This window comes from Lathyrus oleraceus, chromosome 1, assembly GCF_024323335.1.
Source record: "Lathyrus oleraceus cultivar Zhongwan6 chromosome 1, CAAS_Psat_ZW6_1.0, whole genome shotgun sequence".
Lineage (NCBI taxonomy): Eukaryota > Viridiplantae > Streptophyta > Magnoliopsida > Fabales > Fabaceae > Lathyrus > Lathyrus oleraceus.
Window position 1 is genome coordinate 250,655,851 of NC_066579.1, and position 144,179 is coordinate 250,800,029.

Sequence of the window (144,179 nt, forward strand, 5' to 3'; positions counted from 1 at the left end):
TTTTAAACTTAGACATTGTTTTAATGATTAGAAACTTTGGCCTTATGCCATTGAATTTTTAAACTTCTTTTCTTAAATCAAATTTGTAAATAAACTTAACCATATTGACTTAAATTTCAAAAGACAAAAATAACTAACAACCTCATTCAAAACTTTGGCATTTTGTGCCCTCTTCTTAAATTTTTGTTAAAATCAATTCACCAACTTTCTTTGAAATTTTTATCATGAACTACAGGGTTTTGATCCCTCATTTTTATGTTGGTACGTAGGCATAAGACCGAAGGTCTTGTAAAACACAAAAATATAATCAATGAATTATTTTCTCATCCTCACACTCTATATTTTATCAAACATCATTTATACCCAAAAAACACATGCACAAAAAAAAGGGCTCCCTAGGAGTACGTATGACACTTTGGGTGCTAACACCTTCCCTCTATGTAACCAACCCCCTTACGTGTAATCTCTGACATTTTATTAGTTTTGATTTGAAAACTTCTTATCTTTGGGTTTTGTTCATACTTTTCCCTTTTCCTTTGAAAACAATAAAAACACGGTGACGACTCTGGTTTTATTGACGTCAAGTTTATCCATAGCTTGATGGTCATAAATTTACCGCTACCGTTTTACTAAGGGAATGTTTGCCTATATTTTTTTAATATATTTATTTATTAAGAAAATTTTATTATTTTGAAGAAAATTATTTAATTTATACTAGAGGACACATAAAATGTTTTTTGATTATCGTACTCGCTAGAGTGTTAAGACTCCATGCCTACATACCTCCACATTAGGTGAGGGATCAAAGCATCATAGTTCTTCTAGAAAATGATTGTGTGTTTTATATTTTTTTAGATTATGAAAGTTCTCAATGCATCGGGGATGGGGAAATAATTAATTTTGAAAATGCCTCAATGCACAATGGCAGAGGACTTAAACTTTGAATGTGTGACATTGATTTTAGGTTAATTGATTAGTTTACAAAAAAGTTATTATTTATTGATTTGGAAAATAGATTGCAGTGCTATATAATTGTTACTTTGAATAATAATCTTGATAAAATGTAATACCAAATAAAAGGTTATCAATTATATTAGTTTTTGTATTTTAAATTTTTTAATTGTGAACCCTAATTATCCTAACTAAAAAGTTAGTCCCTAATTATCCTAATAATTCTTACATTATCCTACAAAATATTAATTATTTCTTTGTGTTTTGGGATTTTATTATATTAACACAAAAGAGAATATTTTTATTTTTATAATATTTGATTATTAAATTATTTTAATTATGCTTATTAACTAATCTTTAATTATTGGCTTAATTCATCTTTTGGTCTCTTAACTTAATTTATTGTTTTGCTTTAGTCCCTTAGTTAAAAATGTTACATTATAGTCCTTTAAAATGGTTCTCTTAGACAAATTGATCCATTCCGTTAAATTTTGAGAGGAAAAAAGTTAAATTATGCATATGTGGCAATCTACTTGGTTGTATGTTATCTTACCTGAATTATTTTTTTGTTTATCTTTAATTTATTATTATTTGATATTAAACATGTGAAACACTGTAACCCTAATTTCATTTCATTGGATTCTTTCAGCTTTCACCATAACACTGTCCATTTTTTCTATTACAGCAGGAACATAATATATTCTCCCTGACAAAACAACTTGCAATTTTTTTTTACAATATTATAAGAGATGTGAAATGCTCCTCCGGGTTCTGGACCATCCTAATTTGCACATTTTTCACCACGGTCACTTTTAGATTACGTTGTTGTCTTGTTCTCCTTGTTATTTTATGTTTTCTAGCCACCTCTGGAATGGACCGAGCTGCGTTGACAACAACATATTACATGTCTTAGATCAAACAATTTGGAGTTTGAAGCCGATGAATTGTGTCGGAAATAATCAACACTTATTGGTTAGTACTGTTACAGATTCAGTTCTATATAACACCAAATGTTATTATCATTACTATTTTCATGTTAATGTTGACTTTTGATTTGTAAGCATAGAAAAGCATCAGGTTGTAACGTGTCTTTTGGTGTAATAATGGGGATTATTTATGCTCTTCACGTTGTTTGAGTAAATCACATTGGTTACTATTTTCAGTTTTTTATGTTTTTTTTCAGATCTAAAAAATGGGTTTTGTTCTTATTCTATTTTTTGTGGGTAAAGTTTCAGTTTTTAGGGATTGGAGTAGTTTTAAAGTCTTTTAATTTTGGTAGATAGAGATTTTTAATTGTTGGATTTGATGTTTGTTCTTAAGGTGTGGAGTTAAACAGAGTAGAGGAAAATAAAATATACGTTGATCACTTATTCTTCCATGATTCAGATGGCTCCATGATTGAAATGTGTAATTATAATAATATTCATGTTGTGTGTTTATCAGAAAACAAAGTGTGGTCTTGTTCGAGCTTCAACTGCAATATTCTAAATCGGCAACAACATCAGCATATTCAACAAATGATCCCAATGTAATATTTGATTAGTTAACAAGTGTTGGTTATCTCAATCACCTTAGTTACTATAATATAGTAACTTTGTAATGTAAATTATAGTAGTGATGAACACTTTCTCATAATGTAGAATTAGTGTATTTTTTCTTCTAGTTTTGTGTTGGATTGATTTATTTTCCCTAGTATAATTGATTTTGAGCTTACATATACACTAATGTATTTGAATTGAAAGGTAATCCTATTTGTTCTTTTAAAAAAATGGTTTAGTAGAATTGATTTTTAATATATATGTTGACTCATATTTCGACCAATTATGCCTTATTTTTATCCTTTTGCTGAGTCATTACCTAGTTGGCACGCCACGTTGGCAAATATTAACGTTTTTTCAGCTAAACTAACGGAAGAGACCAATAATGCTAACGAAACTAATATTAAGAGACCAAAATGTAACTTTTATTTATTAAGAGACTAAAGCGGAACTTAAAATTAACTTAAGAGACTTGGGAATTAATTAAGCGTTAATTATTCTAACTAATCCTAATTGAAAATAGAAAACCTAATATAAAATTGGGGGTGCATTCTAATTGGAAAGATATTATTCTTTATGTTTATAATTTTTGGTTGTGACTAGCTTTATAACCGATTATTATTAGGATTAATTTTAAAAAGAAAAGTGGAATGTTTTGTTAAAACTTCAACTCATATTATTTGTTTGTTAAAAAAATTATTAACTTATAATATCAGTTTAAAAAATTGATTTTATGATTTTTGTTATATTAATAATTATTAAATTTAATTATTAAAACTTTGTTTTTTTAAAAAGCAAATTTAATTAAAAATATTTATATACAATAAAAAACCTCCTAATTGAAACTAATTACTTCAAAAACTTAATTTGAAATTTAATTATGTATAAACACCCAAATGATGAATTGTATATAAAAACTGAAATAAAATACATATATACAAAACTTTAGTTTATTGTTTATGTATAAAATTTTGAAATAACACACAAAAACAAATCTTAAAGCAATGTCAGATCAGACAAACCCAAACAAACATACACAAATTATACATATAAAATTAGATCACATATTCGAGATTTGAGTTTACCAACCTAAAGTGTCGTGACCCCATTAAGTTGTTGCTTCCCCCTTCTTTTCTTTGCATTCTTCGCTTTTTTCTTTCCCCCCTTCGATCTTTCTTGATCAGTTGATGATGAAGGCTTTTAGGATTTTAGTGTTGTTATTCTTTGATGTGAAAAACAACAATTTTTAGGGAGTGAATTTGTAAATTGTAGATGTGAAAGGAGGATAAAAACTTGTGTTATTTATAGATAAAAATTAGGTTAAAAAATTGAATGAAATTTGTATCTTTTTGAAATGATTTCATTTGACCTTATTTTATCTATTTCTTAAAGGCTAAGCCAATGAATCTGGATGAATTCGTGACTTTGGGGGAATGTAACAATAATTAATTAATTTTTATTTATTTTAATAAATAATAATAATAATGAACAATAGTGAAAAATAATATAATAAAGTTAATAACAAAAAGAGGTTTTTTTTACAAAAATAACCCAGTTTTTCAAGGAAATTCCCAAAATACCCATGGTTTCAAAAAAATTCCCAAAATACCCCAATTTTAGGAGGAGTCTCCAATTGAATTGGTGACTCCTCTTAAAACTTGAATGGAGGCGCCAATTGGATTGGCTAGGGCAGGTGCCCTAGCCAATCCAATTGGCACCCCTGTGTAGGTTTTAAGAGGAGTCGCCAATTCAATTGGAGACTCCTCCTAAAAGCCTCAAATGACAAAACCTTCAACATAAAAGTTATAGATCTTTTCAAGACAAATAATTTGGACTTCAATTTTGCATCATTTGGATTTTTGATGAGAAAGTTATGGGCACTTGAAGTTGGACTTTTTCACATTTCAATGGCTTTGGTCCAAAGTGACCTATAATGTTTTGTATTATCACATGTGTTTATTTTAGATTTATGAAATTTTGTCCAATATAACAATTTAATTAGACATCTTAAAATTTCCAATGCACTTGGTTCCACCTCAAAATCATAAAAAATGAGTGAGTTAGGTCCTTGGGAAGTTGACCTAAAATTAAGGTTTCAGTCAAAATGACCTATAATGTTTTGAAATAAATGATGACCTTCCAAAATACCCCACTTTTAGGAGGAGTCTCGAATTGAATTGGTGACTCCTCTTAAAACTTGAATGGAGGCGCCAATTGGATTGGCTAGGGCAGATGCCCTAGCCAATCCAATTGGTGCCTATGTGTAGGTTTTAAGAGGAGTCGCCAATTCAATTGGAGACTCCTACTAAAATGCATTTTTTGTCTTATAAATAGATGCGTTGTGTGACCAATTGTTTCACATCTCATATAATTATTTGGCTATCATATTTGGTGTTCGTCGCCGATACGGAAAGGTGATTTATGCGAGAGACAAACCTCAAATGCTGATGTTGTTTTGGAACATCACCACGTTCGATCAACTGAAGAGGGAGCTGGTTCGATGGTTAGATGGGAAAATACCAGAAGGGGAAAAATCAGAAGTATTGAGAGACTTGACAGTATCTTTGGTTGGGTGTGAATGAAGACTGATAAGGATGCTAGGGAAATGATGTTCGGTCGAGACGACATCAATTTGATTGTTGTAATCAGTTAGAAATATTTATGTTTTCAGATGTTTTGTACTGATGTTTGTTGTGAAACTCGTTGTAACAAGAACTTAATGATATATAATGATTGAATGTTACATAAATACAATTTTACAAAAAGCTTAAGACCTAGATGATGCTCCTCGATTGGGATAGTTGTTCTTGTTGTGTCCTGGTTGACGACAGATACTACATAATCTTATCATTTTATCTGTGGAATCCATCTCTGTTCTGATATGTGTGCTGTTTGGCCTTCCTTTCTTCTTTCTACTCATCTCGTCATTGTGCCAAACAATATCTCCTTCATATGGAGGCCAATAATCCTCCATTGGTAGTACTGAGAAGCTTTGAGTATATACATTCATGATGGTGTTGGCCTTGTACACATCAGATAAATGGTTGTAAGCATCTTGACGAGTATAAGCGCATGCTGCAATGACATGGGAGCAAGGCATGCGGAAGGCCTGGAATTTTCCACAATCGCACCAACTTCTGTTTAGTCTAACAACATAGGCTAAATTTAGTCTCCCCTCATTGTTGCCCATTGTTTCCTAGACGCTGAAATTTTGTCTATGACGGTCAAAGACTGTTACAGCGTGTGTGGTAGCTTTGATGCTCTCCTCTTTCATGACCTTCATGCAACACTCACTGAATACTTGCCCGGACATTAACACTGCACTCCATCTTTCACCTCTGGTTGCGAACATAGAAGCCAACCTATAATAGGTTGATCTTACCAAGGCGGTTATCGGCAGATTTCGAATTCCTTTGAAAACCCCTTTCATGCATTCCACAATGTTTGTTGTCATGTGGCCCCATCGACAACCACCGTCAAATGCCCTTGTCCACTGCTCTACTGGTATGTTATTTATCCATCTCCCTGCGTCTTCATTAGACAGTCTAATTTCATCACGATAATGTTGAAATGATGGTTGAGTTAAAGCATACCCAACATTCACCACCTTCTTGCGAAGATTCTTATCTTTTATAGCACGCATGAAGTTTTGTGCAATGTGTCTGATACAGTAGACATGTGTAGAAGGAGGATCATGTCATCCGTTGTCATGGTTGTTGTAGGCACTCTCAATGGCAGCATGTCTATCAGAAATCAAACAGAGATTGGCTTGTGGAGCCACATACGTTCTGAGATGTCGAAGAAAGAAACCCCATCCACCAGCCGTTTCACCTTCAACAAGAGCAAAGGCAATGGGAAAGACATTGTTGTTGTCGTCTTGTGCAACCGCCATGAGCAAAGTACCCTTGTATTTTCTGTATAACCAAGTGCCATCAATTCGAATAGTAGGTTTGCAGAATGCGAAACCTTTGATGCACGGGTCAAATGCCCAAAAGAGACGGTGAAATATTCTATTACCTATAGCACAGGTTCCGTCTGGCATCATTGTTGGCACTGTCTCCATAATTGCCACAGTTCCTGGGACATATGTTTTTAGTGCCCATAAAAACCGTGGCAATTCCTTGAATGAATCCTCCCAGTTGCCGAAAACCTATTCAACAGCCTTTGTCCTCGCAATCCAGGCTTTCTTGTAAGTGGAGTATAATTATATGTTGTTCTGATATGGGATATAATTATACTCACCTTCACTGATGGGTCTTTATTTACCAATGGCAGAATGTCTTGACATATCAAAGTTGCGCTTAGTTTACGGTGATCTTGTTCAACGTTAGTTGCAATGCAACTGTGCGGTGGGTCTATTGAAGTGATCTCCCAAGAGTCGTTTTTCTTCTTGTAAGATGCAGCCAAATGAAACTTACAAAGCATGTTACGACATTCGATAACATACCTTCTAGAATCAGTGCGTTTCACTGTAAAGTCAGCAGAGTTGTTCATGTGGAATTTTTTGATTGCCAGAACACATTCTTCTTTGGTACGAAACATGTCTCCCACCTTTAATTCGCCTTCTGATCTCGGATACGGATTATAGAAAACATTGTTGGATGTTTCATCATCATGAAGATCCATATTTGTCATATGTTGAGGCAGATTGTAGACATGACTAGGAGGTATTGGTGGTGGTTGATCATCATCTTCATCGTCGTTGTTCAGCATGTGATCAACCTGTATCTCGGTCTCCTCTTCTTCTTCATCAACAATGTCGACTTCTACTTCTGCTTCTGGGTTGAGTTCATCTGACCATTGTGCATCATCTTCACCAGCTTCATCCTGATCGGTTAGTCGAGACTATTGAGATGGTACACATTGTTGAAGAGTAATGTACAACTCGATACAGTTGCAGCCTGAATATTCATGACTAACAAACATGTATTCAACATCTTCATCATCTCGTACCTTAAGGGGGAAATACTTGCATTGACCATTCTCAAAAAATATTGGATTTTGATATGTGATCTTTGACACAATACCCGATTCTATAAAGGATTGTATTCTTTTTTTCAAATGCAAGAAGGTTGCATTTCTCTTGATCGTGATTCTAATGGTATCAGTGTTTCGAAAACAAAAACCATGTAGCTCAGACTCGAATGTTTCACCGTTGCAGTGAACGTTGACACTGTATAATGATGAAGATGACATTGTGCAGATGAAAACTATTTTCTTACTGCAGATGAATGTGAGTGAAGTGTCTTGGATGTTGATAGTAAGACACTTAAATAGATGGTATCAGTGTCTCACATGCTAGCTAGTTCGGAGTGACGTGTCGGACATGCAAGATAGTCTGAGATGACGTGTCGGACATGCAAGCTAGACTGAGATGATGTGTCAACCATGCAAGCTATCAAGAAGTGATTGTTCAGCATGCAGGAGACAAGACAGCCACGTGTCGGACAAGTAAGATAGTCAGAGATGAAGTGTCAACCATGCAAGCCATCAAGAAGAGACTTGTTCAGCATGCAGGAGACAAGACAGCCACGTGTCAGACATGCAGACACACACTCCAAATGGATTGGCGCCTCCACTTATTCCTTGTACATGGTCGCCAATTCAAGTGGAGACACCATGCATTCAGACCTCGAAACCAAGCATTCAGACCTAGCCTTGCATGCATGTCCCTATGGAGGCGCCAATTTGAATGACGACCCCTCTTAAAGCTTGTACATGGTCGCCAATTCATTTGGAGACACCATGCAAGCACAACTTTTCATGCTCCCATCCATTTGCCTATAAATACATCCACTCCATCAACACTTCTTCCACACCATCACTCTCACTACTTCCTCTACAATACTTCTTTCACAATTTCATCTTCAACAACATCTTCTAGTTTCATCTACACCAACCCCCAACAAAATGTCTTTACTCACAATGGGCGAAGCATATAGAGGAACGGTTGCAAACATCGCAACATATGTAAGTTTTTTTGGTTGTTAACTTTTTATCTTTCATCTTCACCAACCCCATTATATTTTGACATACCAACTTAGTCAAGTGTTTTATTCTTTCTTTTATAGGATGTATCAAGGTTTCGAACTCGGGTCCACGAATATGTCCATATGGACCCGATGATTCAACCTTATGTTGAACTCGCCGGTTTTGGTTATATTAGCAAGATTATGTCTTGGTCTATAGATAAAAAATTCATTCTAGCCTTATGCGAAAGATGGAGACCAGAGACACACACATTTTTGTTCCCAACCGGTGAGTGTACTGTGACATTAGAAGACGTCTACATGCTTTTAGGACTACCAATTGAAGGCAAGGCTGTTAATGGTAAGACCAACTATGCAAGTTCAATTTGCATGGAGCTCTTAGACACTGATTTGTTAGATGATAATGCTAGAGGTCAAGGTATACTACTCTCACGCCTAAAGTCATATTATAATAGTTTATACTTAGATGAGCATTCTACCGAAGATGCTCGAATAATAAAAACTAGGTGTTACATTATGTTGTTAATAGGATCCTTTTTATTTCCCGAAGGTAGTGGTTCTAGCATGCATATTATGTACTTACCTCTACTTAGACATGTAGATAGAATATGAAGTTACAATTGGAGATCTGCTTGTCTAGCCTATCTCTATAGCTCATTGTGCAAAAACTCCCACAAAGACACATCTACATTTTCTGGATGTGTTGTTTTGCTACAAGCATGGGGTTGGTCAAGACTACCGTCTCTAGCACCGGTCAATAACAACCCTTTCACTTTTCCATATGCACAAAAGTAAGTTGTTTAAATTGCTATATCTTTACTTACTTCCTTAAAGTTTATTACCTCAAACTAACTTTTTTTAACTTTTTGGTGTAGATGGTCGGCACGTGGTATGAGTTACAACAGACGTCCGAGACACTGTATTACTCAGTATCGCAACCTATTGGATCACCTTCGACCGACAGACGTAAGCAAAATAACTTAATTATTTCGTTATATTTTGTTAACTTTTTCTACATTCATTATAATCCTATCTTCTTCAACATTTCAGTTCATTTGGTGTCCATACCTTAATTTGGATCATGACCATGAGGTCAACACTGAAGACGCAGCCGTATGGACAACATGCACACCGATAATACGGTTCACAACTGTGGAGATGCACAACATCGATCGTGTGAAGCTGCAGTTTGGTATGGTCCAGAATATCCCAGATCCCCCAGCTAGCCTAGGAGAATGGCATCTGCGTAAAGTGAACGACTAATGGAACTTCAATCCATGGAAAAACTTTGCAAAATCGGAGTGTCGCAAATGGAAGCACCGTCATGACCATGTCTTAACTGACGCAGTCATGCCAAATGAGGTAAAACCAAGTCGTACTTATATGGCTTGGTACATATCGGTTGGTTTTCAATTCGTCGTCGAAGATATGTACCTATACGACCCACGCCAGGCAAGTTACACACAAGAAGGATCAACATCTAACCCCTAACAACATTCTCAGCCCGGTTACTCACAACCCCCTATCCGTCAAACTTTCCGTTCCACAAACACATAAACATACAACCAAAACATGCCATTCACCCAACCCCAATACCAAGAGCATACCCCATACCACCACCAACAAATTGACCATCAACCTGAGACCCAACATCGCTTCGCACCCACACCATCACCCTACCAAAGTCGCCTTAGCCAAAACACCAACCGCCCCTCCTCCTACCGTAGCCAAGAAGCCCAAACATCACAAAACCAAAACATCCCACAACCCTATCTCTGCCAAACACCCCAACAACCTTTCCAACCTTTTCTTGACGCATCTTTCACACCCATGTCTCCCTTCAATTGTCCCGGTTGCCCATCCATGAGTCAACCACATCCCAACTTCTCTGGCATGGGTCATGAGCTCAGCTACGGCGGTACACCATCATTGCATACTGAAGACTATGTTGACTTGTCTGAATACCTCAACGGACCTTCTCCTGTAGTTGGTAGTGACGCTCCTGGCCCTCAGATGATCAAACACCGGTGCAGAATCGTCAACATGGGTTAGGGCCAAGGGTTAGGGTAGCTAGAGGATGTGAGACCGGAGGTCGGTTAGGTGATCCCGGTCATCACCATTAGGTTTCTTTGTGTAAACTCCAAACTTTATTAATATCAAGTCGTATTATATCAAATTTATCTTTCACTTATACCATAAAACACAAAAAAATGCATTTTAGGAGGAATCTCCAATTGAATTATAGGTCACATATGATAATACTAAAACACTATAGGTCACTTTGGACCAAAGCCATTGAAATGTGAAAAAGTCCAACTTCAAGTGCCCATAACTTTCTCATCAAAAATCCAAATGATGAAAATTTTAAGTCCAAATTCATTGTATTAAGGACTATATGAACAACTTTCATGTTCATAAAAAATTGATTTGAAGCTTGGAAGGTCATCATCCATTCCAAGACATTATAGGTCATTTTGACTGAAACCCTAATTTTATGTCAACTTCCCAAGAACATAACTCATTCATTTTTCATGATTTTGAGGTGGGATCAAATGAATTGGAAAGCTTAAGATATCTACTTAAAATGTTATGTTGGACAAAATTTCAAAATCCTAAAATAAATACATGTGATAATGCAAAACACTATAGGTCACTTTGGACCAAAGCCATTGAAATGTGAAAAGGTCCAACTTCAAGTGCCCATAACTTTCTCATAAAAAATTCAAATGATGCAAAATTTAAGTCCAAATTCATTGTCTTGAAAAGATCTATAACTTTTATGTTTAAGGTTTTGTCATTTGAGGATTTTAGGAGGAGTCTCCAATTGAATTGTCGACTCCTCTTAAAACCTACACATAGGCGCCAATTGGATTGGCTAGGGCACATGCCCTAGTCAATCCAATTGGCGCCTCCATTCAAGTTTTAAGAGGAGTCTCCAATTCAATTGGCGACTCCTCCTAAAAGTGGGGTATTTTAGGATTTTTTTTTGAAACTTGGGGTATTTTGGGATTTATATTGAAAAAGTGGGTTATTTGGGTAAAAAAACCACAAAAAGACTTTGATTTTTATTTTATTTTATATTGATTTTCTTGATTTCTATACTAAAATAAATGAAAAATTAATATTATAATAATTATTAAAAATTAATTTTAAAAAATACGAAAATAAAAAAATAAAAAATAAGAAGGTGTAATTTTAAATTATAAAATAATGTAAAACAAGGTAAAAACATACAAAAAAAAGAGAAAACTCTAAAAGTGAGGAAAAAGAGATTTGAACTCAAGACCTACCCCCCTTAAAACTTCTTACACATGCTCTACTACCAATTGTGCTATTTCATTTATTTAAAATAAAGTGACACTAAAAAGTATATGAAGAGTGGGCAAAAGTTGGGGTATGAGAACTTCTAAGGGGAATGATTCAGTTTGGATTATAGTGGATAAATTGACTAAATCGACTAATTTCATTCCGATTAAGATTAGTTATTCACTGCAGAAGTTGGCTGAAATGTATATTGAGAGAGTCGTTAGCCTGCATGAAATTCCTTCGAGTATTGTTTATGATAGAGATCCAAGACTCACATTGAGGTTTTGGGGAAGTTATAAACTTTTTCATAAACGAACTATGTTTTATCCATTCGAACGCAATATAAACAAACACTTAAATCTCCCATGTGAGAGCATACAAACAAAATTTTACCGCTAGAATGTGATCAAACATGATCCATTCTACTACAACATAAACAACTACTTAAGCCTCCTATACGCAAGCATACAAATAATGTTTAACCGCTAGAATGCGACCTAAACATCGTTCATTAAAATCAACCAACACATATGTGGTTTTCTACAAAGAACTACGTAGCTTTGAATTCCTCATCGTACCAGAGGATAGGTGATATGCACTAACCTTTTAGACTTATGCATTTCCTTCAAAATTCCTGAAACAACTTTGTTAACTTTTGAAATATTAATTCTTTTGTGACTCAGAGGAAGTAATCTGCCTTATAATTGAAAGAATGACAAAATTTGATACATGCATATAAAATAAACGAGATTGATATGAAATAAAGGAGAAATAAGAAATGGAATTAAGTAGAAGGGGCGCCACACTCTTTCTAATCCAAGAGAGAATGATAAGCCTATGGATGAGGATCACCACAAGAAAAGGATTTCTTGATAAGATCAATTTTGGTCCAATCCAGAACCTAAGAGCAAATACTCTCACTTACACAATGTGTAAACTTGCCAAAATTCATTGATGCAAAAAGAAGATACATGCCTCCTTTATATAGGAATGGCTTAAGATGATGAAATAAGTAAAAATTAACTCCTAAGAAAACAAAAGGTTTCAGCCACTAATTATCATGATAGTGGGTTGAGTTATTACAAAGAAAGTGCAAAATAAAGAAGAGATAGTGGGGTTCTTGAAAGGGCAGAATAATGGCAATTCTTTATTTACCACTTCTCTTGCAATTTTCGTCCATTATAGTGTGGTTATTGGTATTTCCTTTATTTTTATTTATTTATGCATTATTGGGCCTTTTATCACATGCTTGGATGATAAGAATAAACTTGGGCTCTTTTTCTTCAATCTGGCCCATGCATTCTATTGACTTGATCATGAAGTGAACTAAAGCATCATTGACTCTTCTTGCACGTGCCCTTGTCATAGGACCTCCTAAGCTTTGCATTGTATCATTTATGTCTTGGATTACGTCCTCATCATTCCCTCCTTCTTGAAAAGAATTCGACCTCGAATTTAGACCATCATCACCTACATCAAAAGGAGATAAATCAGCCACATTAAAAGTAGTACTTACCCCATACTCATCTGGAAGTTCTATTTTGTAGGCATTGCCATTGATCCTTGAAAGTACTTGAAATGGTCCATCTCCCCTAGGTTGAAGTTTGGACTTCCTTTGTGATGGGAATCTCTCTTTTCTCATATGTATCCAAACCCAATCCCCGGTTTCAAAAATAACTTTCTTTCGCCCTTTGTTTTCACTTTTTGCATAACTTTTATTTTTCTTTTCAATTTGCAATTTTACTTGTTCATGCAATTTTCTCACAAATTCAGCCTTAGCTTTCCCATCTTTATGCTTCAAAATAGATGTGTTAGGCAATGGTAACAAATCAAGAGGTGTTAAAGGATTAAAACCATACACAATCTCGAAAGGTGAATGTTGTGTAGTGCTATGGACAGCCCTATTGTAAGCAAACTCTACATGAGGTAACCATTTCTCCCATATTTTTAAATTCTTTTTAAGAACAACCCTAAGAAGAGTAGAAAGAGTTCTATTTACTACTTCAGTTTGTCCATCTGTTTGGGGATGACAAGTAGTGGAAAATAATAACTTTGTACCCACCTTTCCCCCACAAAGTCCTCCAAAAATGGCTTAAGAACTTGGAGTCACGATCAGAGACAATACTCCTTGGTAATCCATGTAGGCGCACCACTTCCTTAAAGAACAAATCAGCAACATGACACGCATCATCCACCTTTTTACATGGAATAAAATGTGCCATTTTTGAAAACCTGTCCACAACTACAAAAATAGAATCTTTGCCATTCTTTGTTCTAGGCAACCCCAAAACAAAGTCCATGGAAATGTCAATCTAAGGAAATTCAGGTACAGGCAAAGGAGTATACAAACCATGAGGCATAACTTTTGATTTAGCCTTTTTACACACAATGCATCTTTCACAAAGCTTTTGGACATCAATTTTCATGTGAGGCCAATAAAAATGTTCTTTTAAGAATTCTAGAGTTTTAGAAACCCCAAAATGACCCATTAGTCCTCCCTCATGCGTCTCTTTTACAAGTAATTCTCTAATGGAACCTTTAGGCACACATAGTTTTTTTTCTTTAAATAAATAGCCATTGTGCCTAAAATACCCATTGAAGGCAGTATGCTCACAAGCTAAAAATTTTGAAGAAAATTCAAGGTCACTTTTATACAAATCTTTAATATGCTCAAGACCAAAAACTTTTGTTTCAAGAGTAGAAAGCAAGACATGTCTTCTTGAGAGTGCATCTGCCACAACATTAGATTTACCTTTCTTATGCTTGATTACATAAGGAAATTGTTCAAGAAACTCAACCCACTTGGCATGCCTCTTATTCAACTTACCTTGTCCCTTCAAATGTTTCAAGGATTCTTGATCACTATGAATGACAAACTCTTTGGGCAGCAAGTAATGTTGCCAAGTTTATAGAGCTCTCACCAAGGAATACAATTCCTTATCATATGTAGAATAATTAAGGGCAGCCCCTTTTAGCTTTTCACTAAAATAAGCAAGTGGATGACCTTCCTGCAACAAAACAGCTCCAATTCCCACATTAGATGCATCACATTCAATTTCAAAAGATTTAGAAAAATTAGACAATGCAAGAATTGGTGATTGGGTGAGCTTTTCCTTTAGGGCAGCAAAGGCTTGCTCTTGTTTTTCACCCCATTTAAAACCAACATCCTTTTTAACAATTTTATTGAGGGGTGTTGCCAAGGTACTAAAGTCCTTCACAAACCTCCTATAAAAACTAGCCAAACCATGAAAGCTTCTTACCTCACTTACATTTTTGGGAGGAGGCCACTCTCGAATGGCTTTCACCTTTTCCTCATCAACATGGACTCCTTTAGAGCTTACAATGTAACCTAAGAAAATCACATGGTCGGTGCAAAACACACATTTTTCTAGGTTGGCATACAAATTTTCATATCTTAGCACTTGCAAAACAGCCCTTAAATGAATGCAATGATCATCTAAGTTCTTGCTATAAATCAAAATATCATCAAAATACACAACAACAAACTTACCCAAGAACTCCCTTAACACATGGTTCATTAGTCTCATGAAAGTACTAGGTGCATTAGTTAATCCAAAAGGCATAACCATCCACTCATACAAACCAAATTTTGTTTTAAAAGCAGTTTTCCATTCATCCCCTTCCCTTATTCTAATTTGGTGATATCCATTTTTCAAATCAATTTTAGAAAATAAGCATGCACCAAACAATTCATCAAGCAAATCATCTAGTCTAGGAATAGGATGCCTATATTTAATGGTAATATTGTTAATGGCCCTACAATCAGTGCACATCCTCAAACTACCATCCTTTTTAGGGACTAGAATAATAGGGACAGCACAAGGACTTAAACTTTCTCTTACCCATCCTTTACTTATCAATTCAACAACTTGCCTTTGTATCTCTTGAGTTTGTTGTGGATTGCTTCTATATGCTGGCCTATTAGGCAAAGATGCTCCTGGATTGAGATCAATATGATGTTCAATTCCTCTTATAGGTGGTAAACCACTTGGCACCTCTTCCGGAAACAATTCTTTAAATTCCTGCAAAATAGACTCAACACAATTTGGCAAAAAAAAATTCATTATAAATAGTGGTTAGCAAAGGCACCTCCTTGCAAAAGAGCAAGTACAAAGGCTGGTGTGACACAATTGCTTTTTTCACATCTCTTTTTTTTGCAATTAAACTTTGTTTCTTTTCTCTTTTATCATTCTTTTTCTTTTCATTCTTTTCTTTTTCTTTTTCTTTTTCTTTTTCTTTTTCTTTTTCTTTTTCTTTTTCTTTTTCTTTTTCTTTTTCTTTTTTTTCTTGATCATATTTTTCTCTCATTTTTCTTTGATCTTCTCTCACCTCACTAGGATTTAACGGTACAAGATTGATCTTTTGATCATGATACATAAAAGAGTACTTATTGGAGTACCCATCATGATTGGCTTTTCTATCAAATTGCCAAGGCCTACCTAATAACAAATGACTAGCTTCCATTGGTACTACATCACACAACACTACATCCTCATATTTTCCAATTTTAAAACAAATCTCAACTTGTTTATTAACAAGCATTTCTACACTTTCATTAAGCCATTGGAGTTTGTAAGGCTTAGGGTGAGGTTTTGTTTCCAATTTTAGTTTAGAAACCAGACGCGTGCTTGCAACATTTGTACAACTTCCTCCATCAATTATTAAAGAATAAACCTTTCCTTGCACAAAGCATCTTGTATGAAAAAGGTTTTCTCTTTGACTTGTATCCTCCTCCTTTATTTGGCTTCCCAACATTCTTCTCACCATGAGTAAATCTCCACTGGGTATTTCTTCTTCAAACTCCTCATCATAATCACCATCCTCCTCTTCAACAATTTCTTCATTTTCTTCCATAAGCATAGTTCTCTTTGTTGGAAATTGAGATGCAATATGTCCTTGGCCTTGACACTTGAAACACTTAACACTTTTGTTAGTTGAAACACTTGAAGAAGAAGATGTAATAGTTTTACCTTTGTTTTCAACCGTGGCTTCCTTAGATGATGAAGCACCCTCCTTCTTTGTTTTGTCCTTCCAACTTTGAGAATTGAAAGTGGTGGAATTTCTCCTTGCTTGGCTCTTTCTTTTGAGTTGTTGTTCTACTTTGATAGCTTGGTGTACCAATTCATCCATTTCAACATAGTGATGAAGTTCCACTATGTCACTAATATCATGATTTAGACCATGGAGAAATCTAGCCAGAGTTGCTTCATCGTCCTCCTCTACATTAGCTCTAATTTTGAGAACTTCCATCTCCTTGAAATATTCTTCAACACTTTTAGAACCTTGAGTGAGTCTTTGCAATTTGTTGTGCAATTCCCTATGATAATAGGAAGGGACAAACCTTCTCCTCATGATTCTTTTCATCTCTTCCCAAGTATCAATTGGTCGTTCTGCATACCTCCTTCTATCTTTGGTCAATTGATCCCACCAAACTAAGGCATACTCCTTGAACTCAATAGAAGAAACCTCCACTTTTTCAAGATTAGAATAATTGTGACAATTAAAAATTTGTTCAAGTTTAGTCTCCCATTCTAGATATGCCTTCGGGTCACTCTTCCCAATAAAAGTTGGAACTTTAATTTTTATGCCCCTCAAATTATCTCCCCCTTGTCTCCTTCTACGTCTTCTTTCCTCCTCATCACCACTACCATCATTAGAATTTTGGGGCCTCCTTTCCAACTCATCAATTCTTTGTTGAAGTCGTTCACCTTGTTCTCTTAACAATATTTCAAAATTGTCACTCATGGCTGCGATCTGAACAGTTAAAGCTGCTGTTCTAGGTGAAGGTGGACTAGACATAATTGTGAAATATTTGTGAAATTAGGAACAAGTGTTTAAAAATGGACCTCACCACTCTACTCACGTGTTTACACTCAATCACTCGTGTTTCACTCAATTTTTTTTTTGGCTTTTTTTTTTAATAATAAAAACACTCTGCCTTTTACCACTCAATTTGCTCTTTTAGTTTTTTAGAGAAACCAAAATGAATCAACACAAAGAAATCAATTTCAGATGATAATCAACACACAAAAAACTTAAAAAAAACAGCAAACAAAAAAAAGACTCTAAAACAAAGGAAACTAGGAGAATTTTAAGAGTGTGGCAAGAAAAAAATATAGATTTTTTTTTAATCACAATCTTTAACAATCATATCCTTTTTTTTTTAACTTTTTTTTCTTATACCCCTTTTTTTCGAATTTTTTTTTATAATGATAAATGGATAATAATGAAGAACAAGAATATAGACAATTTACCATATTTCGGCCCTTTTTTCTGGAATATGCTCTGATTACCACTTGATATGCACTAACCTTTGAGACTTATGCATTTCCTTCAAAATTCCTGAAACAACTTTGTTAACTTTTGGAATATTAATTCTTTTGTGACTCAGAGGAAGTAATCTGCCTTATAATTGAAAGAATGACAGAATTTGATACATGCATATAAAATAAACGAGATTGATATGAAATAAAGGAGAAATAAGAAATGGAATTAAGTAGAAGGGGCGCCACACTCTTTCTAATCCAAGAGAGAATGATAAGCCTATGGATGAGGATCACCACAAGAAAAGGATTTCTTGATAAGATCAATTTTGGTCCAATCCAGAACCTAAGAGCAAATACTCTCACTTACACAATGTGTAAACTTGCCAAAATTCATTGATGCAAAAAGAAGATACATGCCTCCTTTATATAGGAATGGCTTAAGATGATGAAATAAGTAAAAATTAACTCCTAAGAAAACAAAAGGATTCAGCCACTAATTATCATGATAGTGGGTTGAGTTATTACAAAGAAAGTGCAAAATAAAGAAGAGATAGTGGGGTTCTTGAAAGGGCAGAATAATGGCAATTCTTTATTTACCACTTCTCTTGCAATTTTCGTCCATTATAGTGTGGTCATTGGTATTTCCTTTATTTTTATTTATTTATGCATTATTGGGCCTTTTATCACATGCTTGGATGATAAGAATAAACTTGGGCTCTTTTTCTTCAATCTGGCCCATGCATTCTATTGACTTGATCATGAAGTGAACTAAAACATCATTGACTCTTCTTGCACGTGCCCTTGTCATAGGACCTCCTAAGCTTTGCATTGTATCATTTATGTCTTGTATTACGTCCTCATCAATAGGTATGAGCGAGATTCAACGTATCGTCAAGCACTATAATAAAAAATCCAAAAAATCCTTAGTCTTGTCCAGAACTATGTAGCTTTGAATTCATCATCGCACCTGAGGATACGTAGGAGCAAGACTCGCAATCTTGTCAAGCACCCTAATAAAAAAACTTTTTTAGTCCTTTTTCTTTTGAGATATTTTTCTAAATAACTATAAGAAAACAAATAAACGAAATCTAACACTCTTATTCGCAAAACTAACTAAATGGTTTCCGTTGAGTACAACAAATGTGAGGGGTGTTAATACCTTCCCCTTGCATAACCGACTCCCGAATCCGAATTTGGTTGCGGCGATCATTTTATTTTTTATTTTTGGGGTTTTATAAATATTTTCCATTTCCTTTTGGAATAAGTAAACATCTACGGTGACTCTATTATTATTTTGAGCGTTCGTTACGCTCATGTATTTTTCGAGTCGAGACAACAATCAATAAAAATTTGCAAGAAAGACAACCTTTTAGAGTTACCATTAATAGGAAGACCAATATAAGAAAATAGAACACATTCGATCTTACATAAGGGGACATTATAAGCTTATTTCAACCAAAACGTATAAATTTTCACCCCCATTAATAAACTTTTATGGTAACTCACCCTCAAACCCAACATTAATTTAAATAATGAAAAAAATAGACTTGATAGCTCTAATGTTGTCCCAACTTTTCTCACCCATAATCAAAGTATTGTTATAAAATTGAAGGCAAGACACCTCACAACTATGGTTCCTGCCTGCCTAGTATCTATAAAGTAGCTTAACACTATCCGAAGCAGAGAAAAAAAAGAATGCAAACATTTATCAATGATTAAAAAGAGAAAAGGAGACAAAAGGTTCCCCTAAAGTAAGTCACTCTCTAAGAAAAACGCATTAGTTGGGCACCGATTAACCAACACATAAGCAAAAGTTGAACACATATAAGCCATGATCCACTTCCTCCACCAACTAGGAAAATTCATACAAGCTAAAAGAGAGTCATGGTAGTCGTATTGCACATAGTAAAAAACATTTCCAAATTATCTTTAAACACGAGTAACTTTTACTCGTTCCCTTTAGGGAATCTCATTAGCAATGCGAATAACATCCAAAATTTTCCTCCTTTAACAAATGTCGGTCGACTCTCCAAAGTCACATTTCCAATCACTTTTTTTAGTCTATTATCCAGAATCTTAACTAGCACCTTATAAATACAATCCACCAACCTTTGAGGAGCATGAACTTTTGGAATCAAAGTAATAAAAGTGTAGTTTAAACCTTTGACTAACTTGTCATGAAAATGAAACTCACACACAAGTATCATAAGGCCCTCCTTAAGATCCACCTAAACTCCTTGATAAAACCTAAATTAACACCATTGGTCCCCAAAATTTTAAAAGTATCATAATCCCAAACTACATGACAAACTTCACACTCCTTAAAAGGAGCCTACATCGAAATCATCTAGGGTATTAAAGTTAAAGTTTGGTATATCTGCACGAGCAAACTTGAAATGATTGAAAAAAAAGGTTTAAAGCAACTTCCTGTCACCAACAAATCCACCCACTTGCATATCGTTAACATCAAGGAACACAATTATATTCATTCTTCTCCTATTATTTATCATCCATAATTTTTTTAATTAACATCTCCTTCCTTGAGCCATAAATATCTCGCATTCAGTTACAAAATGCTGAATTTAACTTTCTAAAGAGGAAAAAAATATTCAAATGCAAAGTCTCTACTCCACGTCAAAATCTTCCACAAAAAAAAGAATTTTTACCCTTCAAATCTAAATCTTGCAGTCGATCTTTAGAAACTTGAATTTGTTAGTTGATGTTTTGTGGATCTATGTGCTTGCAGGTATAATAAATAAGTGATCCAAAATGGTGAATCTTATGGATAGTAAAGACGAAAGTCAACTAGTTGTTGCTTATATTTGATGATGATAACACTTGAAGTCAAGCAACCAATGAAGATAGATCAAGCGATCAAAGATGCATAGAATGACTGATCAAGCTATCCACCCAAATCAAGATTGACATCTATTTTAAGTCCATACTATAGTTCAAATACTTTCAAGTGAAGACTTAGATTTCAAGGATCATCAGTGGCTTAACCTTTCAAACTCTCAAATAACGGTAATCAACATAGAGATATATTAAGCCTAATCAAATAAGACTAAAGTTTCTTGTGTGATTCTAAAGTAAAAGATGATGATGCAAATATTATAAGCTTCAAAGTTGTGAAAGAAAGTAAATGTGAAAGCTCACATATCTGTGTCCGTCTGAATGATCAGTGTCTTGTAAAGGCACAAAGGTATTTCTAGAATTTTTATGGATAAATCTAATAGACACTAAAAAATGTTGAAGAGTCTTTCAATTTTAAATTAAATCACCAAAAAAAGTTTTTGAGGACTATCTAGTTAATTGGGAGAGTGTCTAATTGATTGGGGGACTTTTTCTAAGTGTCTAATCGATTATATATTTTATCTAATAGATTGAATGATGATTGGTTGAGTCTATAATTGATTGGGATAATCTCTTAATGATTGGTAACAACTTTATATTAAAACCTTCCATTTATGGCCTTAACAATCAATTATTAGGTTGCCTAATCAATTAGCCTAATCGATTAGGACATTGTATAGATCCCTGGATTGTTTCCAAATTTATACCATGCCTTGGCCTATAAACAGAGAGTTTCTATATCACTTTTAAATATCCAAAAAACGTGAAAAACCTCACTTATCGTTTCTTTCACCACCTCTCTAAATCTCTCATATTTTCTCACATATTTAGTCATAGTGTTTGAGAGTGTTCTTGAGTCAAAGTGAAAATATTTGTTTTGGGTAAGGGTAAAGTTATAAATTTACCAAGAGTGTATTTTCTCTTGTGTAAATAATCATTCCATAGGAATTTGATATTTTGGTTCCGAGCTAAACTAGTTAAAATCTCTTATTTGTATTGGTTGATTGTCTTAGGAAGTATCCATTTGGTTCATGAGCTTGACCATTGGAAAAAGCTCTATTTTTATCGTGAAGATTAGCCATTAAAAATATCCATAATGGCTCTTGTTCTTATCCGAATTAAAAGCTTTATTGATTCTAGATAAGCCTGATTAAAATCTCACTTAGCTTCTAAGTTCAACCTGGTGTAAGTCAGTAGGTTTGAGATCATCCTGATAAACATCTTGATTCGATTCATGGTCATCCTGTGCAAAACCCAGTAAATAAGAGTGGAATCACTAGTGTTAATGCGATACAAAATTGTCGGTGGGGAAAATTTTCAAAATCCCACCAAAGGAAAGAAAAGAGGTATGAAACAATCAGAATCCTCTTAACAAGAAGCTCATATAAGTCTAGAAGAGTAAGATTATGATATCCTCGAAGCACTCTCGATTGAAAACCTTCTCAAGGACATCATTAAGAATCTTCTTAGCAGCGCCTAATTCTTTCATGTTAAACTCCTTTTCCAATATGATTTTCAGTTGATTTACACCATGTAACTGATTAGTAGCAACTAACATATCATCAACATACAATCATAAAAAAAATAAAAGAGTCATCATAAAGGCTTTTAAAATAAATACAACAATCATACTTACACATTATGTAGCCAATCTTAAGCATGTATGAATCAAAGCGTTTGTACCATTTCCTTGGAGACTACTTTAAGCTATAAAAAGACTTCTTCAGTTTATAAACTAGTCTGTCATGTCCACTGACACTCAACCCCTTTGCTCCATGCAAATTTGCTCATCTAGATTATCGTGAAGAAATATTATCTTTACATCCATCTGCTCTAAATTCTTGTTTCGAATGGCTAACAAGGCTAATACTACCCTGATAGAAGTATGTATGACGGCCGGAAAAAAATCTTATCATAATCGATCCCATTATGTTGTGAGTACCCCTTTTCTACAAGACGAGACTTGAACTTTTCCCTTTTTTTCTTTTTATTACTGCTAGTTTTCTCTTAAACATTCACTTATAACTGATGACCCTTTTCTCTTAGGAAGCTGAACAAGCTCCCATGTTTGATTTTTCTTTAAGAACTCTATCTCATCCACCATTGCACCCATCCACTTATCTTTCTAATGGCTAGTTATAGCCTCTAAAAAAGTAGAAGGGTCTTGTATACGTGCGTTTTCGACGCCATGAGATTTGGTGTAAGAAGTGATGTTTTCGACAAATGATGACATGGGTTGAAACGATTTGATTAGTATGGTTCGACACTTCGACAAGAGGGAGGTTTCGTCATTTCGACAAAGAGGTTTACACCTAGGAAAAGCACTTTCGACAAGACACGAAAGGCAGTGCAGTGCGTTGGTAATTCGACAAAATCCTGAAGGAAGACGTCACTTCGACTTAAAAGTAAATTTGAATTTAAAAGGTTGTGACGTTTGGCAGAAGACGCGTGGAAGCATCTGGCGAAAGGAGGAGAGCCATGTGTCATAGTTTTAGGATTTAGTCGTTAATGACAGTTATGTTATTTGTGTATATATAGGGTAGTTATTATCTAACAAAGTGTGTGAAGAATTACTATATACAAAATTCCTGAAAACACTCAAAGTACCCGTGTGAGAGAAAAGAGTCATATTTGGAAAATGTATGTGTAAACAAACACCAATTCTTTCAAAATTTATTTTATAAAGTTCAAAGTTCTTTACTAAATCCTTTTATGTTTTCCAGTCATTTATCTTTCTGCATTTTCTACTTTTCGACACTTTACATTTCATCAGTTAATTTCTGCCATTTACTTTATCTTGTTAAATTTACATCTACGTAGCATTGTAATCAACACATTTCGACGTAAAACGCTTAGAGAAACAGGAATGAAATATTCAAAAGCGATTTTAGACATCTTCAAGACCATCTAGATTTGCACATGTCCTAGGATTTGTGTGGTTGATCCTGCAAGTAACCCAATTCTACACGTTTTGGTAAACCAGAGGTTGTTCGCCAAATTTCACAGCGAACAAATTGGCACGCCCAGTGGGACAGTGCAGAAATCTAGAAATTTAGATAATCACTAATCAAAATTTGTTCTTCATTGTATGAGACTGAGAAGCGGTAAATTAGCCGTATCCGAAGTAGAAATACCTAAAAGAACAAGAGTAAGGAAAATGGCGAACCAGCCAAATAATCCTAACGAATCCATCCCAGTATCTAACCCTGTCCCTTCGACAGAAGGCAATATAGGATCGGTCCCTGTGTCAGAGGCTGTACCTTCGTCAGCAGGATCGATACCAGCGGTTTCGATGTCGCAAAACGCGCCTAGTTCGTCCTTCAGGGCACAACAAATGCCCATTGGGACACCCCCCCTGTGGGAAACACTTCTAGGCCTTTCGTAACGAATTTCACCTTGCCTCCGCCTGGTAGGGAACAGCCCTTCGGAATGCCAACTTCGGTGATGGCAAGTTTACATAATTCCCCGTTAATATATTCAGATTCGATGGCCAACGTGTCTTCACCCTTACAAGGGTCAGGATATGGTGGAAACATGGGTAGATTGAATCAACAACCACTTTACGTGCCGCCAATAACGAATAATTCGGCGCAAGTGATTAGACAGCAGATGGACGAGAGTAATCACGATATGGTCCAAATGTTGACGCAACAAATGGGAGCGGTGTTTAATCCACTAATACAGAACACCACTCAAACAAACCAAGTATTGGCAGCGCAAATGACGCGCATTGCTGATTTCTTTGGAGTCCCTCAAACTCGACACAGAGAGCAAGTGGTTCATAACCCAGCGGTAGCGGTCCAGGAAGAGCCTACGATAAACCAGATGCCGTTAGACAATCCTCAAACGAACGTCAGAAACCAAGAGGATGTAGTCGAACAGCCTCGTGTCGAAATCCCCATTCCACAAGAGCCTAGAAGGATAGTAATCCAGAGAGGCCAGGACGCGGATGCTGTATTGCAACAACGGATACGGTATAATAATCCGCCTGTCGAAAACAACTTGGCAGCCATGGTCGAAACGATAATGGCACAAAACGGGATGAACATGGGTTTACAAAGGCCTAGTTACGCATCCCCACTATCAGAGTACATTCTGCAAGAAGAACTGCCACCAAGGTGGAAAGTCCCTAAGTTCACAAAGTTTTCAGGGGACACTAGTGAGTCCACTATAGAACATGTGGCACGTTATCTGATCGAGGCAGGGGAGATAGCCCGTAACGAAAATTTGAAAATAAAATATTTCCCTAGTTCTTTAACAAAGAACGCGTTTACTTGGTTTACATCTTTGCCTGCAAACTCAGTATACACGTGGACCCAATTAGAAAGGCTGTTCCATGAACAATTCTACATGGGACAAACGAAAATAAGCTTGAAAGAATTAGCCAGTGTCAAGAGAAAACACTCCGAACCAATAGATGATTACTTAAATAGGTTCAGATTGCTAAAGGCTAGATGTTTCACCCCAGTGCCAGAACATGAGTTGGTCGAAATGGCCGCAGGGGGACTAGATTATTCCATAAGGAAGAAACTAGATACCCAGTATCTGAGGGATATGGCACAATTAGCGGATAGAGTGAGACAGGTCGAAAGATTAAGGGACGAAAAATTCAGGGCAAATAAGAATAAAAAAGAGAGGGTAGCCTACGTAGGGGTTCGCCAAGATGACGAGTTCGACGAAAACGAACCAAATAATTTCGACGAACAAGAGATCGACCTAGCAGAACTAAAACAAGGCCCGCCTTATTCGTGTAAAGTACTAACGCCGTCGAACGGAAACCCAGTCGAAGCCAACGATAAGTTCCCCAAAAGGACTTATACGTTCGACATTACTAAATGTGACGAAATCTTCGATCTGTTGGTTAAAGATGGTCAATTAATAAAACCACCAGGCGCTAAAGAACCGCCTGTGGAACAACAGAAAAAGAGAGGTTTTTGTAAGTACCATAATTTTCTGGGCCATAAGACGTCTCGTTGTTTCCTTTTCAGGGATCTTGTGCAGAATGCTATCCGTGACGGAAGGCTCAAGTTCGGTGATAAACCAAAACAACAAATGAAGATCGACTCGAATCCTATGCAAGCAGTCGAAGCCCACTACGCTGAACCATCCGTCATAAATATGGTGGAGGCCAAAGTTGCTCCTGATGGCAATTCGGAAATGGTGGAAGCCCCTGGAAGCTTCGACGCAAATGTCAACATGGTCGAGATTACTGATGATCTCGCAAGCCAGAAAAGAATAGAAACTACTGAAGGTTTCGACAAGAAGGACGGTGACAATGCTGTCGAGAATGTGGAGTTTCGACAAGAGGAGAATTGGGACCGCTTGGGACAGCCAAGTGGAAAATATGATTATCTTGTGAAGTACAACGCGCCGGCAAGTTCTCAGATCGACATCAACACAATCCAACCAAGTGGTTGGGGGGAGGCTTCTTCAGAAGACAATGAGGAAATAGTCGACGCAATTGAGCATTCCCCTAATATGAAGGAAAAGGTTACTGAAGACCTTACAATCGAAAACAAGGCTGCTGAAGGCCTTGGTTCTGACGAAACGAAGGATGGTGATATCGCCAACTGTGTCAACACTATGGGGCCTTTCAGTAAAGAAGTCACAAAAATCAAAGCGGAAGCCGCTGACGGTCCTTCGAAGCCCGTGATCAGTGGGATTCTGCGTAGGACAATGGAAGACCCCAGAAGGAATTGGAACAAATGCTGTTGCAAACATGGTCCCAGGACCATATCTTGGTGCTGCTGCCCAGAGAAAGAGTTCGACCAGACACCAAAAGACGTCGAAGGCGAAGAAGAGAGGCTCATCAGGAAGATGAACGAATTGAGCATCGCCGACGAACGAAACGTTGGGGTAAATATGGTAGAAATATCTCAGAAGGACCAGGTCGAAGAGGGCGAAAATCGCCGTCAGAAAGAATACCAAAGGTTGGCGTACCCTAGAGAGGAGGAAAACTTAATGGAATTCATCAAGAGATGCCAAAGGATGAAAACCGAAGTAATGTTGTGCCCACGCTGCAGCGCAGTCTTCGACAGGAAGGCAGCAACCAACCTGGAAGCGGTGGATAAGACCAAAAGGAAAGAAAGTTGGGGAACAGTGAGATACGACCCAAGGAGAAGTAATCACCACCAATGGAGGCACGGAGAGAGACGCCAGAACACCTATAAACCATCTGACAAAGCCACAGACGACAAATGGGTTCAACCCATTAGGGACGCCCAGGGGCAGAAGAAATGGGGAAAGTTCGAGGTTCAGAGAGGTGCGTCGATGGAGGGCAAGAAGGAAATGGAAAAACACAAGCCACGACCATACCCATCAGAGAATTACAAAGGCAAAAATCCCATGTCCAGGTCACAATGGAGGAGCTTCCAAAGGCAAAAGAGGGCAGAAACGGAGATGGCGAAAAGGAACATGAATGGTCCAAACGAAGCAGAATCTAGCAACAATCGTCAGACAAGGAGCAGGAAAGAGACTCCCCTCCAGATCAATCCTAGCAGAGTTGTCGAATCAGTGGCGTCGAAAGAGAAGATGCAGGAAGATGATGAAGTAACCGACAGTTTTAACTCTGACTCAGAGGCATCCTTCAACGTGATTTGCAACGTTGTCTCTGTTCTCCCTAGAGACTACGATAGAGTCATGGAAATTGAGGATGAAGGAGACGAAATGGAGGAAGAAACAATGGCACACAAGCCCGTCTGCTACTATGTAATGAACAACGGATGCGTCGAAGAGCAGAACGCTTTTTTCGAAAGACCAGACGACTCCATGAAAGCGCATTTGAAACCTCTGTTTATAAAAGGAAAGGTGGAAAATGTCGGCGTGAATAAGATACTGGTGGACGGGGGAGCGGCAGTGAATTTGATGCCCCACTACATGCTGAAGAAGATTGGAAAAGACGATTCGGACGCGAAGCCCCACAACATGGTGCTGTCGAATTACGAAGGGAAGATAGGAACAACTATGGGAGTCATCCAAGTGAACTTAACTGTAGGAACCATAACAAGACCTACGATGTTCATAGTCATCGCTTCGAAAGCCAACTACAACCTGCTGCTTGGTAGGGAATGGATTCACGGCGTAGGAGCGGTACCCTCTTCAATGCACCAACGGATAGCCATATGGAGGCCAGATGGAATCGTCGAAAACATCGAGGCTGACCAAAGCTACTTCATGACCGAAGTAAACACTGTCAACAGCCAGAGCTTCGACAAAAACCTGGCTCATATACCTCCCTGCAGCCCGGCAGAATTCGACTTGAAGACGACAGACAATGCCTATTGCTCCATGTACCTGCATCCAACGCATGGATTCCAGTGGGATAAAGAAGTGATTGGCGAGACTTATATATGGGGAACTACTCATATAGCGCCGACGGGATGGGGTAGTGAATTTGACGATGACGAGTGAACAATCAGCGATCGAAAAGATTACGGCTTACATAGCCGAAAACAAACTAAAAGAGGCCCTTGAGGCTGAAGTAAAAAATATGGCTGTCGTAGCCAACCAAGAGAACTCCAACAAACAGTGTCCTCAAGAAGACGTTGCGGAAGATCATATCACCAACCAAATGAGCGGATGGCAACACCAAAAGCTTGACGCCATTTACGACGACGAACCTCTGGGGTTCGAAAAAGATCCAGTGTCAACAAACGAGAAGATGGTGGCGCAGGATCCTTTAGAAGAAATAAACTTAGGAGTGGGGGCAGAACAGAGACCAACGTACATAAGTGCAAAAATGGACCCCCAGTTCAAGGTCGAAATAGTCCAGTTGCTGAAAGAATTCAAAGATTGCTTCGCATGGGATTATGACGAAATGCCCGGTCTCGACAGAAATCTGGTCGAAATGCAGCTGCCAATAATGGAAGGGAAGAAGCCAGTAAAGCAGACTCCGAGACGCTTCGCACCAGAAATCCTGTCGAAGATAAAAGAAGAGGTCGAAAGACTTCTAAGATGCAAGTTCATCCGCACAACCAGGTATGTCGAATGGATTGCAAATATTGTTCCAGTAATTAAGAAAAATGGCAAACTTAGGGTATGTATTGATTTTCGAGACTTAAACTCGGCTACCCCAAAGGATGAATATCCTATGCCAGTGGCAGAAATGCTCATAGATTCCGCAGCCGGCCATGAGTACTTAAGTATGTTAGACGGATACTCTGGCTATAACCAAATTTTTATCGCAGAAGAAGACGTTCCTAAAACGGCTTTCCGTTGTCCTGGAGCCATAGGAACGTACGAATGGGTAGTAATGCCTTTTGGGTTAAAGAACGCTGGAGCGACTTACCAACGTGCCATGAATTCCATCTTTCATGATTTCATCGAAACTTTTATGCAAGTGTATATTGACGACATTGTGATTAAGTCTGTTTCAGGAAAAAATCATATAGATCATCTTCGACAATCCTTTGAAAGGATGAGGAAGTTTGGTTTGAAAATGAACCCACTCAAATGTGCTTTTGGTGTGCAGGCGGGTGATTTCTTAGGCTTTGTGGTCCATAAGAAGGGGATCGAAATAAACGAAAATAAAGCCAAGGCCATAATGGAAGCGAAAGCACCATCAACCAAAAAGGGGTTGCAGTCTCTGCTAGGGAAAATCAACTTTCTCAGAAGATTCATCTCCAACCTCAGTGGGAAGACACAAGCTTTCTCTCCTCTACTTCGACTGAAGAAAGAAGACTTCGCATGGGGGCAAGAACAGCAAGCGGCTTTCGACAAAATCAAGGAGTACCTGGCTAATCCCCCAATCCTGATGTCTCCTTGCAGAAAAAGAAGTATGAGATTGTACATTTCGGCATCAGACAAAACATTAGGAAGTATGTTGTGTCAAGAAGATGAGAATGGCGTCGAAAGGGCCATTTATTATCTCAGTAGAGTCCTGAACGATGCCGAAACTAGATATAGCATTATAGAAAAGTTATGCCTGTGTGTATATTTCTCTTGTATTAAACTAAAGCATTATATAAAACCTGTCGATGTATATATTTCTTCCCATTTCGACGTAATAAAGTATATGTTATCTAAATCTATTTTACATAGTCGAATTGGAAAGTGGGCTTTAGCTTTGACAGAATACTCCTTGAAATATCTGCCTTTAAAAGCAGTGAAAGGACATGTGGTCGCTGATTTCATAGCAGACCACTCTATAAACGAAGACGTAGAATACGTCGAACTGGAACCTTGGAAACTGTACTTCGACGGTTCCAGTCATAAAAACGGAACGGGCGTTGGGATGTTGATTATTTCTCCTGAAAAAATTCCAACAAAATTCAAGTACAAAGTTGAAAGTCTGTGTTCAAACAATGAAGCAGAATACGAAGCTTTGATCGCCGGACTTGAAATCTTGTTGAAATTGGGGGCAACAAGAGTCGAAATAATGGGTGACTCCGAACTGGTAATAAAACAGTTGACGAAAGAGTATAAGTGCGTGAAAGAAAATTTGATCATGTACTTCGTAATAGCCAATAGACTTCTCAAGGCGTTCGACAATGTCGTCTTCAGACACATCCCCAGGTTGGAGAATCAAGAAGCGAATGATCTTGCTCAACTAGCGTCCGGATACAAGGTGTCGAAGGAAAAGTTAGAAGAAGCCATCGAAGTCAGAAGAAGAGTCGTATCCACCAGGTTATCCCCATCGGATCTAGAGTCAATAAGTTTAGGATACGGTGACGAAGAAAACTTCGAGATATTCAACATAGATGATTCAGGAATAACAGACTGGAGAAAGCCTGTCAAAGATTATCTACAAGACCCAAATCAGAAAGCAGAAAGAAAGGTAAAATACAGAGCTTTGAGTTACGTACTTTTGGGAAATGAATTGTTCAAAAAGACTGCAGAAGGAGTTTTGTTGAAATGCCTGAGTGAGGATGAAGCCTACATAGCCTTGTCAAATGTACACGGTGGAGCGTGTGGCGCGCACCAAGCAGGTCACAAAATGAAGTGGCTTTTATTTCGACAAGGGATGTATTGGCCAACAATGCTGAAAGATTGTGTCGAATTCGCAAAAGGTTGTCAGGAATGTCAAGTACATGCAGGCATACCTCATGTCCCTGCAAGTGAGTTGCACTCAATTATAAAACCTTGGCCATTCAGAGGATGGGCGTTGGACTTGATCGGGGAGATTCGACCAGCTTCCTCAAAAGGGCAAAGGTACATTTTGGTTGGGATAGATTATTTCACAAAATGGACCGAAGCCATACCATTGGTGAATGTGGATCAAGAAGCAGTCATAGACTTTATCCAAAAATACATAATTTACAGATTTGGGATACCTGAGACAATAACAACAGATCAAGGATCTGTGTTCACTGGTAAAAACATGCAGAAGTTTGCACAAGAAACAGGTTTTAAGCTCCTTACTTCGACACCTTACTACGCTCAAGCAAATGGGCAGGTTGAAGCAGCCAACAAGGTAGTGATAAACTTGATTAAGAAGCATGTGGGGAAAAAGCCTAGAAATTGGCATAAAACTTTGGATCAAGCCTTGTGGGCTTGTCGAACGTCCCCCAAAGAGGCAACGAATTCGACCCCATTCAAGTTGACTTACGGACATGATGCAGTTTTGCCAGTCGAAATATATCTGCAGTCAGTTAGAGTGCAAAGGAATCATGAAATCCCATCAGAAACATATTGGAGCATGATGATGGACGAACTAGTTGATTTAGACGAAGAAAGGCTGCGCGCGCTAGACCTAATAAGAAGACAAAAGAGGAGAGTCGAAAGATTTTACAACAAGAAAGTGAGATCCAAGACCTTCTTAATAGGTGATCTTGTGTGGAAAGTAATCCTTCCTATGGATCGAAAAGATAAATTAATGGGAAAGTGGTCTCCTAAATGGGAAGGACCTTTCCAGGTTTTGAGAACATTCTCAAACGGCGCATATGAAATAGAAGAAATAGAGAAGGATAAGAGAATCCTAAGAATAAATGGCAAGTATTTGAAAAAATATAAGCCTATATTGCAGGAAATAAAAATAATAACAGAATAAGTGCAAAACATAATTGTGATAAGATGGGCCAAATAAAAATGGCATTCAAAAGTTATTACAAAGAAAGCCTCACAGGGCTGAGAGTTGCTAAAATAAATTCGACTAAAAATTAAAATTGGCAAAAGTATCCTTCAAAGTGGCAAACTTCTGCCTCTGGAATTGGAGTCGATGATCACAAAGACTTTTGTGAGTAGAGAGAGTCTCAATCTCTTGACTAAGTTGATGGGCTTTCTCTGCATGTCGAATACCCACCCTCAATTCTTCGTCAATCTCGCTTTGTTTGGTTTGCTGAATGGATGCCTTACGTTTCTCCTCTTGAGAGATTTTTTCTTGAAGGGCTGCTATCTGTGTTTTCCATTTTTGAATATTGTCATTACAAGCAGCGACTTCTTCGACATACGTTTCAGAAAGCTTTTGCAATTTTGAAACTTTGTCAGTCGAAGTCGAAACCGCATCCCATTCAGCAGTTTGAGTTTCAGACTTGGAGGAGATTTGAGCGGTAAGATCCCTTCGACGATGGAGATCCGCAGTGGCCAAGTCAATGAGAGTCATCAACTCCATCACAAAACTTCCAATCTCAGCAGAGGTTTCCAAAACATTCACTTGCTTCAAAAGTTTCTTAAGACTAATTTGAGCAAGGGAATCCTCTTCCAAGACTTTAAACAAATCGACATCAAGGATTTTCATTTTGATCTTGGTCAGGAGGCTGCCAAGTGATGGTGCTTCAGAAGTTGCCCCAGAAGTGGTCGAACTACTCTGAGAAGAATCCTGGAAATTGAAACGGGTGCTAAGCATGGCTTTCAGATACTCCAAAGGTCTTTGCACTTTGAGATTTTCAAGCTCCTCGCGAGAGAAACTGGTCGAACCAGTCGATTTGCTACTCCCTTGGACCCGATCAGGAGCAGGTGGAGCGTTTCGCGTCGAAGTATGCTCGACCTCTGTTCGTTTCGACTGATTGTCCCCATCTCTGGCAGCTTCATCTCCAGGAGTATCTTCGACCACAACCTCCATTTCAATATCATCACCCTGAGGTGCAGCATGTAATCCTGGATGAGGAGGAGACTCGTCTTCAGAGGCTTCACCCACCGTGGTGTCGAACTCTCCTACGGTTTGCATATCATGGTCACTTGTGGAGACATCTGCCTCTGGGGCTATTTCCTCCAGAATTTTCTCAGGCGTTTTTTCGACAACCACTTGTTCCTGAAAATAAATTCTAAGATTTAGAAGGAAAGGTGTATGAAAGGTAAAACGTATGCTGTCGAAATAAAAATTACCTCAGGAATTTCAGTATTAAAACTGGATTTCCCACTCCCCATATCTTTCGACGGAGGCTTGGCAGGAGAAGCACTGGCAGGATCCTTCCTGATTGGGTTAGCAATGGACCTTTGGGAAGAGACCTTCATGAGTTTCTTTTTCTTCTGAGGGGGAGGGATTAACTCTGGAGATTCATCACCAGACTCTTCATTAGGGACTTTATCCTCTTCTTTCCCCTCTTCATTCTTTTTCTTTTGGATTGTTGGGGGTTTTCGACTTACCTAGTCATACAGGCCAAAGCCAGTTAGTTCCAAATAATGGAGGAGAAAAAAAAAATAAGAAGAGAAAAAGTTTTGCACCTTTGTCGAAGGCTTTTTAGCAGTACTGGGCGATGCTTCGACAACAGCTTTCTTAGCAGGGATCTTCACGGCTAAGGAAAGAAATAAAATTCAGAAACAAATATAAGAGATACATGATAAGACAGTTAGAATAACAGAAAGAAAAATCATATTTTTTTCTGTGAACACCTTCAAGAATGGTATCTTCCACGCGAACGTGTTCTATTCCAATATGAAGGTGTCCTGGATATTCGCCCAGATGATACTTAGTCGGAACCACATGCTCAGCAGGTTTTTGATACTTTTGACGAAGAATTTTCATAAAATCCCCACAAAGGAACCAGTCTGGAAGTGGAAAACCAAACGCCACCCCAAAGTCAGCAGTTGGCAAGGGAGGAAACTTTGGTGGATGACAATTGAAAGCAAGGTCATAGCGCGCCTCTGGTGAAAGATTGGAAGGCAATGACAGTTTTTTAAACTTCTCTGTCAATTTGCGTTTTAATTCAGCCGCTGCTTCACATATGGTTCGACTAAGATCATCAGGTCTATATGCAGTTTCAAAATACTTTTGAAATTTCTGTATTTCCTTAATATGTCGTTGAATACCTTTTTTGGTCCGATCCTGCACAAAAGCGAAAGCATTTGTCAAATGCGTGGCAAAAGCAGCTACGTCGAAAAATTTGTTGGAATAATAATCCTTCCACCATTCATCAAACTCAGGAGTGCATAAGAATGATGGTCGAAAAATAACTGGTCGAATGTCGAGAGAAGCATCAGCTAGTTTCTTCGACAGTTCTTTGCCTTCGTCTTCAGTGTGAAGGGAGTTATAAAAAATGATGGACCCCTTTTTGGGGAATATAGGTTGAGGTTTGATTTGGATTAGACCAAACTGTCTAGAAACAAGGTTGGGTTGATAAACTATCAAAGCAACCTGATTTTTTGTGGTGTTACGATAAGAAAAAAGGAGCCTAGGGGTCAAGAATGATTCCCAAACATTCAGAAATGTATTTTCATCCTTTTGCATCTCCAAGGGCAGTTGTTGGGTAAACCACTTAGGTCCAATCTTTCTATCAGCAAAAGGTGCCATGGTCGAAGTAAATTGATGACTTTTAGCAAACATCATAACATAGCCTTTAAAAGCTTGTCGAAGGCTGATTCCTTCGTCAGTTGGCGTTAGTAGCACTAATCTTGGCCATTCGACAGTCCTATCGCTTACTTCTTCTTCATCTATTTCTGGTGCTACAGGCAGATTGGCTTCAAAGGTGGCATTGAGCCATAGTTGCAAGAGCCAAAAAGGTCCTGACAAGTTGATTTTCCCTTGGGTTTTGGTGTTCTTTAAGAAATGTACGCTCTCGCTCAAAGATTCATAGAGATTCGCCAGAATCATTTCGATCAAACATAGTTTCGTGCCTGCATGAAGCTGATTGGCTATGGTGATAAATCTCTTGGCAACTTGAAGAGAGCGAGAACAGAACACATATTTGGACAGCCATAATGTCAAAAAGGCTATATGTTCGACATCTAAAACTTCAGTGGTACTCTTATCATGGTAATAGGACATGAATAAGGAGTAGGGTGCAAGGCTAGTCTCGAAGGCAATGGTATCTTCACTTAAGACAGTAGGGTCGAAATCTATACCATTGGGGTGAAGACCAACAATGGCTGCTGCGTCAAAAAGAGTAGGCGTAACCATCCCACAAGGAAGGTGGAAGGTGTTGTAAGTACTATCCCAAAAGTAGAGAGAAGCCAAAAGCATATTTGGACAGATATTGGGTCCTTCTCTTGACAACTGGATAAGGTCGAAAATGCCTACTTCTTTCCAAAAAGACCCTTTAACTTTTTCGATTTTATCTAACTAAGATATGTAGTCACAAGGATCTTTCGACCATGGGCAGGTTCTAAATATCCTGGGAAAATTCAAATAGGCTAAGTCCAACTCTCCAACATCTGTCGAACTTGATGAATCTTTCTGTTCTACAACTTTCTCTTTAGGCTGAGGTTTTCTTCCAGCGCCTATGGGTTTTGTGTGAAAGTAAGATGGAAAAAACTCTCTTAAACGCTCTGGTTTAATCTCTGGGTTTGGAAGGGGACCTAACATAGCGTGATAATTTCCAGAAATAAGAACAGGGATTAGTACCTGAGATTTATAAATGCAGTCTTTTTCCTTTTCGTTTGGAGGTTCCGGAACATACTGTTGATTTCCAATGGTCATTGGCCCTTTTAAATCATGCGCAGGAGGAAAAGATGAGTCTTGTTTCTTCTTGGAGTGTTTACTGCTTGAGGGTTTTTGAGGCGCCATTGCTGAAACAACTGAAGAAGATTTCTCAGAAAATGTGAAAAGCTTGAGAAATGGGTATGAAATAAGGAAATCTGAAACGTGAAAGGGTTTAAAGAAAAGGTTTATGGGTATTTATAGGAAGAAGATGTTGAAAAGTTTTAGATGGTAATGGTGTTAGTGGGACACGTGGCCATCTCTGATGGGAATAATGAAGAGTTGGAAGTTGAAAAGAAACCATGACGTGAGGGAATGATGGAAGTGAACTCTGAACGTGGGCTAGACGTGACATTTTGGAGAAAGTGTAATGATGAATCTGCATTGGAAATTGAGATTATCAGAATTACATTTAATGAGGTTTAAGTGACATGGCATCAAAACACTGATTGACAACAAATGACTGTTTCTCCTAGAACAAACAGTCGAAACGTCTTTGCTGGGGGGCAATTTGTATACGTGCGTTTTCGACGCCATGAGATTTGGTGTAAGAAGTGATGTTTTCGACAAATGATGACATGGGTTGAAACGATTTGATTAGTATGGTTCGACACTTCGACAAGAGGGAGGTTTCGTCATTTCAACAAAGAGGTTTACACCTAGGAAAAGCACTTTCGACAAGACACGAAAGGCAGTGCAGTGCGTTGGTAATTCGACAAAATCCTGAAGGAAGACGTCACTTCGACTTAAAAGTAAATTTGAATTTAAAAGGTTGTGACGTTTGGCAGAAGACGCGTGGAAGCATCTGGCGAAAGGAGGAGAGCCATGTGTCATAGTTTTAGGATTTAGTCGTTAATGACAGTTATGTTATTTGTGTATATATAGGGTAGTTATTATCTAACAAAGTGTGTGAAGAATTACTATATACAAAATTCCTGAAAACACTCAAAGTACCCGTGTGAGAGAAAAGAGTCATATTTGGAAAATGTATGTGTAAACAAACACCAATTCTTTCAAAATTTATTTTATAAAGTTCAAAGTTCTTTACTAAATCCTTTTATGTTTTCCAGTCATTTATCTTTCTGCATTTTCTACTTTTCGACACTTTACATTTCATCAGTTAATTTCTGCCATTTACTTTATCTTGTTAAATTTACATCTACGTAGCATTGTAATCAACACATTTCGACGTAAAACGCTTAGAGAAACAGGAATGAAATATTCAAAAGCGATTTTAGACATCTTCAAGACCATCTAGATTTGCACATGTCCTAGGATTTGTGTGGTTGATCCTGCAAGTAACCCAATTCTACACGTTTTGGTAAACCAGAGGTTGTTCGCCAAATTTCACAGCGAACAGGTCTCTATAACTAGTAAGAAATGGATAGGCTGCCAAGTCTTCATACATATATCTTTCCGGCGACTTGGTTGAATGGGGCTCTCTGTCACATACAATAATATAATCATGTACTCCACTTGAAACTTCAGGTTTATGGTCAATTTCAGTATCAGAGCCAGGTTTCTCTTGTTGATCAAGCACTACCTGCAAATTGTTCACGAGTGGCAGATCAACATCGACCTGAATCACTCATTTTCTATAAGTTTCTTCTTCATATGCTGATAAATCTATTTCGACCAACTGCTTTAACATTAACTTCTCCTGAAAAACAACATCTCAGTTGATTACCACCTTCCTTATAATCAGATCCCATAACTTGAACCCATTCACACCTTTTATGTAAGTGACAAAGATACACTTCTTCGACTTTGGATCAAGTTTGGATCGATATTGATTGGATGTATACACATAAGTTGGACACCTATAAATCCTTAAACTATCATGATCAATAGGATTACTTGTTCATACCTCCTCTACAACCTTTCCCTCCAATCAAGCTCGTAATGACTTTTTAATAAGATAACACGTCATGTTAACTGCCTATGCCTATAAAGCTTTTGATTGTCCAACATTTTACAATATACATCTTTCCATTTCAGTTAAAAACCTATTCATTCTCTCTGCCATACCACTTTATTATGGTGTCTTGTGAACTGATAAATGTCTTCGAATACCGTGTTCTTCACATAACCTATTGAATTTCAAATCATTGTACCCTTTCCCATTATATGACCTCAAATACTTAATTTATTTCTTCTTGTTTGATTATCTACCTCTGCTTTCCACAACTTAAATTTGGTAAAGACTTTAAATTTCTATTTCAAAAAATACACCCAAACCTTGTAGGAAAAATCATTTGTGAAAGTCACAAAATACCTGGAACCACCCATGGAAACCTCTTTGGTAGGTCCCCACATGTCAGAATCCACACAGTCTAAAATTCCTTTTGTTTTGTTCTTTCGTCTCGAACCAAACACAACATTGTATCCCAAGTATACAATACTTGCACAATTCCAACTTGCAACTACGAACACCATTCAATAGATTTCTCGTATGAAGTTTCATCATCCCACACTCACTGAGCTTGTTGGTTCTTTTTGGATTGACTACATTATGCAAAACAATATGGAGTTTGCTTAAGTTGGTTATGGCGCAGAAGGGAGACATGTTGAACAAGATGTTTCAACACGTGGGCTGCAACATATGGTCTATTGGAAACAAACAAATGGAAATTGCAGTTGGTTCAGATTTCCTCTATCCAAGATTCTCCCCACAATAGAAGATCTGTAAGTCAAGGAGAAGAGTTGATTTTGATGTTTTAGTGCAACATGTGGAACACTATGTTCCATCATGTGCTATACAACATCCGGCCTTACATCAGGCCATGTTGGATCTTGCTTGATGCGTATTTTCTGATTGGTTTTTAATAAGATTTGATGAAGTTATTTCATCAATGTTTAGTTGATTCATTTGACAACTGGAGATATTCAAATTAGATTTAAATGTGATTTAAATTTGAATTTGAAATATAACAAATCACATCTTTTGGAGAGATTTGAGGATAAAACCATATCCAACTGATTTCAACTATTTTCTGGACGAATTAAATGCAGATCCATAAGGAGAAAAAGACCAGAAGACATTGCTATATAAGGAGACTTAATTCTCATAATTTGTTGAGGGTTTTGTATGCTAGATTAAATTATAAGTGTCTAGGTTTTGTGATTCTTATATTCCGCACTAATTTCCTAATAGGATTAGTGTGGAATCTTTGTGTACACTCAATAACTTGGCATAATTGGTTTGTCTTAGTTGAGTTGTAATATTCCAATCACATGTTGTGTGATTGATAAGAAAGTGAGTAGGTTCTCATATTTAGGGGGATCCTTAAATAGAAATTTAATATGATTAGGAAGAGGCTTTGAATAACACAGGGTTTGTTGGTTCTTGTAAGAATAAGTGTACTAATTGAAAGTAATGCATTTTCTTTCTTAGGTAGAGTGCCCCCTAGACGTAGGTGTGGTTTCACTGAACTGGGTTACCACTCTCATGTATTTTATTGCCTTCTATTATGTTTATTTATTACTGTCATATTATGCTTTTCTGGTTTAAGAAATTGGGACAATTGTTCCAACATCATGTCTAACATCTGTCCCATAAGGAACAAAATTTCAATTAGCATCAGAGTAGACACCATGTCCAACATCTGTCCCTTTTGGAACAAAATTTCAATTGGTATCAGAGTTGGTACCATGTTCTGTTTGGGTGAGCTCCAAGGAAGATATTTTATGTTCAGATGGACAACACCAGAGATGGAGGTTCAGTTAACAGACCACCCGTGTTGGATTGCACAAATTATGACTATTAGAAAGCAAAGGTGGATGCTTTTATCAAATCCATTGACAATAAATCTTGGAAGGTTGTGATTAAAGGTCGGAAACATCATGGGATCACTTCTGAAGATGGTACTACAAGTTTGAAGCCTAAAGCTGAATAGAATGATGTAGAAGGTAATGAAGCTCTTGGAATCTCCAAGGCTTTAAATGATATTTTTAATGGCAGGGACAAGAACATGTTTAGATTGATCAACACATGTAATGAAGCCAAAGATGCTTGGGAGATCCTCAAGACTGCTCATAAAGGCACATTCAAAGTTAGGATTGTCGCAACCTAAATGCGAAACGAAACAACCGGCGAAAAAAGAAATGACAGAAGAGTCGCCACCGTGCGTTATTTATCCCAGAGGAGGGAAAAGAAACGCTCGAAGTAAACCTGGAAAAAGGAAAGGAAAAGACAAGGTCTCGCAACCAAATCTCGGGTTCGGGAGTCGATTATGCGAAGGGAAGGTATTAGCACCCCTACGCATCCGTAGTACTCTACGGGATCCACTCTTGTTGTTCTTGTCTAAAGGGTGTGAGTTTATCTAATGTACTATTTACTAAAAGAAGGGTCAAAAGAAAATGACTCTCACGGATGTCGCATCCACTGCATACGTATCTTATCTGAATATGAGAATCAGAGTCTTCGTAGCTCGGCTACCTATGGGTTAAAGAGGAGTGTGCTCGCTAAGACATCACGTCTTATGCCTACGTATCTCATATGGAATGAGAATCAGAGCAAGCCGTAGTTCGGCTACCTACGGGTTTGTTTTGTGTTTTTTAGGTGAACGACGTTACTACGCAATCTGCCAGATGCTCGACCTTTGGAGACTTACTCGCCTGTAGTAGAAGGAGTTAACGTGTTCTTAGGAGAAGAAAAAATAATGAGTTTGTTTGTGTTTTAGGAATGCTCATGAAAAAAGGAAGTCCTAGACGAAGGAACCGTACTACCTTAATTGACATGCAAACGAGAGACTATATAAAGCCTAGCAACCCTATGGGGAGACGATCACACCATACAAAACAAACATGCATAAAGTAAACAGCCAACAAGGAGGCTCAAACATACATGGGTAAGGCTTTAGTCAAGAAGGGTCATATCAACCTCGACAAACAAGCCATGGAAGGGTAATCAAATGGGCTCTTAACCACTGACATTGACCATCAGGGTGAGCAGATCAAAAGGGTAATGAGGATAAGACCTCATAGCTCTTAACCCTGGACAGGGTGAGCTCATGACGAAAAGTGGGGATTCAGGAAGGTGGAACCCTCTCCACTGACCGACCGGACAAAAGATCTTGGGCTTTTGTTCTGAAGCATCGACACGTAGTGCGAGCATAAAGAACGACACACTGAATAACGGGGGATTGACTACTAATCCCTTTTATCCGTCAATTGCCTCTTCGTGGAGGTCTTTAGCACGGGTGCCTCTTCTCGGAGGTCTTTGGGCACAAAAGTAAACAAACAAAAGAAAACATTTCCTCCTATTGAGGTCTTCCAGCTAAGAAAGCGGTAAAATGCGGGAAGGATAAAGGGATCAAGAGATCTGCCACGCGGATAAAAATCTGAAGTAATAACAACTAAAGAAGCAAGAAACCCGGTGATCTCTCAAGCTAGCACCATCAAAGAAAGCAGGTCAGCAAAGTAATCAGAATAAATCTCCAAATGGTATCCCACAAATAAAGTGGAATACCGAGCAAGCTATCTCTTCAAGAGTCATGTGAGCCCTCACAAAAACTCAACAAACAAGTTAGAATAACAAGACGAGGTGCAATCAAGAGTTGCACCAAACAGAAGAATCATAGCAACAACATGAACCATGCTACAAAAAACTCACAAAAAGCAACCAAGGGTAGGAGGCCTAAACCTCTTGTCAAACAAATGCATCAAAAGGGTATCAAAACTCAAAGTCAGGGGGCAAGGATCCACACATCAAGACATGACATACATACTAAAACAGGTGCCCGGATGCAATAGAAAACATGTCATAACAAAGCATGAAACAGATTGGAGAGCAAACAGAGAAAAGCAGCTACTGTCGCGATCGCTACTGCTTCGCTTAGCGAAGGCTTAGCGAAGCTTCGCTGCAGGCTCACCTAGCAATGGGCTAGCAAATGCCTGCGGGTTCTGGATTTTCAATTGATAACATTACGATTTTAGAAACCCCAAACCCTATGATATCCATCTCATCAACGAAGTGATTAAACATTCAAGGCATTGTTCTACACATTCATACACATCTAAACCCACATGCAAAACCTAACTATACCCACTCTCCCGGATTCAATCATAATACCTCATGCTTCAGAAATTTCAGATTGAAAGCGTAAAGTAATGGGAATAAGGCAAACCTGATTGGAGAGATCGAAAGAAATTGAATTGTACGGTTGGGTTTGCAGAACAATCTTAGGGTTTATATGAGATGGAATGGGTTCTTTGCAGATGAGTTTCCTTCAATCTCTGGAGGCTGCTTTGAATTAGTTCTCACTCTTTTTCTCCAGGGTTTCTTCCACTAAATTTTTTTAGAATTTATAACCTGATTTTCGTGGCTTTATGGGCTCAAATGAGAGAGGTCCAAGTCCAAGATTTTTCTGTTATATTTTTAAAACGCGTGAGCTTCGCCTAGCGAAGAATTTGCTCGCCTAGCGAGCATGACAGTTCAGATTCGCTAAGCGAACCACGCTGCTCGCCTACCGAGCATGATAGCTCAGGAACAGGCCTTTGCTCTTTCAAGATTAGCGTTTTGAATGATGAATAGACCCCATTTGAACATGTTGGAAGTAACTCAAGTCATTCCCTTGTGTTGACTGATCAACCAGATAGAACCCACAAAAGTGATTTGAGTGATGTCCAAGCTTCTTGGAAGACAAACTCTTGGAGCTAATTCTGATTGACATGATAAAATGCAATATGGAATGTTAAATGACCTAAAAGTGAATGCATGAATGAGGGGGGGGGGAATTTGAGGTGCTACAGCTGCCCCTATTCAATCAACTGGAGACCTGAAAAGAAGATAGCAGCGGCTTTCGCACTTTCGAGGTATCAAGGGATTGAATACAATAGAAGCCTGAAAATTTGCACTGAAGTGAAGTGAAGTAACCATGCCTGTCAGAATCGGAAAAGAGGTGGTCTTGAAAGAAGAATCCGTCTGGTACGGTGAGAGTCGGTCTGAATACCTAAGAAGAATGTTAACCTGGATACCAAAATAAATGGTAACACATAAATAACCATGGCCTGAATGCCGCTCATAAGTCTGAATACTGGAAATGACTTCGATCTGAGCATCGGAAGATATGAGATTATTAATATTGGTCTGAACACCGAGAGACTGACCTGAATGCCATAAGTTGTGTCGACCTGAACGTCGGAAACTTCTTCGATCTGAACATTGAAAAATTGGCATGAATGCCACTTCGGTCTGAATATCGGAAACCTGGCCTGAATGCCACAAGTTGCATCGACCTGAACGTCGGAAACTTCTTCGATCTGAACATCAGAAAATTGGCCTGAATGCCACTTCGGTCTGAATACCGGAAACCTGGCCTGAATGCCACAAGTTGCGTCGACCTAAACGTTGGAAACTTCTTCGATCTGAACATCGGAAAATTGGCCTGAATGCCACTTCGGTCTGAATACCGGAAAACTGGCCTGAATGCCACAAGTTGCATCGACCTGAACGTCGGAAACTTCTTCGATCTGAACATCGGAAAATTGGCCTGAATGTCACTTCGGTCTGAATATCGGAAAATTGGCCTGAATGCCACTTCGGTCTGAATACCGGAAAACTGGCCTGAACGCCACAAGTTGCATCGACCTGAACGTCGGAAACTTCTTCGATCTGAACATCGGAAAATTGGCCTGAATGCCACTTCGGTCTGAATACCGGAAACCTTCATGCCTGTCAGCATCGGCAGAAATAAGAAAAATGATAATTGAGGCGGCACGTGGGCCAAAGACCTATGCTGGGGATAATAAGTCATGAACAACCTTCAGTCTGAGTACTGGAAACAACTTCTGGCTTATCACTTGGGATACCGAGAATGCCTTATGCTTTACATGCGTATGTTTGAATTTTTCAATGGCGTAATGCCCCATGAAAATGGAAATGCTACGCAATTTGGGAGGATGCAATGCAATATGATTCTACATGCAGGGATGCGAAATGCTAGGTTCGAGAGAATGCTAAGCCGAGGCAAGGAATTCTGCTGGAGGAATGATCACAATCTTCTGGACCCCGACAATGCTGTTAGAGATACACAACACAATGAACTCTGTGGGGAAATGACCCGCCACACGGTGTTCTGGCAAATAACAAAATACTGAGGCTCTGACTAGGGAGAGAATGGCACTGAAAACTTGCTGTTGAAGAAAGCGACAGTGGTTCTGGCAACCAAAATATGCGAGAGAGACGACTCAGCAGGGGAAGCAAACACCTATACGGTACCGAGATTCTGCTTCAAGGAAAGAGACCATGGACCTAGCGTCGAGATCATCGATCTGACACCGAACTCTGAGGAGCAGCCGCTTCTGCTGGGAAGATACAGTCTAGCACTGTCAACTCCGCTGGGGATATACAGTCTGGCACTGTCAACTCTACTGGGGAGTGTATAGTCTGAAACAAATGCTTGGGGAGGTACAACAGTGAGAGCCTGCTGGGGATAGAAGATTCCAACGCTCGGACCAGCTCTGCAGGGATAAGATTCCAACTGTTGAGGGAAAACATCCGCGATCATTTGATGGGGACCTTAAGGAAATGCCCCGAGTGTACCTGTTCTGAATATAAGATCCAAAGCACTTAAAATTTACAACAATTTTAAATGTTTATTAAGCATGTACCTGTAAAGCTCTTATGTTTCATGATGCAATGTTTATCAAAAATTTGGACGTCATTTTTGCAAACAAAACAGTAAAAAGAAAATAAAAACGGGGATATACTGAATAACATGATTTTATTGATTGAATGACCTCTGAATAGGCATTTACATCAGGAAGCAATCCCTGGAAAGAGGTAATTGCACAAAAGATAAAAACAGAAATTAATCTAATGGCAATGTGAAATGGATTTCTATCGGGTTCCAATTCTGCTATGACTCGCTCGTCTTCAAGATCCTCCAGATGACCAGCTTTCTGAAAAGAGTGATTGGAATGTTTCCTACCTTTCGAAAGTTTCCAGTTGTCGACATGGGATGAGATTCAGAACTACTCAAAACGCAGTCATTCGCTTAAGCCCTAACTTTTGCCTGGATCGCCCTTTCGGGTTTTCAATCCACCGGGATACCCATTTTTGCCTAAGTTGCCCTTTCAGGTTTTCAACTTACCGGGTGTACAATCTTTTCATTTTTTATCCCTAATTTTTGCCCGAACCTTTTCATTTTATTGGTTCATCGGGATGCCCATTTTTTGCCTGGACTATTCTTTTTATTGTCCAGCGGGTCTATTTTATGCAAAGTATTTTTTAACTGCGTCTGAGTTCACAGGGGAAGTGAAGTCTTCACCATCCATAGTTGTAAGCATTAAGGCCCCACCATCAAAAATCTTGGTGACAATATACGGTCCGCCATAATTAGGAGTCCACTTGCCCCTGTGATCTGTCTGAGGAGGAAGGATCCTTTTCAACACCAAATCTCCGACTTGGAAACACCGAGGACGTACTTTCTGATCAAAGGCTCTTTTCATCCGACCCTGATACAACTGCCCATGACAAATGGCTGCCATTCGCTTCTCTTCGATAAGACTCAACTCATTGAACCTTGTCCGAATCCATTCAACTTCATCTAACTTGACATCCAACAGGACTCTTAGAGAAGGAATCTCCACTTCAACAGGTAGGACTGCTTCCATACCATACACACGGGAGTAAGGGGTTGCCCCGATCGATGTACGTACTGAAGTACGGTACCCATGCAAGGCGAAGGGTAGCATCTCATGCCAATCTCTGTACGTAACGACCATCTTCTGCACAATCTTCTTTATATTCTTATTTGCTGCCTCAATAGCGCCGTTCATCTTAGGGCGATAAGGGGAAGAATTGTGATGCTGAATGTTGAAGTTCTGGCACAACTCCTTCATCATTTTGTTATTGAGATTAGAACCATTATCAGTAATGATTCTCTCGGGAATCCCATAACGACAAATGATTTCTTTCTTAATGAATCGGGCAACCACTTGTCTGGTAACATTGGCATAGGACGCTGCTTCGACCCACTTGGTGAAATAGTCGATGGCAACAAGGATGAAGCGATGCCCATTGGAGGCGGTCGGCTCAATCTTTCTAATCATATCAATCCCCCACATAGCAAAAGGCCATGGCGAAGACATCATATTCAAAGGATTTGGCGGCACATGTACCTTATCAGCATAAATCTGGCATTTATGGCACTTCCGAGCACATTTAAAACAATCAGATTCCATGGTCATCCAGTAATAACCCGCCCCCAACAATTTCTTAGCCATTGCATGTCCGCTGACATGAGTACCGAAGGAGCCTTCATGAACTTCCTGCATTAACATGTCTGCTTCGTGTCTATCCACGCATCTGAGCAAAACCATGTCGAAGTTCCTCTTATACAGAACATCGTCTTTGTTCAAGAAGAAACTGCCTGTCAATCTTCTCAAAGTCTTTCTATCATTGTTGGATGCCCCTGCAGGGTACTCTTGATTCTTCAGAAAGCACTTAATGTCGTGGTACCAGGGCTTGTCATCAACTACCAGTTCAGCAGCAAACACATACGCGGCCCTATCAAGGCGCATAACATCGATCCTGGGAGCATAGTTCCACCGAGTCACTTTGATCATGGAGGATAGAGTGGAAAGAGCATCTACCATCTGATTCTCATCACGAGGTATATGATACAACTTTACTGTTGTGAAGAAAGTCAACAGTCTTCTCGTGTAGTCTCTATAAGGGACCAGAGTAGGCTGAAGGGTGTTCCAATCACCATTTACTTGATTGATCACTAGAGCTGAATCTCCGAAGATGTCCAGAGTCTTGATTCTCAAATCAATGGCTTGCTCGATACCCAAGATACAGGCTTCATATTCAGCCTCATTATTGGTGCACTCGAAAGTCAGACGAGCGGTGAAAGGCATGTGGGCACCTTTCGCAGTGGTAATGACAACACCAATTCCACTTCCTTTGGCATTGACAGCCCCATCAAACAACAAAGTCCACTTTTCGTCTGGATCAGGTCCCTCCTCAACAACTGGCTCTTCACAGTCTTTCATCTTAAGGAACATGATGTCTTCATCTGGAAAATCAAACTTCATCGGCTCATAATCTTCAACCGGCTGTTGAGCAAGATAGTCTGACAGAATACTCCCCTTGATGGCTTTCTGGGATGTATACTGGATATCATACTCTGTCAGTACCATTTGCCAACGAGCAACCCTTCCGGTGAGGGCTGGCTTCTCGAATATATACTTGATTGGATCCATCTTGGAGATCAGTAAGGTTGTGTGAGTCAGCATGTATTGTCTCAATCGCTTAGCAGCCCATGCAAGTGCACAACATGTCTTTTCAAGCATTGAGTATCTCGACTCGCAATCTGTCAATTTTTTACTCAGGTAGTAGATGGCATGCTCTTTCCTGCCTGTCTCGTCGTGTTGACCGAGAACACACCCCATAGAATTATCGAGTACTATCAAATACATAATCAACGGTCTCCCTGGGACTGGAGGCATACGGATAAGAGGATTCTGCAAATACTCTTTTATTTTTTCGAAGGCCCTTTGGCAATCATCATTCCACCTGATAGCCTGATCTTTTCTCAATAATTTGAAAATTGGCTCACACGTGGCTGTTAGGTGAGAGATGAATCTTGCAATGTAGTTCAACCTCCCTAAGAAACCACGGACTTGTTTCTCTGTTCTTGGGTCAGGCATTTCTTGTATCGCTTTCATTTTGTCAGGATCCACCTCAATCCCTTTTCCGCTAACAATGAAACCCAACAGTTTTCCAGATCTCACCCCGAAAGTACACTTGTTCGGATTAAGCCTCAGCTTGAATCTCCTCAAACGCTCAAACAGTTTCTGCAAATTCACCAAATGTTCTTCTTCCGTCTGAGATTTTGCAATCATATCATCAACATAAACCTCGATTTCATGATGAATCATATCATGGAAAAGAGTTACCATAGCTCGTTGATATGTTGCCCCAGCATTTTTCAGACCAAACGGCATCACCTTGTAGCAAAAGGTGCCCCATGGGGTTATGAAAGTTGTTTTCTCCATGTCTTCTGGTGCCATCTTAATTTGATTATAGCTAGAAAATCCATCCATGAAGGAGAATATCGAGAACTGAGCTGTGTTATCCACCAAAACGTTAATGTGAGGTAATGGGAAATCATCCTTAGGGCTGGCTCTGTTCAGATCCCGGTAGTCGACACACATCCGTACCTTTCCATCCTTCTTAGGTACTGGAACGATGTTTGCAACCCATGGCGGATAATTGGTGACTGCTAGAAACCCTGCATCCAACTGTTTTTGCACTTCTTCCTTTATCTTGACAGCCATCTCTGGTCTTGTTCTTTTGAGCTTCTGCTTGACCGGAGGACAACCTTCTTTGAGAGGTAAGCGGTGTACCACGATGTCTGTGTCAAGCCCTGGCATGTCCTGATAAGACCAGGCGAAGATGTCAACATACTCTTGCAGCAATTCAATCAACCCCTTCTTCACATTATCTTCCAAAGCAACCCCTATCTTGATTTCTCTCTTGACGTCCTTGGTGCCAAGATTAATCACTTCAGTAGACTCTTGATGCGGTTGAATGACCCTTTCCTCTTGCTTTAATAGCCTGGCAAGTTCTTCAGGGAGTTCACAGTCTTCATCACCCTCTTCTTCAGTCTGAAAGATCGGATTTTCAAAGTCGAAGCGAGCCATAGCAGAACCGTTATCAATAGGATCCGGTGATGTGCATCTGCATGAGTGATGGTATGTGCTTATGAGTGTGAACAAGGAATGAAAGCTAAACAAAACATTGCCAAAATGTATTTTTTTATTTTTTTAAAAACTGCAAAAATAGAAAGACAGTGAACAAAATATTTGAATGCAAAAAGACGTCCTTTATTTATGATAAAAATGCAGGTATTCACATAGATGAGCCCTACAATGAGTCATTACGCCCTGGGCGGAACGTAAGACTTGGATATGCATGAATAAACAAAGAAAAATTACTCCTCCATAAAAGTGACTTGGACAATCTCCCCAGAAGACCAATTATTGGTGACTTCACCCGGGACCCTCGGACGCACCTAGTTATCGACGTCGCAATCAGTATCCTCGTCTTCATCATTGACTGCAAAGACCTGGCCATATCGGGTAACGCCAGCGCTGGAGAAAGTAATCGGCCCCTGACGAGTCTGAAGTGTTGAAGTTGTAGAAGTCAGAGCTGGCTGATACCCAATCCCGAACTTGTCTTCTTTCATTGGTAACTCCAACAGATGTCCCTAACCGGGGGCAACGCCCGAATCTACCAAGGCCTGTGCCTGCTTGAAGGACCCGATAGAGGCACCCGTTTTAACTTCTTCCACCGGAGCTGCGTCCTTGATCTGAACTGCCTCAAAGGCCTGACATAGGGTCTCATGAAATTCACCTTCTACCTCTACATACTTGAATGTAGACAGGTTACTGACCAGAATGTCCTCCTCACCACAGACGGTGATAATCCTTCCATTGACTGGGAATTTAATCTTCTGATGTAAAGTTGAAGAGACTGCCCCAGCATTGTGGATCCAAGGACGACCCAGCAGGAAACTATAGGAATGACTGATATCCATCACATAGAAGACGGTGTTGAAGGTTTGTGATCCAATCTGAATTGGCAATTCTACCTCTCCGAACACCGACCTCTTAGAACCGTCAAAGGCTCTCACAACGAGATCGGAAGGCTTCAGGACCAAACCCTCTACTTCTAACCTTGACAGGGCTCTCTTGGGTAGCACATTGAGAGAGGAACCTGTATCCACCAGAACATGAGATAACACGGTGTCTTTGCATTCCATCGAGATGTGCAAAGCCTTGTTATGGTTGCGTCCAGCTGGTGTTAAGTCAGAACCAGTAAAACCTAACCCATTGCTTGCATGAACATTTGCAACGATTCCTTCCAGTTGGTTCACTGAGATCTCCTGAGGCACATATGCAGCATTTAGGACTTTCAGCAGTGCCTCCCTGTGCGCCTCCGAACACAGCAGGAGTGAAAGGATAGATATCTTAGACGGCGTCTGAATCAACTGATCGACTACCTTGTAGTCACTTTTCTTTATAATTCTTAAAAGCTCGTCCACATCCTTCACAAAGGTGGGCTCGGAACCAGCCTGGGGTGCAGAGGCACCCTCATTCACGACTTGCTTGCCTTTGGCTTTTGCCGCAACATCAGCACTATCAGTTTCGGTAACGGGTGGTGAGAACAGTCTACCACTCCTGGTGAATCGCCCGATTCCACCAACATTGTCCACTGCGGGACCTTCAACTTCAAGATCATACTTCTGACCCTCTTCTACCTTCAGTGGCCGTTCTACCCCATGATCGTGCGTGTACACACTCCCCCTGTAATCCCAAGGAATGGCCCTTTCGCTGGTGAAAGGTAAAGGACCAGTGGTTGTGATAGTCATAGTGGACGGTCGCGCTGGTGGCACTGGTTGCGCTTCTGGCACATTGATCTGATTAGTTGGGTAGAAAATGGTGATAGTATCAACATCATAGTCATACTCTGAAATCTCATTCATTGAAACATAAACATCTGAAACATCGGAATCAAGTTCAATTACATCAGAATCAACCACATTGTTTGGGATATCAGCAACAACATTGGAAAAATTAAATACATCACCATTGATTACAGAATCAGTAGGAACAACATCTGCGAATTCATCAGTAGTATCTTCAAACACCTCTTCCTCAACCCCTTCCACAGACTCTTGGACAGACAAATCTTCAACCTGAAGGGTACCTTCGTCGAGCAAGGCCTGGATACCCTGCTGCAGCTTCAAACAACCTCCACTCTGAGTAGCACAATCCACACAACCCTTCCCACAACCGGGGAAAACATCGGCCTTCAACAAGTAGCCCTTGATATCCAACAACGGAGTCTTCAGCTTCAACACATCTTTGACGGATCTGGCTCCCCCTTCCATCATATTAACATTCGCACCACCGTGCTGTGGCATGGGATTATTGACGACGTTAGGAGCCGGTGCAAGGTCGATGGCCTTTGAATCAATAAGGTCCTGAACTACGTGCTTAAAAGCTTTGCAGTTCTCAATAGTGTGGCCAGGTGCCCCAGAGTGGAAACTACACCTAGCGTTGGCGTCGTAACCCATTGGAAGCCTACTAACATGAGGAGCTAGAGTGCGTAACTGCACAAGTTGTAGTTGTTGAAGACTAGAAAGCAACTGAGCGTACGACATTGGAAGAGTGTCGAAACGCCGGTCCATCATCCTTTGCCTCTGTTGATAGGCGGGTCTGTTACCCTGTTGCTGTGGTTGGTATTGATTTTGTTGGCGTTGTGGTTGTTGTTGTTGTAGTGGTGCTGCAGCCGGAATGGTCACAGCCGCAACATACGGTTGTTGATGATAGTTCTGAAAGTTATCCCTCCGGTTACCCCTGTTCTAATAAGAAGATATGGCATTTGCATCCCCTTCTCTCCTCTTCTGTCCTTGAATGAACGACTTCTTCACCCCTGATGAAGATCCACCTCCATTCTGGATCTTGCATGTCTTCAAATAGTTCTCCACCCTCTCGCCGGTAGAGACTACATCAGCAAAGTTGGAGGCATTGCAACCCACCAGGCGCTCCAAGTAAGGTCCGGGCAGAGTGTTCATGAACATGTTAGCCATTTCCTTCTCCAATATAGGAGGTTGAACACGGGAAGCTGTCTCCCTCCAGCGTTGAGCATATTCCCTGAAGCACTCATTGCTTTTAAGAGACAGATTCTGAAGTTGAGTTCTATCCGGAGCCATATCTGCATTATACTGATACTGCTTCACGAAAGCCTCAGCCAAATCCCTCCAGCAGCGGATGTGGGCTTTGTCCAGCCTCATATACCATTCCAGGGATGCCCTAGCTAGGCTATCTTGGAAAAAGTACATAAGCAACTTTTCATCGTCAGAGTATGCAACCAGTTTACGGAAATAGGCTTGCACATGGGTCTTTGGGCAAGAGTTGCCACTGTATTTGTCAAATATCGGGACCTTGAATTTTGGAGGAACTCTCACGCCTAGGACCAGCCCCAAGTCAGCAACATCCACACCATGAGCATTATGCCCTTCCACAGCTTTCGACCTCTCCTCTAATCTTCTAAACATGGGGTCCATGCCATGGCCCATGCCAAAGTCTTCCTGCATCTGGGTGAACTGATCGTCCTGATCATCATGGACGGGCTGTTGACCGGAGTTGACATGTGGGATCGGGGTAGGCCCCGGTCCACTGGATCCATTAACCTCTCCAGCTGGAGGATCAGTCAACGTCTCTGGTTGAGTAGTGGCGGGATTCCTTTGCATCATCTGCCTGAGCTCTTGCTGTCCCTGAGCCACCCCTTGAACCACATCCATGAATTGAGTCATGCGGATCCTCATCTCGGCGAGCTCTGCTTGTAGGCTTTCCATTACTCTCTGTTGGTTTCTTCGGGTACCGTACCGATGAATGCCTGATTCAGCTATCCTGCTCATGGAACACCAAACAATATAAGAACACCGCAGCGGTACCTGTTATGCAAAATATGCAAATGAATATGTAAATGTAATGACATGTTTATCAATTCCAACGGGTATTCCACCCCCTTGATTCCAGTCTCACATCAGACAGAAAGCGCAAGAAGACCGAGTTGTGGATAAACTTCTGAGATCAAGATGCAATAAGGAAAACCATCATATAAATGAGTTCAAGAAGGGAAAAGGCCTTAGCCAACAGTTCATCAAAAAGGATCTCCATAAAAAGCCTGTGGATCATCACTACAATATAATAAGTAACGAGAGGAACAAAAATCAGGAATCAACCTCCTGTATACAACCCATAAGGGCTGCTCCTCACTTCAGCCAGTAGCGCCACTGTGTCAGGATGATCTGGAGATTCTGTCAAACGTCGGATAAGCAGATTCCTCTTGTGAATAACTACATCCAACTCGTTGATGTGCTCTCTATAGTAATTCCCATCATCCTCTCCGAATACCTCTTCAAGTCTGGATTTCTTCAAACCTGCCTGCACTCTGAGTTCCTCAATCTGTCCTTGAGCTTTGTTGAGTTGATCTGTGATATATCCATTGGTTGAACGGGCGCACAGAAGCTCATTGTTCTTCTCCTTCAGCAAAATCTTCAACTTCTCCATCTGACCAGTCAATTCGGCCACCATCTCCTCCTCCTTTACCTTCCTAGAAGCTGAAAATGTATCCCATTGCTCTTGCCAACCAGCTAGCTTACCAAGAGCATCTGTTAACTGCTGTTTGACTCGCCTCAACTCAGAACTGGATGATCCCAAGGCCTTGTCTGTCTCCCTGAAGAAGTCCACCTTCACAACAAATTTCCTCTCTGCTTCCTCCATGGCATTCTTCAATTTGTCATACTCCTCTCGGCTCACCATTGTTGACTGCTCAGGAGTAGGTGGATACAAAGGTTCTTCAATAGGAAATGGCAGACCAAACTCTTCGACTCTTCCTTGTCGCATTACGCGAAAAACAACCGGCAGGCTAAAACAAAACAAACAGAGCCGCCACCGTGCGTTATTTATCCCAAAAGAGGGAAAGGAAACGCTCGAAGTAAACCTAGAAAGGAAATGGTCTTACGACCGGAGATATGGGATCGGGAGTCGGTTATGCAAAGGGAAGGTATTAGCACCCCTACGCATCCGTCGTACTCGACGGGATCCACGCTCAAAAGAATAGAAGAAAGGTTGCTAAACACTGCTCAAAAGAATGCACACACACACTAGAATAAAACACAGATGGAAAGAGAGGGGAACGGGCTCGCTAGGATATCGCATCCTATGCCTACGTATCTCATCTGGAATGAGAATCAGAGCTACCGTAGTTCGGCTCACGCACGCCGAAACAAAACACACGCACAGACGCTGAGACATCAAAACAAACACACAAAAAAGGCAAACATGGAAACCGAATGCCAATTGCTGGACTTACATCAGACTCCGAACCAACAAACACACACAGGATCCAACTGCCAATCACTGGACTTACGTCGGACTCCACACAACCAAACGCCAATAGGATACGGACTGCCAATTGCTGGTCTTACATCCATCTCCTAACACACAAGAAGGTTAACCAACAAACAAGTTACTAAGGAGTCTGGCACTCGAGCCTAATAACTGTCAAGCAAACACACACAAAAAAGGAAAAGGGTTCCCGGAGAGATCTCGTACGACCTCCTGCCTACGTACCTCATCTGGTATGAGGATCAGGGCAACGTAGTTCCCCTACGTAGGGAAAGAACTTCTAACCTAACCAGAGACTGGGAAATGACATACTAGAAGGGAGACTAACTCGAGCCTAATAGTTATCATGCAAATTCACCATGGTCCTAGGTCAAGGTTTCTATCTAACTTGCACAGGGAGCAAGCTAAACCTAAACAGCACAAGCAAAGCAAACATACACACAAATAGCACACACTATATACAAACAAAGTGGGCTCACACAAGGTTAGGTTGTGAAACACAAGCCAACTGGAATCGGGTATTGTTAGCTCTTAACCCTAACATTGAGAGTTAGGGTGAAGCAAATGAAATGGGAAGTGAGGGGTGTGCCTCACAGCTCTTATCCCTGGCCTGGGAGAGCTTCAGACAAATGAAGGGGTGGGAGTTCAGAAAGCAGGAACTCTTCTATCCACATGTGACTGACTCAACAAAGATCTTGGGTTAATATCCATAATGCATCAACATGTAATATGAGCAAAGGGATGACACACTGAATAGCAGGAGATGGATTGCACATCTCTTTTATCTGCCAATTGCCTTATCAAAGGACTTTTCCTGCTTGGCACAAAAATAAACAAACACAAGCATTGCCTCTTAAGGAGGACTTCAGACAGGTGCCTGCCCAAGTAACAGGATAGGTCTTCCAGACTACATGAAGTCAGGGAGTTATACCTCAAATGGTTAAGAAACCAAGCAAAGCAAAAGCAAGTTCACAATGAAATTAAGCAACTAATGTACCTGAAAACAATCCAACTCAATCAGTACACAAGTCAAAAGAACTAAACAGGCAACCAATAGTCAACAGTCAACAGTCAAACAAACAAGCAATGCAACAAGGTGCAAGGCACAAGCTCAACTCAAATGAGCTAAAATCATCCTACAAAACAAGTCAAGGTTAGTCAACATCAACCAAATAATCCAACTTAAGCAATGTGAATCAATCTCCTCATGGTCATATGTTCCTTATCCTGAAAACAAAGCTCAAACATACGCACAAACCACTAGGACAAGGCCTAGGATCAAATATGGAGAAATAATTCAAAACAGAACATGAAAATTGACATGAATCAACCTCAATCGAGTAAGAACACAATCCAAAAGGTCTCATGTCAATAGCATCAACCAAATTCATTTCACAAATCAATCATGGCAATGTATGCAAGTTCAAAGCTCATTGAAGCAACAGAATGAACAAATCCACATTAATTCCAAAATGGCTCAATAAATCTCAACAAAAATCATGGCTAAACAGAACATACAACCTGATCAACACACCAAAAATCAAGGCATTTGGACAAGTCTAAGCATGGTAATCAAATTCCATAAGTCAAGGTAAGCACAAACAAGCTCAACTAGGGCACAATTTGCTACATCAACTTAGCACAAGCCTAAATCAGAAATGACAAATGGTAAAGACCTCAAACCAAAGCCACAAAAAACTTCAGCATGTCTAGAAACAATTTGCAAAATTTCACATCCATAGGATAAACAACCATCATTTCACAAATCATTGAAGTTCAAGACTATTCAAATGTGCACAAATGACCATCCAGCAAGAAAAATATCAAAAAAATCAGAAATGAATCCAAAAATTCCAAGAAAATTCATGATCAATCACAGCATCCATAAGAAGCATCATGCAAAAAATCACATCAATTGGAAATCACTTGGTATGGCAAAGAAATTCATCAAGTTGAGCAAGCAAAGGTGCGACACACATTGTCACACCTACATTAACATGAGCATATCTCAGCAACCATAAATGATAAAATTGCAAACCCAACACCAAAATGTCCAGCAAGAGGTCTAGTTTAAACATGCAAAGTTTCAAAGGCATTAGATCAAAACTCATCATTTCACAAAGCATATGGCAAGAAGGTCAAGAAAACACACATATTAACATTCCCTAGGCCCAACAAATTTCCAACCGAGCACAATTTCTGGAAAAAAACCAAAAAATACTAGACACAACAAGGAGAATGATGCAAAAATCCACACATGATTTGGATTAATATTTATTGAGTTATGAATTTTTTAAGTGAAAGAAAAAATTAAAAAGCATGTGAGAAGCATAGCATGAATGGATGAATAAAAGGAAATAATACGAAAATGCAATTTGGAAAAGATCATGAGCCAGGAATCGAAGTGAGTGTGATTTCAAATTTGGAGCGCTAACAGTGAAACGCGCCGTTTCACTTAAGCGCATGTGGCAATGCTGAGCGCTATCGTCCAATCATTGTGCCACGCCAAGGCCACGTGGTCCACTACATGTTCACTAACATACAAACGCATGCAAACAAGCGCTGGAAAGATCAAAGGCAATCTGGAAACGAAAACCCTAGCACATTCATACGTGTTCTTCATGTTCTTCCCAGGTCAAGAACAAAAGTGCCAGAAATTCAAAATAATCATACCAATGCGTTCATCTCTCATCACTCAACATGAATCCACGCTTGGTTTAACATAATTCCACACATATCCAAAGAATCGAGCAAAAGAAGTTTCACATGTCAAACTTAAAATCACCATAACTAACACAATACTGCATGAAAATTAATGATCTAAAGCTCAGCATGCTTAGTGTTCAAAGATCTACCATAAGCACATAACAATTTCGTGAATAGAGGAGATCGATTTCTAACCTTCAAGAAGATGCAGAAGTGAAACAGGTGATTTCAGGCCTTGAGAAGTTCAAACAGATCTTCCTAAGCTCTTTTATGGATGAATGGTTGAATGTTTGATGCTTACTCGAGCTTGATCTTGCTAGAATTGCCAACTGCCATGGATGAATGCAAAGTTTAGCTGCTTCCAATCTGCACGAAAACCTCTAGATCTTGCTTCAACAATGCTCTTCAATGCTTCTAGGTGAAGAATCAATCAAGAACAAGGCAATGTGTTTGCAGAATTTTGATAAAAATTGAGAGAGAAAGTTTGAAGAAATTTTTTCAGATCTGGAAATTGTGATGTGTTAAATGTCATTTTCTGTTAGGATTAGCTATATATATGAGGTGCTAATCATGTTTGTTAATCATGCTTAACCAATGCAAGTGTAATTAGTGAAAACAAGGTGTTTATGCCAATTTGCCAATTTCACCCTTGTGCATGCAAACCAATGGAACAGTGCACGAATTCTGTTTTAATTCACTTGAAAATGCTATTTTGAAGCTAATGCAAGTGTTGCCATGTGAAAACAATGAGCCAAATTCAAATTATAACTTTCCCTCCAAAATTCAAATGAAAAAACCAAATATTTTTGTGATGGGAATGCATGGCATATGATGCATGTTTTGGATAGTGCATGTCAAGACATGAATGTTGCAAAAAGAACCACTTCATTTGGCCTTATGGTTAAAAAGTTATGCATGTTTGAAGTTCAAATTCACTTGGCCATGATTGATCCATATCTTTTCAACCACACATGAGAAGTTCATGATCTTGGACTTTTTGGAAATGGGAGAGAAAGATCTTCAACTTTCATGCTGGACAAAATTTCATTTGAAGCTTGCTTGATGATGTAATCTTGAGGAGAAAACCTTTCCATTTTTGGCAATTTCAAATTACAGGTCACTTACTATTTTTGGAAATTTTTCATCTGACCTCAAATCCTTCAATGTTGATGTTTGAAATGTCAAATGAGACTTGTATGGACATGAATGAGGCCTCTCTAACCATCTCCCACCTTCAAATCCATGGTTGAACTGACATTTGACTTTTGTTGACTTTCTAGGATTTCAGATGAATTGATCACTGACTGATGAGCTTTGAGCCTTCAATGCTTGACAAAATCACTTCAAAATGATCCTTGAATCATATGAACTCATTGAACCAACCCTAGGGCTTTTCTTCCATAGAAAATGCACTTGCTTGCTTGCACAACTGGATCTCCTGACCAGTCTTGACTGATGACTTGGTAGACTATGCAATGAACAACGCAAATGTTAATGACCTAAAATGAAAATGTATGCACAAAATGGGAGGTGCAAATTTGAGGTGCTACAGCTGCCCCTATTCAATCAACTGGGAACCCGAACGGATGAGAGCAACGACTGTCAGACCTTCAGGGTAAACAGGGATTGAATACCGAAGAACCGTAGAAATTTGCACTCTGCGGGGATCCAAGAAAAGAAAGTTCACCAACTGCAACTTCAACTGGATCTGATATTTATTACTGGGGATTTTGATTTTTTTTCAAAGGTACAGTCACATCCAGACATCGAAAGATGATGAATGGGAATAGAAATCACAACCAGACGTCAACGGACGACTAGGAAAAACTCGACGTTTACCGAAACCAACGGAGAGGTGTCCAGACATCAACGGATGAATGGGAAGAAAGAGATACAACCATACGTCAACGGACAAATGGGAAAAACTCAACGTTTATCGAAACCAACGGAGAGGTGTCCAGACATCAACGGATGAATGGGAAGAAATAGATACAACCATACGTCAACGGACGAATGGGAAAAACTCAACGTTTATCGAAACCAACGGAGAGGTGTCCAGACATCAACGGATGAATGGGAAGAAAGAGATACAACCATACGTCAACGGACGAATGGGAAAAACTCAACGTTTATCGAAACCAACGGAGAGGTAACCAGACATCAACGGATGAATGGAAAAGAAATACATCTAGATGTCAACGGACAACTAGGAAAAACTCGACGTTTACCAAAACCAACGGAGAGGTGACTAGACATCAACGGATGCATGGGAAATACTCGACCAGACGTCAACGGACGAAAGGGAGAAGCTCGACGTTTATCGACACCAATGGAGAAGGAGAAGCTCGACGTTTATCGACACCAACAGAGAAGGAGACCAGACATCAACGGATGAATGGGAAGACTCGACCAGACGTCAACGGACGAAAGGGAGAAGCTCGACGTTTATCGACACCAACGGAGAAGGAGACCCTACTGGGGAAAATCTAATCACAAACAAACGTCAACGGACGATTGGGAAAAACTCAACGTTTATCGAAACCAACGGAGAGGTGAACAGAAATCAACGGATGACCTGTGGGGAAAATATAACTAGATGTCAACGGACAACTAGGAAAAACTCGACGTTTATCGAAACCAACGGAGAGGTAGCTCACTGGGGAAGGGTACAACTATACGTCAACGGACGAATAGGAAAAACTCAACGTTTATCGACACCAACGGAGAGGTGACCAGACATCAACGGATGACCTGGGGAAAGGATAAATGTTACGCACATCGAAAGATGATGTTTACCGACATCAATAAAAGGGACGACCAGACATTTACCGATGACTGGAATGGGACTCGATGTTTACCGACACCGAAACAATGGTGTTTACTGACACCAAAAAAGAACACACGCGGGTGCAAAACATGACACTTACCGGTATCTCAAGAACGACATTTTCAATATGCCAAGGCAAGGCTAAACACTTGCTGGGGATCTCACTGGGGAGAATCAAGCTTTCCGTTGACGAACGGGTGAGGAAATAAACCTCTCTGGGGATATCAATCCTGAATGCTGTCAGGAGCAACTGTAGCAAGCGTGCTGTACAGGTGTTAAACAATGATCCGCCTCTGCCGGGGATACGGTCTGAGTGGGTTTCAACACATGAATGCATATGTCTGAATTTTTCCATGGCGTAATGCTCCATATTGAATGGAAATGCTACGCGATTTGAGGATGCAATGATTACTACATGCCAAATGCAAAACGATGAACTCCGGCTGGGGAGCCAACTGATCATATACTCCAACTCTGTGGGGAGACCCTGCTTGGGGAATGCTCTGCGGGGAGAGCACCGACTTCTCACTCAGGCTGGAGAAAAATAAAACTGTTGCTGGGGACAGGATCCCAATCCACTCGGGGACTTCACTTGGGGAACAAACAATGCGACTTTGCTGAGGAACTACACAAGGCGACTTCACTGGGGAGAGCTGCCAATCCATAGGTAGGATAAATTCTGCTGGAGATAATTTTTACTGACTGATCCACTCGGGAAACCTGCTGGGGAAAACCATCAACACAAACCTCTGCTCGGGAGATCTGCTAGGGAAAAACTTCACAATCCTGACGGGGACAGGCATTCACCACTCTGCTGAGGAAGAGCAATAACTCTGGTGGGGAGAGTATACCAGACTACGCTGGAGATAACATCCACAACCCTGCTGGGAACAAACGCTCACGACCACGCTGGGGATAACAATACTTCAAACCAGACTGCTGGGGAATAGAGCGACTCCATTGATACCTCCGCTGGAGATACAACATCCTTCCGACTCAGTGGGGATAATCCAACTTCAAACTCAGCTGGGAACTCAACTGGGGAAATATCTACTGGGGAATTGTCCTCACCGATGACCACCTGCAAAACAGCTCAACAAACATGCCCCAGGGGTTGCATGGACGAGATACGCTCAAGTGTCCTCAACATTCAAAATGATTTTCAAATGTTGTATCTTTCTGCACGTTATTGTTTAACCTTCATGTTTTTATATGCAATGTTTATCAAAAATTCGGACATTTTTGCAAACAAAACAGTAAAAATAAAAACAAGAGAGCTATTTATCTGAATAACGACTTTTATTGATTGAAAAATGGGCCTGAAAAGGCGAATACATCGGGAAGCAATTCCTAGAAAGAGGTAATTGCGCACAAAAGGAAAAATCTATCCTAATGGCAATGTGAACACGACATCCACTATTTCCCAATTCTGTTATAACTCACAGATCATCAGTTTTCCTCCCGAGTTCCTTGCTTTCTGAGAAGAATGACTGGACCGATCACATCTTTCGAGATGGCAGACGACGAAGCGCGATGAAGCACAGATAACTCAGACTGTAGTCTTCGCTTTAATCCCTCTTTTGCCTGGATCTCCCTTTCGGGTTTTCAATCCACCGGGATACCCATTTTTGCCTAAGCCGCCCTTGCGGGTTTTCGCCTTACCGGGTGTACAAATTCTTTTCATTTTATCCTTAATTTTTGCCCGAACCTTTTCTTTCTGTTTTTTTGGTTCGCCGGGATGCCCTTTTTTGCCTGGACTCTTTTATCCTTTTTGTCCAGCGGGTCAATTTATGCGAAGTATTTTTTGACTACATCTGAGTTAACAGGGGACGGAAAATCTTCACCATCCATAGTTGTAAGCATCAAGGCTCCACCGGAGAAAACCTTCTTCACAATATATGGACCTTCGTAATTAGGAGTCCACTTGCCCCTGTTATCTGTACCGGGAGGAAGGATCCTCTTCAAAACTAGATCACCAGTCTGATAGCTTCGAGGACGCACTTTCTGATCAAAGGCTCTCTTCATCCTTCTCTGATACAACTGCCCGTGGCACACAGCTGCTAGCCGTCTCTCTTCGATAAGGCTTAACTCATTAAACCTTGTTCGAATCCACTCAGCTTCGTCAAGCTTGACATCTAGCAAGACTCTCAGAGAAGGGATCTCCACTTCAACAGGTAGGACAGCTTCCATACCATACACGAGGGAGTATGGGGTTGCCCCGGTCGACGTACGTACTGAGGTACGGTACCCGTGCAAAGCGAAAGGCAGCATCTCATGCCAATCCTTGTACGTCACGACCATCTTCTGCACAATCTTCTTGATATTCTTATTTGCCGCCTCTACAACACCATTCATCTTCGGTCTGTAAGGAGAAGAATTGTGATGTTCAATTTTGAAATCTTTGCAAAGCTCTTTCATCATCTTGTTGTTGAGATTCGAACCATTGTCAGTGATGATTCTCTCAGGAACCCCATAACGACAGATGATTTCTTTCTTGATAAACCGGGCAACCACTTGTTTGGTAACATTAGCATAGGAAGCTGCTTCCACCCACTTGGTGAAGTAATCAATCGCAACCAAGATGAAGCGATGTCCATTCGAAGCAGTAGGCTCAATCTTCCCAATCATATCAATGCCCCACATGGCAAACGGCCAAGGTGAATTCATGACATTCAGAGGGCTTGGTGGTACATGCACCTTATCAGCATAGATCTGGCATTTATGGCATTTCCGAGCATATTTGAAACAATCGGATTCCATAGTCATCCAGTAATAACCGGCTCTCAAAAATTTTTTAGACATTGCATGACCACTAGCATGGGTACCAAACGAACCCTCATGCACTTCTTGCATCAACATGCCTGCTTCGTGTCTATCCACGCATCTGAGCAGAACCATGTCAAAGTTTCTTTTGTACAACACATCATCCTGATTCAAATAAAAGCTTCCAGCTAGCCTTCTCAGGGTTTTCTTGTCATTCTTCGACGCACCTTCAGGATACTCCTGGCTCTTGAGGAAGTTCTTGATATCGTAGTACCACGGCTTCTCATCAACAACAGACTCGGCTGCAAACACATACGCATGCCTCTCGAGTGGATTCACCGCAACATGTGGCACATGATTCCACCAATGAACTTTGATCATAGAAGACAAAGTAGCCAAGGCATCAGCCATCTGATTCTCATCCCGGGGGACGTGATACAACTTCACCTTCTTGAAGAACGTCAGTATTCTTCTGGTGTAATCTCTATAAGGAATCAAATGCGGCTGGTTGGTATTCCAATCTCCATTGACCTGGTTGATTACTAGAGCGGAATCTCCATAAATGTCAAGAGTTTTGATTCTCAAATCAATGGCTTCTTCTATACCCATGATACAAGCCTCATACTCAGCCTCGTTGTTGGTGACGTCAAAAGTCAATCTAGCAGAAAAAGGTATATGAGCACCCTTTGGATTGATAAGCACTGCACCAACACCGTTACCATTCACATTCACAGCCCCATCAAACATCAGTGTCCACTTGTCATCAGGATCCGGTCCTTCCTCGACAAGAGGCTCTTCACAATCTTTCATCTTCAGGTACATGATGTCTTCATCAGGGAATTCAAACATCATCGGCTGATAATCATCGATTGGTTGCTCGGCGAGATAGTCTGACAGAATACTACCTTTGATGGCATTCTGTGACGTGTACTGGATATCATATTCTGTTAAAATCATCTGCCAACGGGCAACACGTCCGGTGAGAGCCGGCTTCTCAAAGATGTACTTCACTGGATCCATCTTAGAAATCAACAAGGTAGTATGGTTCAGCATATACTGCCTCAGTCGGCGAGCAGCCCAGGCCAAAGCACAACAAGTTTTCTCGAGTTGTGAATATTTGATTTCACAGTTGGTAAACTTTTTGCTAAGGTAGTATATGGCATGCTCTTTTCGACCAGACTCGTCATGCTGTCCCAATACACACCCCATCGAATTCTCAGTCACTGACAGGTACATTATCAGAGGTCTCCCTGGAACTGGAGGTATAAGGATTGGAGGTTTCTGCAAATACTCCTTTATCTTGTCAAAAGCTTTCTGACAATCATCATTCCACCTGATTGCTTGATTCTTTCTAAGCAATTTGAATATCGGTTCACACGTGGCAGTTAGGTGAGATACAAACCTTGCAATGTAGTTCAATCTCCCTAAAAACCCACGAACCTGCTTTTCTGTTTTTTGGTTCAGGCATTTCTTGAATAGCTTTGACTTTTGCTGGATCAACCTCAATCCCTTTCTCACTGACAATGAAGCCTAACAGCTTCCCAGATCTAACTCCAAACGTACACTTGTTCGGATTCAGCCTCAGTTTGAACTTTCTCAACCTGTCAAACAACTTCTGCAAGTTCACCAGGTGCTCCTCTTCTGTCTGCGACTTCACAATCATATCATCCACGTACACTTCAATCTCTTTGTGCATCATGTCATGAAAGAGAGTCGTCATAGCCCTCTGATAGCTAGCACCGACATTCTTCAGCCCAAATGGCATCACCTTATAGCAAAACGTGCCCCACGGTGTAATGAATGTCGTCTTTTCCATGTCTTCTGGCGCCATCTTAATCTAATTATAGCCAGAAAAACCATCCATGAAAGAGAAAACCGAGGATTGAGCCGTATTATCAACCAATACATCAATGTGAGGTAATGGGAAATCATCTTTCGGACTCGCTCTATTCAAATCCCGGTAACCGACACACATTCTGACTTTGCCATCCTTCTTCGGCACTGGAACGATGTTGGCCACCCATGGGGGGTAAGTTGTCACTGATAAGAAACCAGCATCGAACTGCTTCTGAACCTCTTCCTTGATCTTAACAGCCATATCAGGACTCGTTCTCCGAAGCTTCTGCTTGACCGAAGGACAATCTTCTCTGAGAGGTAGTCTATGCACCACAATATCAGTATCCAACCCAGGCATATCTTGATACGACCAGGCGAATATCTCCACATACTCTCTCAGCATTTCAATCAGCCTCCTCTTGATAGAGTCCTCTAAAGCAGCCCCAATCTTGATATCTCTTTTGGCGTCCTCAGTACCAGGATTAACAATCTCCAACTCCTCTTGATGAGGTTGAATGACCCTTTCCTCCTGCTTCAACAATCTGACCAGTTCTTTAGGGAGTTCACAGTCTTCCTCACTCTCCTCTTCAGCTTGGTAGATGGGATTATTGAAATCATACTGAGCCATAACAGAACTGTTCATAGTGGATTCCGTGAGATCACTTCTGCATGTTTAATGCTTTATTTTAGAAAAAGAGTTCAAGAAAGTCACAAAAAAAAACAAAAACATTGCCATTTTTATTTTTGAAAAATAAAAAAACAAAAATAGAAAGACAGGGATCACAAAATTGTTTGCAAAACGTCCTTTATTAATGATAATCATTGAAAACATGCTGAGGCCCTACAATGAACCACTACGTTTGAAGAGTAACTTGGACCACATCTTTTGCCGTCCAATTGTTGATTTTCTCCCCTGGTGCACACGGGCGAACCCAGTTGTCGAGATCACAATCACTGTCACCATCTTCACTACTAGCCGCAAAGACGTCACCGTGATTCATCAGCCCAGTGCTGGTAAAGGTACTCGGACCCGTCTGCACACCCTGCTCCGCCTGCAAGGGTTGATAGCCAATTCCAAACTTGTCCTCCTTGACAGGCAAATCCACCATCTTGCCCCAGCCTTCAGCTCTGGCAGAGTCAACAACCTCCTTGGCCTGCTTATAAGATGCAATTGAGGCACCCAGCTTTTTCTGATCAGCGAAAGCCACCCTCTCGAGAGCAACAGTCTCGAACGCCTGACACAAGGTCTCATGGATCTCGCCATCCACCTCTACATATTTGAAAGAGGATAGGTGACTCACCAGAATATCTTCTTCACCGCACACGGTCACAATCTGACCGTTCCAGACATATTTCAACTTTTGGTGGAGAGTTGACGAAACTGCCCCAGCTGCGTGAATCCAAGGATGCCCTAACAAACAATTGTAAGCGGGCTGGATGTCCATTACATAGAAGATGATGTCAAAAACCTCCGGACCTATCTTCACAGGCAAGGTGACTTCACCAAAAACAGAACGTTTGGATCCGTCGAATGCACGAACAATCAGGTCACTCGGAGTAAGCACAACCCCTTCAACAACTATCTTCTTCAAAATCTGCTTGGGCAACACGTTCGACGACGAGCCAGTGTCTACCAGTACGTGAGACAAAACAGCACCCTTGCACTCCATGGTGATATGCAAGGCCTTGTTATGATTACGACCCTCAGGCGTCAAGTCTAGGTCAGTGAACCCTAAACCATGCCTGGTGCTCACGTTGGCAATCACACCCTCCAGTTGGTTGACAGATATCTCTTAAGGCACGTAAGCCAGATTCAGCATCTTCAACAGGGCGTTACGATGTGCCTCAGAGCACAGAAGCAATGAGAGTATTGAAATTTTGGACGGAGTCTGATTCAGTTGATCTACAATTTTGTAGTCACTTTTCTTAATTATTTTCATGAACTCCTCCACATCTTTCTCGAACGAACCCTCAGGCACCTCCTTCTGAGCCGGTTCTTCGTCAACCACAGCCTGTTTGCCCTTAGCTTTGGCAAGTGCCTCGGCATTATTGTCTCTTAACGGTTGTGGAGCAAACAAACGTCCACTTCTGGTAAAACCTCCTGGCCCACCGACATTGTCCACAACTGGACTAACAACCACATGAGTTCTACTGGGCACACCAATCGTCACAGGCGCTTGATTCACTGGCCTGACCTGACTCTCAGCCCTTCGATTGCTGTGGTAAGCATTATCATATCTCCATGGTACAGCCCTACTGTCAACAGCCCTTCTGACCGGAGCAACAATAGTAGTTGGAGTACTGACGGTTACAGGAGCAGAGATGGTAACAGGGGTACCACTTGTTGTAGGTGCACTAACAACCCTCTGGCGACGTCCTTCAGACGGTTTGAAGTAGATAGTGACGGTTGACACCGACCCACGATCTCTAACAGCCCGACTGAATTGCAAACAACCCTCATCCATCAAACCCTGGATACCAGCCTTCAACTGATTACAACCGTTCTCAGATTCGGCACAATCAACACAGCCCTGATCACAGCCCGGGTAAACACCTCCATTCAATAAACGGCCCTTTACCACAAACAAAGAAGTCTGAACATCATCCACACTGACAACCAAATCTTCAGCTTCTACCCCTTCAATACTGTTCACTCTGTGTGCACCATGCGGAGGCATAGGATTATTTACAACATTCGGCACAGGAGCAAAATTGATAGTTTTAGCGTCAATTAGGTCCTGGACTTTATGATGAAAAGCCCTGCAGTTTTCAATGTGGTGTCCCGGCGCACCAGAGTGAAAGTCACAACGCACGTTGGCATCATACCCAGGTGGTACTTTTGTCAACGGAGCCATAGTTCTCAACTCAACAAACCCTAGTCTGAGCAACTCAGGTAGCAACTCAGCATAGGTCATCGGTAATGGGTCAAAACGTTGATCAGGCATCCTCTGCCTCGGTTGATACGGACGTTGTTGTTGTTGTTGTTGTGGCGGTTGTTGTTGAACTCTCTGTTGTTGCGGTTGTGGACGAGGTTGAGGTGCTGGAATGGTCACAGCAGCAACCTGGCGATATTGATTTCTGTTCACAATCCTCCTTCCATGTTGCACAACACTGGCTTCACCCTCTCTCCGGCGAGGTGCCCCAGCAAATGGTTTCTTGGACGACGAGGAACCCACATCCTGAATTTTACCAGCTTTAATCAGGCTTTCTGTCCTCTCTCCGCAGATCACCACATCTGAAAAACTACCGAATGGGCAGCTTCCCATCCGGTCCATGAAAACACCTTGTAGAGTAGCAATGAACATGTCAGTTAACTCCCTCTCCAGCATATGGGGTTGTACTCTAGCAGCCAATTCACGCCACCTCTGGGCGTACTCCTTGAAGCTCTCGCCAGATTTCTGACAAAGACTCTGCAGCTGAGTCCGGCTCGGCGCCATGTCCATATTATGTTTATACTGCCTCAAGAAGGCCTCTCCCAGATCTCTCCAACAACGGATATAATCTCTCTTAAGCTCCATGTACCAATCCAAGGAAGCCCCAGATAAGCTATCCTGGAAAAAATACATCCACATTTTCTCGTCGTCAGTGTAAGCAGAGATTTTCCGATAATAAGCCTGCACATGGGTGCGAGGGCAAGAAGTACCGTTATACTTGTCAAAAGAGGGTGCCTTGAATTTGTAGGGAATCCTCAACCCCTCTACCAGGCCCATGTTGGTCACATCGAACCCAAGGGAATTCTGACATTCCATGGCTCTTATTTTCTCAGCAAGGGCATCAACTTTATGATCCCTCTCCTCGACTCTTCCTACAACTTCATCATCTTCACTCAGCAGTGTGAACATGTCCTCTTGTCTATCAACAATCGGAGCAGGATGACGAATCGGAGCCCGGATAGCTCTGGCATTGACAGTCTCTGCAGCAAGAGGCTGTCCGTTGATTCTGATCCCCCTTAACTCATCACCCACAGCATAGCCGTTGGCGGGAGCAGCAGCATTAACATTCTCATGAACTAGGACGCCCACCGGCGACGCTCGGTTGGACTGCGGAATCACGGTCTCTTGTCTTTGGGCTAAGGCACGCAGCTCCTCTTGCCCTTGGACAACACCCTGCATCATAGTCATAAACTGGGCCATGTTCGCCCTCATCTCAGCTAGTTCTGCCTGAACCTGGTCCATACTTCTCTGATGATTCAGTCTGGTTGAGTAGCGATGCGGTCTTCGATCAGCTATCCTGCCTGACACAGGAACCAGAGTGAGAAGCCGCGAGCAAGAACACCTGTTATGCACAATGATATGAGTATGATGCTAATGCATATGATGCACATGATATGCTCATTTCTCAGGCATTCAAAGAGCCTAATTCATCTTCGAAAGATGGCAACCTGCAACAAGAACAACACAGAAACACAGGAACAACCATACACAAGAGTGATGAGTTCAAAGTGAAACCAACAACCTCATCTATATATAAGAGCAACAGGATCATACAACAAAGATTCAAAGATCCAAGTAACCAGAGTACAACAATGAATCCCACCCAACAAGCCTGGGGGTGATTCTGAACATAAACATCAGGAATACAAGCTAAGACAAACGGCTTCCAGGAATGAGAGTCTTCAAGTAGTGACACTGGTCTATCAACAGGTCACACTCTGAACATTCTGGCAAGGGAGTGAGCTTCTCCTTCAATTGTCTTCTGAGCTCCATAACTTCTCCTCCAAGTTGGTTCTCTGATGCATGTCTCAAGTCTACTTCCTTCTTCAACTGGATATCTTTGTCTCTGAGTTGTTTCTCCAAGTCTCTGATCTTCTTCTGATAACTGGCCTCAGCTCTCTGCAATCTCAAGCATTCTCGGTGCTTTGCATTCAACAAGTTCTCCATCTCTTCATAAGATCTCTTCTTGCTCCTTACTCCACCAACATCCACACTCTGGATGTCTCTAAGTTGATGAGTCAGGTTCAACCTATCCGCTTTGGCTCTGTACAACTCCATCTGGGCATCTTGCTCTTTCTCCTTCAACCTGCGATTCTCCATCAGGGCTTGCTTGTACTGCTCAGTAGGTACACTCTCAGCAAGGATCAAAGGTGGTTGCACTTGCAAAGGATTCATCCTATCATAGGGCAACAACAAAGTTTCCACTCTCTTCTTGACCCACTCAGTGTAGTCAGGCATAGCAATGGCAAACTTCTTCCCTAAGACAACTCCATCTTTGACACCAATAGACTTCCAAGCTCTTCCTATCTGCTCCAATCCAATAGGGTCATTCCGCTTCTCAAAATACACACTCTCAGCTATCTCAGCATCAAGTGGTCTTCCATTCATCACGAACCCCAACTGGCGAAGAGAAAGAACTGGGTTGTAATTGATGCAACCCTTAGTCCCTACAAGTGGCACATTCCGAAACGCTCCACAGCTCATGATGACATTACGCATATCCATCCGGTAAGAATGCCATCTGATATCATATGAAGTAAGAGACATAACCCTCTGAGTCCACTTATGGGTGATCTGAGCATCCACAAAAGGTCCACTGACTGGCAGGAGAGACAAGAACCATCTGAGCAACAGTGGGAGACAACATCTGATAGCTCCACCCTTACCATGCCTACTGTGAATAACATAGTAAGTGTCAGCTAACAGAGTAGGAACCGGGGTTTTCTCCAAGGAAGATAATGACTGCAGCAAAGTCCACAAAGTTGGGCATACTCGGGAACAAGACAATTCCATAGATCATGATGGCCAACTGAGCATGAAAAGCTCCCCAATTCCCCTTCTCTGCTTCTTCTCTAGCAATCTTCAACAGAAACTTCAAAGGCAAACCCACAACATCCCCACTGGACTTCCAATTATCACTGACTTCTTTGATACCCAAATGGAGAGCTCTGGCTACAACTCTGAAATCAACCTTCTTAGGCACATTCAAGAAAGGAACCTGATACTGGATAGGAACATTCAACAGAATGAAGTACTCCTCAAGAGTAGGCGCCAACTGATAATCCTGAAAGGTGAAGCAACGAAGCTCTGGGTCGTAGAACTGTAGAAGAGTCTGCAACGGCACTGGATCAACTACCATCTTCAACAGTGTCAGAATATCCCCATACTGATCAACAAACACCTTCTGATTTCCACTGGTCACAAGGTTGCTCAACTCTATCAGCGACGTCAAAGGCTCACGGTGAAAGCGGTAGGAACAAGTCTTCCGCTTCAACTCTAGGACTGTTGCCATCTCTATCAGTGAATCGAACTCCTGAGTGAACCTGAGAAATGATATGCATGCAGAGATTAGTTTTTCTTTTTTTATTTTTATTTTTTTATTGCGTATTTTTTTGAAAATAAACATGCTATGATGCAAATGATGCAGACAAGGCTGGCAGGTTGTGCATCTCAGAACACAAGATCAAAGCTTCGACTTGAACTCGGAACCACAATTCATCTGAAACCCAAAGTCATCTGAGGAACTGTCATTTGAAGAACCAAGAGTCACCAACAGGACCACAAGTCACCAACAAGCCACCAATTATACATGTAATAATGATCATTCCCTCCCACTCACGGGTGTCATCTAGGCTAGGGTAAGGTCGAGAGAAACGCAGCATAAATAACCCTTTCATAGAATATCATCATATACACACCCGAAGTATGTAACGATAATACCCCATCAGAGTCTGAACTGCTCGTGATATCAATGTTCCGCTAAGTGGCGCAATACCACCCGCTTCCCATGAATCACTCTATTCCTAAGTTTCCTAGATTGCACTCATAGCCTGGGTATTGGGCCTTTTACCTCAAGTAACTCCCACCCCAACAGAGAGACAACACAGCACAGCCAGATGAACAGATGAATATGAATGAATGCAAACATAAATGCAAACATAAATGCAAACAATAAGTAAATGAATGCAATAAATGAAACAGCAAAAAGCAACCAAACCCTATCCTAGAGAGCGCTAGGAGAGACTCGCTTAGGGAAGATGGACCAGCAAGAGGTCAACTTCTCCTTTCCCCAGCAGAGTCTCCAGCTGTCGCATTACACGAAAAACAACCGGCGGGCTAAAACAAAACAAACAGAGACGCCACCGTGCGTTATTTATCCCAAAAGAGGGAAAAGAAACGCTCGAAGTAAACCTGGAAAGGAAATGGTCTTACGACCGGAGATATGGGATCGGGAGTCGGTTATGCGAAGGGAAGGTATTAGCACCCCTACGCATCCTTCGTACTCGACGGGATCCACGCTCAAAAGAATAGAAGAAAGGTTGCTAAACACTGCTCAAAAGAATGCACACACACACTAGAATAAAACACAGATGGAAAGAGAGAGGAACGGGCTCACTAGGATATCGCATCCTATGCCTACGTATCTCATCTGGAATGAGAACCAGAGCTACCGTAGTTCGGCTCACGCACGCCGAAACAAAACACACGCACAGACGCTGAGACATCAAAACAAACACACAAAAAAGGCAAACATGGAAACCGAATGCCAATTGCTGGACTTACATCAGACTCCGAACCAACAAACACACATAGGAACCAACTGCCAATCGCTGGACTTACGTCGGACTCCACACACCCAAACGCCAATAGGATACGGACTGCCAATTGCTGGTCTTACATCCATCTCCTAACACACAAGAAGGTTAACCAACAAACAAGTTACTAAGGAGTCTGGCACTCGAGCCTAATAACTGTCAAGCAAACACACAAAAAAAAGGAAAAGGGTGCCCGGAGAGATCTCGTATGACCTCCTGCCTACGTACCTCATCTGGTATGAGGATCAGGGCAACGTAGTTCCCCTACGCAGGGAAAGAACTTCTAACCTAACCAGAGACTGGGAAATGACATACTAGAAGGGAGACTAACTCGAGCCTAATAGTTATCATGCAAATTCACCATGGTCCTAGGTCAAGGTTTCTATCTAACTTGCACAGGGAGCAAGCTAAACCTAAACAGCACAAGCAAAGCAAACATACACACAAATAGCACACACTATATACAAACAAAGTGGGCTCACACAAGGTTAGGCTGTGAAACACAAGCCAACTGGAATCGGGTATTGTTAGCTCTTAACCCTAACATTGAGAGCTAAGGTGAAGCAGATGAAATGGGAAGTGAGAGGTGTGCCTCACAACTCTTATCCCTGGCCTGGGAGAGCTTCAGACAAATGAAGGGGTGGGAGTTCAGAAAGCAGGAACTCTTCTATCCACATGTGACTGACTCAACAAAGATCTTGGGTTAATATCCACAATGCATCAACATGTAATGTGAGCAAAGGGATGTAACACTGAATAGCAGGAGATGGATTGCACATCTCTTTTATCTGCCAATTGCCTTATCAAAGGACTTTTCCTGCTTGGCACAAAAATAAACAAACACAAGCATTGCCTCTTAAGGAGGACTTCAGACAGGTGCCTGCCCAAGTAACAGGACAGGTCTTCCAGACTACATGAAGTCAGTGAGTTATACCTCAAATGGTTAAGCAACCAAGCAAAGCAAAAGCAAGTTCACAATGAAGTTAAGCAACTAATGTACCTGAAAACAATCCAACTCAATCAGTACACAAGTCAAATGAACTAAACAGGCAACCAATAGTCAACAGTCAACAGTCAAACAGACAAGCAATGCACAAGGTGCAAGGCACAAGCTCAACTCAAATGAGCTAAAATCATCCTACAAAACAAGTCAAGGTTAGTCAACATCAACCAAATAATCCAACTTAAGCAATGTGAATCAATCTCCTCATGGTCATATGTTCCTTATCCTGAAAACAAAACTCAAACATAAGCACAAACCACTAGGACAAGGCCTAGGGTCAAAGATGGAGAAATAATTCAAAACAGAACATGAAAATTTACATGAATCAACCTCAATCAAGTAAGAACACAATCCAAAAGGTCTCATGTCAATAGCATCAACCAAATTCATTTCACAAATCAATCATGGCAATGTATGCAAGTTCAAAGCTCATTGAAGCAACAGAATGAACAAATCCACATTAATTCCAAAATGGCTCAATAAATCTCAAGAAAAATCATGGCTAAACAGAACACACAACATGATCAACACACCAAAAATCAAGGCATTTGGACAAGTCTAAGCATGGTAATCAAATTCCATAAGTCAAGGTAAGCACAAACAAGCTCAACTAGGGCACAATTTGCTACATCAACTTAGCACAATCCTAAATCAGAAATGACAAATGGTAAAGACCTCAAACAAAAGCCACAATAAACTTCAACATGTCTAGAAACAATGTGCAAAATTTCACATCCATAGGATAAACAACCATCATTTCACAAATCATTGAAGTTCAAGACTATTCAAAAGTGCACAAATGACCATCCAGAAAGAAAAATATCAAACAAATCAGAAATGAATCCAAAAATTCCAAGAAAATTCATGATCAATCAAAACATCCATAGGAAGCATCATACAAAAAATCACATCAATTGGAAATCACTTGGCATGGCAAAGAAATTCATCAAGTTGAGAAAGCAAAGGTGCGACACACATTGTCACACCTACATTAACATGAGCATATCTCAGCAACCATAAATGATAAAATTGCAAACCCAACACCAAAATGTCTAGCAAGAGGTCTAGTTTAAGCATGCAAAGTTTCAAAGGCATTAGATCAAAACTCATCATTTCACAAAGCATATGGCAAGCAAGGTCAAGAAAACACACATATTAACATTCCCTAGGCCCAACAAATTTCCAACCGAGCACAATTTCTGGAAAAATAACCAAACAATACTAGACACAACAAGGAGAATGATGCAAAAATCCACACATGATTTGCATTAATATTTATTGAGTTATGAATTTTTTAAGTTAAAGAAAAAATTAAAAAGCATGTGAGAAGCATAGCATGAATGGATGAATAAAAGGAAATAATACGAAAATGCAATTTGGAAAAGATCATGAGCCAGGAATCGAAGTGAGTGTGATTTCAAATTTGGAGCGCTAACAGTAAAACGCGCCGTTTCACTTAAGCGCATGTGGCAATGCTGAGCGCTATCGTCCAATCATTGTGCCACGCCAAGGCCACGTGGTCTACTACATGTCCACTAACATACAAACACATGCAAACAAGCGCTGGAAAGATCAAAGGCAATCTGGAAACGAAAACCCTAACACATTCATACGTGTTCTTCATGTTCTTCCCATGTCAAGAACAAAAGTGCCAGAAATTCAAAATAATCATACCAATGTGTTCATCTCTCATCACTCAACATGAATCCAGGCTTGGTTTAACATAATTCCACACATATCCAAAGAATCGAGCAAAAGAAGTTTCACATGTCAAACTTAAAATCACCATAACTAACACAATACTGCATGAAAATTAATGATCTAAAGCTCAGCATGCTTAGTGTTCAAAGATCTACCATAAGCACATAACAATTTCGTGAATAGAGGAGATCGATTTCTAACCTTCAAGAAGATGCAGAAGTGAAACAGGTGATTTCAGGCCTTGAGAAGTTCAAACAGATCTTCCTAAGCTCTTGTATGGATGAATGGTTGAATGTTTGATGCTTACTCGAGCTTGATCTTGCCAGAATTGCCAACTGCCATGGATGAATGCAAAGTTCAGCTGCTTCCAATTTGCACGAAAACCTCTAGATCTTGCTTCAACAATGCTCTTCAATGCTTCTAGGTGAAGAATCAATCAAGAACAAGGCAATGTGTTTGCAGAATTTTGATAAAAATCGAGAGAGAAAGTTTGAAGAATTTTTTTCAGATCTGGAAATTGTGATGTGTTAAATGCCATTTTCTGTTAGGATTAGCTATATATATGAGGTGCTAATCATGTTTGTTAATCATGCTTAACCAATGTAAGTGTAATTAGTGAAAACAAGGTGTTTATGCCAATTTGCCAATTTCACCCTTGTGCATGCAAACCAATGGAACAGTGCACGAATTCTGTTTTAATTCACTCGAAAATGCTATTTTGAAGCTAATGCAAGTGTTGCCATGTGAAAACAATGAGCCAAATTCAAATTATAACTTTCCCTCCAAAATTCAAATGAAAAAACCAAATATTTTTGTGATGGGAATGCATGGCATATGATGCATGTTTTGGATAGTGCATGTCAAGACATGAATGTTGCAAAAAGAACCACTTCATTTGGCCTTATGGTTAAAAAGTTATGCATGTTTGAAGTTCAAATTCACTTGGCCATGATTGATCCATATCTTTTCAACCACACATGAGAAATTCATGATCTTAGACTTTTTGGAAATGGGAGAGAAAGATCTTCAACTTTCATGTTGGACAAAATTTCATTTGAAGCTTGCTTGATGATGTAATCTTGAGGAGAAAACCTTTCCATTTTTGGCAATTTCAAATTACAGGTCACTTACTATTTTTGGAAATTTTTCATCTGACCTCAAATCCTTCAACGTTGATGTTTGAAATGTCAAATGAGACTTGTATGGACATGAATGAGGCCTCTCTAACCATCTCCCACCTTCAAATCCATGGTTGAACTGACAGTTGACTTTTGTTGACTTTCTAGGGTTTCAGATGAATTGATCACTGACTGATGAGCTTTGAGCCTTCAATGCTTGACCAAATCACTTAAAAATGATCCTTGAATCATATGAACTAATTGAACCAACCCTAGGGCTTTGCTTCCATAGAAAATGCACTTGCTTGCTTGCACAACTGGATCTCCTGACCAGTCTTGACTGATGACTTGGTAGACTATGCAATGAACAATGCAAATGTTAATGACCTAAAATGAAAATGTATGCACAAAATGGGAGGTGCAAATTTGAGGTGCTACATTCCTTGAATCCACTCTTCATACTGAGGGTAAGTTCTACAATCTCCTTTTCCAAGCACAGTTCTTCCTCTCTTGATCACCTTGAGCCAAGCCTCAGCTGCCTTACGGGATATAGTCAAATTAGATGAAGAATGGAAAAACAAAGATTCTTCCACATCTTTTTCCAAAGGCAGAGTTCTTAAAGCATATCCAAACTGTCTGACTGCCAGAGAAGGATTATAGTTGATGCCTCCTCTTCTTCCCACCAACGGTGCATTTGGGAAGTTCCCACAACTATGAATAATATCCGCTCGAAGCAAGCTGCAGTCTGACCACCAAGAAATATCTTTAGCTCTTATCCCCATCAGTCTCTTTGACCAACTCAACGAGTTCTTGATATCAACGAACGCTCCTGACTTGGGTAGGTGGGAACTGAACCACTTATAAAATAAAGGCGTGCAACAATTCACCAATCCTCCCCTTCTATTCTCATTCCTGTGATGCACTGAATGAAAGAAATCTCCCAACAAGGTCGGCACCGGATTTCCCAACACGAAGAGGCGTATAGCGTCTACGTCCACAAATTTTGCCACATTAGGGAACAGGACAATCCCATACACACAAAGAGCCAACACAGAATTGAAACCCCTCTGTTCACCTTCTTCAAGCTTCTTCTTTGCTTCTCCCAGTAAGAAACTCAGATGAAAACCATTAACTCCTCCCTTCTGACACATATTATCCCTCAAGAATGATTTCCCCAAATATGTGGCTGAAACAACCATGTTGAGATCGGGCAGAAACTCGGAACTGTAGAATAGCAACTGCGGCTTGATAGGAACTTTGAGAAAACATGCAACCTCCTCCAAAGTAGGGACCAAAATATAATCTGGGAACGTGAAACACCTCAATGGAGGGTCATAGAACTGCAACAATGTAAAGAGAGCATCATGTTGATCTTTGGAGAGAACCGTAACGAAACTTAGAATCAAACCATAATCCTTCCGGAATCCTTCTAGAGAATCATGATCCATTAACTTCATCAACTATTGAATGGGATCCAAACAAACCACAGGAAACTTGTAGGCGACGTGTCTCTTTTTGTCAATGTCCATCTTAAGAGAACCAGAAAACCCTGTCCGGAATCAAGAGGAAGATGTAAACCCCTAGTAATAGATAAACATGTGTTAAATGATATGAATGCAAAATGATGTGATGCAATGCAGTGACATGGAAATCAGGATTGCTGTATCTGCTTGAACATCTGTCAGGTTGCACTGTCTGAAGAGAAACCCACTGAAGAATATAATACAAGATCAAGTCTGCTCCAGAAAACCGGGTTGGTTGGAGGTTAAGGTTTCCTGAATTTAGCCCGCCTCTCACTGGTAGGTTCTAAGAACAGAAGTTTGTTAGCTTCAGCCCTTCAGTCGAGAATAATACGTTTACCACTGAAGGTTTGGCATTATTACGGGATAAAAGACCCCCACTGACTCCCCTCAACAGGATATCTTAAAGCAAGTTCCCAGTCTTGGGGTCCTCGAATTGATCAACGAGAATGCGCCCACCAGAGCTAACATAAACGCGTCTAGGAGGAGAGGCCTCGACTGAGTTCTCGGGAAATGGTCACCAGAGTCGACGATTTCTAGAGGAACATCGGTCGTTATGGAACACCCATAGGACAAAATATATCCAAAAGAAACCTCGTCTGGGTGTGGGTCTTCATGAACGACTTAACGTAGCAACATGCCACGCAAGCCTCATGACTATCCACTCTAAAACATGTGTGTACGCTCAAGCCTGGGTAGTGGGCTTATCTCTCATAGAATATCCCAACCCAACAAACAAACAACCCAACAACAGAGCCAACAGATATAAGCAATGATATGTACACAAAAATGCAATAAGGTAAAGCAGGTAAATGAATAACTGTACAAAAGAAATAAACACCCAACCAACAAGAAACCTACAAAAGCTAGGAGGGACTCGCTTAGGGAAACCAGAGATTTTGGGTTCGTCCCCAGCAGAGTCGCCAGCTGTCGCAACCTAAATGCGAAACGAAACAACCGGCGAAAAAAGAAATGACAGAAGAGTCGCCACCGTGCGTTATTTATCCCAGAGGAGGGAAAGGAAACGCTCGAAGTAAACCTGGAAAAAGGAAAGGAAAAGACAAGGTCTCGCAACCAAATCTCGGGTTCGGGAGTCGATTATGCGAAGGGAAGGTATTAGCACCCCTACGCATCCGTAGTACTCTACGGGATCCACTCTTGTTGTTCTTGTCTAAAGGGTGTGAGTTTATCTAATGTACTATTTACTAAAATAAGGGTCAAAAGAAAATGACTCGCACGGATGTCGCATCCACTGCATACGTATCTCATCTGAATATGAGAATCAGAGTCTTCGTAGCTCGGCTACCTATGGGTTAAAGAGGAGTGTGCTCGCTAAGACATCGCGTCTTATGCCTACGTATCTCATCTGGAATGAGAATCAGAGCAAGCCGTTGTTCGGCTACCTACGGGTTTGTTTTGTGTTTTTTAGGTGAACGACGTTACTACGCAATCTGCCGGATGCTCGACCTTTGGAGACTTACTCGCCTGTAGTAGAAGGAGTTAACGTGTTCTTAGGAGAATAAAAAACAATGAGTTTGTTTGTGTTTTAGGAATGCTCATGCAAAAAGGAAGTCCTAGATGAAGGAACCGTACTACCTTAAATGACATGCAAATGAGAGACTACACGAAGCCTAGCAACCCTATGGGGAGACAATCACACCATACAAAACAAACATGCATAATGTAAACAGCCAACAAGGAGGCTCAAAGATACATGGGTAAGGCTTTAGTCAAGAGGGGTCATATCAACCTCGACAAACAAGCCATGGAAGGGTAATCAAATGGGCTCTTAACCACTGATATTGACCGTCAGGGTGAGCAGATCAAAAGGGTAATGAGGATAAGACCTCATATCTCTTAACCCTGGACAGGGTGAGCTCATGACAAAAAGTGGGGATTCAGGAAGGTGGAACCCTCTCCACTGACCGACTGGACAAAAGATCTTGGGCTTTTGTTCTGAAGCATCGACACGTAGTGCGAGCATAAAGAACGACACACTGAATACCAGGGGATTGACTACTAATCCCTTTTATCCGTAAATTGCCTCTTCGTGGAGGTCTTTAGCATGGGTGCCTCTTCTCGGAGGTCTTTGGGCACAAAAGTAAACAAACAAAAGAAAACATTGCCTCCTATTGAGGTCTTCCAGCTAAGAAAGCGGTAAAATGCGGGAAGGATAAAGGGATCAAGAGATCTACCACGCGGATAAAAATCCGAAGTAATAACAACTAAAGAAGCAAGAAACCCGGTGATCTCTCAAGCTAGCACCATCAAAGAAAGCAGGTCAGCAAAGTAATCAGAATAAATCTCCAAATGGTATCCCACAAATAAATTGGAATACCAAGCGAGCTATCTCTTCAAGAGTCATGTGAGCCCTCACAAAAACTCAACAAACAAGTTAGAATAACAAGACGAGGTGCAATCAAGAGTTGTACCAAACAGAAGAATCATAGCAACATGAACCATGCTACAAAAAGCTCACAAAAAGCAACCAAGGGTAGGAGGCCTAAACCTCTTGTCAAACAAATGCATCAAAAGGGTATCAAAACTCAAAGTCAGGGGGCAAGGATCCACACATCAAGACATGACATACATACTAAAACAGGTGCCCAGATGCAATAGAAAACATGTCATAACAAAGCATGAAACAGATTGGAGAGAAAACAGAGAAAAGCAGCTACTGTCGCGATCGCTACCGCTTCGCTTAGCGAAGGCTTAGCGAAGCTTCGCTGCAGGCTCGCCTAGCGATGGGCTAGTGAATGCCTGCGGGTTCTGGATTTTCCATTGATAACAGTATGATTTCAGAAACCCCAAACCCTATGATATCCATCTCAACAACAAAGTGATTAAACATTCAAGGCATTGTTCTACACATTCATACACATCTAAACCCACATGCAAAACCTAACTATACCCACTCTCCCGGATTCAATCATAATACCTCATGCTTCAGAAATTTCAGATTGAAAGCGTAAAGTAATAGGAATAAGGCAAACCTGATTGGAGAGATCGAATGAAATTGAATTGCACGGTTGGGTTTGCAGAACAATCTTAGGGTTTATATGAGATGGAATGGGTTCTTTGCAGATGAGTTTCCTTCAATCTCTGGAGGCTGCTCTGAATTAGTTCTCACTCTTTTTCTCCAGGGTTTCTTCCACTGAATTTTTTAAGAATTTATAACCTGATTTTCGTGGCTTTGTGGGCTCAAATGAGAGAGGTCCAAGTCCAAGATTTTTCTGTTATATTTTTAAAACGCGTGAGCTTCGCCTAGCAAAGAATTTGCTCGCCTAGCAAGCATGACAGTTTAGATTCGCTAAGAGAACCACACTGCTCGCCTAGCGAGCATGACAGCTCAGGAACAGGCCTTTGCTCTTTCAAGATTAGCGTTTTGAATGATGAATAGACCCCATTTGAACATGTTTGAAGTAACTCAAGTCATTCCCTTGTGTTGACTGATCAACCAGATAGAACCCACAAAAGTGATTTGAGTGATGTCCAAGCTTCTTGGAAGACGAACTCTTGGAGCTAATTCTGATTGACATGATGAAATTCAATATGGAATGTTAAATGACCTAAAAATGAATGCATGAATGAGGGGGGGGGGGGGGGGGGGGGTAAATTTGAGGTGCTACAAGGATGTCAAGGCTACTACTCCTCACTGTAGCACCTCAAATTTGCCCTCCTCATTCATGCATTCATTTTTAGGTCATTTAACATTTCATATTGTATTTTAGCATGTCAATCAGAATTAGCTCCAAGAGTTTGTCTTCCAAGAAGCTTGGATATCATCCAAGTCACTTTGCGGGTTCTATCTGAATGATCAGTCAACACAAGGGAAATTGTGCATCAACTAGGGTTTTTCTCAACACTCAAGGAAGTTTGTATTCATCTGGGTATCAAGGGTGCATCACCATCCTCATGATCTTTCTTTCCTCAAATTTTCATTTCTTATCAGCAAAGTTCGTCTGAATTAGGGTTTGACCTCTGGTCAATTTTGGTCTACTGAAGTAGTCAAAGTAGGGTTCCTCAAGGATTGAGATGCATTCTTGGTTTGAAGGTCTTATGGATGTTGTGTAGAGCTCTTGGGAGCTAGGGTTTCATTTTCAGAGGTTTTCTTCAAAGGATCAAGCTTAATGGGCTCAGTACAGTTCAAAATTCAACTGTGAAGTCAAAAGTCAACTATTGGTCAACTGAGGGTCAAATGGCTAGGGAATGACTTGAGATACTTCCAACATGTTCAAATGGGGTCTATTCATCATTCAAAACATTAATCTTGAAGGAACAAAGGTCCAGTGCACAGGTTACCAAATTTGGAAAGATGTTCCTGAGTTGTCATGCTCGCTAGGCGAGCAGAATGGTTCGCCTAGCGAGCCCCAAAATAAGCCACCAGAATCACCTGCGCCCAGAAGAAACTTCCTGAGCTGTCATGCTCGCTAGGCGAGCAATCCTTCGCTAGGCGAAGCCCACGCTTCCTCCTTCACTCCAGCGAGCCTTGATGATGTTGCTACTGGAATTCCTCGCTACCTGCTCGCTGGATGCTCGCCTAGTGAGTAATTGCTAGCTATGCTTTTATCCAAGTCTGGGAGTGTTCGCTGGAACCTCGCTAAGTGCTCGCCTAGCGAGCCCTTCGCTACCTCACTCGCCTAGCGAGCTTGCTGATGTACCAAGCAAATTATAAAAAACAAGGGCGGTTTTGAGCTTTTTCTCAGACATGACAGTTGTAGATCTTTGTCTCACCTTTCCAAAAGTCCTATTTCAAGGCCATATGATGAATGGTTGAAGAGTTATGGTTCTTGAATGATGAAGTGTGCATGAAGGCTTCAAAAAGGCATAACATGAGGTTGACAAGTCCAATTGGTGTGGCTCTTTTTTAGCTATGGTTTTGTTTTGAGAAATACTTTAAAATGGCATGCAAAATGACCTATAATTTTGCATGATTCATCAATGGTGCAAGTCATTTTTCAAGCTTTCTTGCATGAAAAGTCAAAAGGACACAAGTTGACATCATGGAATATTCTCACATGCCAATCATTGGGAATTTATTCAACATTGTTTTTTGGGCCAAATCCACCCTGGAATTTGAGCCCATGCATTCCCACATGTGTGGAAAAGTCATGCATGCACAAAAATTACACCTTTGCAAAATTTCCATTAAACATCATCTTGTGTTATTTCTTTCATATAATCATGATTAATCAAGTCTGAAGAGAAGATTAAGGCATTAAACAAGGTTGTCCATGTGCAAATAAGGGGGGTATTTTCCAAAAATAACCAAAATGATGATGGACTTGAAACTCTTTCATTTGAGCCCACCAAGCCACAAAAATCAGAGGATCAACTCTAAAAATATCATTAAGCAAAACCCTAATTCGGGTAACCTCCATACACTCTGAAAATATGACTTTCCAAAAATCATATCATACTTTATTCTCATCAAATCCCTCCATACATCCATGGAAAATGAAAACCAATAGCATATTCTTGATCTACACACTCTAAGGATCACAAACCACCCTTCATTTGAGCCATTCCAAGCAGTTTCTAAACGGAGCTTTAATGGAGGTTGCTTCTTGAATCTCAAGATCTGGACCGTTTCAAGCACAATCAAAGGTAGCAAACATTCATAGAAGTTCAAGGGAGGTATTCTGGAGTTTATCTCATCACCATACTGAAGTTTCGGAAGGCGCCATTTCCGGTAACTCAAATTTCGACTCTCTTATTTCGCTCATTTCTTATGCCTAAATGAAACTAAATGCTATGGTGATGATGTAGATGTGTTTACTTTTTAAAATGATGCAATATTGAGTGAGAAATCTTGATTTAAAGTTTTGATGTTCGAACTTTTTGTTTATGATTTAAGAGATTGGTGAGGATTCATGAAAAACTAATATGATTTTTGAGTTCCTAGCATATGGTTTAAGGGGGGGGGGGGTAGCCCCATTTTCATGAAGTTCTGGGCCGCGCGTGGAGGAGGCCGCCGCCGGCGGTGGCCGGAATCCTACCGGCGTTACTGTTCATGGCCGGAGTGTCTTGAGGAAGAAGACGATCCCACGGCCGTTAGATCTTGTTGACTTTTCTTTTGATCCAAAGGCCCATATTTTTTCTGATTTTCGTTTTTTATTTATTTTATTTAGTCACTTAAGTGACTTGTGTGACCAATTGACATTGTTGCATATGTGTCACATTCCATGTACATAGTTTTCCCCATTTTATTTTATTTTTTAAAAATAGCAAAAATACTTAAAAAACACTGAAATGTTTTGTGAGTGATCCCTGATGAGTCCTTGATATTTTGGTACCATTGCCCAATTATTTCATGACACGTGGAATTTAATATGAATTTCTGATTCATTTATGTGCATTTTCGACCATTTGCATTCAAACCTTCATGAAATCCCATATTTTAACCATTCTGACCCAAGCCTTTGCACACACCATCCTCATACATGATACTAAGATATGGTAACTGGTTTGGTTATTTTCTATGTCATTTTGCTAGGGTTTGACACATGAATTTAAATGTTGCGTTTTTGGACATGTTTTTGCATTCTCAATTTCTCAATTTTTGTTTTCATATCAAACGAATCTAGATGCTTCTGATTTTTTGCATGACGTTTATATATGTTCAGTGGAACCTTGTGTTAAATTCCCATGAATTTAGGATGCGTTTTCAATTTGATTTGGATTTTTGAGGTTGATGTTGGCATTTTAGTCCCTATTTTGATGCTTGCTTAGCATGAGGCACTTGTGCCACTTTCTTTGAATGTTGAAACCAATCCTTTTGCACATGTTTTAGTATGTATGTCATGTCTTGATGTGTGGAGCCTTGCCCCATGACTTTGAGTTTTGATACCCTTTTGATGCATTTGTTTGACAAGAGGTTTAGGCCTCCTATCCTTGGTTGTTTTTGTGAACTTTTGCGAACTTTAATAGCATGATTCATGTGGTTACACTTTGATTCTGGTTTGGTGCCTTTGCACATGTGTTCTCCCCTGTTCTATGATGCTTCTATCAAGTCTTTGTGCATTTATTCATAATGAGCTCCTTTTTGCATTCATTTGAGCATGAAAGACGCATTAGGGCTTCATGATACACTTTGTTTGATTTTGATCCAAAAGTGATTCTATGCTTATGATATGAACTTGGAGGTTTGAATATTGATTACATAGCTCATTTGACATGCTTATGATATGCATACCTTGCTTCCATGTTCATTTCATCTTGACACATAATTGCATGAACTTGTCTACATGCTTTTGTTGCATTTTGAGGTGCTTTGGACATGATTGACTTTCACTTTGCTAAGTTGGGTTTAAATGACTTTTGATTGATGTTTTAGGAGTCATTTGGTTCTGTTTGTGTGCTTAATTGTCTAATCCTTGACCCTTGCCTCATGCCTTTACCTTTTATGACTCATTGTTGAAGTTGAAGCACTTTGAACTTGTATGTTGACTTGTTTGACTTTGATGCATCTTTGGATGTTTAGTGCTTTTACTTTGATCTTGTTGAGTTGAGTTCTTGAGACATTTATTGAATTGATGTCACTTCTGACTTGGTGCTATTGTATCCTCCTTTCATCATTCATGCTTTGTTGTGACATGCTTTCTATTGCATCCGTGCACTGTTTACCTGACACCGTTGTTGCTATGGTTCTTTTGTTTAGTGCAACTCTTGATTGCACCCCATCTTGTTATTCTAACTTGTTTGTTGAGTTTTTGTGAGGGCTCACATGACTCTTGAAGAGATAGCTTGTTTGGTATTCCACTTTATTTGTGGGATACCATTTGGAGATTTATTCTGATTGCTTTGCTGACTTGCTTTCTTTGATGGTGCTAGCTTGAGAGATCTCTGGGTTTCTTGTTTTTTTGGTTATTGTTACTTCGGATCTTTATCCGTGTGGTAGATCTCTTGATCCCTTTTACATCTTTCCAGCATTTTACCGTTTTCTTAGTTGGAAGACCTCGATAGGAGGCAATGTTTTTGTGTGTTTACTTTTGTGCCCAAAGACCTCCAAGAGGAGGCACCAGTGCTAAAGACCTCAATGAAAAGGCAATTGACGGATAAAAGGGATTAGTAGTCAATCCCCTGTTATTCAGTGTGTCCTTCTTTATGCTCGCACTACGTGTCGATGCTTCAGAACAAAAGCCCAAGATCCTTTGTCCGGTCAGTCAGTGGAGAGGGTTCCATCTTTCTGAACCCCCACGCTTTGTCATGAGCTCACCCTGTCCAGGGTTAAGAGCTATGAGGTCTTATCCTCATTACCCTTTTGATCTGCTCACCCTAACGTTCAATGTCAGTGGTTAAGAGCCCATTTGATTATCTTTCCATGGCTTGTTTGTCGAGGTTGATATGACCCCTCTTGACTAAAGCCCTACCCATGTATGTTTGAGCCCCCCCTTGTTGGTGTGTTTACTTTATGTTATATGTTTTTGTATGGTGTGATCGTCTCCCCATAGGACTACTAGGCTTCGTATAGTCTCTCGTTTGCATGTCAATTAAGGTAGCACGGTTCCTTCGTCTAGGACTTCCTTTTTGCATGAGCATTCCTAAAACACAAACAAACTCTTTGATTTTCTTTTCTTAAGAACACGTTAACTCCTTCTACTACAGGTGAGTAAGTCTCCAAAGGTCGAGCATCCGGTAGATTGCGTAGTAACGTCGTTCATCTAAAAAACACAAAACAAACAAAAATAGGTTAGCCGAGCTACGGTGCTCTGATTCTCAATCCTTCTTGAGATACGTATGCAGCAGGGTAGGGCCTGTGCGAGCAATAACTCTTTCCTTTCCCTACTTTGATTTTCTCTCTTCCGCATCGTATATAGGACTTTTTATACACACACTTTAGACATAAATAGCAAGCGTGGATCCTGTGGAGTACCACAGACGTGAAGGGGTGCGATAACCTTCCCTTCACGTAACCGGCCCCCTTACTCGGTTTTCTTTGGTTCGAGACTTTGTTTTATCCGTTCCCTATTGGTTATTCAGTACTACCTTTCCCTCCTCTTGGGATAAAATTACATAGCTGGAGACTCTACTCTTTTTCCTCGCCACTCCTTTTTCGCGTTTGTACTTGGATTCAGGAAATTCGGGGAGCGACAGCTGGTGACTCTGCTGGGGACTTATTTTCCCTAGTGGACCTTTCCTAGCGTTTGTTTGTTTATTGTCTGTTGTGTGTTATTTATTTATTGCTTTGCATACTTATCTGCTTGCATTGCATCCTATGTGCGCTTTACTGTTTCATGCATACTGTGCTGGCTGTGTATCTGTTTCGCTGTTGGGTGGGAGTCATAAGAGGTAAAAAGCCCAATACACAGGCTATAAGTGAACTTTAGGACACCTAGGAATAAAGTGATTCATGGGAAGCGGGTGGTATGGCGCCACTTAGCGGAACATGGTATCACGAGCAGTTCAGATTCTGATGGGGTATTATCGTTGCATACACCTGGTGTGCATATGATGATATTCTTGAAAGGATTGTTTATCCTGCGTTTCTCTTGACCTTACCCTGGCCTAGATTACACCCGTGAGTGGGGCGGGAATGAATCATTTACAGGTACTGATGGTGACTTGTTCTGATGGTGACTGTGTCCTGTTGGTGATTTTTGTTTGGTTCTGAAGTATGGGTTCTAAGTTGATGACTGTGTTCTATGGTTCCCGGTTCCGAATTCATGCTGAAGTTCTGATCCTGTGCCTTGTGATACACAGCCAACCAACCATTGTTTCATCATTTTGCATCATAGCATGTTTATTTTCAAAAAAATAATGCATAAAAAAAGAGAAAAAGTTAACCCGCATATGCATATCATTTTTTAGGTTTATTCAGGAGTATGTTCACACCGAGAGATGGTTGCCATTCCAGAGTTGAAGAGGAAGACTTGCACCTACAACTTTTACCGTGAGTCGTTGACATCTTTGGAAGAATTGGGTAATCTCGTGACCGACCGTAATCAGAAAGTTTTTGATGATCAGTATGGGGATATCTTGGCATTGTTGAAGATGGTGGTTGATCCGGTACCTCTGCAGACTCTCTTACAATTCTATGATCCGGAGCTTCGTTGCTTTAATTTTCAGGACTACCAGCTAGCTCCCACTCTTGAAGAGTATTCCATCCTTATGAATGTCCGAATCAAAAATCAAGTACCTTTCCTGGATGTGCCAAAGGAGGTGGATTTCAAAGTTGTCGCTAAGGCTCTTTACTTGAGCATCAAGGAAGTGAGCGATAATTGGAAACCAAGCGGTGATGTTGCGGGCTTATCCTTGAAGTTCTTAGTAAGGATGGCTAAGGAAGAAGCAAAGAAAGGAAATTGGGTAGCTTTCAATGCTCAGTTGGCTGTCATGATTTATGGAGTTATTCTGTTCCCTAGTATGCCTAGTTTCGTGGACCTAGCAGCAATCACTATTTTCATTGGAGGAAACCCGGTGCCTACCTTGTTAGCTGATACCTATTATGCGATACACAACAGGCATGGTAAGTGTGGAGCTATCAGGTGTTGTCTCTCGTTGCTACTCAAGTGGTTCTTGTCTTTTCTACCAACCAATGGACCGTTTGTGGATACTCAAAATACTCACAAATGGACTCAGAGGATCATGTCGCTCACATCTTATGATATCAAGTGCCAAGCTTATAGGACTAATGTGCGCAACATCATTATGAGTTGTGGAGAGTTTCGCAATGTTCCACTCATAGGAACTAGGGGTTGCATCAACTACAACCCGGTTTTTTCTCTCCGTCAGTTGGGTTTTGTCATGAATGAAAGGCCACAAGATGTCGAGATAGCTGAAAATGTGTACTTTGAGAAGCGGAGCGATCCAGCAAGATTGGAGTGTAAGACCCCAATTTTGCCCCTAAGATCCCTCATGGCATCATAACATTGCATTGCATAGCCTCAAGGATCATTGAGCATCTTGGCTCCCTTTCGCTTTGGGTAGGGGTCTCCTGTGAGTAGTTTGAGATCACCAAGTATGCTTGAATTGTATATCATTTGTTTTCTTGCTTTATTCACTAACCAAAAGCACAAAAATATTGTCACTAACATCTTTTGTTGTAGCTTAAGCAATCACCAGGTCAAGAGCTTCAAGAAGATCCTTTGTGCAAGAGATGAGGTATTTTTCTTGAGATGAGGATCACATGATTATATATAAGGAGCTTACATGAGCTAGGGTTTCATTTTGAAGCAATTTCATCAAGTGATAAAGGCTCAAGTTCATCAAGACATTTCAAGGTCATCTGAGGACCAAAAAGTCAACTGTGCAGTCAACTGAGGGCTATGAGGTGGGGAAATGAGTTGAGACACCTCAATCATGTTCAAATGAGGTCTATTCTTCATTCTAAACTTCCATCTTGAAGATTCAAAGGTCATGGCAAAAGTTACTAAAAATGGAAAATGACCTATAATTCAAAGTTTCCAAATTTGGCAAGTTTTTGGTCCACATTCAACTTGACTTGTCAATGTCAAAGAATTTTCAAATGTATTTTTGGTGAACATGAAAGTTTTAGATCTTTGTCTCCCATTTTCAAAAAGTCCTAATTCATGTCCATATGATGAATGGTTGAGAAGTTATGATCATTTGATCACAAGGTGTGCATGGAAATTCAAAATGGCATAACTTTTGATACAATGCTCCAATTTGGTTCATTCTTTTTGCAAAATGCTCCTCATGTTCAAGGCATCTCAAATTTACATCATTTGGCTCAATTGTGCAAAGGAATCATGGCTTGTATTCTTACTATTTCACACATGTGCATTTTGAAGAAAATATTCATTATTCATTTTTGGCTTAAGGTGCAAGCAAATTAATCACCAAATCATGACCATTGGATGATTTTAAGTGGATTGGAAGCCTAGCATGGGACTGTACACGTGGATTATGGCTTTGTGAGCTTCATTTGCATTTTTTCATATTGCTTCATAACTCCTTAATCTTGATTAACCATTGGCTTAAGTGATCAGCAACATCATTAGCATGGGATATAAAAGCTCAAACCCTAATCATAACTGATAACAAAAGCATTTTCAGATCTGAAATTTGAAACTCCCTCCAATTTTCTCTCACTTCGAATTTCATTTTTCTCCACACAAACACCAAAAATTCTTGCAGATTCTTGATCATCATGATTCATTGAGCAAGAATCAACCACTGTTTTGAGCAATTCGGCTAGGTTTCGAGCAGTTCATGTGTAATCTCATGTTGATGGAATTTGAAAATTGAAGAAGATTTAAGTGGTTTCAACTGATTCTCTTTGCACAAAGCTTCAAGGCAAGGTCAAAGGAGTAGATCTGGAGCATTAGAGCTTGAGAGATCGTGAATTCAAGAATCTCCAATTTCAGGTGAGTTGAAATTCATCCTCTCCTTTTTCTATTTTATGTTCATAAATATGTAGATCCTGTTGTGTAGAGCTCGTACATGTGGTTAGAATTGATTTTGGTTAAGTATTGAGCATGTATGGTTGACTGTAAGTTTTGATCATGAATATGTTTCTCTTCGATCTGGAAAACCTGTTTAGAATTAGATGAAATTGATTGCATATTTGGAATGTACATGGAAAACTGGTTCGAATGATGTATGCATCTTGAATTTCTGGAAATTTTTGGTTGTCGCCGCCGTGCTTGTTGTCGGGGAAGACGACCGGAAACTGTAGCTCCGGCGTCTGTAATTCCTAGGATTCGTGTGACGTGTTTGCCATGTGTGCGCCATGTATGCGCTTGCGTGTGTGTTCGATTGGATATGAATTGTTTGACTGGCCACGCGAGTGTTGAATTGCTGACCGTGCATGCTGACTATTAAATGAAACGCGGCATTTTGGTAGTTTGAACCTGGACCACTGATTGCCATGCGCGCCATATCTGATGGCTCATGTTTTTTCTGGATTATTTTGAATATTTTTTTCCCTCCATTTTCTTTTTTATGTTCAATTATTTTGCTTGCTTTGAAAAATTCATAAAAAATAGAAAAATGATCCAAATTAATCCCAATTTTTTTTCATAGTTTTGTTTTAATGTCTAGTTTTTTATGGTATTAATTTTGTGAATTGTTGATGGCTGGAGTTTTTATGTGTGATATTTGAATCTATGCTATGCCAAATTGATCATGTGCATTCTATGCTTTGTGAAATCCTCATTGTTGAGCCATTTGATCCCATTTTTTGTATGTATGATGTTCATACATGATGTGAATTTTTGATCACTGGTTTGGAATTTTTCTCATATGCTATCATCATTTTTGACACATAGAGAAAATGTGAGAATTTGTGTCACATTTTTGGCATTGAATTGTTGCATTTTTGTTCATATATCATTTGAACCTTTCTGGATTTGATCTTTTGCATTTTGATTGTTCATGACATGATAAACTTGCATAAAAAATATCAAAGCCATTGCATGCATTTCTGATTTGATGTGAATTTTCTAAGTTGGAAGTTCATTTTGTGCACATTTTTTTGTCCTTGCATGACATAGATCATTTGAGACACTTGCTTATTGATCTGATGCTGGTCCTTTTGAGGATATTTTGTGACATGTTTGAATGTGCATTGTATAAAAGATTGGGTTCTGTTTTGATCATTTGACTTAGTTTTGGATCTAGTCTTTGCACTAGTGTTTTGTACATAAAGTAACCTTGTTTTGTGTTTCAGGTTTGGACATTTAGCATTGATGGTTGATTTGTTCTCACTTTGTGAGATGAAAATGATTTGAGTTCTAACTTGTGTTTGTTTTGTAGGATTTTAAGTGATGTGGTTGAGCTCATGAGTTCATTTGAATGCTTAGGCATTGTTCATTGGATTGTGTAATTGTTGGAAGGATTCACTGTTTGTCTGTTGGTTTTATAACTGAAATATTAACTGTTTAGTCTTTGTACAGGTACCTTAGTTGCTTTCTTGCTTTTGCTTTTGCTTAAGCTTTGGATTGTGGTTGACACACCACTTAGGTAGTTATCTTCTTACTTCATGTAGTCTGGAAGTCCTGTCACCTTTTTGGCAGGCATTTTGCTGGCAAGTCCTCCTTCAGAGGCTCTGTTTGTGTTTGTTTACAATTGTGCCAAAGACCTCCAAGTGAGGCATGTGATATTTGATAACACCTCCAAGAGTTGAGGCAATTGACGGATAAAAGGGATTAGTAGCCAATCCCCCGTTATTCAGTGTGTCGTTCTTTATGCTCGCACTACATGCTGATGCTTCTGAACATGTACCCAAGATCTTTGTCCAGTGTCTGTCAAGTGGAATAGGATCTCACTTTCTGGATCCCCCCGCTTTCTTTGTCATGAGCTCATCCAGGCCAGGGTTAAGAGCATGAGGTCTCATCCTCATTTACCATTTTGATCAGTTTCACCCTAACGTTCAATGTTAATGGTTAAGAGCTACATATTACCCATTACAGTTTGGCTTGTTTGTCGAGGTTGACATGACCCCTCTTGACTAAAGCCCACTCATTGTTTGAGCCTCTTGTATGTATATAGTTTGTGATGTTTGTTTGCTTGTGAACTTTTGATGTGTGTGCTCTTGAACTAGGAGTTTCCATTTGAGCTTAATTTGAGGATCATTACCATGTTCATCTAAGTGAGATACAAGATACACTGAGGATCTCTTATGAGACTTGTGTGATTGCTTATGCTTTGTGCTTGCTTATTCCAAAGGATGGGATATACTTGGATCATCTATATGATCTCAAGAGAGGAACTCCTAGTGTGGTTTCATTTCATAACCCTCACTTTTTGTTCTCCTTAGGACTTATCCCTTTTTCTTCATCTCTCCACCCTAACCCAAGCCAAAACCTTTTTGTGCAAACATTTGACTCTTGTTTTCAACATTAGAAACCTAAGCCTTATGCTTTTGATTTTCAAACTTTCTTTTCATAACACTCATTTTGAATTGAATCTTTAAGTCAACTTTGACCATTTTTTTATATACTTCTAATTGGTAAATATAACCCATTCAAATGTCTTTTTGTGGTTTCAATGATCACTTCTTAATCAAATTTTTCCATAACCTTTAGCTATTAGGTTTGAGTTATCTTTGTGGTAGATGTAATACTCACCTTTGTCCTTAGTGATGGACAATGAGCCTTCCATGCTTATTATAGGGTTAACCCCTCACTAGCATGTTGAAGCTATCCTCACATGGTGGACTTGTGGTTTTTCAGGTTGAGTTTTCTCCCTTTGATAACAAAAGACCTTAAGGCTTTTGGACCAATCAATCCACTCATTTGTTTTTTTGAGATTTTTACCCCGAACTACGAGGTTTTGATCCTAATCTTTTATAAGAGGGTACGTAGGCAATGGGTTCATCCATCCAAACACAAAATGTAAATAAACTTGTATATTCTTTTCTCATCTCTTCAATCATGTTTGCACAAATAAAATTTTCACAAAACAAACAAGCTTCACAAGTGTGAAAAGGGCTCCCTAGGAGTACCTAGGATGCTTTGGGTGCCTAACACCTTCCCATTGCATAACTAACCCCCTTACCCAGATCTCTGTTTCTTTTACTAGTTTTTGTTAAAACTTTTAGGTTTTTGTTCGCTTTCTAACCATTCCTTTGGATAAATAGAAGTGCGGTGGTGACTCGACTTTGTATGATTTACCTTGGATTTAGTCAATATCTCCAATGGTAACGAATACACCGCTACAGAAAAGTGGCGACTCTGCTGGGGATTCATCCTAGTGGGTTTTGCCAACTTTTCACCTTTGTTGTATTATATTGTTTTGTGACATATTTTTGTGCAATTTTGGATTACTGTATTGTTTGTAATGATTGATTTGCTTGATATTAATTGCTTGTATGCTTGGTGATCTTTGTGAGATGAGTTCTATACCCGAACTCGAGTGCACCTAGGATAGGAGAATGGCGTAGTCTTGTCGACTTGTATGGAGTTATTCCTTAGCAAGTTGACTTGCGAGTCCATTCACTTGGTGGAGGTCATTTTGGGATTAATAATGTCACACAAGTAAGTTGTGGTTAGACATTACTCTTTCCAATATAGACCTTAGAAACCAAGGACCTTAGTTTACCAAACCCATCTTGGCCTATTTTTAGGATGTAGTGCGAAGGTCGTTCAAATGTAAGATTTGATACGATTGTTTCGCGATACTACACTCATAAGAGTCTCTCTTGAGAATATTTTTGGAATACGAGTAGTCGTTTCTCCGATAATATTCGAAAGATGGGATGATGACTATGGGAACCTCCTGTAGAACATGTTTGGCAGGTTTAAACCCTAGTACACTCCCTTTGGGTGGTTCTTAACCGAGACTCCATGCTCGTGACTTGCAACAAACCCTTGATTCATGGTTGATCCGTTCATGTATCCTTAATATCAATGGAACTTGGGTGTTGATAAGGTGTAAACCATAATCCACCAAAATGGATGATTGATATTAAGGATAATATGATCCATCCCATGACCTTTGTTTGGTGTGCTTTACGTGATCCTTGAGTGTGATTGTTGCATTCATGCATTCATGCACCCATTTGCATCCATATCATCAATAATAAAAGAAACTTTCAAGGAACTTAAGGGGGTTTATTTGCAAAATTTTCAGACATGGAAAGACAAAGATGGAATACAAAGAAGTACAGCTTCAGGCAACCAGATTTGAAAGTGTTAAGGAATCTGACATCCTATGTATTAGATCCCTTGGGTTTCAAAGCTCGTTTTGGGAAGCTTCTTCCTCTTCTGACTACTCAGGTGGATGAAGGGTTGATGAGTGTATTGGTGCAGTTTTATGATCCCTTGTACCGTTGCTTCACGTTTCCGGACTTCCAGCTTTTGCCTACCCTTGAGGAGTATTCCTATCTTGTGGGTATACCTATTCTGGATCAGTTGCTGTTCAGTGGCTTGGAGAGTATTCCTACTTCTCAAGAGATAGCTGACATGTTGCACATAGATGAATCCCTGATTGGTGCTAATATGACTACCAAAGGTGGAATTCAAGGTCTCCCTTCTGAGTTCCTCATTGCTCAAGCTACTGTTTATGGGAAGGCCATGAGTGAGGATGCCTTTGAAGCCATATTTGTACTTCTCATCTATGGGTTAGTATTGTTCCCCAACATCGACAAGTTTGTGGATGTGAACGCTGTTAGGATCTTCTCCGCTCTTAATCCCGTTCCGACTCTGTTGGGTGATACCTATTTCTCTTTGCATATGAGGAATGCAAAGGGTGGTGGTGCTATTGTGTGTTGTTTCCCTCTGTTGTATAAGTGGTTTATTTCTCACTTACCTCAGACGGTCGCTTTCAAGGAGAACAAGGGATGTCTACGGTGGTCCACGAGACTTATGTCTCTCACCAATGATGATATCTCTTGGTATAACCGTGTATATGATGGTGTGCAGATTATCGACTCTTGTGGTGAATTCTCCAATGTGCCTCTTCTTGGTACATGTGGTGGGATTAACTACAACCCTGTTTTAGCACGTCGTCAGCTTGGGTTCCCCCTAAAGGATAAACCTAATAACATTCTATTAGAGGGTGTGTTCTTTCAGGAGGGTAAAGATCCCCAAGGCTTGAAGGGCAGAATGGTTCGCGCTTGGCGCAAGGTTCATAAGAAAGGAAGGAAGGAGTTGGGTCCTAAGAATTGCATTGCTTTGGAGCCTTACACTGCTTGGGTAAGGAAGAGAGCATATGAGTATCTCATGCCTTACAAATATCCGAGACCTACACCTTTGGTTGTGGCTGGGCCTTCAACCCTCCCTAACCAAGGAGTAGAGGAGTTGAGAGACGAAGATCTATCACGTGCCTGGATCCGTGAAAGGGAAGAGTTGCTTCAGTAGATTAAGGAGAAGGATGCTCTGATAGAGTTCCTCGAGCATCAGGTTATTGATGATCCTAATGATGCGTGGACTTCTCTACTTCCCCAGTCCTCCAAGTTTTGGAAGAGGAGGTATGATCGACTCGCCAAAGAAAAGGCAGATATGGAGGCAACTTACAAGAGAGAGGTGAAGAGGCTTCGTGCATCCTATCTTCCTGTGTCCCGAGCATTAGATGATTGTTTCTAGGGATCCATAGGATGATTATTTTCCTTTTCTCTTGTATATGATTGACAAATGTTGTACTTCTTTTCCCTGATGTTATTTGATGAGATATTTCCATATGTGATAAGCAGTTAATATTTCCAAAATTTGCAAATAAAACCCTAAAGTTCCTTTGAATAAAAACAAATCATATGCACAAGCATTACATGCATCATATGCATAAGCAGGTTTGGTTCCCGGCTTCTGGTCCTGTGGTCTAACTCTGTGCTCTTCATTTATTTTGAAGATAAACTGACTCACCGATACTACACTAGAGCCATCTCTTCCAGATTGATGGATCATATAGAGCAAGAGAACCGTGAACTCAAAGAAGACGTCGCCAAACTGAGTGCTTTGATGGAATCATTCCTGGATGCCCAGAGCCAGTCTTCTCCAACACCTTCAACTCCTCCCCAGAGGACAGTCATCTCTGAGATTGTTTCCTCAACTGTGCCTGCAGCCAGTGCATATTTTGTTCTGACAACTATGCCAACCGGGTTTCCGTGGGGGATGCCTCCCAATTTCATGCCTGAGGGCCCTGATCCAACCTTTGCTTCTATGCCGGCATCTAGCCCGGTCCTTGCTGTTCCTCCTCCTGTCGTGCATACCATGCCTAGGGTAGACGACACCATCTATCATTCTGAGCCATCTGAGGGCCCAGATGTCCATGAGAAGATGGGTGCTATGAATGACCAATTTCTTGAGCTTCGCAAGGAATTGTAAACTCTTAGAGGAAAGGATCTCTTTGGCAAGTCTACAGTCGAATTATGTTTGGTTCCCAATGTGAAGATTCCGGTGAAATTCAAGGTCCCTGACTTTGAAAAGTACAAGGGGAACACCTGTCCTCTCAGCCACCTGGTCATGTATGCCAGGAAGATGTCAACTCAGACTGATAATGACCAGTTGCTCATCCATTACTTTCAGGACAGTTTGTCCGGTGCAGCTCTGCGTTGGTATATGGGGATGGACAGTGCGAACATCCGATCCTGCAATGACCTTGGCGAGGCCTTCGTCAAGCAGTATAAATACAATATGGATATGGCTCCCGATAGGGATCAATTGAGGGCCATGTCCGAGAAGGACAAGGAAACATTCAAAGAGTACGCCCAGAGGTGGCGAGAGTTGGCAGCACAGATCGTGCCTCCGCTAGAAGAGAAGGAAATGACCAAGATCTTTTTGAAGATCTTGAGTTCATTCTATTATAAGCGGATGATCGCTAGCGCTCCTTCTGACTTCACCGAGATGGTGAATATGGGGATGCATTTAGAAGAAGGGGTTAGAGAAGGACGTCTGACCAGAGAGGAAGGATCTTCTGCCAAACGTTATGGGGCGTTTGCAAAGAAGAAAGATGGAGAGGCACATGCTGTTGTTGCTGTAGAAGATGGGAAAGAGATGCCTTTGCCATCCTCCTTTGTTGTGAATATTGCTGACGTAAGTGGTTTGACCCGCAGCGGTCGTGTGTTTTCTGCGCCACCGAAGCCCCATGCTAAGGATGATTTTGTTGAACGCCCGATTGGGAATGCTGTGAGCACCTCGAATCCGGCACCTGTTGTTAAGCCCTCCTCTATACTAAAAGCTCATACTTCTGTTGGCCCTAGTGGCAATGTGAAAGAAGACTGTGATGAGATGCTGAAGCTCATCAAGAAGAGTGAGTACAATGTTGTAGACCAGCTTCTACAAACACCATCCAAGATATTCGTGTTATCTTTACTCCTGAATTCAGAACCGCATAGAGAGGCTCTGCAGAAATTTTTGGATGTGGCATATGTAGATCATGATGTCACTATAGAACAGTTCGATAGCATTGTTGCGAACATTACTGCTTGTAACTATTTGAGTTTCTGTGACTCTGATCTCCCTGAGGAGGGAAGAGACCACAACTTGGCTTTACACATATCCATGAATTATAGAAGCGATGCCATATCCAATGTGTTGGTGGACACTAGGTCATCCTTGAATGTATTGCCAAAATCCACTCTCTCAAGACTGTCTTATCAAGGGCCTCCCATGAGGCAGAGTGGAGTTGTTGTGAAAGCTTTTGATGGGTCTCGAAAGACTGTGATTGGGGAAGTTGATCTCCCTATCAAGATTGGACCAAGTGATTTCCAAATTACCTTCCAGGTTATGGACATTCACCCATCGTACAACTGTCTCCTAGGCAGACCATGGATTCACGAGGCTGGTGCCGTGACATCCACCCTACACCAGAAGCTGAAATTTATGAAAAATAAGAAACTGGTAGTGGTATGGGGAGAAAAGGCTCTCCTGGTTAGCCACTTGTCTTCCTTCTCATACATAGATGTTGAGGATGAAGTTGGAACCCCTTTCCAAGCTTTATCTATAGCTGAGCCTGTTGAGAAGAGAACTCCTTCATTTACTTCCTATAGAGATGCGAAGTTGGCCATTGAGTGTGGTGCAATTGCTGGTCTAGGAAAAATGATTGAGCTGGAAGACAATAATTCTCGGGCTGGCATTGGCTTTTCTTCTGGGGTTTTCAATGAGAAAGGACTGTTCAAGAGTGGAGGTTTTATCCACACTGGTCAGGAGGAAGAAGCTGCTGCTGTCTTGGAAGAGGATGCAGAGGATTCTGACAATTTTGTCATCCCTGGCGGGATCTGCAACAATTGGGTCGCTGTGGATATTCCTACAGTTGTCCACAAGTCAACGTAATGATCACTTTGTTTAAAAACCCTTCTCCCATGCCAAAAGGAGAAGTGATGACATTGTTGGCAACATAAATACAATGATATTTTCATTCAATAAATTCATGTTAAATGTTTGTTTTTCCAATTATTTTCCCTTTTTGCCTTTTGCATGAAAGTGGTGATCACATAAAACCCTAAAAAAAATAGAATAAAATCAATCTTTTCATCTGCATAATGATTTGCCTTGTTTGATTTCTAAAAGCTTTTCATATTCAAAATCATTATGCAGGTTGATTTCTAAACCCATTGAACATAATGATCCAACGACATCTCCCAATTTTGAGTTCCCTGTATTTGAGGCAGAGGAAGATGATGTTGAAGAGATTCCTGATGAGATTACCCGTCTACTTGAGCATGAAAAGAAGATCATTCAGCCGCATCTTAAGAATTTGGAAACAGTCAACTTGGGGTCTGAGGATTGTATGCGAGAAGTAAAGATTGGGGCACTCCTGGAAGAATCTGTCAAGAAGGATTTGATTGAATTGCTACGAGAATATGTCGATATCTTTGCTTGGTCGTATGAAGACATGCCGGGTCTAGATACTGATATTGTGCAACATTTCCTACCCTTGAAGCCCGCGTGCGTGTCTGTGAAGCAGAAGCTCAGAAGAACTCATCCTGATATGGCAGTGAAGATCAAAGAAGAAGTTCAGAAGCAAATTGATGCGGGGTTTCTGGTGACTTCTACATATCCTCAATGGGTGGCCAATATTGTGCCCGTGCCTAAGAAAGACGGAAAAGTCCAGATGTGTGTGGACTATAGAGATTTGAATAAAGCTAGTCCGAAAGATGATTTCCCTCTACCACATATTGATATGTTAGTAGACAATACAACTAAATTCAATGTCTTCTCATTTATGGACGGATTTTCCGGATATAATCAAATTAAGATGGCACCCGAGGATATGGAGAAGACAACATTCATCACACCTTGGAGAACATTCTGTTATCGAGTGATGCCCTTCGGTTTGAAGAACGCTGGAGCCACGTATCAACGAGCTATGACCACCTTGTTCCATGATATGATGCACAAGGAGATTGAGGTATATGTTGATGATATGATTGCTAAGTCAAGAACGGAAGTTGAAGATGTAGAGCACTTGGTGAAGCTTTTTCAACGTTTGAGGAAGTACAAGCTTCGTCTGAATCCCAACAAGTGTACATTTGGAGTCCGTTCTGGCAAGTTATTGGGCTTTATTGTCAGCGAAAGAGGTATTGAGGTTGATCCTGCAAAGGTCAAAGCAATACAAGAGATGCCTGCGCCCAAAACTGAAAAGCAAGTCCGAGGTTTTCTTGGCCGCTTGAATTATATTTCCAGATTCATATCCCACATGACTGCGACATGTACGCCGATATTCAAGCTCCTCCGGAAAGATCAGTCCCATGATTGGACCGCGGATTGCCAAAAAGCTTTCGATAGTATCAAAGAGTATCTGTCTGAACCTCCAATCTTGTCTCCGCCTGTAGAAGGAAGACCTTTGATCATGTATTTGACAGTTCTTGAAGACTCGATGGGTTCTGTCCTTGGTCAGCAAGATGAATCCGGGAAGAAATAATATGCTATTTACTACCTGAGTAAGAAGTTCACTGATTGTGAGTCTCGATACTCAATGCTTGAGAAGACATGTTGTGCTTTGGCTTGGGCCGCTAAGCGTTTACGCCAGTACATGTTAAATCATACAACTTGGTTAATATCTAGAATGGATCCAATCAAGTACATATTTGAGAAGCCTGCTTTAACCGGGAGGATTGACCGTTAGCAGATGTTGTTATCTGAGTATGATATTGAGTATCGAGCTCAGAAGGCTATTAAAGGTAGTATCTTGGCTGACCACTTGGCACATCTGCCTATCGAGGATTATCAGTCATTTCAGTATGATTTCCTAGATGAGGAGATTCTGTATTTGAAGATGAAAGATTGCGATGAACCTACACTCGATGAAGGGCCAGAGCCTGGTTCCCGATGGAGTATGGTATTTGATGGTGCTGTAAATCAGTATGGAAATGGTATTGGGGCAGTGATCATTACTCCTCAGGGCACACATATTCCTTTTACAGCAAGGCTAACTTTCAAATGCACGAATAATATGGCTGAGTATGAGGCATGTATTATGGGATTGGAAGAATGCATTGATCTAAGGATCAAGCATCTTGATGTTTATGGTGATTCGGCCCTTGTTGTCAATCAGATTAAGGGTGAATGGGAGACGAATCAGCCTGGTCTTATTCCCTATAGAGATTATGCGAGGAGGATTTCAACATTCTTTACTGAGATTGACTTCCACCATATTCCTCGAGATGATAATCGGATGGCAGATGCTCTTGCTACGCTTGCTTCGATGATTGTTGTTAAATATTGGAATGAAGTTCCCAATATCACCGTGATGCGCTTGGATAGACCAACTCATGTGTTTGCAGTTGAAGAAGAGAAAGATGATAAGCCATGGTATTATGACATCAAGTGTTTCCTCCAGAACCAGGTTTATCCGCCTGGGGCATCTGTGAAAGATAGGAAGACTTTGAGGAGATTGTCAGGCAGTTTCTACCTCAATGGCGAAGTGGTTTATAAGAGAAATTTTGACATGGTTCTGCTCAGATGCGTGGATAGACACGAAGCAGACCTGTTGATGACTGAGGTCCATGAGGGTTCATTTGGTACTCATTCCAATGGACATGCCATGGCTAGAAAGATGTTGAGAGCAGGCTACTATTGGCTGACAATGGAGTCTGACTGCTGCAAGTATGTAAAGAAATGCCATAAGTGTCAAGTTTATGCGGATAAGATTCATGTTCCTCCGACACTTCTGAATGTGATTTCATCACCATGGCCTTTCTCCATGTGGGGAATTGACATGATTGGCATGATTGAGCCGAAAGCGTCCAATGGACACAGATTCATTCTCGTAGCAATTGATTACTTCACTAAGTGGGTTGAAGCTGCATCATATGCAAATGTGACCAGGCAGGTGGTCGTGAAGTTTATCAAGAATCAACTCATATGCCGTTATGGTGTGCCAAATAAGATCATTACTGATAATGGATCTAACCTGAATAACAAGATGATGAAAGAGCTGTGTAGTGAGTTCAAGATTGCACACCATAATTCTTCTCCTTATAGACCCAAGATGAATGGGGTTGTTGAAGCTGCTAATAAGAATATCAAGAAGATTATCCAGAAGATGGTTGTTACGTACAAAGATTGGCATGAGAGGCTGCCATTTGCTTTGCATGGATATCGTACACCTGTCCGCACTTCAACAGGGGCAACCCCTTTCTCTCTTGTTTATGGCATGGAGGCCGTACTCCCAGTAGAGGTGGAGATCCTATCAATGAGAGTCTTGATGGAGGCCAAGTTGACTGATGATGAATGGATTCAGAGTCGTTATGACCAGCTGAATTTGATAGAAGAAAAGAGATTGAGTGCCATGTGTCATGGTCAGTTGTATCTGTAAGACCCCAATTTTTGCCCTAAGATCCCTCATGGCATCATATCATATCATATCATGGCCTCAAGGATCATTGCATACCCTAGCTTTCCTCCTAGTGGGTGGGTGTTTTGTGAGTGTGGTTCTTGATCACCAAGCATGTATTGCATTTGTATATCATTGCTTTTCATTTGTTTACTAACCAAAAGTACAAAGATATTGTCATCTAACCTTGTTTCTTGCAGCTGAAGCAATCATCAGTCAATCAGTCAAAATCAGGCCTTGAGCAATAGATGGTGACCATTCTTGAAGAATTTGGGCACCATGATCATCCATGAGAGTTCATATAACTTGTGATATCATTTGGAATCAAGATCTCAATTGAAAGAGGCTTGAAATTCATCAGAACATGGCCCAGTCATCCAAAACCCTAGAAAAGTCAACTGTGGTCAACTGTGGTCAACTGTGCATTTAATCAGGAATTGGAAGGTGTGAGATGGTTGGAAAGGTCTCATTCATGTCCATATAAGCCTCATTTGGCATTTCAAAGATCAAGGTTGAAGGATTTAAAGTCAGACAAAAAGTTTCCCAAAATGGAAATGACCTGTAATTCTCACCTGCCCAAAATGGAAAGTTATGCTCCTCAAAATTACTTCATCATAAAAGCTTCAAATCAAAATTTGTCCAACATGAAAGTTGAAGATCTTGTTCTTGCCATTCCAAAAAGTCCAAGAACACTCAATTCCCATGTGTGGTTGACAAGATATGGTCAAATCATTTTTAGAAAATGCCCGAATTCAAAGTGGCATAACTTTCACATGGAATGGCCAAATTGGATGGTTCTTCTTTGAGCAAACCACATTTAACATGTACTTTCATAATCCATCATCACATTTTTCCAAAAACCTTCACATAAAAAGGTCATTTTTTAAGTGAACCAATTAAAATGCAAGGGCAAAATGGTCCAAAACTCAAAGTACAAAGAATTTTGGCATGGGACCAATTCCAATAGCTTCTAAATGAAATTTGTGACTTGTTCAAATTGAAAAATCACTGTTACATTGCATGGAACTCTCCAAGGGCAAAAATGCCAAATTGCTTACAAGTGCACATTTTGCTAATTATCAAAAATTGCTAATCATGATTAGAGTTGGGATTAAGAGCACATATATAAGGCTAATTATAACAGAAACTCAAGGGGAATAATCACAATTTTCAGATCAAAGCCAAAAAAACTCTCCAATTCTCTCACTTTTTCTCCATTTTCACATAAGCATTTTTTCATCATTTCATCAAAATTCTCCATTGTTCTTGCAAGTTTTTGTTTGAATCTTCATGTGTAGGTACCGTTGAAGTTCTGTTCGAAGGAATTGAAGCAAGAAACCGCACCATTTCCAACTGTTGCAAAAGCTCATTCTCACATGGCAGCTGGTAAATCTTCATGATCCAAGCACTTGCGAGCTGATAATTCTTCATCATTCACCTCATACATCATCAATCGTGATCTGTTTTCAAGAATCGAGGCCAAAAACACACTGAATCTCCAACTGCCACTCCAAGAAGGTGAAATCTCGAAACCTTTAATTCTTGAAATCAATGCATGGCTTAGATAGATCGTTGAACATAGATCATTCTGCAATTTGAATCGCGCGATTCCGTTAAGTATAGAGCTAGATATGTTGATCTGAATATTTGTGTGTGGAACTTCTTTCGATTAGATCTTTTTGTACGTTAATCGTTAGACATTTTCGTGGCCATATTCATGATCTACACTGAGAGACGGTGAGAACGGTATATTGCTTGCGTATTTTCGTTGAGATTAGTTCGTAACCGTAGCTGGAAGGTGATGAACACGAACACGACGAAGAACACTCCAAATTCTGGAAATCCCGCGTGTAGATCCGTTTCCAGCCGTGACTTTTTCAAAAACTTGTTTCCCTCCCATACTAGCCAATGAAATGCGAACACGGCATTAATGAGCTACAGTACCGTTTTTGGCTTGGCTGGGAATGATTACCGTTACTGCCACTCACTTAATTAATTCAATTAATTCATATAAATCATTAAATAATTATTCAATAAATATTAACAAATCTTATAAAAATCATATAAAATCCAATTTTAATCCAAATTAGATGGGAGTTTTTTTGTTAGATCCCAAATTTTCTCTAGAATTTTTTAGGCATAGTAGTGCAAGTTGTGCCTGGTAGAATTTTGGATTTGTATATTGATTCTTATCATGTGTGACATATGTGTATGTTTTACCATTTTAATCACCAAATAATCATGCTAACTCCAAATTTCATGAAATTTCATATGATGATTCTTGACACATTCCTGGAGATTTTGGTATATAATTTGTAATTTTTGGATCTCTGGTTTGATAGATATGATTTATTCTTTTTGAGTGTGACAATATGTGTCACACTATGCTATGCTGAGTTCATGAATTATTTTTCCATGCTTCCCCTAGGCCTATGGCCCTGATTTTTTGCATGAGATACAATGTATATGTTAGGTTTCACCCTGAATTTTTGTGGATTTAATTGATCCATTTTCTAATTGATTTGGACTTTTAATTGCTGTTTAGCATTTTTGGATTGTTTCTTGAGTAGCAAACTTACATGTCTTGTAAAATACTCATCCCTTATCCTATGAATGTGAAAATTGGTGGAGTGTTTCTTAACATGTTTAGATTCAATTTGGCTTTGGTCCCATTCATTTCTAATTTGATCTCACTATTTTACAATTGATTGAAGTTGGCACTCGTTTTGTGATCTAGTCTAGGTTGATTTTTGCATGCCTTGACATGTTGATTTAATTGACATAGTTCCACTAGTCCAAATTGCATGAAAATTGACATGTAGCTCATTGAATATGCCCTGTTTAGGATAGAATTTTTGTGGAATTTATTGAGCTGTTTTGATATTTGTTTGATTGTGATCTTGCTGTTTACTCATATGTGATCCATACTTGCTTACTTTGTCTTAGATTGTGCATAAAATGAAATTAGTGCATAGTTTGGATGTGAGACCAATTGGGATCTCTTCTTATTTGAATTATCTTGGTTTTGATCATGTTTCACTTGCTGTTTTAACATTTTTCCATCCTTTGGACCCTAGGCTTGTCCTAGTGGTCTTGTTACTCATGTTTGAGATTGACTTTGACTTTTCAGGTTAAGAAGCAAAGTACTTAAAAGGAATTAATGCAAGTTGAATTGTTTCATTTGACTATCGTGAACTAACTTGTTTGTGTTGTAGGATGCTTGGTTCACTTGAGCTTTGTGCTATGCACATTATTGTTTGATTGTACAGTGCTTGTTGATTATTATGTTGTTGTTTTGAGTTAATGATTGGGATGCTGATTATATTTGATTGATTTCAGGTACCCTTTAGTTGCTCAGTTCTCTTAAGAACTTGCATTGCTTTGCTTGTATAGCATTTGCATTGAGGTAGACTCTCTTGTCTCCATGTAGTCTGGAAGACCTGGCTTGTTATTTAGCCAGGCAACTGTCTGAAGTCCTCCTTAAGAGGCAATGTTTGTGATTGTTTATGTTTGTCCCAAGCAGGAAAAGTCCTTTAAATAAGGCAATTGGTGGATATAAGAGATATGTAGCCTATCTCCCACTATTCTGTGAGTCTTCTCCTTGCTCTCATTTCATGGTTGTAGCATTGAGATCCAAACCCAAGATCTATCGAGTCTAAAATGTGGAGAGAGTTCCATCTTTCTGAACTCCCACACCTTCTGATATTCAATACTCTCTCTGACCAGAGATAAGAGTGATGAGGCACACCCCTCATATCCTTTCATCTGCTTCACCTTAGCCCCTCAATGGCAAGGTTAAGAGCAACTTTAACCCTATTCCAGTTGGCTTTAATGCCTCACCTTTTGCTTGAGCCTCATTGAATGGTTATAGTGTGTGCTACTTGAATTTATGTGATTGATTACTTGATTCATTTATACATGATTACTTGATTTGCCACTATGCATTTACTATCATTGATTGCCATTGTGCATTTATCATCCTTATTTGCCATTAGTGCATGATCATTTCATTTGTCTTTGTGACACATTGTTGTTTGCCCATGGAGGATACAATCGTAAGACCATGTAGATTGGCGTTTGTTCCCATGATATGGAAGGGATAGAGTGTAAGACCTCATTGGTCACTCATATCTTCTTTTGCTCATTACTTGATACACATTGATGTTGTATGTGAGGATTCATTGTAAGTCCCTGTGATGTGGAATTTGTATTCCTAGGATCATACTGTGGAAGTTAGAGTAAGCCCAGATAGATTGGCATTTGACATCCATTGTTTTGCAATTTTGTTTGTTTATGTGAGGATGCAATTGTAAGTCCCTGTGATGTGGCATTTGTATTCCTATGATCATGTGTAGGAGATTGGTATAAGCCCATTTAGTGGCATCCGGTATCCGCTTCTTTCTTTTGTTCATTTGCTTGAGGAGATTAGTGTAAGACCATCGAGTGGCATCTGACATCCATATTTGTTTTAGGAGATTGGTGTAAATCCATATATTGGTATCCGGTATCCGCTTTTGTTGTGAGATTGGTGTAAGACCATTGAGTGGCATCCGGTATCACCTTATTTGTTTATTCCATATTGCTCATTGCCTATTCCTAAGGACACACTTGAATCATCTTCTATATGATTTCAAGAGGTGAACCCTTCTAAGAAGTTTTACATTACATTTACCATTCATCCCATTGTGTCCTACCTTTTCACATATGCTTTAAAAAACTTGAAATAAGTGTTGTGCAAACATTCTCACTTCTTTCCAAATTAGAAACTTGGACCTTAAGTCCATGATTTTCCAAACTTCATCTTTGTAAATACTTCATTTTGAATTGACTTTAATCATACTTTGACCACATTTTGTAAATAATCCAAATCAATTAACTTCACCCACTCAATTTTTTTGTGGCTTTGTCCATGCTTGCTAAGTTTTCATGCATTAGCCGTAGGTTTGATTTATCCTAGTTGGTTGATGTTAACCTCACCTATTTGTCCTTAGTTGATTGAATTGTAAGTCTTCCTCGCTTATTATAGGGTTAACCCCTCACTAGCGAGTGGAAGCTTTTCTCACATGGTGGACTTGTTTCAGAAGGTTGAGTTTTCTCCCGTGGATAACGTAAAACCTTAGTGCTTGTGTTTTAAAATTGAACTCACTAATTTTTGGAAATCTTTTAGCCGAACTACGGCGTTTTGATCCTTACCTTTGATGGAAGGTACGTAGGCAACGGGTTCATCCGTTCAAACATAAAAATAATTAACTTGTATATTCTTTTCTCATCATCCCATTCATGTTTGCACAATATGTCAAAACAGATAAACATTTTTATACAACAAGTGTGAAAAGGGCTCCCTAGGAGTACCTAGGACGTGATGGGTGCCTAACACCTTCCCATTGTGTAATTTACCCCTTACCCCGATCTCTGATCTTTTTCATTAGTTTTCTACGTGTAAAACTTCTTAGGTTTTTGTTCGCTTTTTAACCAGTCCTTAGGATAAATAAAAGTGCGGTGGCAACTCGATTCATTGTATAGCGACGAATATAGCGACGAATACACCGCTACAGTATCAGCAAAGAATGAAGAAAGCTTTTGATAAGAAGGTCAAGCCTCGTGTGTTCCGAGAAGGTGACCTCGTGCTCAAGAAAGTCTTGTCTTTCGCACCCGATTCCAGGGGCAAGTGGACTCCAAACTATGAGGGTCCATATGTTGTTAAGAGAGCCTTTTCAGGCGGTGCTATGATACTTACAACTATGGATGGGGAGGATTTCACTCGTCCTGTGAATTCAGATGCAGTCAAGAAATACTTCGCCTAAAATAAAAACAGAATAGCTCGCTAAGTTGAAAACCCGAAAGGGCGGCTTAGGAAAAAAATGAGCGTCTCGGTGGATTGAAAACCCGAAAGGGCGATCCAGGCAAAAGTTAGAGACATAAAAAATGAATATATGCATCCCGCTAGATTGAGTACTTCATCCTGGGGCAATCTAGGCAAAAATTAGGGATTTGGCAAGTAACTGCATCCTGACAAGACTGTGTTCTACAACTGTCATCCATCAGAGATTCTTGTTCATTCATCGTCAACCAAAGCTTCGAATACATCGAATTCAGAATTGGTGGAGAAATGGTCATTATGTTCAATGTAGCCCTTTTCCAATATATATCACCAATTTCAAATTTGTAAAGATCTATGGAGTCTTGCCATTTGGAGGCTACCATTCCATCAAATGAATTTGAGATTTTATCCAATTATTTACACTCTTATTTGTTTCTATTCAACAAATGTTTTGCATGTTTTAATTGAGAAAATATCATTGTTTTGAAAAATGAATTTTTCACAAATTGTTTTCAAACAAAGTGAACATTCACAATGATGAAAAGATACTTAGGAGATCCTCAGTGCTCTCCCAAGGGTGGTATGATTTCCAACAGGGTAAGACATTTGTTCATATCCCTGGCATGACTGTATCCTCTTCCTCTGGAACCTTTTATGGTTTCTCCCGAGCAGAGTGCTTGTTGAGGTTATTCACCTCCCCTCCCTTCAGCAGAGCAGTGGTCTTCCCTCCTCAGCATATGTGTTCCTCTTTGGAAAGTTTGGTACTTGGTGTTGGATCACCAGATTCCCCTTATCTCCCTCAGATGAATCCCCAGCGGAGTTGTTGGTGTGATGGATTTTATCTGTGATGATATTATCCCCTGCAGAGATATTGTTGTTTCCTGGTATCTCTGATCCCCAGTAGAGTTGTGGGTATGGTGGATTTTATCTGTGTTGGTTCATCCCCGAGTGGTATGCTTGTTAAGATGTTCACCACTCTCCCCTTCAGCGGAAGAGCGATTCTTTCTCCTCAGCAGGTGTGATTTCCTTGGTGAGTTCGGTACTTGGTGTTGGATCACCAGATTCCTTCATTTCCTCAGATAGATCCCCAGTAGAGTTGTTGGATTTTATCTGTGGTGATGTTATCCCCTGCAGAGATTGTTGTTTCCTGGTATCTCTAATCCCCAGTAGAGTTGCTTGTGTGGCAGATTCTACCTGTGCACTGAACTCCTTTTCCCAGCCGAGACTGATGATCCATCCCTGCAGAGATGTTGTTGTCTCTGATCCCTGGCAGATTGTATATTCTCCGGCGATCCTGGCTTTCTCTCTTGAGATGTAGTACCGGGTGGTTGATTCCTGGACCTGCGTGTGTTAGATATGTCTGTTTGTCAGCATTCATCATACATAAATCACGCATATACATGCATAATTATAACATTAAGATATTCATGTTGCATTCTTTGCCATATATCGTTGTTTGTTGTCTCCTGCTATTTGGTGATATATATTTCCCCAAGCAGATGTGTGTGTCTGATCTCTCAATATAGAGTCAGCCCCTTAAGCAGAAAGTGTTTATCTTTCCTGCCATTTCCGCACTGAGTTATATCCTCGTGGACGACGGTTGTTTCCGCTTCCTCCCAACACATATATTGGGATGGGTTCCCCTATTGAGTTATATCCTCATTAGGATGAGTCTCGATTCAGTTTGCCTTTTTGGTTTGATCCTAAATTGGCCTCTTGTGACTGTCTCTGGTGTTTCCCTGTGGTATTTGAATAATTGCTCAGTAATTAATAATTATTCACCTTATCCTCATCGGAGTTTGTGGTTTTCTACCCTTATACCGGTAGTTGTAAACCCTATTTTCCTCCCTTTGCAGAGTTAACCATTGTTGTTCATCCTAGTTGATAACGGTTACTCTTCTATGGTCTTCTACCCAGTATCCGGTAGATGTAATCCCCTCCTTGGTGGTTATCTTCATCCAGTATTCGATGTTGATATTCCCTCTTTTTCCTGGGTAATTGCCTTGCGCTCGCAATTTATCCCCAGCGAGTCATCTTTCTTCTACCCTGTTGTTGGTGACGATTGTTTCTCCCTTGATTGGTCATCATTATATACCTAGTTTTGGTATCCCAATGCCTTTCTTTTCGGTTGATTTATCCTTTATTAACCCAGTAACCGGTTGTGGATAATCTTCCATGCGAGTATATTATCTATGTTCCGACGGTAATAGATAGTATATCTCATGCACTCTTCGGTCGAAGCCTTTTGTTCTTCCCCAGTTGAGTAAGATTCATTTCCCCTTTGCGGAGTTAACCATTTGTTGTTCATCCTAGTTGATGACGGTTACTCTTCCGTGGTTTTCTACCCAGTATCCGATAGATGTAATCCCCTCTTTGACAGTTGTCATTATCCAATATTCGGTATTGATATTCCCTCCTTCTTTTGGATAATTGCTCTGATTAAGCAATTTTATCCCCAACGGGTCCTCTTTCATTTACCGTTTGCCGGTGATGTTTGTTGCTCCCCTTGATTGGTCATCATTATATACCTAGTATTGGTATCCCGATGCCTCTCTCTGTCGGTCAATTTATCTTTTATTAACCCAGTAACCGGTTGTGGATAATCTTCCATGCGAGTATATTATCTACGTTCCGACGGTAATAGATAATATATCTCATGCACTCCTTGGTCGAAGCCTTTTGTTCTTCCCCAGTCGAGTAAGATTCGTATCCCTGTTTTGGAATCGAATGTCCATCCCATAATTGAGTTTGCGTTTTGCCCTTTTTTTGGATGATGAGTGTTTTGGGAATATTCCCCAATTCACGATTTGGTTGGTCACCTATTATATGCCCAGTAACCGGTATCCCTGGTGTTCCTTCCTTCTGCTCCCTATTATGACCTTGGTCCCCTGTGGAGTCAGATTTTCCTGAGTTGAGATATACCTTTTTAGGTCTTCCTCAGATGATTTGGTTGATTGATATCTCTCACCCTTATACCGGTCTTAGATATTCATTCTTCCCGAGCTTGTTATTCTCTCACCCTTATACCGGTGATCAGATCACATTGTCTCATTGAGCTTGTTACCCAGTAACCGATAACACCTCATCCCGTTGCTTCCCCAGTAGAGTCTTTTTAAGACATCCTCAGCGAAGTCCCTTAGTGGATTGTTTTTGTCCGGATTTTTATCCGAAGTATCCATTGCCGATAGTTTTGCTGTGTTGGCATATTCCCCAATACATGCATTTTCCCCAGCAGGGATATTTTGTTCAAATCTTTCCCCAACCTGAGTCCGGATTTTTATCCGAAGTATCCATTGCGGATAGTTCTGTTGTGTTGGCATATTCCCCAATACATGCATCTTTGAGTCAGCTCGATGTCTTTCCAATGGATTTATTCCCTTTGGAAACTCTTTTCCCCAACTTTGAGTCGTGACCTGCTTGCGCAATTTTATCTCCTTTTCTATCCCCATAAGAGTCCCCGGTAGTGTCTCTTCCCCATAGAGTGGATAACTCATAGGGATTATCAAATTTCTCCGGATGATCTTTTCTTCTTTGTGGACACATATCCCCACAGAGTTTGTTTGTTTTCCATACATACATTTGCATTATGAGGTCTCTTAGGGACCAAAATTTGTCTCTTTGTTATTATTTAAGCCCATTCTACCTCGTCGAGACGGAGATTTTAACCTTCACTTCTCCGGCTAGAATGACCTTAAATAGGGGCATCTGTAAGACCCCAATTTTTCCCCTAAGATCCCTCATGGCATCATAACATTGCATTGCATAGCCTCAAGGATCATTGAGCATCTTGGCCCCCTTTCCCTTTGGTTAGGGGTCTCCTGTGAGTAGTTTGAGATCACCAAGTATGCTTGAATTGTATATCATTTCTTTTCTTGCTTTATTCACTAACCAAAAGCACAAAAATATTGTCACTAACATCTTTTGTTGTAGCTTAAGCAATCACCAGGTCAAGAGCTTCAAGAAGATCCTTTGTGCAAGAGATGAGGTATTTTTCTTGGGATGAGGATCACATGATTATATATAAGGAGCTTACATGAGCTAGGGTTTCATTTTGAAGCAATTTCATCAAGTGATAAAGGCTCAAGTTCATCAAGACATTTCAAGGTAATCTGAGGACCAAAAAGTCAACTGTGTAGTCAACTGAGGGCTATGAGGCGGGGAAATGAGTTGAGACACCTCAATCATGTTCAAATGAGGTCTATTCTTCATTCTAAACTTCCATCTTGAAGATTCAAAGGTCATGGCAAAAGTTACTAAAAATGGAAAATGACCTATAATTCAAAGTTTCCAAATTTGGCAAGTTTTTGGTCCACATTCAACTTGACTTGTCAATGTCAAAGAAGTTTTAAATGTATTTTTGGTGAACATGAAAGTTGTAGATCTTTGTCTCCCCTTTCCAAAAAGTCCTAATTCATGTCCATATGATGAATGGTTGAGAAGTTATGATCATTTGATCACAAGGTGTGCATGGAAATTCAAAATGGCATAACTTTTGATACAATGCTCCAATTTGGTTCATTCTTTTTGCAAAATGCTCCTCATGTTCAAGGCATCTCAAATTTACATCATTTGGCTCAATTTTGCAAAGGAATCATGGCTTGTATTCTCACTATTTCACACATGTGCATTTTGAAGAAAATATTCATTATTCATTTTTGGCTTAAGGTGCAAGCAAATTAATCACCAAATCATGACCATTGGATGTTTTTAAGTGGATTGGAAGCCTAGCATGGGACTGTACACGTGGATTATGGCTTTGTGAGCTTCATTTGCATTTTTGCATATTGCTTCATAACTCCTTAATCTTGATTAACCATTGGCTTAAGTGATCAGCAACATCATTAGCATGGGATATAAAAGCTCAAACCCTAATCATAACTGATAACAAAAGCATTTTCAGATCTGAAATTTGAAACTCCCTCCAATTTTCTCTCACTTCGAATTTCATTTTTCTCCACACAAACACCAAAAATTCTTGCAGATTCTTGATCATCATGATTCATTGAGCAAGAATCAACCATTGTTTTGAGCAATTCAGCTAGGTTTCGAGCAGTTCATGTGTAATCTCATGTTGATGGAATTTGAAAATTGAAGAAGATTTAAGTGGTTTCAACTGATTCTCTTTGCACAAAGCTTCAAGGCAAGGTCAAAGGAGTAGATCTGGAGCACTAGAGCTTGAGAGATCGTGAATTCAAGAATCTCCAATTTCAGGTGAGTTGAAATTCATCCTCTCCTTTTGCTGTTTTATGTTCATAAATGTGTAGATCCTGTTGTGTAGAGCTCGTACATGTGTTTAGAATTGATTTTGGTTAAGTATTGAGCATGTATGGTTGACTGTAAGTTTTGATCATGAATATGTTTCTCTTCGATCTGGAAAACCTGTTGAGAATTAGATGAAATTATTGCATATTTGGAATGTACATGGAAAACTGGTTCGAATGATGTATGCATCTTGAATTTCTAGAAATTTTTGGTTGTCGCCGCCGTGCTTGTTGTCGGGGAAGACGACCGGAGACTGTAGCTCCGGCGTCTGTAATTCCTAGGGTTTGTGTGACGTGTTTGCCATGTGTGCGCCATGTATGCGCTTGCGTGTGTGTTCGATTGGATATGAATTGTTTGACTGGCCACGCGAGCGTTGAACTGCTGACCGTGCATGCTGACTATTAAATGAAACGCGACGTTTTGGTAGTTTGAACCTGGACCACTGATTGCCATGCGCGCCATATCTGATGGCTCATGTTTTTTCTGGATTATTTTGAATATTTGTTTTCCCCTCCATTTTCCTTTTTATGTTCAATTATTTTGCTTGTTTTGAAAAATTCATAAAAAATAGAAAAATGATCCATATTAATCCCAACTTTTTTTCATAGTTTTGTTTTGATGTCTAGTTTTTTATGGTATTAATTTTGTGAATTGTTGATGGCTGGATTTTTTATGTGTGATTTTTGAATATATGCTATGCCAAATTGATCATGTGCATTTTATGCTTTGTGAAATCCTCATTGTTGAGCCATTCGATCCCATTTTTTGTGTGCATGATGTTCATACATGATGTGAATTTTTGGTCACTGGTTTGGAATTTTTCTCATATGCTATCATCATTTTTGACACATCGAGAAAAATGTGACAATTTGTGTCACATTTTTTGCATTGAATTGTTGCATTTTTGTTCATATATCATTTTAACCTTTCTAGATTTGATCTTTTGCATATTGATTGTTCATGACATGATAAACTTGAATAAAAAATACCAAAGCCATTGCATGCATTTCTGATTTGATGTGAATTTTCCAAGTTGGAAGTTCATTTTGTGCACATTTTTTTGTCCTTGCATGACATAGATCATTTGAGACACTTGCTTATTGATCTGATGCTGGTCCTTTTGAGGACATTTTGTGACATGTTTGAATGTGCATTGTGTAAAAGATTGGGTTCTGTTTTGATCATTTGACTTAGTTTTGAATCTAGTCTTTGCACTAGTATTTTGTACATAAACTAACCTTGTTTTGTGTTTCAGGTTTGGACATTTAGCATTGATGGTTGATTTGTTCTCACTTTGTGAGATGCAAATGATTTGAGTCCTAACTTGTGTTTGTTTTGTAGGATTTTAAGTGATGTGCTTGAGCTCATGAGTTCATTTGAATGCTTGGGCATTGTTCATTGGATTGTGTAATTGTTGGAAGGATTCACTGTTTGTTTGTTGGTTTTATAACTGAAATATTAACTGTTTAGTTTTGTACAGGTACCTTAGTTGCCTGCTTGCTTTTGCTTTTGCTTAAGCTTTGGATTGTGGTTGACACACCACTTAGGTAGTTATCTTCTTACTTCATGTAGTCTGGAAGTCCTGTCACCTTTTTGGCAGGCATTTTGCTGGCAAGTCCTCCTTCAGAGGCTCTGTTTGTGTTTGTTTACAATTGTGCCAAAGACCTCCAAGTGAGGCATGTGATATTTGATAAGACCTCCAAGAGTTGAGGCAATTGACGGATAAAAGGGATTAGTAGCCAATCCCTCGTTATTTAGTGTGTCGTTCTTTATGCTCGCACTACGTGCTGATGCTTCTGAACATGTACCCAAGATCTTTGTCCAGTGTCTGTCAAGTGGAATAGGATCTCACTTTCTGGATCCCCACGCTTTCTTTGTCATGAGCTCACCCTAGCCAGGGTTAAGAGCATGAGGTCTCATCCTCATTTACCATTTTGATCAGCTTCACCCTAACGTTCAATGTTAGTGGTTAAGAGCTACAGATTACCCATTACAGTTTGGCTTGTTTGTCGAGGTTGACATGACCCCTCTTGACTAAAGCCCACCCATTGTTTGAGCCTCTTGTATGTATATAGTTTGTGATGTTTGTTTGCTTATGAACTTTTGATGTGTGTGCTCTTGAACTAGGAGTTTCCATTTGAGCTTAATTTGAGGATCATTACCATGTTCATCTAAGTGAGATACAAGATACATTGAGGATCTCTTATGAGACTTGTGTGATTGCTTATGCTTTGTGCTTGCTTATTCCAAAGGATGGATCTACTTGGATCATCTATATGATATCAAGAGAGGAACTCCTAGTGTGGTTTCATTTCATAACCCTCACTTTTTGTTCTCCTTAGGACTTATCCCTTTTTCTTCATCTCTCCACCCTAACCCAAGCCAAAACCTTTTTGTGCAAACATTTGACTCTTGTTTTCAACATTAGAAACCTAAGCCTTATGCTTTTGATTTTCAAACTTTATTTTCATAACACTCATTTTGAATTGAATCTTTAAGTCAACTTTGACCATTTTTGTATATACTTCTAATTGGTAAATATAACCCATTCAAATGTCTTTTTGTGGTTTCAATGATCACTTCTTAATCAAATTTTTCCATAACCTTTAGCTATTAGGTTTGAGTTATCTTTGTGGTAGATGTAATACTCACCTTTGTCCTTAGTGATGGACAATGAGCCTTCCATGCTTATTATAGGGTTAACCCCTCACTAGCATGTTGAAGCTATCCTCAAATGGTGGACTTGTGGTTTTTCAAGTTGAGTTTTCTCCCTTTGATAACAAAAGACCTTAAGGATTTTGGACCAATCAATCCACTCATTTGTTTTTTTAAGATTTTTACCCTGAACTACGAGGTTTTGATCCTAATCTTTTATAAGAGGGTACGTAGGCAATGGGTTCATCCATCCAAACACAAAATGTAAATAAACTTGTATATTATTTTCTCATCTCTTCAATCATGTTTGCACAAATAAAATTTTCACAAAACAAACAACCTTCACAAGTGTGAAAAGGGCTCCCTAGGAGTACCTAGGATGCTTTGGGTGCCTAACACCTTCCCATTGCATAACTAACCCCCTTACCCAGATCTCTGTTTCTTTTACTAGTTTTTGTTAAAACTTTTAGGTTTTTGTTCGCTTTCTAACCATTCCTTTGGATAAATAGAAGTGCGGTGGCGACTCGACTTTGTTTGATTTACCTTGGATTTAGTCAATATCTCCAATGGTAACGAATACACCGCTACATGGAGCAAGTGGGAAAAGCTTGGGAGAATATTGGTATAAAAGATGGATCTGTTTTAGGGAAGAAGTTTGCAATTGCTATGCCTGCTTACACTAAGTGGGTCAAGGAAAGAGTTGGGACTTTGTTGCTACCATATGACCGGATGGAACCATTACAGGAGCAACCGCCTTTGATCCTTTCTGAGAGTGTGCCTGCTGAGTATTACAAACAAGCCATAATGGAGAATCGCCAGTTGAAAGAAAATGAACAAGAGATCCGAATGGAGCTTTACAAAGCAAAAGCTGATAGGCTGAATTTGGCTCATAAACTCAAAGGAGTGCAAGGTGAAAGTGCTAGTAGATCAAGAAACAAAAAGAGGTCCTATGATGAGATAGAAACAATGTTGGACGAAGAACACCATGAACGCTTGAGATTAGAAAAAGCGGAAGCCAATTACAAAAAGAAGATACGAGACTTGGAAAGACGGCTTAAGGACAAAGATACTCAGTTGAAGAAAAAGGTAGATCTGAGGCATGCAACAGAGAGCCAGCTCAGAGGAAGTGACATCTGTGCATCTCATTTCCGAGAGGAAGTTGTTGAACTCAGGGTGCAACTGAAAGAGAAGCTCACCCCTCTACCTGAGTGTTTAGAGTGTGACCGATTGATGGATCAGTGCCAGTATTTGAAGACTCTCATTCCTGAAGGATGACTTCCCTAGTTTGTCTTGTTATTTATTTTGAGAATCACCTCCAGGATTGTTGGATGGGATTCCTTGTTCTACATTGATGAACTAAATCTTTGCTTGAACCATGTTTGTATGAACCTTAGTTCTTATGTCTATGGATGAGATTATTGATGTTTCACTTTTGCTTGCCGTCCAGTGTATGTTGCTTCTTTGTTGTTTATGTTCCGCTTACGGGTGCAGATTGGCATTTTTCAAAGGTGGACGAGACTCTTGAATACCTGAGAAATGATAAAACATAGCATACGCATCACACACATATCATTCTTGCATCATTACAGGTGTCCTTGAAGAGGATTTCTCATTCTTGTTCCCGTTTCAGGAAGGATTGCTGAGTATCGTCCGCACCGTTACGCAACAAGGCAGAATCAACAGAAGATCATGGATCAATTTCAAGCAGAGCTAGCAGAGATGAGGACCAACATGGCCCAGTTCATGAGTATGATGCAAGTGGTAGTGCAAGGGCAAGAGGAACTCCGAGCCTTGGTCCAGAGACAAGAAACTGTGATTCCCCCTGTCGGTCAGAATCCGCCAGAAGGAACCCCTGTCAGTGACACCGCTGCTGCTACCAGCCCTGTCAACAACTATGCTACTGGTGGCGAATTACGTGGTATTAGAATCAATGGACAACCCATCGTTATAGAGGCTGCTAATGCTCGAGCGGCACGTCCAGTTCGCCATCCTTCTCATTTGGTTGACAAGCAAGAATATATGTTCACTATTCTCAGTGATGATGATGAATTTGGAAAGGCGGAAGAGAGAGATAGAAAGGTTGACGCCCTTGCTGAAAAGATTCGCGCCATGGAGTGCCAGAATTCTTTGGGTTTTGATGTTACTAACATGGGTTTAGTTGATGGGTTAAGGATCCCGTACAAGTTCAAAGCACCATCTTTCGACAAGTACAATGGCACTTCTTGTCCCCGAACTCATGTGCAAGCTTATTACCGGAAGATATCCGCTTATACTGATGATGAAAAAATGTGGATGTACTTTTTCCAAGACAGCTTGTCTGGAGCCTCTTTGGATTGGTACATGGACTTGAAAAAAGAATCTGTCAGAAGCTGGAGAGAGTTAGGTGAAGCTTTTCTGAGGCAGTACAAGCATAACATGGACATGGCTCCAAGCAGAACCCAGTTGCAGAGTTTGTTTCAAAAGACCGGTGAGAGTTTCAAGGAATACACCCAGAGGTGGCGTGAACTAGCTGCGAGAGTACAACCTCCGATGTTGGAGAGAGAATTGACAGATATGTTCATTGGAACCCTGCAAGGTGTATTCATGGATCGTATGGGAAGTTGCTCATTTGGTAGTTTTTCGGATGTTGTGATTTATGGAGAAAGAACTGAAAGTCTTATCAAAGTGGGAAAAATCCAAGACCCTGTTTCTTCAAGTTCTTCAAGTGCTAAGAAACCATTTTCAGGGGCACCCAGAAGGAGAGAGGGTGAGACAAATGCTATACATAATAAGAGAAATGGAAACAGAGGACAACAATACCGTCAAGTTGTTGCTGTGACTATTCCATCAACCCAACCTCAACAAGAACAAAGAGGACAACCACAACAACAACAGCAACGCCAATTCCAACAAAGACAAAGGATGCCAGATCGTCATTTTGATCCGTTGCCAATGACTTATGCTGAATTACTCCCTGAACTGCTCAAGTTAAAGTTTGTTGAACTTCGCACTAAGGCTCCATTAAAAAGGATTCCCGCTGGTTATGATGATAATGTCCGTTGTGATTTTCACTCTGGTGCGCCAGGGCACCACATCGAGAATTGTCGGGTTTTTCACCATAAAGTTCAAGATTTGATTGATGCCAAGACGATTAACTTTGCTCCTACTCCGAATGTGGTGAATAATCCTATGCCTCAGCATGGAGGCCCCAGAGTAAATGGTGTGGAAGATGGGGAAAATTTGAACTTGGTAGACGATATTAATGATGTTCGGACTTCGTTGTTTGTAGTGAAGGAACGTCTGCTTAGAGGGGGAGTATTCCCGAGATGTGACGAGAATTGTTCAGATTGTGGAAATCATGAAAACGGCTGTGTGAAATTAGAAGAAGGTATCCAGGAATTGATGGATGAAGGTTGTTTACAGTTTGATCGAGTAGTGAAAGACCGTGAAGAGGTATCGACTGTTACCATTTACTTTACACCGTCAGAAGGTCCTGTACGTGCTCCAAGAACTATTAGTGCGCATGTGACTATTGGTACTCCTGTGACCGTAGTTGCGCCCATGACCATATCTGCTCCGGTGACTGTTGGTGTTCCCGCGATTATTAATGCTCCAGTAACTATCAGTACTCCTACCACCATTGCTGCTTCTAGTGGAAGACTTTTTGAGAATAGTAGAGCAATTCCGTGGCAATATGACAATGCTTTTTGCAGAAATAGGAGACCAGAGAATCAGACCAGATCAGTAAATCATACTCCAGTGACGATTGGTTCGTCAAATAAGACTCCAGTAACAGTTGGTTCGGTTGTGGGTAATGTGGGAGGACCCGGAGGATTTACGAGAAGTGGTCGTTTATTTGCACCACAGGTTCCGAAGGATAACAATGCTGAGGCTCTTGCTAGAACAAAAGGAAAACAAGTTGCAGTTGAAGAAGAACCAGTGCGAAAGGAAGTTCCCGAGAGTTCTTTTGAGGAGGATGTGGAGGAATTTATGAGAATTATCAAGAAAAGTGATTACAAGATCGTGGATCAGTTGAACCAGACACCGTCAAAAATCTCTATTCTCTCTTTGTTGATGTGTTCCGAGGCACATCGTAACGCCCTGTTCAAAATGTTGAATATGGCTTATGTGCCTCAAGAGATTTCTGTTAACCAGCTTGAAGGTGTTATTGCAAATGTTAACACGAGACATGGTTTGGGATTCACGGATCTAGACTTGACATCTGAGGGTCGCAATCACAATAGAGCCCTGCATATCACGATGGAATGCAAAGGCGCGGTTTTGTCACATGTTTTGGTCGATACCGGTTCTTCTTTGAATGTGTTTCCCAAAAAGGCCCTGAGTAAGCTTGATGTCGAAGGGGTTGTTCTCACACCAAGTGATCTTGTTGTCCGTGCTTTTGATGGATCCAAGCGATCGGTTTTTGGTGAAGTCACGTTGCCTGTTAAGATCGGCCCGGAAGTGTTTAATATTGTCTTCTATGTGATGGATATTCAACCAGCATATAGTTGTCTGTTGGGGAGTCCCTGGATACATGGAGTCGGAGCAGTTTCTTCGACTCTCCACCAAAAGCTAAAATATGTGTGGGATGGTCAAGTTGTGACCGTGTGTGGTAAAGAGGACATCTTTGTGAGCCACTTATCCTCCTTCAAATATGTGGAGATGGATGGCGAAATTCATGAAACTCTATGTCAAGCTTTTGAGACTGTCAGTATTGAGAAGGTGGCTTTTGTTGAACAGAAGAAACCAGGTACCTCAATTGCATCCTATAAACAAGCTATGGTGGTCATTCATTCAGGTAACGCGGAAGGCTGGGGCAAGGTGATTAATGTGCCCATAAAAGAAGACATGTTTGGCATTGGTTATCAGCCTTTTCAATCATTCGAGCAGGGTGTCCAGAATCAGAAAGGGCCGTGTACTTTCACTAGTGCTGGATTGATGAATCATGGGGATGTCTTTGCAACAGACAATGAAGATGGTGACAGTGATTGTGACATGGATAATTGGGTGCGCCCGTGTGCTTCAGGGGAGAAGATCAACAACTGGACTGCTGAAGAAATAGTCCAAGTTACTCTTCAGACAGAGTAATTTTCTTCTGTTTTTCATTTTGCATGAAAGCCCTACGCCCTGCCCAAGGCGTAGTGGTTCATTGTAGGGCCACATCATGTTTTAAATTTTCAATGATTATCATCAATAAAGGATGTTTTGTAATCAAATTTGTGTTCGCTGTCTTTCTGTTTATTACTTTCATTTTCAAAACAATAAAAATGGCAATGTTTTTTTTTGTGACTTTCTTGAACTCTTTTCTAAAATAAAGCATGAAACACCGTTCGTGCAGAATTGATCTTGCGGATTCCATTAAAAACAGTTCTGTTATGGCTCAGTATGACTTCGATAATCCCATTTACCAAGCCGAAGAGGAGAGTGAAAAAGATTGTGAACTCCCCAAAGAATTGGCCAGACTATTGAAACAGGAGGAAAGGGTCATTCACCTCATCAGGAAGAGTTGGAAGTCATTAACCTTGGTACTGAGGACGCAAAGAAAGAGATCAAGATAGGGGCTGCTTTAGAGGAAAAGGTCAAGAGAGGGCTGATTGAAATGCTGCAAGAATATGTGGACGTATTCGCATGGTCGTATCAAGATATGCCTGGTTTGGATACAAATATTGTGGTGCGCAGGTGTAGCACCTCAAATTTGCCCCCCTCATTCATGCATTCATTTTTAGGTCATTTAACATTTCATATTGCATTTCATCATGTCAATCAGAATTAGATCCAAGAAACTTGAATATCATCCAAGACACTTTGTGGGTTCTATCTGGGCGATCAGTCAACACAAGGGAATGACTTGAGTTACTTCCAACATGTTCAAATGGGGTCTATTCATCATTCAAAACGCTAATCTTGAAGGAGCAAAAGTCTGTTCCTGAGCTGTCATGTTCACTAGGCGAGCAGCGTGGTTCGCCTAGCGAATCTGAACTGTCATGCTCGCTAGGCGAGCAAATTCTTCGCTAGGCGAAGCCCGCGCGTTTTAAAAATATAACAGGAAAATCTTGGACTTGGACCTCTCTCATTTGAGCCCACCAAGCCACGAAAATCAGGTTATAAATTCTAAAAATTCAGTGGAAAAACCCTGGAGGAGCTAGAGGAAGAGAAGAGCTAACAGAATTCAGAGCAGCCTCCATAGACACTGAAGAAAAAACTCTTTTACACACGATCACCTCTACCAATTCCATCTCATATAAACCCTAAGATTGCTTTGCAAACCCAACCGGGCAATTCAATTTCATTCGATCTCTCCAATCAGGGGTGCCCTATTTCCATTACTTTATGCTTTCAATTTGAAATTTCTGAATGTATGAGGCATCATGGGTGAGTTTGGAAGAGTGGGTATCGTTAGGTTTCACATGTGGTTTTAGATGTGCATGAATGTGTAGAATAATGCCTTGAATGTTTAATCACTCCGTTGCTGAGATGGATACCATATGGTTTGGGGTTTCTGAAATCGTACTGTTATCAAGGAAGAACCCAGAACCCGCAGGCATTCGCTAGCACCTCGCTAAGCGAACCTGCAGCGAAGCTTCACTAAGCCTTCGCTAAGCGAAGCAGTAGCGATCATGAGTGTAGTTGATTTTTCTGTTCGCTCTCTAATCTGTTTCGTGTTTGTTATGACATGTTTTCTATTGCATCCGTGCGCTGTTTACCTGATACTGTTATTGCTATGATTCTCTTGTTTGGTGTAACTCTTGATTGCACCCCATCTTGTTATTCTAACCTGTTTGTTGAGTTTTTGTGAGGGCTCACATGACTCTTGAAGAGATAGCTTGCTTGGTATTCCACTTTATTTGTGGGATACCATTTAGAGATTTATTCCGATTACTTTTCTGACTTGCTTTCTTTGATGGTACTAGCTTGAGGGATCACCGGGTTTCTTGCTTCTTTAGTTGTTATTACTTCGGATTTTTATCCGTGTGGTAGATCTCTTGATCCCTTTATCTTTCCCGTATTTTACCGCTTTCTTAACCGGAAGACCTCGATAGGAGGCGCTGTTTTTTGTGTGTTTACTTTTGTACCCAAAGACCTCCAAGAAGAGGCACCAGTGCTAAAGACCTCCACGAAGAGGCAATTGACGGATAAAAGGGATTAATAGTCAATCCCCCGTTATTCTGTGTGTCGTTCTTTATGCTCGCACTACGTGTCGATGCTTGAGAACAAAAGCCCAAGATCTTTTGTCCGGTCAGTCAGTGGAGACGGTTCCACCTTTCTGAATCCCCACTTTTTGTCATGAGCTCACCCTGTCCAGGGTTAAGAGCTATGGGGTCTTATCCTCATTACCCTTTTGATCTGCTCACCCTGACGTTCAGTGTCAGTGGTTAAGAGCTCGTTTGATTACCCTTCCATGGCTTGTTTGTCGAGGTTGATATGACCCCTCTTGACTAAAGCCTTACCCATGTATGTTTGAGCCCCCTTGTTGGCGTGTTTACTTTATGCATGTTTGTTTTGTATGGTGTGATCGTCTCCCCATAGGATTGCTAGGCTTCATATAGTCTCTCGTTTGCATGTCAATTAAGGTAGCACGGTTCCTTCGTCTGGGACTTCCTTTTCGCATGAGCATTCCTAAAACACAAACAAACTCATTGATTTTTATTCTCCTAAGAACACATTAACTCCTTCTACTACAGGCGAGTAAGTCTCCAAAGGTCGAGCATCCGGTAGATTGCGTAGTAACGTCGTTCATCTAAAAAACACAAAACAAACAAATAGGTTAGCCGAACTACAGTTTGCTCTGATTCTCATTCCAGATGAGATACGTAGGCATAAGACGCGATGTCTTAGCGAGCACACTCCTCTTTAACCCATAGGTAGCCGAGCTACGAAGACTCTGATTCTCATATTCAGATTAGATACGTATGCAGTGGATGCGACATCCGTGCGAGTCATTTTCTTTTGACCCCTCTTTTAGTAAATAGTACATTAGATAAACCCACACCCTTTAGACAAGAACAACAAAAGTGGATCCCGTAGAGTACTACGGATGCGTAGGGGTGCTAATACCTTCCCTTCGCATAATCGACTCCTGAACCCAAGATTTGGTTGCGAGACCTTGTCTTTTCCTTTTCTTTTTCCAGGTTTACTTCGAGCGTTTCCTTCCCCTCCTTTGGGATAAATAATGCACGGTGGCGACTCTTCTGTCATTTTCTTTCTTTTTTCGCCGGTTGTTTCGTTTCGCATTTAGGTTGCGACAGCTGGCGACTCTGCTGGGGACCCGGTTTCCCTAAGCGAGTCCCTCCTAGCTTTTATAGGTGATTTGTTTATTTGGTGTTCGTTCTTTTGTACAGTTATTTATTTACTTGCTTTACCTTATTGCATTCATGTACATATGTTTGTTGTATTTGTTGGCTCTGTGAGGGGTTGTTTGTTTGTTGGGGTGGGATGTTCTATGAGAGATAAGCCCACTGCCCAGGCTTGAGCGTACACATAGGTTTTAGAGTGGATGGTCATGAGGCTTGCGTGGCATGTTGCTACGTTAAGTCGTTCATGAGACCCACATTCTAGACGAGGTTTCTTTTGGATATATTCTGTCCTACGGGTGTTCCGTAACGACAATGATGTTCCTTTAGAAATCGTCGACTCTGGTGACCATTTCCCGAGAACTTAGTCAAGGCCTCTCCATTGAGACGTGATTATGTTAGCTCTGGTGGGTGCATTCTCATTGCTCAATCCGAGGACTCCGAGACCGGGAACTTGCTTTAGGATGTCCTGTTGAGGGGAGTCAGTGGAGATCTTTTATCCCGTAATAATGCCAAACCTTCAGTGGTAAACGTATTATTCTCGACTGAAGGGCTGAAGCTGACAAACTTCTGTTCTTAGAACCTACCAGTAAGGGGCGGGCTAAATTCAGGAAACCTTAACCTTCAACCAACCCGGTTTTCTGGAGCAGAGTTTTGATCTTGTATTATATTCCTCAGTGGGTTTCTCTTCAGACAATGCAACTTGACAGATTTTCAAGCAGATACAGCAGTCATGATTCCCATGTCACTGCATTGCATCACATCATTTTGCATTCATTTTGCATTGCATCACATCATTTTGAGGCAGTTCAGATCAAGGATGCAGCTCCAGTGGAAGAGGTTAAAGCGGGTGCCTCTATCTCGTCCTTCAAGCAGGCACATGCCTTGGTAGATTCGGGCGTTGCCCCCGGTTGGGGACGTCTGTTGGAGTTACCAATGAAAGAAGACAAGTTCGGGATTGGGTATCAGCCAACTCTGACTTCTACAACTTCAACACTTCAGACTCGTCAGGGGCCGATTACTTTCTCCAGCGCTGGCGTCATCCAATATGGCCAGGTCTCTGCGGTCAACGATGAAGATGGGGATAGTGATTACGACATCGATAATTGGGTGCATCCGAGGATCCCGGGTGAAGTCATCAACAATTGGTCTTCTGAGGAGATTGTCCAAGTCACTTTTCTGGAGGAGTAATTTTTCTTATTTATTCATGCATGTCTAAGTCTTACGTTCCGCCCAGGGTGTAATGACTCATTGTAGGGCTCATCTATGCGAATACCTGCATTTGTTTATCATAAATAAAGGACGTCTTTTTGCATTCAAATATTTTGTTCACTGTCTTTCTATTTTTGCAGTTTTTAAAAAATAAAAAAATACATTTTGGCAATGTTTTGTTTAGCTTTCATTCCTTGTTCACACTCATAAGCACATACCATCACTCATGCAGATGCACATCACCAGATCCTATTGATAACATTTCTGCTATGGCTCGCTTCGACTTTGAAAATCCGATCTTTCAAACTGAAGAAGAGGGTGATGAAGACTGTGAACTCCCTGAAGAACTTTCCAGGCTATTAAAGAAAGAGGAAAGGGTCATTCAACCGCATCAAGAGTCTACTGAAGTGATTAATCTTGGCACCAAGGACATCAAGAAAGAAATCAAGATAGGGGCTGCTTTGGAAGACGATGTGAAGAAGGGGTTGATTGAATTGCTGCAAGAGTAGGTTGACATCTTCGCCTGGTCTTATCAGGACATGCCCGGGCTTGACACAGACATCGTGGTACACCGCTTGCCTCTCAAAGAAGATTGTCCTCCGGTCAAGCAGAAGCTCAGAAGAACAAAACCAGAGATGGCTGTCAAGATAAAGGAAGAAGTGCAACAATAGTTGGATGCAGGGTTTCTAGCAGTCACCAATTATCCGCCATGGGTTGCAAACATCGTTACAGTACCTAAGAAGGATGGAAAGGTACAGATGTGTGTCGACTACCGGGATCTGAATAGAGCTAGCCCTAAGGATGATTTCCCATTACCTCACATTAACGTTTTGGTGGATAACACAGCTCAGTTCTCGATATTCTCCTTCATGGATGGATTTTCTGGCTATAATCAAATAAAGATGGCACCAGAAGACATGGAGAAGACAACTTTCATAACCCCATGGGGCACCTTCTGCTACAAGGTGATGCCGTTTGGTCTGAAAAATGCTGGGGCAACATATCAACGAGCTATGGTAACTCTTTTCCATGATATGATTCATCATGAAATCGAGGTTTATATTGACGATATGATTGCCAAATCTCAGACAGAAGAAGAACATTTGGTGAATCTGCAGAAACTGTTTGAGCGTTTGAGAAAATTCAAGCTGAGGCTTAATCCGAACAAATGCACTTTCGGGGTGAGATCTGGAAAACTGCTGGGTTTTATTGTTAGTGAAAAAGGGATTGAGGTGGATCCGACCAAAGTAAAAGCAATACAAGAAATGCCTGAGCCAAGAACAGAAAAACAAGTCCGTGGTTTCTTAGGGAGGTCGAACTACATTGCAAGGTTCATCTCTCACCTAACAGCCACGTGTGAGCCAATTTTCAAGTTGTTAAGAAAAGATCAGGCTATCAGGTGGAATGATGATTTCCAGAGGGCTTTCGAAAAGATAAAAGAGTATTTGCAAAATCCTCCAATCATTGTGCCTCCAGTCCCAGGGAGACCGCTGATTATGTATTTGACGGTACTTGATAATTCCATGGGTTGTGTTCTCGATCAACACGACGAGACAGGTAGGAAAGAGCATGCCATCTACTACCTGACTAAAAAATTCACAGATTGCGAGTCGAGATACTCAATGCTTGAAAAGACATGTTGTGCACTTGCATGGGCTGCTAAGCGTTTGAGACAATACATGCTGACTCACACAACCTTACTGATCTCCAAGATGGATCCAGTCAAGTATATATTCGAGAAGCCAGCTCTCACCGGAAGGGTTGCTCGTTGTCAAATGGTACTGATAAAGTACGACATCCAGTATGCATCCCAGAAAGCCATCAAGGGGAGTATTCTGTCAGACTATCTTGCTCAACAGCCGGTTGAAGATTATGAGCCGATGAAGTTTGATTTTTCAGATGAAGACATCATGTTCCTCAAGATGAAAGACTGCGAAGAGCCAGTTGTTGAGGAGGGACCTGATCCAGACGAAAAGTGGACTTTGTTATTTGATGGGGCTGTCAATGCCAGACGAAGTGGAATTGGTGCTGTCATTACTACTCCGAAAGGTACCCACATGCCTTTCACCGCTCTTCTGACTTTTGAGTGCACCAATAATGAAGCTGAGTATGAAGCGTGTATCTTAGGAATTGAGCAAGCCATTGATTTGAGAATCAAGACTCTGGACATCTTCGGAGATTCAGCTCTAGTGATCAATCAAGTGAATGGTGATTGGAACACCCTCCAGCCCAATTTGGTCCCTTACAGAGATTACGCGAGAAGATTGTTGACTTTCTTCACAACAGTAAAGCTGTATCATACACCTCGTGATGAGAACCAGATGGAAGATGCTCTTGCCACTCTATCCTCCATGATCAAAGTGACTCGGTGGAACTATGCTCCCAGGATCGATGTTATGCGCCTTGACAGGGCCGCGTATGTGTTTGCTGCTGATTTGGTAGTTGATGACAAGCCCTGGTATCACGACATCAAGTGCTTTCTGAAGAATCAAGAGTACCCTGCAGGGGCATCCAACAATGATAGAAAGACTTTGAGAAGATTGGCAGGCAGTTTCTTCTTGAACAAAGACAATGTTCTGTATAAGAGGAACTTCGACATGGTTTTGCTCAGATGCGTGGATAGACACGAAGCAGACATGTTAATGCAGGAAGTTCATGAAGGCTCCTTCGGTACTCATGCCGGCGGACATGCAATAGCTAAGAAATTGTTAAGAGCAAGTTATTACTGGATGACCATGGAATCTGATTGTTTCAAATATGCTCGGAAGTGCCATAAATGCCAGATTTATGCTGATAAGGTACATGTGCCGCCACATCCTTTGAATGTGATGTCTTCGCCGTGGCCTTTTGCTATGTGGGGCATTGATATGATTGGAAAGATTGAGCCGACCGCCTCCAATGGGCATCGCTTCATCCTTGTTGCCATTGACTATTTTACCAAGTGGGTCGAAGCAGCGTCATTCGCGAATGTCACCAAACATGTGGTTGCCCGATTCATTAAGAAATAAATCATTTGTCGTTATGGGATTCCCGAAAGAATCATTACTGATAATGGTTCTAATCTCAATAACAAAATGATGAAGGAGTTGTGCCAGAACTTCAACATTCAGCATCACAATTCTTCCCCTTATCGCCCTAAGATGAACGGCGCTGTTGAGGCAGCAAATAAGAACATAAAGAAGATTGTGCAGAAGATGGTCGTCACGTACAGAGATTGGCATGAGATGCTACCCTTCGCCTTGCATGGGTACCGTACTTCAGTAGGTACATCGACCGGGGCAACCCCTTACTCCCTTGTGTATGGTATGGAAGCAATCCTACCTGTTGAAGTGGAGATTCCTTCTCTAAGAGTCCTGTTGGATGTCAAGTTAGATGAAGCTGAATGGATTCGGACAAGGTTCAATGAGTTGAGTCTTATCGAGGAAAAGCGAATGGCAGCCATTTGTCATGGGCAGTTGTATCAAAGTCGGATGAAGAGAGCCTTTGATCGGAGAGTGCGTCCTCGATGTTTCCAAGTTGGATATTTAGTGTTGAAAAGGATCCTTCCTCCTCAAACAAATCACAGGGGCAAGTGGACTCCTAACTATGATGGACCATACATTGTCACCAAGATTTTCGATGATGGGGCCTTAATGCTTGCAACTATGGATGGTGAAGATTTCACTTCCCCTGTGAACTCAAACACAGTTACAAAATACTTCGCATAAAATAGACCCGTTGGACAATAAAAAGAATAGTCCAGGCAAAAAATGGGCATCCCGACGAACCAAGAAAAGGAAAAGGTTCGGGCAAAAATTAGGGATTAAAAATGAAAAGATTGTACACCCGGTAAGTTGAAAACCTGAAAGGGCAACTTAGGCAAAAATGGGTATCCCGGTGGATTGAAAACCCGAAAGGGCGATCCAGGCAAAAGTTAGGGATTAAGCGAATGACTGTGTTCTGAGTAGTTCTGAATCTCATCCCATGTCGATAACTGGAAACTTTCGAAAGGTAGGAAACATTCCAATCACTCTTTTTAGAAAGTCGATCATCTGGAGGATCTTGAAGACGAGCGAGTCATAGCAGGATTGGAACCCGATAGAAATCCATTTCACATTGCCATTAGATTAATTTCTGTTTTTTATCTTTTGTGCAATTACCTCTTTCCATGGATTGCTTCCTGATGTAAATGCCTATTCAGAGGCCATTCAATCAATAAAATCATGTTATTCAGTATATCCCCGTTTTTATTTTCTTTTTACTGTTTTGTTTGCAAAAATGACGTCCGAATTCTTAATAAACATTGCATCATGAAACATAAGAGCTTTACAGGTACATGCTTAAGAAACATTTAAAATTGCTGTAAATTTTAAGTGCTTTGGATCTTCTATTCAGAACAGGTACACTCGGGGCATTTCCTTAAGGTCCCCATCAAATGATCGCGGATGTTTTTCCTCAACAGTTGGAATTTGGTATCTTATCCCTGCAGAGTTGGTCTGAGCGTTGGATTCTTCAATCCCTAGCAGACTCTCACCATTGTACTCCCCAAGCATTTGTTTCAGACTATACACTCCCCAGTAGAGTTGACAGTGCCAGACTGTATATCCCAACGGAGTTGACAGTGACAGACTGTATCTTCCCAGCAGAAGCAGCTGCTCCTCAGAGTTCGGTGTCAGATCGATGATCTCGACGCTAGATCCACGGTCTCTTTCCTCGAAGCAGAGTCTCGGTACGGTATCGGTGTTTGCTTCCCCTGCAGAGTCGTCTCTCTCGCAGATTATGGTTGCCAGAACCACTGTCGCTTTCCTCAACGGCAAGTTTTCAGTGCCATTCTCTCCCTAGTCAGAGCCTCGGTATTTTGTTATTTGCCAGAACACCATGTGGCGGGTCATTTCCCCACAGAGTTCTTTGTGCTATGCATATCCAACAACCTTGCCAGGGTCTAAAAGATGGTGATCATTTCCCCAGCAGAATTCCTTGCCTCGGCTTGGCATTCTCTCTAATCAAGCATTTTGCATCCCTGCATGTAGAATCATATTGCATTGCATCCTCCCAAATTGCGTAGCATTTCCATTTTCATGGAGCATTACACCATTGAAAAATTCAAACATACGCATGTAGAGCATAAGGCATTCTCGGTATCCCAAGTGATAAGCCAGAAGTTGTTTCCAGTACTCAGACAGAAGATTGTTCATGACTCATCTTTATTATTCCCAGCAGGGGTCGTTGGCCCACGCGCCACCTCAATTATCATTTTCCCTATTTCTGCCGATGCTGACAGGCATGAAAGTTTCTGGTATTCAGACCGAAGTGGCATTCAGGCCAATTTTCCGATGTTCAGATCGAAGAAGTTTTCGACGTTCAGGTCGACGCAACTTGTGGCATTCAGGCTAGGTTTTTCGGTATTCAGACCGAAGTGGCATTCAGGCCAAATTTTCCGATGTTCAGATCGAAGAAGTTTCCGACATTCAGGTCGATGCAACTTGTGGCATTCAGGCCAAGTTTCTGGTATTCAGACCGAAGTGGCATTCAGGCCAGTTTCCCGGTGTTCAGACCGATGTACGATAATCATATCTTCCGATGTTCAGATCGAAGAAGTTCCCGATGTTCAGGTCGATGCAACTTGTGGCATTCAGGCCAGGTTTCCGGTAGTCAGACCGAAGTGGCATTCAGGCCAATTTTCCGATGTTCAGATCGAAGAAGTTTCCGACGTTCAGGTCGACGCAACTTGTGGCATTCAGGCCAGTTTTTCGAGTATTCAAACCGAAGTGGCATTCAGGCCAATCTCTCGATGTTCAGACCGATATTAATAATCTTGTATCTTCCGATGCTCAGATCAAAGTCATTTCCAGTATTCGGACTGATGAGCGGCATTCAGACCATGGTTATTTCTGTGTTACCATTTATTTTGGTATCCAGGTTAACATTCTTTTTCGGTATTCAGACCGGCTCTCACCGTACCAGACGGATTCTTCTTTCAAGACCACCTCTTTGTCGATTCTGACAGGCATTGTTACTTCATTTTTTCACTTCAGTGTAAATTTTCGGGCTTTTATCGTATTCAATCACTTGATACCTCGAAAGTGCGAAAGCCGCTGCTATCTTCTTTTCGGGTCTCCAGTTGATTGAATAGGGGCAGCTGTAGCACCTCAAATTTTCCCCCCCTCATTCATGCATTCATTTTTAGATCATTTAACATTTCATATTGGATTTCATCATGTCAATCAGAATTAGATCCAAGAAGCTTGAATATCATCCAAGACACTTTGTGGGTTCTATCTGGGCGATCAGTCAACACAAGGGAATGACTTGAGTTACTTCCAACATGTTCAAATGGGGTCTATTCATCATTCAAAACGCTAATCTTGAAGGAGCAAAAGTTTGTTCCTGAGCTGTCATGTTCACTAGGCGAGCAGCGTGGTTCGCCTAGCGAATATGAACTGTCATGCACGCTAGGCGAGCAAATTCTTCGCTAGGCGAAGCCCGCGCGTTTTAAAAATATAACAGAAAAATCTTGGACTTGGACCTCTCTCATTTGAGCCCACCAAGCCACGAAAATCAGGTTATAAATTCTAAAAATTCAGTGGAAAAACCCTGGAGGAGCTAGAGGAAGAGAAGAGCTAACAGAATTCAGAGCAGCCTCCATAGACACTGAAGAAAAAACTCCTTTGCACAGGATCACCTCTACTAATTCCATCTCATATAAACCCTAAGATTGCTTTGCAAACCCAACCGGGAAATTCAATTTCATTCGATCTCTCCAATCAGGTTTGCCCTATCTCCATTACTTTATGCTTTCAATTTGAAATTTCTGAATGTATGAGGCATCACGGGTGAATTTGGAAGAGTGGGTATCGTTAGGTTTCACATGTGGTTTTAGATGTGCATGAATGTGTAGAATAATGCCTTGAATGTTTAATCACTTCGTTGCTGAGATGAATACCATAGGGTTTGGGGTTTCTGAAATCGTACTGTTATCAAGGAAGAACCTAGAACCCGCAGGCATTCACTAGCACCTCGCTAAGCAAACCTGCAGCGAAGCTTCGCTAAGGCTTCGCTAAGCGAAGCAGTAGCGATTATGACAGTAGTTGATTTTTCTGTTCGCTCTCTAATCTGTTTCGTGTTTGTTATGACATGTTTTCTATTGCATCCGTGCGCTGTTTACCTGATACTGTTATTGCTATGATTCTCTTGTTTGGTGTAACTCTTGATTGCACCCCGTCTTGTTATTCTAACCTGTTTGTTGAGTTTTTGTGAGGGCTCACATGACTCTTGAAGATATAGCTTGCTTGGTATTCCACTTTATTTGTGGGATACCATTTAGAGATTTATTCCGATTACTTTTCTGACTTGCTTTATTTGATGGTGCTAGCTTGAGGGATCACCGGGTTTCTTGCTTCTTTAGTTGTTATTACTTCGGATTTTTATCCGTGTGGTAGATCTTTTGATCCCTTTATCTTTCTCGTATTTTACCGCTTTCTTAGCCGGAAGACCTCGATAGGAGACGCTGTTTTTTATGTGTTTACTTTTGTACCCAAAGACCTCCAAGAAGAGGCACCAGTGCTAAAGACCTCCACGAAGAGGCAATTGACGGATAAAAGAGATTAGCAGTCAATCCCCCGTAATTCTGTGTGTCGTTCTTTATGCTCGCACTACGTGTCGATGCTTCAGAACAAAAGCCCAAGATCTTTTGTCCGGTCAGTCAGTGGAGAGGGTTCCACCTTTCTGAATCCCCACTTTTTGTCATGAGCTCACCCTGTCCAGGGTTAAGAGCTATGAGGTCTTATCCTCATTACCCTTTTGATCTGCTCACCCTGACATTCAGTGTCAGTGGTTAAGAGCCCGTTTGATTACCCTTTCATGGCTTGTTTGTCGAGGTTGATATGACCCCTCTTGACTAAAGCCTTACCCATGTATGTTTGAGCCCCCTTGTTGGCGTGTTTACTTTATGCATGTTTGTTTTGTATGGTGTGATCGTCTCCCCATAAGATTGCTAGGCTTCATATAGTCTCTCGTTTACATGTCAATTAAGGTAGCACGGTTCCTTCGTCTAGGACTTCCTTTTTGCATGAGCATTCCTAAAACACAAACAAACTCATTGATTTTTCTTCTCCAAAGAACACGTTAACTCCTTCTACTACAGGCGAGTAAGTCTCCAAAGGTCGAGCATCCGGTAGATTGCGTAGTAACGTCGTTCACCTAAAAAACACAAAACAAACAAATAGGTTAGCCGAACTACGGTTTGCTCTGATTCTCATTCCAGATGAGATACATAGGCATAAGACGCGATGTCTTAGCGAGCAAACTCCTCTTTAACCCATAGGTAGCCGAGCTACGAAGACTCTGATTCTCATATTCATATGAGATACGTATGCAGTGGATGCGACATCCGTGCGAGTCATTTTCTTTTGACCCCTCTTTTAGTAAACAGTACATTAGATAAACCCACACCCTTTAGACAAGAACAACAAGAGTGGATCCCGTAGAGTACTATGGATGCGTAGGGGTGCTAATACCTTCCCTTCGCATAATCGACTCCCGAACCCAAGATTTGGTTGCGAGACCTTATCTTTTCCTTTCCTGTTTCCAGGTTTACTTCGAGCGTTTCCTTCCCCTCCTTTGGGATAAATAACGCACGGTGGCGACTCTTCTGTCATTTTCTTTCTTTTTTCGCCGGTTGTTTCGTTTTGCATTTAGGTTGCGACAACAGGCTACCTCTTAGAGAAGATTGTCATTCGGTAAAGCAGAAGCTTCGCAGAACTAGTCCTGATATGGCTGTCAAGATCAAAGAGGAGGTTCAGAAACAGTTGGATGCAAGTTTTCTTGCAGTTACCAATTATCCCCCTTGGGTGGCCAACATCGTACCCATGCCGAAGAAGGATGGTAAAGTCAGGATGTGTGTCGATTACCGAGATTTAAACAGAGCCAGTCCGAAAGATGACTTGCCATTACCTCACATTGATGTATTGGTCGATAACACTGCTCAGTCCTCGGTTTTCTCTTTCATGGATGGATTTTCTGGCTATAATCAGATGGCGCTAGAAGACATGGAGAAGACGACTTTCATTACACCTTGGGGCATGTTCTGTTATAAGGTAATGCCATTTGGGTTGAAGAACGCCGGTGCTACCTACCAAAGAGCTATGACGACTCTCTTTCATGACATGATGCACAAGGAAATTGAAGTGTACGTGGATGATATGATTGCGAAGTCTCAGACAAAAGAGGAGCACTTGGTAAACTTGCAAAAGTTGTTTGAAAGATTGAGAAAGTTCAAACTGAGGCTGAATCCAAACAAGTGTACATTTGGAGTGAGATCTGGAAAGCTGTTAGGTTTTATTGTAAGCGAGAAAGGGATTGAGGTTGATCCAACGAAAGTAAAAGCTATTCAAGAAATGCCTGAACCAAGAACGGAAAAGCAGGTTCGTGGGTTTTTAGGGAGGCTGAACTACATTGCATGGTTCATATCTCACCTAACAGCTACGTGCGAACCGATATTTAAATTGCTAAGAAAAGATCAAGCAATCAGGTGGAACAATGATTGTCAAAAAGATTTTGATAAGATAAAAGAATATTTGCAGAAACCTCCAATTCTTATACCTCCAGTTCCTGGGAGGCCTCTGATAATGTACCTTTCAATAACAGAGAATTCAATGGGGTGTGTATTGGGACAGCATGACGAGTCTGGTCGAAAAGAGCATGCAATATACTACCTTAGAAAAAAGTTTACCGACTGTGAAACAAGATATTCGCTGCTCGAGAAAACTTGCTGCGCTTTGGCATGGGCTGCTCGCCGACTAAGACAGTATATGTTGAACCATACTACCTTGTTGATTTCTAAGATGGACCCAGTAAAGTATATCTTTGAAAAGCCGGCTCTTACCGGACGAGTGGCTTGTTGGCAGATGATTTTGACAGAGTATGATATCCAGTACACGTCGCAAAAGGCCATCAAGGGTAGTATTCTGTCTGATTACCTTGTCGAGCAACCAATTGATGACTATCAGCCGATGATGTTTGAATTCCCCGACGAAGATATCATGTACTTAAAGATGAAAGATTGTGAAGAGCCTCTTGTCGAGGAAGGACCGGATCCCGATGACAAGTGGACACTGATGTTTGATGGGGCGGTAAATGTGAATGGAAATGGTGTTGGGGCATACTCATTAATCCTAAAGGTGCACACATACCTTTTTTCGCCAGATTGACTTTTGAAGTAACCAACAACGAAGCTGAGTACGAGGCCTGTATCATGGGGATTGAAGAAGCCATCGATCTAAGGATCAAAACTATGGACATTTATGGAGATTCTGCTCTAGTGATTAACCAAGTCAATGGAGACTGGAATACTCATCAGCCGCATTTGATTCCTTATAGAGATTACACCAGAAGGATCCTGACTTTCTTTAAGACAGTAAAGTTATATCATGTACCCCGAGATGAAAATCAAATGGCTGATGCCTTAGCCACATTGTCTTCCATGATTAAAGTTCATTGGCAGAATCATGTGCCACACGTTGCTGTGAATCGACTCGAGAGGCCTGCGTATGTGTTTGCAGCCGAGTCTGTTATTGATGAGAAGCCGTGGTTTTATGATATTAAGAACTTCCTCAAAAGCCAAGAGTATCCTGAAGGAGCGTCAAAGAATGACAAGAAGACACTGAGAAGGCTGGCTGGAAGCTTTTACTTGAACAAGGATGATGTGTTGTACAAGAGGAACTTTGACATGGTTCTGCTCAGATGCGTGGTTAGACACGAAGCAGACATGTTAATGCAGGAAGTACACGAGGGATCTTTTGGTACCCATGTTGGTGGTCATGCAATGGCCAAGAAGTTGTTAAGAGCCGGTTATTACTGGATAACCATGGAATCTGATTGTTTCAAATACGCTCGAAAGTGCCACGAATGTCAGATCTATGCAGATAAAGTGCATGTACCACCAAACCCTCTGAATATTATGAATTCTCCTTGGCCATTCGCGATGTGGGGCATCGATATGATTGGAAAGATTGAACCTACTGCTTCTAATGGACATCGCTTCATCCTAGTCGCGATTGATTACTTTACCAAGTGGGTGGAAGCAGCTTCCTATGCCAATGTTACCAGACAAGTGGTTGCTCGATTCATTAAGAAAGAAATTATTTGTCGTTATGGGGTTCCTGGGAGAATCATCACTGATAATGGTTCGAATCTCAATAACAAGATGATGAAAGAGCTTTGCAAAGACTTTAAGATCGAACACCACAATTCTTCTCCTTACAGACCAAAGATGAATGGTGTTGTAGAGGCGGCAAACAAGAACATTAAGAAGATTGTGCAAAAGATGGTTGTGACGTACAAGGATTGGCATGAGATGTTGCCTTTCGCTTTGCATGGGTATCGTACCTCAGTGCGTACGTCAACTGGGGCAACTCCGTTTTCACTTGTGTATGGCATGGAAGCAGTCTTTCCAGTAGGAGTTGAAATCCCTTCTTTGAGGGTGATGATGGATGTAAAACTTGACGAGGCTGAGTGGGTTCAATCCAGGTTTGATGAGTTAAATTTAATTGAGGAAAAGCGATTAGCAGCTGTGTGCCATGGACAACTATATCAGAGAAGGATGAAGAAGGCCTTTGATCAGAAAGTGCGCCCTCGAAGCTATCAGATAGGTGACTTAGTTTTGAAGAGGATCCTTCCTCCCGGTACAGACAACAGGGGCAAGTGGACTCCGAATTATGAAGGTCCATATGTTGTTAAAAAGGTCTTTTCTGGTGGAGCCTTGATGCTTACAACTATGGATGGTGAAGATTTTCCGTCTCCTGTGAATTCAGATGTAGTCAAAAAATACTTCGCATAAACTGATCCACTGGACAAAGAAAGAAAGTCCAGGAAAAAAAGGGCATCCCGGCGAACCAAGAGAAAAAGAAAAGAAAAAGGTTCGGGCAAAAGTTAGGGATAAAGAATAAAAAATAATATGTACACCCGGTAAGTCGAAAACCTGCAAACGCGGCTTAGGAAAAAATGGGTGTCCTGGTGGATTGAAAACCTGAAAAGGCGATCCAGGCAAAAGAGGGATTAAAGTGAAGACTACAGTCTGAGTTATCTGTGCTTCATCGCGTTTCAGTGTCTACCATCTTGAAGGATATGATCGGTCCAATCACTCTTCTCAGAAAGCAAAGAATTTGGGGAAATTGAAGATCTATGAGTCATAATAGAATTGGAAAATAGTGGAATGCCGTGTTCACATTGCCAATAGGATAGTTTATTTTCTCTTTTGGCGCAATTACCTCTTCCTAGGAATTGCTTCCTGATGTATTTGCCTTTATAGGCCATTTTCAATCAATAAAAGTCGTTATTTAGTCAAATTGCTCTCTTGTTTTTTATTTCTACTGTTTTGTTTGCAAAAAACGTCCGAATTTTTGATAAATATTGCATCTAAAAAACATGAAGGCTAGACAATGACGTGCAGAGAGATAAAACATCTGAAAATCATTTTGAATGTTGAGTACACTTGAGTATATTTTGTCCATACGATCCCCTGGGGCATGTATGTCTTGCCATTTTGCAGGTTACTATCTTTGATTGATGGCTAAAGCAGATTAGCCAAAGTTTGTTCGAAGGAAGACCCCGTTGTTTCAACACTGTCCAGTCGTGTAAGAAGTTGGGTCGTCTAAGTGGAGTTCAGAGTTTCTTTCCCCAGCATGGTCGAGAGGTTGGTGTTTTCCCAATAAGTGACTCCCCAGTTGAGTTGATTTCTCTACCGTTCCGAGAATGTAAGACCAGTAAGTATCCTCAGCAGAATTGTTGTATGTCCCCACAGAGTTGGAAGATCGAATCAGAAATTGTGTGCTCAGTAAAGTGATCGTTTGCTTTCCCAGCAGGAGTTTTCCTCCCTTTGCATCTTGCATGTAGTAATCATCATTTGCATTCGCATTCTCAAATCGCGTAGCATTTCCATTCAGTATGGAGCATTACGCCATGGAAAACTCAAACATATGCATACATGTATTAAACCAGATTGGATCATATCTCTGGAAGAGACGGATCATTTTTCAACATCAGTGTAGCACATTTGTAGCAGTTGCTCTTGGCAACATTCAGAATCGATAATCCCAGTGAGATTTATTTTCTTACCAGTCCGAGAAAGGAAAGCTTGATTCTCTTCCGATTTAGTCACCAGTAAGTGTCTGCCTTATTTTGACATATGTAAATATCATCCTTGCGATACCGGTAAGTGTCGTGTTGATCCCCGTAAGTGTCTGTGCTTTTCTTTGATGTCGGCGAACATCATCTTTCGATGTCGATAAACGTCGAATTCCAATCGTTGGCCATCAATAAATGGCATGTCTCTCATGGTGTCTACAAAAGAATCGTTCTGTCAACACCCGTGTGTGTCCTTTCCTTTTTTGGTGTCGGTAAACATCATTGTTCGATGTCGGTAAACATCAGCCGCTTGTTAACCATCGGTAAATGGTTTTGTCGTTTAAATAACTGTGTGTTTTCGCTATCCGTAAATATCGAGTATTTCATTTTCGCCATCGGTAAATGGTTTCTTTTCATAAATGTATTCTTTCCTTGGTGTCTGTAAACATCATTGTTCGATGTCGGTAAACATCGAGTTCCTTCCCAGTCATCGATAAATGTCTGGTCTTGTTTCACTTATAAACATTTTTGTTCAATGTCGGTAAACATTGAGTTCCTTCCCAGTCATCGGTAAATGTCTGGTCGTGTAGCGCTTTCTTTGATATCGGTAAACATCGAGTTCCTTCCCAGTCATCGGTAAATGTCTGGTCTTGTTTCGCTTAAAAACATCGTTGTTCGATGTCGGTAAACATCGAGTTCCTTCCCAGTCATCGGTAAATGTCTGGTCTTGTTTCACTTATAAACATCATTGTTCGATGTCGGTAAACATCGAGTACCTTCCCAGTCATCGGTAAATGTCTGGTCTTGTAGCGCTTTCCTTGATATCGGTAAATATCAAATTTGTTTTGAAGCCGCCATCGGTAAATGGCCTCGCTTTCTTTGATATCGGTAAATATCAAATTTGTTTTGAAGCCGCCACCGGTAAATAGCCTCCCTTTCCTTGATATCGATAAATATCAAATTTGTTTTGAATCCGCCATCGGTAAATGGCCTCGCTTTCTTTGATATCGGTAAATATCAAATTTGTTTTGAAGCCGCCATCGGCAAATGGCCTCGCTTCCTTGATATCGGTAAATATCACAATTTGTTTTGAAGCCGCCATCGGTAAATGGCCCCGCTTTCCTTGACTCCTCACCTACAAAGTGCAAATTCTCCGGTTCTTTTGGTATTCAATCCCTATTTACCTTAAAAGTCTGATAGCCGCTGCTTTCATCCGTTCAGGTTCACAGTTGATTGAATAGGGGCAACTGTAGCACCTCAAATTTGCCCTCCTCATTCATGCATTCATTTTTAGGTCATTTAACATTTCATATTGCATTTTAGCATGTCAATCAGAATTAGCTCCAAGAGTTTGTCTTCCAAGAAGCTTGGATATCATCCAAGTCACTTTGCGGGTTCTATCTGAATGATCAGTCAACACAAGGGAAATTGTGCATCAACTAGGGTTTTTCTCAAGACTCAAGGAAGTTTGTATTCATCTGGGTATCAAGGGTGCATCACCATCCTCATGATCTTTCTTTCCTCAAATTTTCATTTCTTATCAACAAAGTTCGTCTGAATTAGGGTTTGACCTCTGGTCAACTTTGGTCTACTGAAGCAGTCAAAGTAGGGTTCCTCAAGGATTGAGATGCATTCTTGGTTTGAAGGTCTTATGGATGTTGTGTAGAGCTCTTGGGAGCTAGGGTATCATTTTCAGAGGTTTTCTTCAAAGGATCAAGCTTAATGGGCTCAGTACAATTCAAAATTCAATTGTGAAGTCAAAAGTCAACTGTTGGTCAACTGAGGGTCAAATGGCTAGGGAATGACTTGAGATACTTACAACATGTTCAAATGGGGTCTATTCATCACTCAAAACATTAATCTTGAAGGAACAAAGGTCCAGTGCATAGGTTACCAAATTTGGAAAGATGTTCCTGAGCTATCATGCTCGTTAGGCGAGCAGAATGGTTCGCCTAGCGAGCCCCAAAATAAGCCACCAGAATCACCTGCACCCAGAAGAAACTTCCTGAGCTGTCATGCTCGCTAGGCGAGCAATCCTTCGCTAGGCGAAGCCCACGCTTCCTCCTTCGCTCCAGCGAGCCTTGATGATGTTGCTACTGGAATTGCTCGCTACCTGCTCGCTGGATGCTCGCCTAGCGAGTAATTGCTAGCTATGCTTTTATCCAAGTCTGGGAGTGTTCGCTGGAACCTCGCTAAGTGCTCGCCTAGCGAGCCCTTCGCTACCTCACTTGCCTAGTGAACTTGCTGATGTACCAAGCAAATTATCAAAAAGCAAGGGCGGTTTTGAGCATTTTCTCAGACATGACAGTTGTAGATCTTTGTCTCACCTTGCCAAAAAGTCATATTTCAAGGCCATATGATGAATGGTTGAAGAGTTATGGTTCTTGAATGATGAAGTGTGCATGAAGGCTTCAAAAAGGCATAACATGAGGTTGACAAGTCCAATTGGTGTGGCTCTTTTTGCTATGGTTTTGTTTTGAGAAATACTTCAAAATGGCATGCAAAATGACCTATAATTTTGCATGATTCATCAATGGTGCAAGTCATTTTTCAAGCTTTCTTGCATGAAAAGTCAAAAGGACACAAGTTGACATCATGGAATATTCTCACATGCCAATCATTGGGAATTTATTCAGCATTGTTTTTTGGGCCAAATCCACCTTGGAATTTGAGCCCATGCATTCCCACATGTGTGGAAAAGTCATGCATGCACAAAAATTACACCTTTGCAAAATTGCCATTAAACATCATCTTGAGTTATTTCTTTCATATAATCATGATTAATCAAGTCTGAAGAGAAGATTAAGGCATTAAACAAGGTTGTCCATGTGCAAATAAGGGGGGTATTTTCCAAAAATAACCAAAATGATGATGGACTTGAAACTCTTTCATTTGAGCCCACCAAGCCACAAAAATCAGAGGATAAACTCTAAAAATATCATTAAGCAAAACCCTAATTCGGGTAACCTCCATACACTCTGAAAATCTGACTTTCCAAAAATCATATCATACTTTATTCTCATCAAATCCCTCCATACATCCATGCAAAATGAAAACCAATAGCATATTCTTGATCTACACACTCTAAGGATCACAAACCACCCTTCATTTGAGTCATTCCAAGCAGTTTCTAAACAGAGCTTTAATGGAGGTTGCTTCTTGAATCTCAAGATCTGGACCGTTTCAAGCACAATCAAAGGTAGCAAACATTCATAGAAGTTCAAGGGAGGTATTCTGGAGCTTATCTCATCACCATACTGAAGTTTCAGAAGGCACCATTTCCGGTAACTCAAATTTCGACTCTCTTATTTCGTTCATTTCTTATGCCTAAATGAAACTACATGCTATGGTGATGATGTAGATGTGTTTACTTTTTAAAATGATGCAATATTGAGTGAGAAATCTTGATTTAAAGTTTTGATGTTCGAACTTTTTGTTTATGATTTGAGAGATTGGTGAGGATTCATGAAAAACTAATATGATTTTTGAGTTCCTAGCATATGGTTTAGGGGAGGTAGCCCAATTTTCATGAAGTTCTGGGCCGCGCGTGGAAGAGGCCGCCGTCGGCGGTGGCCGGAATCCTACCGGCGTTACTGTTCATGGCCGGAGTGTCTTGAGGAAGAAGACGATCCCACGGCCGTTAGATCTTGTTGACTTTTCTTTTGATCCAAAGGCCCACATTTTTTCTGATTTTCGTTTTTTATTTATTTTATTTAGTCACTTAAGTGACTTGTGTGACCAATTGACATTGTTGCATATGTGTCACATGCCATGTACATATATTGCCCCGTTTTATTTTATTCTTTAAAAATAGCAAAAATACTCAAAAAAATCTGAAATGTTTTATGAGTGATCCTTGATGAGTCCTTGATTTTTTGGTACCATTGCCCAATTATTTCATGACACGTGGAATTTAATATGAATTTCTGATTCATTTATGTGGATTTTCGACCATTTGCATTCAAACCTTCATGAAATCCCATATTTTAACCATTCTGGCCCAAGCCTTTGCACACACCATCCTCATACATGATACTAAGATATGGTAACTGGTTTGGTTATTTTCTATGTCATTTTGCTAGGGTTTGACACATGAATTTAAATGTTGCATTTTTGGACATGTTTTTGCATTCTCAATTTCTCAATTTTTGTTTTCATATCAAACGAATCTGGTGCTCCTGATTTTTTGCATGACGTTTATATATGTTCAGTGGAACCTTGTGTTAAATTCCCATGAATTTAGGATGCGTTTTCAATTTGATTTGGATTTTTGAGGTTGATGTTGGCATTTTAGTCCCTATTTTGATGCTTGCTTAGCATGAGGCACTTGTGCCACTTCCTTTGAATGTTAAAACCAATCCTTTTGCACATGTTTTAGTATGTATGTCATATCTTGATGTGTGGAGCCTTGCCCCCTGACTTTGAGTTTTTATACCCTTTTGATGCATTTGTTTGACAAGAGGTTTAGGCCTCCTATCCTTGGTTGTTTTTGTGAACTTTTGCGAACTTTAATAGCATGATTCATGTGGTTACACTTTGATTCTGGTTTGGTGCCTTTGCACATGTGTTCTCCCCTGTTCTATGATGCTTCTATCAAGTCTTTGTGCATTTATTCATAATGAGCTCCTTTTTGCATTCATTTGAGCATGAAAGACGCATTAGGGCTTCATGATACACTTTGTTTGATTTTGATCCAAAAGTGATTCTATGCTTATGATATGAACTTGGAGGTTTGCATACTGATTACATAGCTCATTTTACATGCTTATGATGTGCATACCTTGCTGCCATGTTCATTTCATCTTGACACATAATTGCATGAACTTGTCTACATGCTTTTGTTGCATTTTGAGGTGCTTTGGACATGATTGACTTCCACTTTGCTAAGTTGGGTTTAAATGACTTTTGATTGATGTTTTAGGAGTCATTTGGTTCTGTTTGTGTGCTTAATTGTCTAATCCTTGACCCTTGCCTCATGCCTTTACCTTTTATGACTCATTGTTGAAGTTGAAGCACTTTGAACTTGTATGTTGACTTATTTGACTTTGATGCATCTTTGGATGTTTAGTGCTTTTGCTTTGATCTTGTTGAGTTGAGTTCTTGAGACATTTATTGAATTGATGTCACTTCTGACTTGGTGCTATTGTATCCTCCTTTCATCATTCATGCTTTGTTGTGACATGCTTTCTATTGCATCCGTGCACTGTTTACCTGACACCGTTGTTGCTATGGTTCTTTTGTTTGGTGCAACTCTTGATTGCACCCCATCTTGTTATTCTAACTTGTTTGTTGAGTTTTTGTGAGGGCTCACATGACTCTTGAAGAGATAGCTTATTTGGTATTCCACTTTATTTGTGGGATACCATTTGGAGATTTATTCCGATTGCTTTGCTGACTTGCTTTCTTTGATGGTGCTAGCTTGAGAGATCTCTGGGTTTCTTGTTTCTTTGGTTGTTGTTACTTCGGATCTTTATCCGTGTGGTAGATCTCTTGATCCCTTTTACATCTTTCCAGCATTTTACCACTTTCTTAGCTGGAAGACCTCGATAGGAGGCAATGTTTTTGTGTGTTTACTTTTGTGCCCAAAGACCTCCAAGAGGAGGCACCAGTGCTAAAGACCTCCATGAAGAGGCAATTGACGGATAAAAGGGATTAATAGTCAATCCCCCGTTATTCTGTGTGTCGTTCTTTATTCTCGCACTATGTGTCGATGCTTCAGAACAAAAGCCCAAGATCATTTGTCCGGTCAGTCAGTGGAGAGGGTTCCATCTTTCTGAACCCCCACGCTTTGTCATGAGCTCACCCTGTTTAGGGTTAAGAGCTATGAGGTCTTATCCTCATTACCCTTTTGATCTGCTCACCCTGACGTTCAATGTCAGTGGTTAAGAGCCTATTTGATTACCTTTCCATGGCTTGTTTGTCGAGGTTGATATGACCCCTCTTGACTAAAGCCCTACCCATGTATGTTTGAGCCCCCCTTGTTGGTGCGTTTACTTTATGTTATATGTTTTTGTGTGCTGTGATCGTCTCCCCATAGGACTGCTAGGCTTCGTATAGTCTCTCGTTTGCATGTCAATTAAGGTAGCACGGTTCCTTCGTCTAGGACTTCCTTTTTGCATGAGCATTCCTAAAACACAAACAAACTCTTTGATTTTCTTTTCTTAAGAACACGTTAATTATTTCTACTACAGGTGAGTAAGTCTCCAAAGGTAGAGCATCTGGTAGATTGCGTAGTAACCTCGTTCATTTAAAAAACACAAAACAAACAAAAAAATAGGTTAGCCGAGCTACGGTGCTCTGATTCTCAATCCTTCTTGAGATACGTATGCAGCAGGGTAGGGCCTGTGCGAGCAATAACTCTTTCCTTTCCCTACTTTGATTTTCTCTCTTCCACATCGCATATAGGACTTTTTATACACACACTTTAGACATAAATAGCAAGCGTGGATCCTGTGGAGTACCACAGACGTGAAGGGGTGCGATAACCTTCCCTTCACGTAACCGGCCCCCTTACTCGGTTTTCTTTGGTTCGAGACTTTGTTTTATCCGTTCCCTATTGGTTATGCAGTACTACCTTTCCCTCCTCTTGGGATAAAAGTACATAGCTGGCGACTCTACTCTTTTTCCTCGCCACTCCTTTTTCGCGTTTGTACTTGGATTCGGAAAATCCGGGGAGCGACACTCACAACAAAGTTTGAAAATCTGAGAATGGATGAAGACGAACCTGTCTTTGATTTCAACATCAGAGTTAGAGACATTGCCAAAAATTCTTTTTCCTTGGGAGAGACGATGTTAGAAAAGAAGTTGGTCAGAAAGATCCCTAGATCTCTGCCTCAAAATTTTGACATGAAGGTAACAACCATTGAAGAAGCTCATGACTTAATCACCCTAAAAGTGGATGAACACATTGACTATCTTCAAACTTTTGAAGTGTCTCGAAATGGAAGATCAAATAAGAAGAATATATATGTATATTTTGTATCCAACACTCAAGTGGATAAAGATCAAAGTGATAAGGTTACTGAAGAA

General features: G+C 40.5%; 2 protein-coding genes across 2 annotated transcripts; both read right to left on the bottom strand.

The window, feature by feature from the left end:
* Positions 1 to 14,097: 14,097 nt before the first annotated feature.
* Positions 14,098 to 17,605, bottom strand: LOC127101913 (uncharacterized). Its single transcript, XM_051039341.1, has 4 exons — positions 16,136 to 17,605; positions 15,297 to 15,840; positions 15,055 to 15,134; positions 14,098 to 14,619 (listed from the first exon to the last, which is right to left on the bottom strand). The coding sequence occupies exons 1-4, from the start codon at positions 17,603 to 17,605 to the stop codon at positions 14,098 to 14,100; spliced, it is 2,616 nt and encodes an 871-aa protein (XP_050895298.1).
* A 4,710-nt stretch (positions 17,606 to 22,315) lies between these two features.
* On the bottom strand, positions 22,316 to 66,460 carry LOC127101922 (uncharacterized). The gene is made up of 9 exons (XM_051039348.1): positions 66,262 to 66,460; positions 65,978 to 66,159; positions 37,044 to 37,259; positions 35,642 to 35,845; positions 33,526 to 33,588; positions 33,187 to 33,417; positions 32,516 to 33,112; positions 32,165 to 32,323; positions 22,316 to 22,462 (listed from the first exon to the last, which is right to left on the bottom strand). The coding sequence occupies exons 1-9, from the start codon at positions 66,458 to 66,460 to the stop codon at positions 22,316 to 22,318; spliced, it is 1,998 nt and encodes a 665-aa protein (XP_050895305.1).
* Positions 66,461 to 144,179: the final 77,719 nt, after the last annotated feature.

Excerpts from the sequence above, each read along its gene's own strand:
- LOC127101913 (XM_051039341.1), bottom strand. The coding sequence starts at position 17,605 with ATGTCTAGTCCACCTTCACCTAGAACAGCAGCTTTAACTGTTCAGATC. Across the intron at positions 15,135-15,296 it reads TGTGTTAAGGGAGTTCTTGG|GTTACATTGTAAGCTCTAAA; the intron begins GTAAGTTTGTTG and ends TGATTTTCTTAG. Across the intron at positions 14,620-15,054 it reads AGTGGCCTCCTCCCAAAAAT|GGACAAGGTAAGTTGAATAA; the intron begins GTAAGTGAGGTA and ends AAACATTTGAAG.
- LOC127101922 (XM_051039348.1), bottom strand. The coding sequence starts at position 66,460 with ATGCCTCCGCATGGTGCACACAGAGTGAACAGTATTGAAGGGGTAGAA. Across the intron at positions 66,160-66,261 it reads TTGTAATCAGTTGAAGGCTG|GACGTCGCCAGAGGGTTGTT; the intron begins GTATCCAGGGTT and ends AACCGTCTGAAG. Across the intron at positions 35,846-37,043 it reads AATTTGGCGAACAACCTCTG|CTTTTCACATTTTCTGAGAA; the intron begins GTTTACCAAAAC and ends CCATTTCTCAAG.